General features: G+C 37.4%; 3 protein-coding genes and 1 non-coding gene across 5 annotated transcripts; 1 reads left to right on the top strand and 3 right to left on the bottom strand.

Annotated features, from left to right (window-relative positions):
* Positions 1–11,512: 11,512 nt before the first annotated feature.
* On the bottom strand, positions 11,513–65,274 carry na (sodium leak channel non-selective protein na). Of its 2 annotated transcripts, none has more exons than XM_089248405.1 (41): positions 64,963–65,274; positions 60,492–60,589; positions 58,889–59,074; positions 56,500–56,583; positions 55,684–55,823; positions 53,755–53,883; positions 51,959–52,104; positions 48,815–48,957; positions 47,509–47,613; positions 45,933–46,154; positions 44,946–45,113; positions 44,775–44,834; positions 43,608–43,739; positions 43,302–43,439; positions 41,618–41,692; positions 40,080–40,211; positions 39,479–39,672; positions 36,796–36,903; positions 35,223–35,390; positions 34,881–35,060; positions 32,300–32,420; positions 32,065–32,196; positions 28,335–28,502; positions 27,224–27,328; positions 26,967–27,070; positions 25,049–25,169; positions 24,096–24,194; positions 22,486–22,686; positions 22,150–22,224; positions 21,930–22,049; positions 21,420–21,488; positions 21,083–21,231; positions 18,430–18,523; positions 17,093–17,222; positions 15,869–15,984; positions 15,724–15,771; positions 13,916–14,025; positions 13,304–13,454; positions 13,000–13,188; positions 12,049–12,142; positions 11,513–11,775 (listed from the first exon to the last, which is right to left on the bottom strand). In XM_089248405.1, exons 2-41 carry the CDS (start codon positions 60,582–60,584, stop codon positions 11,597–11,599), a joined length of 5,178 nt encoding a protein of 1,725 aa, XP_089104531.1. In that variant the 5' UTR covers positions 60,585–60,589; positions 64,963–65,274; the 3' UTR covers positions 11,513–11,596. The 2 variants fall into 2 exon arrangements, with proteins under 2 accessions (XP_089104531.1, XP_089104532.1); XM_089248406.1 differs by having other exon boundaries at positions 35,223–35,387; positions 64,963–65,101.
* A 2,213-nt stretch (positions 65,275–67,487) lies between these two features.
* TRNAS-GGA (transfer RNA serine (anticodon GGA)) lies at positions 67,488–67,561 on the bottom strand. Its single transcript has one exon. It is a non-coding gene; the product is annotated as a tRNA-Ser (tRNA).
* A 763-nt stretch (positions 67,562–68,324) lies between these two features.
* KdelR (ER lumen protein-retaining receptor) lies at positions 68,325–84,790 on the top strand. Its single transcript, XM_089248333.1, has 4 exons — positions 68,325–68,532; positions 75,273–75,532; positions 79,198–79,450; positions 83,025–84,790. Exons 1-4 carry the CDS (start codon positions 68,442–68,444, stop codon positions 83,057–83,059), a joined length of 639 nt encoding a protein of 212 aa, XP_089104459.1. The 5' UTR covers positions 68,325–68,441; the 3' UTR covers positions 83,060–84,790.
* Positions 84,791–90,383: 5,593 nt separating this feature from the next.
* On the bottom strand, positions 90,384–92,947 carry LOC149070740 (uncharacterized). Its single transcript, XM_089248686.1, has 2 exons — positions 92,788–92,947; positions 90,384–91,659 (listed from the first exon to the last, which is right to left on the bottom strand). Exon 2 carries the CDS (start codon positions 91,607–91,609, stop codon positions 91,295–91,297), a length of 315 nt encoding a protein of 104 aa, XP_089104812.1. The 5' UTR covers positions 91,610–91,659; positions 92,788–92,947; the 3' UTR covers positions 90,384–91,294.
* Positions 92,948–120,548: the final 27,601 nt, after the last annotated feature.

The raw sequence follows: 120,548 nt of genomic DNA, 5'->3' as shown, positions 1-120,548 counted from the left end.
ACACCCCCCAAATGACGGGACTACCAAGGGTTCTTAACCAGGGTTCCACGAACCTCTGTCCGCCACTCAGGGGGTTCTCTTCGAGAGATTTCAGGGAATCCGTGAGCTGAGGATAAGAACACAATATTAACTAATTGATTTTGCATTACTATATACCGAATATTATTTTTTCGGCATAAGGGGGGGGGGGGGTCCGTGGGACACAAAAATGTGAAAAATACTGACATACAATCTATACCTCAACAGTCCAAGACAGAATATAGACAACCTAATAGTGAACATTCATTCTAGGTATGGTGTTTTGAAAGGTTAGGAGAGCTCACATTCACTCATCAAAATGATTGGAACAAAGTATAAAACTAATTCATCTCACGACGATTGGGCGACCGAGTCGAAAAAAAAAATCGAATATACTAGACATGGGGCTAATATTCGGCTGCTATTCGACCGAATATCTGTGTAAATCTAAGCACAACAAACTAATTTTAAAAAATTGCATTTACTGGAATTTTTCGCATAAATGAAAAATTTACTGATTATATTTTTTATGGTGTACACCTATCTCTTTCTGTGCAAGAGTTTATGCCAGGGTGAATTTCTAGGATAAGCTCTGCACCCACTCGACCCATCCCGGAGGATATGTCGCAAAATCTGGTGATCAGACATCACGTAGACATCGTGCTCAGTCGAGACGAGGGCCTTGACTTGGGACACAACTCAAAATCGGGTTATTGTGTCCCTAACCTAATCAGCTAACCCCCCTCGTGAGCATTCGCGGGAAAGTCGTCCTCTTGTTGGCAGATCCAACAACTAATTACAAAGTGACAAAACATGACATTACATGGTTACATTGCCATTTTGTTAGTTACACAAATACGGGGGTTTGTGTATCAAAAACAAAGAAAACAAAAAGATCTATATACAATTTGTACAAACAGCACAGCCAACCGTCCTGCCCGACAGACGCTCACCAGCTTGGCTCGTTCTTGCAGTTCTTCTCCTTGTGGTCCTCCTGTCCACACTTCTTGCAGGTCTATCTTGCAGTTCCTCGCAAGGTGATCATATCGCCAGCACCAGAAACATTGTAGGAGCCCGACGTACTCCTTCACAGTGCTCCGGTGCCAGCCGACATGCACCGCTCCTTTTGCCATGAGAATCTTGAATGTTCTGGGATCCGTCTCCAGGACCCAGTTCCTAGCGTCTCATCTCCTTGATGTGAATTTGGTTTGGTGACCAACTTGAGTGTTGGCTTTTCACTCGTAGCTGCCTCTCCAATGTGCTCGAGGATATCGTTCTCCCTGATCACTTTGGCTACATCGTAGACCACAACCCTCTGGTTGTTCTTCTTTGGCTATCCAACTCTTAACCTCGAGCTCAGGGCTTGCTCGAAGTTCACTTTTATCTTGTCAGCGTCTTTGTTGCTCCTCCACCTCCGCAAGCGTAACACTTTTCTTGGTCTCCCAGAAGTCCAGAACACAGACTCCATCCAGCTCCTGCTGGATTGTAGGACTTCAACTCCTCGGTGATCCTGGCTGTGGAATCACCCTTCAGGCTAAAAGTCACGATGTTTCGTGAAGGTCCCTTTTTTGTCTTCGTCCTGTCCCTGACAGGACCTTTTTCTGTCACCGCCTTGGCGTAGGGAACTTCTTTCTCTTTTGTTGATCCTGCAATGTCTTGTCCCTCGTTTCTGACAGACAGCAACCTACTGCACGCTGTAAGGCCCTCCTCACACGGGTAAACTAAAATCGAACCCGAGTTGCCTCAACTTGAGAGTTGAGTTGACTTGAACGAGTCGAGTTGCCCGTTCTCCCTCACACGGCGCTACTAAAAAAATATTCAAAGCCCGGGAAATTGAGTTTAAAAACGGCACAGTCTATAGTTCTCCTTCTTATTTTGCGGTACTATCTTGTTAACCGGGATAGGAAAAATCGAAAAATTTATCGAAATTTATATATTTATATTTAAATAAAAATCGTTACAAAGAAATAAGTGAAATAGTTTCTATTATAAAAGTGAAATTACTACAGAATTTCAGCTCACAGGTAAATACGCAATTTCTTTATTCAAAATGACATCATTTTGAAATGAAAATAAACTAGAAAAATTATATAATTTTTCAGTATAATTTCATTTGCTTTGAGTGATTTCAATGGAAAAAAAATTCGCAATAAAACGTCTGTTTTCCCTCCATAAGTATGCCTGTCGGTACGTATACGTTGGATTGATTATTATACAAGTTATTGTTTATTAGTTAAAGTATTGTCACGTAGGATTTTAAGTAGTTTCATTAGATGAAACGGCGAAAGCTACGGTTCCGAGAAGCAAAAAATTAACTGTAGGCAAAACTAGACAAACAACATGAATTCTTTACGTTTAAGGGAATGATTTTCCCCGAATACTTCCACACACAGATGTGCGTGTACGTGACCTAAATTACAGACATTCCAAGCAAGGGGGAAAAATCAGGGACCATTCCTATACGACACGTGCTTGTTTTGGTACATTTTGTGAAAGTAGACGGTGTTTTGAAAATTTCTGGAGGTGCTTACCCCCAGGGCCTTTTAAGAGCATCTTGGGCCCCCGAGCCATGTCTTTTTTTTTGCCGAGGCCCTATTTGGCAAATTCACTTGGCTACTCCCGAAATTTTTTACCAGATCTAACTTTCGTGATGCCCCATCTTCTTTTGAAATTCAGCCGGGGGAGGGTGTGCCCGGGTGGGTCCATGTGTTTACCACAGACCCGTTTCATTGAGTGGCGTCATAGCCGGAGGTGCTCAAGCACCCACGGTAATTTGTGGCATGGATCCGAGCACCCCTAGAATTGATTCAGAAATTAAAATTTCCAATATAAAACTAAAGACGAGCACCCACAGTTTCGAAACAATTCCGACGCCCTTGATTTTATTATAATTTCAAAATACACTCATGTCCATAAATTAAGGATAATTCAGAATCACACGGAAATCGAAATCTAAAGTAAAAATTTCACCTGTAGAATCATCACACACATCTGCAAGAATGATATGCAAATTTCAGGAAGCCACCAGATGATGCCGATAGTACGTCACAATGACGAGAGTGTAAGAGGGGGGTATATAAGGAATGGTGGCAAAGAAGTAAAATTGTTCACAAGAGTTCTGTAAGGAGCTCGGTGCCGTAAGCGAATAGTTATGACACAGAGTACGCATGTGGATGATTTTTTACGTGGTAGAATTATCGGCCGCCTGGAATGTGGGCGTACTCAGATGGAAGTATCCGAGGAACTTGGAATTGCCGAAAGTGTCATCTCTAGGCTTTGGCAACGATTCCAAGATAGCGGAAATGTCAGTGGACGTTACAGTACAGGTCGCCCCCGAGTTACAACGCCGAATGAAGGCCGGTATTTGGCAGTAACTGCCAAAAGAAGCAGACGGAGCACAGCATCCGACCTGTCTCGTCAGCTATCTGCAGCCACGGGTACCACAGTTTCAAGGCAAACCGTGTACAGACGTTTGGGAGATATTGGTCTATATGCTCACAGGCCTGTCAGATGTGTTCCGCTCACGGCAACTCACTGTCGTCAGCGATTAGCCTGGAGTAGAGAACATGCAATGTGGACATCGTCACAGTGGGCTTGTGTGATGTTTTCCGACGAGTCCAGGTTTAGCTTGCAGTCTGATTCACGTCGGACTTTCATATGGAGAACACCAGGTACCCGTTGCCACCAAGACAACATCATTGAACGACACCGTTACGGTGGTGCAGCATTGCTCGTTTGGGGTGGAATTATACTGGGTTCCAGAACAGATCTGCATGTTCAAACCGGAACCATGAAAGCCCAAATTTATCGGGACATCATTCTGGAACAACATGTACGTTTGTTTAGGGGTGCCATGGGCGCAGAATTTGTGTTTATGGATGACAACGCCCGTCCTCACCGAGCAAACATCGTAAACGAATGACTTGAATCTGAGGATATAACCCGTATGGAATGGCTAGCATTCTCACCTGACTTGAATCCGATAGAGCATGTGTGGGACATGCTTGGCCGACGTGTTGTCAACCACCTCCTACATGTGTACCGGAACTTCGGAGAGCATTGCTTGCTGAGTGGAGTGATCTTCCCCAAGATCAGATCGATAATTTGATACTCAGCATGCCTAGGCGTTGTACGGACTGTATTTCATCGCATGGGAGACATACAATGTATTAACCATCATACCAACCATGTAATAGTAAGTTTTTGTAAAGGAGATATTTTTTACAATTGCTCCAGGGAGCAAAAATCGTAGTTTCTATGAATGATATCATACATACACCATCGTTTTTGTTTAATAAATGGGCTTTATGAATAAGCAACGTTTGTTTTGTTTCTGAACCTTTATTTGCCGGAGCTGGCATTATCCTCAATTTATGGACATGAGTGTAGTATCAATTTAAATAAAGAAATCGTATTTACCTGTGAGCTGAAATTTGTCAAAATTTCATATCCTTTCAACTGGTAATTTATTACATATAATATATATACTTTGGATTGATTTTCAATTTACTCGAATAACGAAAATATGAGGGAATGCTAGAGGCGGTTTCTTCAACTAAAGTTGGCGGCGACAGTGCCATCTTAAGGCATGGGCCTCAAGAACAAAGGAGCCTCACAAAAATGGAATCTGGTTGAAATCTTCAAGAATTTGCCTGGTAGGGCCTCAGAAAAATCACTTGGCCCGGGGGCCCATGATGCTCTTAAGACGGCCCTGGCGGCGAGGCAAGTGATTGAGTCGCGTTCGATATTTCGTCGCCAATACGCCAATTTCCTCGTTGAGGGCGTCTATTGAAATATGCGCGCTGGTTTTCTGGAAACGGTTTCCTCTTATCAGTTGCCGGACTTTAGTTTCCCCGTGTGAGGAGGGCCTAAGTGCACACTGGAACACGTCCTCTTCAACGACCCTAATGGTCTCGGCCTTTCGGCGTCTTCTGCTCTGTTACCGGAGCATTTTAGCTCCTCAACCATCCTCAGGATAGTTTCATGGTTATACTTGAATTTAAAAAAGTCAATGTCTGTTTGTCCTGCATAAATTTCCAACAACTCAACCCCTTCCTCACGCAACGACTGCTCGAGCGATCTTTCCAGCTCCTTACCGGTCTCTCTCCTCGTCAGGAGTTCCTTGAAATAATCGGCGCCGTCATGCTCCTTACAATCGAAATCGAATTGTATTTTGTCACATTGATCCTGCAATTTTGTAACCTGTTCTACTTAGGTCTTTCTGTCCCCTCATTTCGACTATTCATCACCGTTTTTGACCTCCTGCTTCTGCTCAAGTTTCCTCTTGAGGTCTGTCAACTGCTGTTGCAGATGCTTGTCACCTTCTGTAGAAGAAGCTGTGCTGCCTCTTCTGTTCCTGGCCTCTTGTAGTTGCTTGGTCAGGTATGCTTTGTCCTCCCCGAGGAGTCTTCTTTCCGCGGCCTGGGCTTCCAAGTCTCTCGCGACCGCCAAGAGTTCTTCAAGAAACTCTGTTTTTTGTGATCTTAGATACGTGGCCCATCTGGGCCACCTCTTGTTCGACCTTGGTCGCTCTCCTCAGGGCATCAACACATGGTCTTGGTAGCTGGGCAGAGCCATCGTCGACACCACTTGCCATTCTTGCATTTAGAGTTTCGTCGGGCGAACGGCTGTTCCGACTGGAGCTACTCACCTCCGTAGGCTGGCCCTAGTGCCACCCGGCACCGAACCGCGAAGAGATGTAGGTGAGTTCCCTAAAAAACATATAAAAAAATTTGGGGTAGAAGCTAGAACGGATCAAACAATTAATTTTCCATAGAAACTTATGGAAAGTCGCATTTCGGCTGACGAAGACTTTGGCTAAGGAATGCGATTCCGGAAGTGATCATCTTCGTTAGCCGAGATATCACTGTAATATTAAAATACAATAAATCACCGTTAAATTTTATTGTCAATGTAATCACTGCAATAAAAATCTTTCAGTTATCACTTTTTTAATATTTATTTAAAATTGCATAATTAAAATTCAATATCAATCATTTGAAATTACCAACACTTTTATTTTCAATTAAAAACGCCAATTTTATTTATACTTGTGATGAATTTTAAGAAAATTGATGTTCGGCCAAATCATTATTGCGTCCCATCCCTGGAATATACTAACAATGAGTGAAAATTTTCCCGACTAAATCAATGATCGGATTTCATACATTCTTTGTCTCACGAAATCTTCGAGGAAGCAAACGCGCTATTTTGAATCTTATATATACGTTTATCTATTTATTTTTCTCGCAGGAGATCATCCCCTGGACATTTTTTTTTTGTCTCGCAACGTCACGTTCTTGTGTCACGCGACGTCATTACGTGATCCCCCCCACAATCCCTACTCGTATACGTGAGAGAAAGAGGAGAACAATCTTCTTTCTCTTGACAAGTTCCGAAGAAAAATTCGAATATAAGACACCCAATAAGGATGCCTCCGCTTCACGACTCGCCAATATCAATCACCGGCAACAAAAAGAGGGGCATTGCCAAAAGAGAGAGAGAGAGAGAGGCCACCCCTTATAACCTATATAAGAATAATAAATAATAATATAATTCAGCTCGCGAACTTATGTAAAAGATGGCCGCTCTCTGACAAGAAATGAAGTCCCATTTATTTCACTTTATGGTTTCCAAAACCTCACGTAAATCATAGCTTAATGGGGGAAAAAAAAGACGGAATAGGCAATAAATCGATATATATGATGTCATTTTCTTGACTTACGGTGGCGGACATGAAGGGACGTTCAAGATGAGTTACTGGCAATGGACAAAAAGTATATTTCATCCCTGAAAAGGGAAACGAAATTTCACATCGTTTTTTAAGAAATGATTCGGGTACGGATTTTAAATTCAGGGGTGAGAAGAGACGAAGTCCATTTCGGAGCAGATATTTATAAATTGGAGAGAGAGCAGTGAAATTAACTTACAAGAATATTTTCATTAACCCTCACCCCCTTTCAAAATAAAACAACTGCACTGTCTTTTGTTATCAAACATCTTTTCATCTGCTTGTTTTTTGTTTTTGGTGTTTCAGGCTTTTGACACCTTGTTTGAAAGAGCGGCTGTCATAAAATTTTTTACACCAGTCTATTTAAGATGACATTTTTTGCTTATACAAATGCAACGCCACAACAGGCAGATTGCCCAACGAGATAGCTGACTTAAGAACATCATGGATCCCCGAGCCCTACCTACTACTGCTACACCACACATGCACCCAGCCCACCCCCCCCCCCGCGGAACCCCCAACGAATCGGTACATGGGGGAATGTGCGTGTACGTGTAGTGAAACCTGACGTGAAGTTTTTGTTTCTCTGTAATGCTTGTTATGTGTAATGCTGCCATCTGCCACCAGTTTTTCAAACTATGAGTGAAGTGTTATGATTGAATGATTTATCGTTGTAGGACTGTTGCTCTCTGTGGCGAGACTTTTTAACGGGGAGATCGGCTCGTATTTGCGCCTTGAAGTTGGGAACCACAGAAAACCAACTTCGGCCGACCACAAACTGACACTATTTGCTGTCTGGAACAGCAGCAGTTTAAAAAGGCTAAAATTTTTCTATACGTTTTCAATTTTTTTATACTCGGAAAGAAATTGTTGCAAAATGGGAGAGAATTTCGGAAGATTCAACACGATGCTTGGCGATTCAGCACTCGTTATTTGGCGAGGTTGGCGATTTGACAATCGTTATTTGGCGAGATTGATGATTTGACACTCGTTATTTGGCGAGATTGATGATTTGACACTCGTTATTTGCCAACATTGGCGATTTAACACTCGCTATTCCGTAAAATTGCAAAATTAGCATTAGTAATTCGGCGGACTTGGTCTTTTACTCGAGGAATGAATTTTTTTTTTCACGAAACATCGGGATTTGACATAATGACGATCGATTATAGTAATTTCTGCTGCTTGTAGTGGCGACTTTTTTCTTTCTTTGAAAACGGAAACACTAACATATTTTCGCTTTAAAGCTCAAAGACCATTGCAAACACCTTCAACTGCACGATGGCGGTTATTGTCGGGGTTACGCGATGGAAAGCCCGATGAGGTCACCGATACTTTAAATAAGGGACCGCAGTTATCCCAATCCGATTTTCGGGGTCAAAGTCGAGCTTGGGAACTTGCAGGGAAAATTTGGAAATTGATTCAAAAAAAAAAAAAAATCAGCTACCTTCTTTCTACACTGAAGAGCCAAAAAAACTGGTACACCTGCCTAATATCGTGTAGGGCCCCCGCGAGCCCGCAGAAGTGCCGCAACACGACGTGGCATGGACTCGACTAATGTCTGAAGTAGTGCTGAAGGTAATTGACACCATGAATCCTGCAGGGTTGTCCATAAATCCGTAGGAGTAAGAGGGGGGTGGAGATCTCTTCTGAACAGCACGTTGCAAGACATCCCAGATATGTTCAATAATGTTCATGTCTAGGGATTTAGGTGGCCAGCGGAAGTGTCTAAAGTCAGAAGAGTGTTCCTGGAGCCACTTTGTAGCAATTCTGGAAGTGTGGGGTGTCGCATTGTCCTGCTGAAATTGTCCAAGTCCGTCGGAATGCACAATGGACATGAATGGGTGCAGGTGATCAGACAGGATGCTTACGTACCTGTCACCTGTCAGAGTCGTATTTAGACGTATCAGGGGTCCCATATCACGGCAACTGCACACGCCCCATACCATCACAGAGCCTCCACCAGCTTGAACAGTCCCCTGTTGACATGTAGGGTCCATGGATTCATGAGGTTGTCTCTATACCCGTACACGTCCATCAGCTCGAAGCAATTGGAACCGAGACTCGACAGACCAGGCAACGTGTTTCCAGTCCTCAACAGTCCAATGTCGGTGTTGTCGGGCCCAGGCGAGGCGTAAAGCTTTGTGTCGTGCAGTCATCAAGGGTACACGAGTGGGCCTTCGGCTCCGAAAGCCCATATCGATGATGTTTCGTTGAATGGTTCGCACGCTGACACTTGTTGATGGCCCAGCATTGAAATCTGTAGCAATTTGCGGAAGGGTTGCACGTCTGTCACGTTTAATGATTCTCGTTAGTCGTCGTTCTTGCATGATCTTTTTCGGCCGCAGCGATTTAGTTTTTTTACCGGATTCCCGATATTCACGGTACACTCGTGAAATGGTCGTACGTGAAAACCCGAAATTTCATCGCTACCTCGGAGATGCTATGTCCCATCTCTCGTGCGCCGACTATAACACCACGTTCAAACTCACTTAAATCTCGATAACCTGCCATTGTAGCAGCAGTAACCGATCTAACAACTATGCCAGACACTTGTTGTGTTATATAGGCGTTGCCGACCGCAGCGCCGTACTCTGATTGGTTCCATATCTCTTTATTTGCATACGCATGCCCGTACCAGTTTTTTTGGCTCTTCAGTTTAATTTCGCAAACGTTTTTGGACTTTCGGCAACTCTTTCAACGAGAGACCAGATGGATTAGCGGTTCGACATGCTTCTGTAGCACTTAAAAAAAACTGTCTTGGGGTATGGAGCAGGATGGCGCAAGATGCTAATTTTCGCGCAGAGTTCCCACCCCTGCAAATTTCTCAAAATAGCAGGACATGATCGTGTCTCTATCATATAGAGAAAAAAGGCTGTATGGTAAAGATATCTAAGGATACAGATTTTGCCCCTTTTTTGGAAAGTGAGAAAACTAATATTTTTAAGTTTTAAACCAATAAAAGTTGGCAACCATGGACCTTCCCCTCCTCAGAGATTTTTTTCCTGCATCATTGACTCCAGTTGCATTTCTAAGATGGGAAAACGAAAGAAAACAGACAAAAATTGGCAGTGTACTGTCAACTGTACTATGCGAACTGTACTTCACATATACAATAGGGCACCAAGAACAAGACAATGAAAAAATTTATGTTTCTCAAAAGGAACAAAACATAGAAAACCATAGTGAAAACATAGACAATCTATACCACAGCAGAAAAAAAAAAGCTAGACAACCAATAAGTCAACATACCAGAACCTGGTGAACCTATATGTAAACATAGACAACTGTACATCAACAATCTAGAATGTAGACAGCTTATTCCTTACCAGGAGGAGAACATAAACCAGAGGGTTCTTAACCAAGGTTTCAAGGACCTCTGTCCACCACTTGAATGAGATTTTTTTTTGTCTCAGTGCCTCTGGTTATGTGTTTCCCAAATGTGGAAAAACAGACAAAAAGTGACAGTCTGTACTGTACCGTGCTCGAGTGGCATGGTGGTAAGATGCTCGTCTACCATCGTGAAGGTTGTTGTCAGGGTCCCGGGTTTGAACCCAAGGGAGGATATAGATAAGATATTTTCCCTAATGAACTCGAGGCGACCACTGATAGACAGCGCCTTCACTTCCAACCCATCTCACTAATGGCAGTAAATTGCAATATAGCGATATGGCCAGAGTTGGTGTTTGGTGAAGTAGTCTGTACTGTACCAAATATAGACAAGAGGACACCAAGAACAGAACATTGGCAACATGTTTATCAACAGGAACAGAACTGATTACCATAGTCAAAACACAGACAACCTGTAAATCAACGTTATGTAAACAGGAACAATAGACAACCTATACATAAACAATCCAGGATATAGACAGCCATACCTTACCAGGAACAGAACATAAACCAGGGTTCCATGTGGACACTACTTAGGGAAGCTTTTTTGTTTTTTTTGGAATCAGACTGTTACCTGTTTCTAAGATGAGAAAACTAAACAAAAACACTGACTGAAGAATCACCCAATTATTGTTAATAAGGCATAGCCATAACTAGAATTTTTGTAGGGAGCAAAAGCAGAATTTGACCCCCCCCCCCCCCCCCCACAGTAAAATTTGATGAGCAAGTTGGCCCGCTTGCCTCCCTCCAGTTTCAGCCCTGAAGTTTACAGACAGGATAAAAAAACATCATTCATAACAAAAAACAAAAGCTTGAAAATTAAAGATCTTCAGTTTTGAGGAAACGCGTGACAAGGGTGGGACAATGGAAATTAAGTTTTTATACAATTAGAAATAATTCAAATTTCCACCACCAGGGGTCAATTATGGCACATTATGAGTGGCTCCCTGATCTCATTGCTTGTGACACTTGATCGTGAAGTCAAAGAAAAAACATTTTAATATTCATAAAAAATTTCATGATGCTAATTTTCTGTACTTTAATGCCTATTTTGCTCCCTTTGTAAATGCTCATGCAAATGTTTTCAGTGCCCTTTTGTAAATGCTCGCAAAGCGGATTCACATTAGCTATTATTTTCATCCATTAGATGGCAGGAAAAACATTAATACAGATTTCTGACATAAAATTTGTCCCATCCCCATAATCCATTTAGTAGCATTGGTTCATGTTAAAAAATGAAATAAAATAATGAAATTTGCAACAATTTGAACCAAAACCTTTGCAAGTTGATGTAAATTACACTAACAACATAAGTTGTGCGCAATTTGAAAAGGTACGAGTTCAACTCTAGTTTATGCTTCGAGGAGACAGAGAAACATTTGAAAACAATACTTTATTGAGTTATTCAATAGACGAATTTTCTATTATATATATTTTTCCATTTGAATGAAGAGCAATTCAAGTGTTTTCTTCGTCAGATGCACTGTCATAACCGAGATTGGAATCCCACCAGCCTTGAATCTCATTAACAACAGTTCCGAGTTTTGGCACAGACTCCTGATAAGCAGTATCATCTTCGTCTGGTGTCGGAGACGACAACTCACTGCTCTCACTCAGGTCTGGCAAACCTTTGGATCCTGAACACAGAAGAAGAAATTTCTGTCAGTGTTCAAAGAAGCAAGAATCAGTCAAAAATATTCAGGGATAAAATGATGTTTGACCGAGCTTATGCACTTTAATATGAACATGATAATATATAGCAAGTCCACATGAATGTCTTGCAACTGACCGTAAAACAAGAAAGTTGAGAAGCATTTTAACAACATAATTTTAAAACAAAGTTTGGAAAACATGATTTAGTTGAATGTATTATTCACAGAAAAATCACTCATTTTTACTAAATCTCTTACCTGGTTGCCTCCCCGTCCACTTCTTTGGAAATCGTTCTTTTTCGGCTCTAGATGCACCATCCGATAGAGATGGAGCCAAGAACTTACGACCACCCTGAGAATAGAAAGGAAACATCAGAAGATTCATTGAATTCGACAATAAAAATGGATCTTTATTTTTGTGGAAAAACTTTGAATGAAAACTATCATGAAAGTGTTGAAATTAAAAGAGCTAGTAAAAAAAAATTGAGAACGGATATATCGTAACTTCCTTGCGTATAATCTGCTGCAGCATAGTTGGTGGATATGCAGGTGGGGGTCCCAACATCATGCTGGTGACCTAATACAGTCAAACTTGAAGGACACTCTGAATATAGAAAACCTCTATTTATAAAGGACAAAAAGTCTGGTCCCACAGGAGTCCCTTACCAAGAGGTGTTTTCGTGTGAGGCAGCGCATAATCGTGATGGAGAACCCAAGACTTGGCCATCCAAAGATCTGATTGCTTGCATCTCACTGAATGTTGCCGAAGTTTAAGGACTCACACGTCCCCCTGCTGTCAGATTACCTGTCAAAACATCACATTCCAATACTTCCACAACCAGCTTATTCCCGTGATCTTGCTCTATGTGAATTTTCCATTTCCTCCATGGATAAAGAATTTTTTTAAGAGGTAACCATTTTCAGGTTCTGAAGAAGTGCAGTGAGAAGTGAGGAAGGCACTGCAGTGTGTGACAAAAAAAAGCTTGCAATCCCCATTTACATTTTCGTATGAACAATGATAAAAATGTATAATTGCACAGGGTAGTTACTGAGAAGAAAACACAAACAGGTTCTATCTCTATTCATTCTTCCGTAATAGAAGTCTCGGAACTTTTAGAACTTAGCGGTATAACATGCAAATTATACACAAGAAAATACTGTAAGTAAATTAATACCAAAGTTCAAAGTAAATTCATGCATCTAACTAACCTGTGATGATATGCTATCTGATCGCCCTGGGAGCTGACCTTTTTTACGATGTCTCATAGGAGCGACAGAGACTTCTTCTTTACCCTCTGCCTCAGAAACGTCAGGTTTATTCTGCATTATTTCTGATCCTGCCAGTAAGGCCTCTGTCGTAGCGTGTAGACTTTTTATTAGGCTGTTGTGCTCCTTTTGCTGAAAATATGGCAATAATATTATAAGAATCTAAAGGAAGTAATTCCAATACTATTGCATCAGAATTGTTGGGAGAGCAAAGAATAACAATGTTCTTAGATATAGAGTAACTTACTGCTTTGATGCGCCTAAGACATTTGTCTAACCACTGCCGTATGGTTTGTTTCGCCACTTCCTCTTCGATTATGAATTCAAGCTCTTCTCTCGCAAGCAATTCCTCGAGCTGTAGAGCTTTTCTTATGTCAACTGAACGATATGATAACATGCTGCAATACAACAAGCATAGCATTAAATCAACCGTCAATAACATCTTGAATGGCAACAATTAAATTTGTATCAGTCTAATTAAAATTTAATGAGATTCACCTAGACTTTATACAAAAAAAACTATTTTGATTAAGTAGAAATTTAAATATAAAAAGTGTCACGTTTCCCCCACAGTTGCATCAATATCGCAAGGGGGGGGGGGATGCCGTGAATCTACTAATACACACATTAAGGATGCTGAACTGCAATAACAGAAAAGATTGTGAAATGTGCAATACAGAGTTTGTTAGCCTCTGAAAAAAATCATTACCAAAGCTAATAATGAGATGAAGAGCAATCAGGTAAGAGCAAAAATTTCATTGTATTAAAATTTTTAGCTTTAAATAGCTCCATTCCAGAATGAAGTACCCTGTACATAGAAAATGCAACAAAGAACATTTAAAGAAAAATGGAACATTACTTTAAAACGTCGTGAAATGTCACGTCTTCGCCGTTATGCAATCTTTCCATTTCATAACACATGTGCTTGAACAGTAAGCGGTCCTTATCTGGATCAACTTCCAGTCTTCCCTGAGTTAAGCATTGCAAAAATTACTGTAAAGCACTTCAAAAAAAAAAAAAATAATAAATCAAACCATATTAAGTTAAGCCGGTAAAATTTAGGATTACAGTTAGCATTATATACCTATAGTTGATATAAAACTTATACAGGGTGTCTCATCAAGACCATCCAAACGCTGCACAGCCAGATTCCTTGCTTGGAATACATAAAAAATATTCAAAGAACTATACCTGTATGACCCATAGTTTTCGAGAAAAATGCAAAAACAAGCATATTGAGGCATGCATGCGTGTGACATGGAATGACGTGGAAAGTTTTTTTTCTTGCACCGGATATGGCGTCATACTTTTCTTTTGCATTTTTCTCAAAAACTATGGGTCATACAGGTACAGTTCTTTGGACATTTTTTATGTATTCCAAGTGAAGAATCTGGCTGTGCAGAGTTTTGGCGGTGTTGATGGAACACCCTGTATACAGTGAAATCTGATATAACAATTCTATGTGGACTGAAAGATATCCTTATAGAAGGACGATTATCATTTAGAAGGTATTATCATATAGAAGGTAGCAGTTTTACATTAGACTGCACGCATTTCCGAACAAGACTCAAAATATCATTGTAGAGCAGGGATTCTTAATCTTTTTCAGCCGTGACCCAAAATGCAAAAGATCAGCTTTGCGATTTATAGAAGTGTTTGTTCTTCAAAATTGCTGAAACCAGTAATACAAACACAAAGGCCACAACAGGTAAAATGCCCAATGCGGTGACTGAAAAAATATGACCATAAAAATATGGATGTTAAATAAAATACAGCAACCCAATATATAAAAGCATATACATATCATACATATATATATGGATAGCTTTCCAATTTATCCCACTATGTTCATTGTCGTACTTCTTTTTAAATTTATTTTTGATGCAAAAAGGTGCATCTTGCTAGTTTGTGAGTCAAACTTTGGTCATGACTCATAGCTCAAGTGAACTAAAACCAGTGATGCATTAGTGCATTTATAACAGACTGCAAGTGGATTCATACAACTCATGGAGGATGCCCCTGCGAATCAAGTTTGGGTCGTGACAAATCAAGGATCTCTGACTGCAAGTGGATTTGTACGACTCATCACAAAAGCCACTGCGACCCAGAGGTTAAGAATTCCTGTTGTAGAGTGATTTATTGTTATATCGAGTATCGTTTCTCAGTATTAGGCTTTTCCTGAACACAATTCATTTCACATAAAGGAAATAGAAATGCAATAATGAAAATTCCTTTAAAAAGCCACATTTTTTCGTAAAGTAGGTCTTCTTCCAATTTTCACCAGGTGAATGGAAGGGCGTATTAGGAAAAACACTCCACCAAGAAATCAACTTCATGAAATATCTTTGCTGGTCATTGCCAAAATAAAACACCCATAATTCACAATATTTAGTGAATACCATAAGAGGATTTGTATAATTGCCTTCAGGAACAGGGTTTCTTAACCTTTATTGTGTTCCACTGACCCTCTTTTGCCAATAAGATGAAAGCCATAGACCCCTTACAGAATAATATTTAGCACAAAATAATGTGAAAGCAATAAGTTAATTGTTTTCTCATCAAAGCTCACTGCCTCTTTGGATCCCTGGTGAAGAACCATGTTAAAAAAACAACCTGCATTTATGCGAGTAATACAATTATCAGCACTGGTGATCTTCGAAAACTTACTTTCAGCAACCTCAACAGAAACTTGACTCTTTTGATTGGTATGACACCCTGAAATACAGATTGCGACACACAATTAACTCATATTTCCGGTATAACAACACTTATATTTTAAAAAAATCAAAGATTTTAATCACATTGATTTTACCCTTTGCTGGAGGTCAACCATGTTCCATGTGTTCTGGAAAGTCCTGATGTCAGCATAACTCATCAGAGCATCTTCTTCATTTGAGTAAAATAAAGAAAAGTTCTCCATAATGATGGCTTAAAAGAAAACAAATGTGAAGAAAAGCAAGTTAGTTTTGATTGAATTATTCATACAAAAATCATTACACACTAAAACCTCCTTTAACGCCACCTGCGAACAACGGTAATCTCCGAACAACTGCCACATTTTGTTGGAAGCGATTGTGTCCCATAGATTTAACATTACAGGTAACCTCCAAACAACATCCACTTTGGCCATGGAGTTGGAAGAAATACGCAGATCGCTATCAGAAAAATAATTTCCAAGTTCCCCCTCAAACACTTGGGGGGGGGGGCAATTATGTTTGCTTTCTTTTTGTGGTATAAATGCTAGATGGGCAATGGAGAGGAAAAAAGAGCCACTGAAGTGATCTATAGTCGTGCCACAGGCTACTTAAGTGATCTCAAATAGCACCCCAGGTCACTGACACGATCTGAGAATGTACTATTTATAGTTCATTCTTAGAAAATTAAGTTTGAGATTGCAGGCCACATGAAATGACTCTGAGGGTCACATTTGGTCCACACTTCATGAGCATAGGAGAGTTTAAAGAGTGAAATTTGTGCCCCCTCTGGACACCAGACCTGCCTGATCCCCTCTTGTTGCGGGTCTTTTGTAGAGTTTATAATAGTAAGAGTTAATATAATCATACTTTCAAATATAATAAATTATACAATTATCATATTCAATTACAGAACGAATTATCATTACACATGTTACATAGATCGCAAAATTTTAATTTTTTTTTTCAGAAATAAAACAGCTGTTCCCAATAACAACCATCTCCCAAAAATGGCTACATTTTCACAGTCCTGTTAGTGGTCACAGTCATGTTATTGGGAGGTTTCAATGTAATATGAAATAATGGGATTTTAAAACAATATTATATTTTTATGCAAATCAAACTTAATTACTACAGTCTAACTAGGTGAATACAAGAAACATAAAAAGTACAGCATTTCATATGCGTAAAATCCTTGAAAAAATACAAATGCCAAAATTATTAAATCATGCAGATTGGAAAAAACATCAAAAAATTGTGTAGATATTTTTAACATTTGTAAACTGTTTGATTCTCTAGAAAGCAATTAAAACAAAATTAATATTGCAAAAAACATCACCTACCAACTAGAAGGTTGAGCACTATGTAAGTTATTATGACGTAAAACGAACAGAAATAGATAAGGCTTCCAGTGAAGTTGCCACAGTCAGTCTCCCAGTAGTTTTCACCTGGCGTACAGTATGGAGGACTCAGCTGCAACAATACAAAATGCCCTGAATTTGCAAAAGTTAATTTGATCGACAACCGATTATTAATTACCATAGAGCCTCGATAATCTGAGGTGGATGGAACCAAGGCAACCTCAGATTATCAAAAGAATCGAATTATCCAAAAAACAATAAAAAATACTTTAAATGTTCGTTTTATTTAACAAAAAAACATAAAAGCAGTACTAGCATACTTGGTGTATTTTTATGCTTGAATAAGATATAGTTACCATATGATGTGTTTCAAAAAATGGAAAATGAGAGATGATTGATAAGAGATGGGTGTATGGGGACACCAATAGCTTTCAATTGCCTTTCCAATGATTTTACGTAAGCAATTAGGGAACAATGCTATTGTCCACCACCATTATGAAGAAAATGGTAAAACTTGTCTCTTTTTCTCAGAGGTTTCCCCCGAAAGTTAAAATGATCTATGTCCATTCAATGGAATCTAATATTTATACCCATTACAGGGGACAGCCTCCTAGGAGGTGAAGAGAGGAAGCTGTCTTGCACAACAGCTCTGGGCGTGAGCAGTCATCAATCAACCCATTACAGGGGTGGGGGCTGCTCAATCCTTTAGTCTCTTTCAAACTGAAATTACTGTAAAATATGTACATACTATGCAGTACTCCTGGGAGGGGGGGGGGGGACTTTCTAGAAAAAAGATCTGAAGAAGGCAATTCAAAAATTTCCCTTGCCTTGGATTATTCGAAAAATTGAACTTTTGGGGGCTCCGATTTTCGAGGCTTTACTGCATACCTCATTTTTGAGTAATAAAATATGTGTCATAATTTTTGGCCTATTATCCACCTGTACAATAACATAATATGCACAACAAAAATCACAAAAACAAGAAACATCACACCATCTGCACTGTCGCATAATGTATCAGCTGATTCAATATTTCAAAATTAAATAAATATTTGCAACAATGCATAATGATGAAAACAGCAAAATATTTTACCACTTATTGAATTTTCTATTACCACTATCAGAAAAGTTTTCTCACTACATCTCATCAAAATAATTTGAAAATTGGATTTTACAGCATTTGAATAAAATACATTTAGATATTCATTGTCAATCATGTCATTTTGCACAATCTTAATTTTCTTCCCACAACAATAGATTTATTTCACCATCTCAGATAAAAACATTTTCACGTGGATAAGACAAAATTTCAAACATACCATACAATCATGCATTATCTTATTCCAGTCTTCGCCAGTTACGATTCTAAAAAGCATCGCAATACTGCTGGGAACAGTTTGAAAGTTTGCCTGCCTGCAAAAAGAAGACATGTTAGAATGACATCAAGTGGCTCACACATTATGAGGATGGGAATTAAAAGCAAAAAAAAAAGGCAAGACATTTATAAAAGCTGAGATATTCAATGAAATGTTTAACAGCTGTTTACTACAATCTAATCCTGGAACAGAAAACTGAAACAGCTTTATGCTATATAATTTTTTGTGTCATCTAGTCATAATATGCACTCAAGTGATGATTAGACAAAAATCAATAGTTCAATCACAAATCCAAAAAGCTATGCTCTATGCCAGTGAATTTCAAAATGGGCGATGAAATGTTTGGGGTGTGTATGACAATATGGGCATAATGTTAGTTTGAGGCAATGAGAAAATTTTATTTTTTTGAAGAAGGAGGCCATGAAATAAAAAGTTTGGGGAACTATGCTCTATATTAGGGGTGGCCAACAGCTGGCCTGTGATGTGATTTTGTGCGACCCGCAACTGGGTAAAATAACTGTATATAATATTATAAACTGACTTTATTATTTAAACCAGTGTTTCCCAAAGTGGGCAATATCACCCCCTGGAGAGCAATGGGAGAGTCCAGGGAGGCGATAGAAACTAAGGATTTAGTATAGGATCCTATGGGTTGGTTTGATGTGGGGTGGAGGGGTGAAGAGAAGAAAAAATTTCTATTAGATACAATTTTCAACAGCAGACCTGATTAGACAGACTATTTACATTTATTACTTCTAGTGATGATAGTAATTAGCTTTGTTCTCATCACACAGCCTTTTCATACACATGCGTTGCTCTTGAAAGTTTGTTTTTGGGCATTTTCATCCCATTTCTTTCCACCACCTCGTTGGGCAAGTTGCCTCTGAATTTTATTTTAAATAATGTGATCACGTATTTCCAAAAGATCTTTATGATCTCTGTCCGGGGAATTTATTAGTGTGTTAGTAGACATCCATGCAGAGAAGCATTCATCCCCTAAATTTTGCCATAGCAGGTTGGTGGCATTTCGTGTTGAAGCAGACACACTTGCTCAAACAAAAATACTGATATTCTGTTTTAAGAAGGTAACTTAGGTAGAAGGTAACTTACTAGGTAAAGGTGTGTATGTGCACCATGGCCCTCAAATCCTGGAGCAGGGCCCCTAGGCTGGGATCTTCGGTGGGCCCCTCTATGGAGAATTTATGGCATGAAAAAACAAGAAAGAACGAAAACTGTCCCGTGCCGCAGGGCTACAGCCCCCAGTCAGCACCACCCATGTGGGGGGGGGGGGGTATGGTGTGCACATCCTTCTACAGTCTGCCTGGCTCATGCAAAGCTAGTACATTTTATCTTTGTACCATCACTGGCTTACCCATTCCGAATAGTCAATACTATTCACGCGACTGGCTTTTGGCACATTTTCAATCCCAAAAAAAACTCCTCTCGAAGTCTATCGGTGCGAGAATCAATTCCTTTAGCATCTATTCTACCCCATGTGGCCCCACTGGTTGCCATATCAGGGATAAGGAACGAAATATTTTCAGAAAGATGTGTGTAAAAAAAAAATCCCTTTGTCTCTGTAAAATTTAAACTGCTGATGCAATTAAATGGACTTAAAATTTGCAAAATTTACAAAAGAAACAGGAATTTATTATGCATTGCATCTACTAGCTAAGAACCAGCTGAACAATGGGTATATAGTATATACAGAGCCCAGAGTGAAATTTTAATGACTAAATTGCTCGTTTTTCACCATATTACTTATGGCGACGCAAATGTGCAAGTTTTCTGGGTCATTTTGTTGGTGTAGCTTATATGCAGTGACGGTACAGCTGCCCATTATGTTGACCCTTGAACAGTGAGAAGTTGGCCACCCCTGCTCTACATTGAAGATCACAGATCTGCCCAACTAGAAGTTAGTGTGCTAACCATTAGGCCGGGTTTGCACTGGACCAGGGGGTTCCTCCTGACTATTTATTAATTGTAGAAATTTGGCTAATCAAATAAAAAAAAGCTCTAGCCAAATTGACACGTCATAAAATGCAAATTATAAAACAACTGATTTGACCATTAAGAGGCTGAATGGACACTCATGATTTGGGCGAATTCAATTTTTTATTTATTTGCCAAATTAAATATTTTGTTACAATTTGGCCCAATGGCGATTGGCAGCACAAACTCTGCACTGGACGATACGATGACAAGCAATATGACCACGAAATGCAATAAAATCGACATGGATTGGTTAAAAAAATATGAAACCTGTTGCAGTCATATTGCTAATTGTATCAATTCAGTGTGGACCCAGCCTTTAAGGTGCCTACACACTACTCTGATGCAAGTATTGTGTGGGCATCTTTAGACTATCAGGGCAGCATGCTCCAGCACATACATTATCATTAATAATATACATGTTATGGCCAATTTCCAAAGTATAGAAGCTCTGTGAAGTAGTTAGTGTCTGAAGTCTGGATAATGTGTGAAGTTGACAGCCATTTTGTTGACCAAACTTAAAACTTGAAGCATAACCTATACAATGAATAAAATTGTCCGGAATAAGTATCTGGTATCATCTACAAATATATATGTCATATACCTCCCAATGTTCTCCCCAAACTTGACGGTACCAAAGAGAAGGACACCGGTGAGAGCATAAAACAGAATGAGAAGAAACATGCCAGTTATAATGAAAGAGCTCTTGTACACCGACACTACCACAGTCAGCATCAGCATCTTCAGGGTTGCCTGCAAAATTGATGCAACAATCAAAATTACATCAAACACTGGCAAACGATCAACAAATTTTGAGATGATTCATTCTACATTTTTCCCCTTATCACATAGCAAAATAGGCAAAAAAACCTCACTTATACCAAAATTACATAGCGAGTTTTAAGTTGAAAAATAACCAAGAGAGAAAGAGAAAATCATACGTGTTTGCCGGTAATGGTGAAAAATCTCAAAATGTTCACTGTGAATCCAAAAGAATGGCTCTCGTCATTCTAGAAAAAAAAAAAATTCTCCATAAATATATACATTATCAATAGGAAGGACCATAGCCAGAAATTTCTTTCATGGGGGGACCAAAATGGACTTAACTCCATTTTTTTGGAGGCACACCTGGACATTACTCCATAAAAATCAGCAATTTCCCAACATTTTAGGGGTGGGGATCAGACCACCGTGTCCGCCCCTACTCGCTACAGCCTTAATTATCAAATATCTCTTAGGCTGGGATTACACTATACAAGTTTGATAAAAGTACTTTTATAAAAGTTGAAAAATGCAACCAATAAGAGCATTGGTAACATTCTAGCAAATGCAATCGATCACCTTATTGGTTGTATTTTTCGAGTTTTATAAATGAACTTTTATGAAACTTTCATGGTGTAATCCCGGCCTTATATAGAAGAAAGGGTAAATTGAATGAAGTGTAGCATTACCATGAACGTGAAATGTGTGAAAACCCATCCAACTCCAAGCACTGTCACAAACAAGTCGTAACGGTTCCGGCGACTTTGCCAGTAACCTCGTGGAGTGAATGCTATGGATTTCATGACCACCTACGGAAAAATTTAAACTCAACATTAGATTTATCAAAGATTTTGATTGTTGCAAATATACCAACATGCTTTCAGCAAAAAAAAAAAAAAAAAAGCAAACCTCAACAGTTGACAGCATAGTGAACCCGGCAGATACTGTAGCTAGTGGCAATGTGTATGTTTCGTCTGCTTTCCACTGAGAAAAAGCACAAAGAATCAAATATGTGACTAATTATAAATAGAATGCAAATATGAAACAATATAATACAGCAATACCGGAACTTATGCTACTTTGCAGTTACGTGATTTTCTGATTGAATGACTTAAGTGATTTTATAAGTTTTATAGCATTCGTACTATTTTTTCAGCAGTATATGTTTTACAAAAATTAATCTAGGTTAATCATTGGGGCACTGAGAGTACATTCGATGATTCAGAATGAGTAAAGAGTACTCACACTGACACTCAATAGTCCACTGTTCACCAAAACCATAATAGCAATGAAACGCTTGAAATAAATGTTCTGAGTAATATCATATATGAATGCACGAAACTTGTGCCCATCAGGACGTGGTGGCAGGTGCAAGGGCTGCGCAATTTTCAATCTTTTCTTCAAGTCGCACCATCTTCTTTGATCTACTGTCAGCAGAGCTGTACCCTATTTGGTCAATGCAAAGAAAGATCTCTTATGTAAAGACTCATAAGCAAAAGCGCATATACACGTTTATAGCAAATCTTCATAAGTTGAAGAACAAATAATTAAAGCAGCTTATTGTAAGTAACGTGACAAACATTGATGCTTGAATTATATGCAGACTACACAAGAGTAGATGACTTTGCCTAATAATACTCTCAAAAAATCGTCAACGAATAAGGCAAAAAAAAAAACAAAAAAAACAGGAAATACTAAAAAATTCCTAATGCATTTCGACACCCATAATGTATCGAAGTGCATTAAGAATTTTTTAGTATTCCTGGTATTTGCCTTAATCATTGACGATTAATTAATCACTGACAATATGCAGACTAGACAGTTTGTTCAGCAACGTGGAAGATGCCAAAATTTTTATTTTACACACTGATGCCTTCATGTAATTATGATGAAAATCAAAATAAATTCCCCTGTTTGTGTTACCCACCACTAAATTGCATAGCTTCAATCCATACTGCTTGTATTAATAACTACTCAGTTCAAATTGATGAATTGCTCTATTGGTCTATTTACCCTGAGCAAAGCTGCAATCATGAAAATGTTGTTACATGTATTTCTTTAAAAAAAGCAAAACGGCACTTACATTTTTTTTTTGGGGGGGGGGGGAGAATTTAACCCTTCTTCAGACATAGTATGAACCATAAAAAATAAGCATTGTGGCACCCTATCTAAAATTCATTTTTTTTATATTTTTTTTTATGATTACTGACTTGAAAGCTCCTCTTGCTTAGTCAATAATGCACTGTCAGGATTTGCACTGTCCAGTTCTGTAGTATTTGAGTGATCATAGTGATGGACTCGCATTGCTAAGACCCAGGTTCAGATGCCACAGAGGTAGTCAGCTGAAGTTGGTTTTTAGTGGTTCCCAAATTTAAGCTGCAAATGCAAGCCGATCTCCCCATTAAAAAGTCTCGCTACAGAAAGCAAAAGGCTTACAACGGTATAATTATTCAATCATAGTTAGAAAAATTGATGGCAGGTGGCAGCACTACACATAACAAGTATTAAACAGAAAAAAAAACTTCACAGTGGGTTCACAACAGGTACACACACATTCCAGCATGTACCAATTCTTTAGAAATTCCGTAGAGGAATGCATACGAGAAGCATGTACGTTTAAGTAATAGTATTGTCCGGTTCTAGCAAGCAATACCATTCTAGTGTGGCACTAGAAAGAGCCTGATTGGGTGAGTGCAATGTGTCATTCTGTTGAACTAATGGGTAGGTCATTTCAAGTTGGTTTTTCAACTCTGTGACGAATGTGTCCACGTGGTGGTTATTGCAAGAAACACTAATGGAAAATGTTTAACAAAATTATTTTGAGGCAACTTTAGTAATTGATCAAAACTGCTTACCTTGTTTTCACTGTAATTAGCGATTACAACACCAACAAAGAGAGTCAAGCCAATCATGCATCCGAGAAACACAAATATATGAATATACATCGCATGGGCCTATGTAAAGAGTACAAAGTGAAAATTAAGAATTTGAAAAAAAGACAAATGTTTAAAATATGTGCAGTAAAATCTCCAGCTTATATACAATGAAACCTGTCTAAGATAGACACTGTATGAAACAGAAACCTGTTCAAAACGGAATCAAAACATAGTCTGTTCTATGATTAGTACTTCGATTTGCACCTTTATAAAACAAAATAATATTTCAGTCACTTGACCTTTCGTTTCGTACAGGTTTCACTGTATTACTTAAGTGACTTTTTCCCTCTCCGCTGCCCCATCAATGCACTCATCTAACATTTATACCCAGGAAAAGAAAGCATACATCATTCTTTCCCCATAGAGTTCTGGGGGGGGGGGGGATAACTTTGGAAATCCGTTTGAAAATTATTTTTCTCTTAGGGATATACATATTTTTTTTTTCAGACTCCATGTTCAAAGTGGCTATTATTAGGAAATCATTGTTCAGGGTTTACATCTAATGTTAAGTCCATGGAATGCACATTCGGTTCCAACAAAATGTGGGCATTGTTCAGAGGTGTCCGTTAGTGGAGGTTTTACTGTAGCATAATTTAACACAAGGGAGTGTGCAGTCCTAGAAGGACCTCAAATTAAATTTCTATAATTTCTACTTCTTTGTAGTGGTGTTCAAGGAGTGCTTCAAAATAACTTTCTATACAATCGGGGGTACATGGCAAATATGACTCCTAATAAAGGGAACAAGATGGCTTTTTTCCTCAGCCCAACACATGAAGGAAATGGATTATTTCTGGATATTATGCCGACGTGAATCCTTGAAGAAAAGTAATCTAGTATCCAATGAAAATCCAATCCAGGTTATCCAAACTTACTGATCCCAGTCTCTGCAACAGAACATCTCTGATGTCCAACCACCCTTTAAAAGAAAGCACTTCGAATAAAGCCAGCATCGCATTGCCGATATTGTCAAAGTTGAATCTTCTGGGATTGGCCCTTTTGAAAAAAAAAAACCAGGATGAAAACTATTGACAGATCACATTATTAATATTCAACCATTCAAACAAACGCGTTTTTAAAAAAAATTCATTTGATAAAAGGTGAATTTTTAGGAATGGGGACTACTAAACCACACATGTACCTCGTCCATATTCCCCTGCGGAATTTCTAATGAATTGGTACATGTTGGAATGTGCATGTCCGTGTTGTGAAAGCCTAACGTGAAGCTTGTTTCTGTGTAATGCTTGTTATAGTGCTGCCATCTATCACATATTGTTCGAACTATGAGTGAAGCATAATGTTTAAAGATTTTACCGTTGTAGGCCTGTTGCTCTCTACGGCGAGACTTTTTAATGGGGAGATCGTCAGGCATAGGGACTGTAGATTTTTTGAATAAGTCTTAAATTTCAGTCTTAATCAGAAGAATTGAAGACTAATCCTAACAAATGTGATGGCTAGAGCCCAGAAGTTTAGTCACTAAAAATGCTTAAAATAGGCACTAAAAAAAGGCATTTTTAATTAATGGAAGAAAAGAAAAATAACTAAAAGCCTATATCAGGTGTACGGAAACTTGCTAAAAATTGGCTGCACCTACTCTGTCTACTGTTTCAATTACAGCTTAGAATAGCTGCATTATTTTCAAAATTAAGTTGTTTCATGCCAAAAAAAGTGTTTATGGTCCCTCAGGATTAGGTCGATTACAAGGCCTAGCATTGTCAGACGCAGAGCTCGTAAAGAAAATGATTGGGGGGGGGAGGGAGCTCCTTCGAACTACGAATGATTCTCATTTATTTGTTGCATTATTTAGAAAATTCATTATCATTTTTATAGTTTAAATACAGCTACCATGTTTTATTGTAGAAAAAATTTTTTTTCCTTATCCATATTACTACATATGCGTATATATACTTCAAGAGCAGGACCCGGTGTGGCTACACCTGTCACACACACACCCCTGAAGGCGTCTCTGGTCAATCGATCAAATACTTAATACCTAAAGTAACTTGTCATGGTTGTTTGCAGTGCATTTGTGGTGTAAAAAAATAAAATGGGTCCAACACAATAATGAGCCCTCTCAATTCTTGCATGGCCTGGGTAAGCCATAAGTAAACTGATGAACTCTTGGAACAGTGATACATATACACCGCAATCCAATGCATAAGTAAGATACGTTATAAAGAGAAACAAACTTCTCTAATTTTTCTCATCTTTTCTCGTATATGGGCTGCGTTCATCTGAAACAAAAAACATTCATGTCTAACTCCATCCAGCCAAAGCAAAGCAGGGCAACAGCAGAGATAGAGTTGGAAGTCTTGGGGGGGGGGGGGGGGGGGGCACGATGATGATGATGTTAATTCATATATAAATTAGATCAGTCAACTCCACCTTTGACGCTGGGGGGTGGGGGGGGGGGTGATTCCCAATAGTAAGAGTTAGAGATTTTAAGAATATCAAGTCTTTTGAAGTTCTCCATGCTCGAAATATCTGAGTTCTACAGAATATAGGCTCCGAAATTCAGGAACAAACTTAAAATTTTTTTTAAATAGGCATTTATAGCAGGAAAATTTCTAAAAAGGCTGTTTTACAAAAAAGTTAAAAAATAGGCATTTTGTCTGAACTTCGGGCTCTATGATGGCTTTCAAGCTTGAAAAATTCACCTTCCATCAGACGATGGCCATGATAACCTTATCAGTTAAATTCATTTTGACTTCACAGAAAGGAATAGATAAAAATCAAAGACCAGAACGAATATGGAATGAGCAAAAAAACTTTGTCTGTATGAGACAAGCATACCAGACTCTTGGCACGAGCATAGCAGGGTATGATTTATTTTCTCCAGGCTCTAACTTCATTTTTGTTATGAAAATTTTCCTCATGAATACTCCAACACAATGTTCCTTCACGGATGAAAGAAGAAACATATCCCATTTAAAATACAAAACTGAAGAAAAAATTATTATTAGAGTTTAGAATTTAGAAGATAAAATACAACTCTTTTTATAATTTAAAACTGGCTGCCAATCAGAGATTTCGAGTGTTAAAGGTCTCACCCTGTCCTTTATTTCTGGATCGTTGCAACGAGCAAGTCGTCCCCCAAACATATGGACACCATAACAAGCGAAAACAAACATCAGAACTATCAACAGAACGGATACCTTGAAAACAAGAAAAATCAGAAATTGTTTTATCATCTCTAAACTAAGTATTATATTTACAACAGGAACTTTAATATAATAAATTGCTTTATTTTTAAAAAAAATTGCATCTGCAGTTATCATGAATGTGAATTTTCAAGATGCAGTTGATGCTGCTTATTAGAATTGGGAATAATGTGATCATTCAAGCATTGTGTTACCACTTCTGCAAGGAACGGACCAATACCATAACATGGGGAAAAATTTATTTATAGTTATCTGAACTTCAGAAAATGTTATCAAATTTTTTTCCATTAAAAGTTTTTTTTGTTTTTTGTTTTGCACATTCTGAAGCTAAAGTTTAACCAAACTTAATTTTCCTCCATAAGTTATTGTTATCAGGCAGCGGAAGTATGTAGGAAGTTGGAAGGCGTTCTCTCACTCCTCTCCCCAATGAAAAATACTTCTGTACTTAATGTCTTAAATAGTTCTTAGTATTTGCTGTGATCCATATACATGTGGGAGCTAATTTTGTAATGGCCTTCCCATAACGAAGGAAAATGTATGACGAAAAAAACCTGCTTTCCTTTGGTTCTTGATCAATTCTTTCAGTTGACCAGATTTGAATTTCTCTTCCCAAGAGATTTTCTCAAGGGAATCTATGAAACGTATTGTGTACCTTAAAAAAATACCCTAATTTGCGACAAATATCAGACAGTTTCATTCTAACCCTTCACATGGCTGATTACAAAAATTCAAAATTTTAGCTTAAAGGGAAGTTCCATTATATAATATAAAAAAAATGACAATTGAACATTTTTCAATCAATCAAGTGGGAAAGAAAAACGGTTGTCCTACTTTATCCATACCCGTTTACCATACATCCTGTTCAACCAAACAGATGTATGGTCACTGTACTTGCAAACACAATAGTTTTGGATACAGGTATCATTTGGTTAATGTCATCAGAAACCGAGTCCTGATGCGATAGCATTAAGTGGTGTAAACTGAAGTAGAAAACACTCACTAGTAGAATTTCTTTAAAGCCCCTGCACAGCTCATACACAACTTTACGCATGTGGGGCATCAGGCTGAATATACGCAAAGGTCTGACGCATCTCAGTATCATCAGAACCTGGGCTCCAGACTGGGGTGGCACCTTCTGCGGCATCCAGCATAAGAACACGAGACTCACCTGCAGTACAAAAACTGATTAATCTGATCAACAAATTGATTAATACTACTATTTATCCATTAGTGCATCTTTTACACATTCCTCTACAGAATTCCTAATGAATTGGTACATGCCAAAATATGTATTCTGAGCATGTGTGGGCCTAACATATTTTTGTTATCCCAGTTGAGTTTGTTTTGTGTTCCTCCTGGTGCCGCCATCTTCTTGCATCTTTCGAATTGAAGATGGTAGTTGCTTGAATTTTCATGCTATGCAAGTATAGTGTTGTAGGTCTGCCTGCCCCTGCTTAGAAACTTTTTTAAATGGATTAATTAATACTGCATGTCATCAAACTTTATTTGCTTGAACTGTCTGAATATAGTTTGTAAAACAAAATTAACCCAAACAACAAACAAAATGCAAAGGGTTTAAGTAAGGTTCAAATCAGCCAATCCAATGAATTTATGACTCAAATTCTTCTGCATGCTAGCTAATGAAAGGTAATAATAAGGTATATTGTTTTTATGTGATAATTATCATGTAATGATACTTCAGGCAATATCTTGTTCAATCAATAACAGCAATAATTTTAAATATATATATATATAGTGGCGATTTTTGTATCAAAAACAAGCAACATGACTTTTTACTTGTACATTTTCACTGATTCTCAAGGATTGAAAGGGTTTACACAGGGTCAGTGCAATATCAAGGTCGACTTAACCTTTTGATGGGCAAGATTATCCGATCAAGAAAAACCTTTTCATTTCATAACTGACAAGCCAGACATCTTGTAAATCTGATTCTCAATGGAGCACATTTTCTCATACCCTCTACTTAGCACCTGCTGGAAATCGGAAGAAAACCTGCTGCATTAAAAAAAATTGCAATTTAAAGGTGGGGGGGGGGGTTTAGTGATTTCTGCTGTGTCTATCAAAGGGTTAAGTAATAAGTGAAACACTAGCAAATAATTTTTTGAGGTAATTTTTAGAATTTTATATATGCATCAAGAGCATTTCTACTATACCTTTCATTGGCTTCGAATCCCCTAATTTTAGCTCTTCTACCGCTATATGGATCATTCCTAGTTTGTTTTTTCCCCCTTTTTGACATGGAAGATTTTCACGTAATATATATCCAGTACATATATTAGATCAGGGTACTTGGGAAGGTTTCTGGGAATACCTTAACTTACATGAGAAAACAAATAGCTCATTATATTTTAAATGTAATGATAATATTATTAATATATATATAATTATATTATATATTTATAGATAATTATATTATATATTTATAGATAATTATATTATATATTTATAGATAATTATATTATATATTTATAGATAATTATATTATATATTTATAGATAATTATATTATATATTTATAGATAATTATATTATATATTTATAGATAATTATATTATATATTTATAGATAATTATATTAAATATTTAAATATAATGATAATATAAATTATATATTTTAAATATTTCTACTCGACTGGCGCCTAGCAGTCGAGTGGTTAGGGAACTAGCTTCTCACTGTGCAGGTCTGGGTTTGAATCCCGGTTTGGGCATGGATGTCTACTAACCTAACAAATTCCCTGGACGGATCATGCCGATCCCTTGGGAATACGTGAAGATCTCGTTATTAAAAAAAATATATATATTCTTCTGGATAAGGGGTCCATGAGGTAAGACCTTAATCTTCATTGATTAGGGGACACCAGTATCGATTGGTAAGAGATAATTCTAGGTTGTGGTGTCACAGGGTGTTTTTCTTGAATAGGGTTGTTAATAAATGGATAGCTTACCCCCCGGGGGTACTAAATTCCAACACAATTGGCATGTTTAAAAAGAAATACGATAAACCTGTTGGGGTAAATCAAAAAGCTATCCATACTTAGAGATTAAGTTATGATTGCATTTTTAATTAGGTTGCAGTATTTTTTAAATATATGACATGCATATTTGTTATGGGCATCTTTTTCTCAGAAACCTCATTGGGCATCTTGTCAGTTGTGGCCTTGTGTTTGTATTTTATTGACACAAATAGTGGTTGAAAACCAAAGGTTAGGAACATATGTACAAGATGTATGCATACAGAAAGGGTAGTAGAAACTTTGCTTATCACGCATTAGTTCAGATGATGAAATCATTGATTTCTTATTAAATTATTATTTCTGGAAATCCATAGTAATAACAGATACTTTAATAAATGAGAATAGGCGTTGCTGCAAATAAAAAATCTAGCTTATCACATGCAAAACAAAACTTATAGCCACAGAAAAACAAAACTTATAGAGAGAGATATGCCACAGAAAAACAAAAGGGAGTTTTGACAAATGAAATGCAACATGATGTAAATGAAGAAATCAAAATAAAAAGCAGTTATTTTTTGTTGGAAAATTAAAGCAATCAAATTGATACATACATACATATAAAGAAAAGAAAAATAAACGTAAAGCAATGCTACAGGCAACATCAGCAAATGAATTTTTTCCCCTTATTTACTCGGCACATCACGATTTACAGCATGCAAGGTAGAAACCAAATGTGCTACACAGAGAAGAAAAAAAATCCATTAAATGACATTTAGTGTACATAAAAATACTAACTCTACTTAAATTTTGATTATGTGATTGATTTCAATCAGGATGTTGAAGGATAATTCATAGAACAACTTGTTTTTCAGAGTTATAAGTTAAACTGAAATTCACATGTTTAGAAAAGATTCATATAGTACTAAAAACTACTGCTATTAAAATGCCTATGCACCTGAAATGAATCAAATTGAAAATAAGAAATGACAATGTAATTATTTTTACTGTTGTGGGTCTTTTGTCTCTGTGAAGAGATTTTTTCATGGGGAAGCATTCAAACCCCACAGAGATGGAATAAAATATTCACTACTACTAAACCACACATACATTTCGTTGCATTTATCCAAGGAATTTTCAACAAATCGGTGCATGCCAAAAGTGTTGCATGTAGCAACCAAAATATATTTTGTGAATGAATGGGGGCATGCATGTTAGATTAAAAATGCTATGATTTGTCTCTAAAATTTGAAGACAGAGTGGCAGTTATAGGAAATTTTGATATAATACTTATTACCTATTATACCCCACACACACCTCATAACAATTCCTCTGAGGAATTCCGAACAAATTAGTATTTTTTAAAATCACGTGTTGCAAAAGTGCACTGACTTGTGTGCTCACTTGCTTTAGAGACACTTTTTTTTTTTAAACGGGAGATCAGCTTGCACTCGCACCCCTCCAAATTGAAAAAATCATAGCCGATCACTGCTGCACCATCTAAAGGGACTAAACCTCAGTCTTTGCAATGCAAAGCTATTGTGGTATCTGCACAGATGTTTCAGAGCTTAAAATTGAATCAAAAATATGTTTCAAAAAGATAAGATTTTTTATGATCACTTTCTGTTATGACAGATATTATCTTGTATAAACGAATGAAAGATGGGTATTGCACATGAAACGCAAGAGTATATTGAGAAATTAATGGATTAAAAATAATTTCACTGACAGAAATTCTACACTAAGCAGATGTCACTTACAGCAAAAATGAAGAAGTCCATCACGCCTGCAGCATCTTTAATAAGAGCCTTTGGAGTGAAAAACAGGCCATCTGCCAGAGTTTTTAGAATGATTTCAACACTCATTGATGTAACAAAAACATATTCAGCAACCTGTATGACAGGAAAAAAACTCAGGCTCATTCAATAAAATAATTTTAAAAAGAAAAAAAAAGAATATTTTAGGAAAATTAAGGGATTTTAAAAAATTAGAAACCTGCAGAACTGGCGTGTTCATGACTCGTCTTTGGGGTGTTTCGAACATCATTGATATGCAGCATAGCGTTGTAATAAGTATCATTACCCAGTCCAAGTATGTAACAAGGCCGAGTAAATTACTGAAAAATCAAACATAAGAAATTGAATATATTTTAAGACGAAATTGTTATCGATATTTATTTAAGTGATGGAATAACACCAAACATTGTTACTCTGCAAAGCAGCAGTGGCTCGAGACAAAGTCTCTACTTGTGCTGGACCTATTTACGACAATTTTTCTTTCTGCACTTCCAAATCGAATATGACGCCCCTCTTAGAATGGACAGAAATCATTCTTTCATTTTTTTTTTTGGTCAATAAATTTTTTTTCACCTTTTCAGTTTAGGGATTTAGCACCTCTCACTGCCACAAAATTAATGATTTGGAAATGAAAATCATTAGTGAATTATATAAATGCTAATGCTTTGATTATAGATACATTTCTGTGAGAAGGGGGGGGGGAGAGAATCTGAGAATTTTTCTGTGAGAAGAGGGGCTAAATATATTTGAGAACCAGTTTTCAAGAGGCTTTTCACATTCCATTCTTTATTTCTACTTACTAATCTGATATAGTGTTCGGAAAACTCACTGACAACAATTCATCGTTAAGAAAATTCACAGACAAACAATTCAAAGACATTACTTTGACATGAATGAATGAATAAGCAAAACTAGCCTGTCACTAGAGCTAGTTCGCACTTGCTCACTCACTCACAAGGTCACTGAGTCAACCACTAGGTAGCTCATTCTATCACCCGCTCACTAGGTCAATATATCACTCACTCACCTGGTTGCTGATTATATCACTCATTCACTAGGTCACTCACATACTCATTAGGTAACTCAATTTGTCATTCACTCACTAGGTCACTCACATACTCATTAAGTAACTCAATTTGTCATTCACTCACTAGGTCACTCATTCTATCATCAACTCACTAGGTCACTCATTCTATCATCAACTCTCTAGGTTACTAACTTTATCACTCACTCATTAACTAGGTCACTTGCTCTGTCAAGCACTCAACCACCAGGTCACACACTCACTGGGCCACTCATTCTGCGTGAGTGGAGAAATGAGCGTAGAAATATTTTTTCCAAAAATCTCTACAAAATTGGCCAATTTTTCTGTATATCTTGTACTAACTATTGCATCATTTACTGATTCACTTGGTCATTCTTTGCTCATTTGAAGGCTCACGTCAAATTTTTGCCTGTGAATTTTCTCAGGGATGAATTGTTTGTCTATGAATTTTCTTAACGGTGAGTTTTCCATAAACCACCTGATCTTAGGTTACTAACTACTAGTTACTAACTCTGTCACTCACTCATTAACTAGGTCACTTGCTTCGTCAAGCATTCAATCACCAGGTCACACACTCACTGGGCCACTCATTCTGCCACTCACTCACTCACTAGATCCCTCAGTCTACCATTGAGTCGCTCACCATGACACTCAATCACTAGATCACTTTATCCCTAGGTGGCTCACTCACCAACACTAACCATAAATTTTTTTTCCAAAAATCTCTACAAAATTGGCCAGTTTTTCCGTATATCTTGTACTAACTATTGCATCATTTACTGATTCACTCGGTCATTCTTTGCTCATTTGAAGGCTCACGTCAAATTTTTGCTTGTGAATTTTCCCAGCGGTGAATTGTTAGTCAGTGAATTTTCCCAGCGATGAATTGTTTGTCTATGAATTTTCTTAACTGTGAGTTTTCCATAAACCACCTGATCTTAGTCATTATATTACTATACATCTAAGTTGAATTTTAAGTAGATCATATACAGAATTTTACCAAGATTAGATTCTTCAAAAATGTATGCACAAATGATGGTATTTTTTAAAATCATATTGTCTTTAGCATAAATATTCAGCGTCATGGTCTTTTGCATTGATTTTACTTCAATATTCCAGATCAGTACACTAATATCGCACATATCAGACCAGGGTTGTGCTGGATTATCAGAAGGTACGAAGTACGAAAGCCTGGATAACCAAGAGAATGAGCTTAGAGAGATGCGCAGTCCCGTTCAGCATTCATACATATGCTCTAAGGATTGAAAATGTCTGTCCTCTGTAGTTCAATGGTTAGAACACTCGCCCGGACAGTGAGAGATTGGTGGTTCGATTCCCCACAGAGGAATGTGAATTTTCTTTCCAAACAACATCTTGATCTCCGCTTGGTTATCCAGGCTTTCGTACTTCGTATGAAAAGCGGAGAGTGACATCGTTTCTCTCTATCAGAAGGTAATTGAAAAAGCTAATTAAACTTCTAGGCACAGACATGTCATGACATTTTTTCTCTCTTCTACGGTTGAAGAAAATCTGCCTAAAAATAGCAGATTATCACGAATTTGCTGTACTGGCTAGACAAAATTGTCTGTTATAAAACCTTTGTATTTTTAATGGTGAAGAAAGCCATTATAGTCCTGCCACATTTAGTTCACACACGTTTCACAAAACTGAGTCATTTGAAAATACATATACGTCTGATTAATTTAACAAGATTGAAAACTATATAAGTACATACTGTAAAGATTTGTATTTAATTTTTCTCTCTTTTCCAGTGACCGGATCTCTGATGTGAGGATCGTAACGTGCCCAGACAACGGTTTGACAAAACTTTCTGAATCTACTTTCCCGAGCAACCATGAATAAAGGTGTGTCGAAATAAGGATGATTTTCTCTCAAATCCTCTTCCCTCTGACTCCTGAAAAATTGCAAACATATTTATTGATGAAGTATTGTAAAATATTTGGTAAATGAATGAAGATAACTAATACAAGACAATTACTGCATTCCATGGTATAATATAATTATAAAATTAAGTTGCTATTACGAGGGGGGGGGAGGAATCAAACCATAAGTTTACCGTTTCATCTCAGCTTGTTGCCGTTTCTGCTGCAGGAGTTTGATGTCAAAATCATGCGGGCTTCTTGAGGCATTGGCAGGATTCACAGCAGCACTCTCACCATTCTCACGCAAGTGGTCATAGGTCTGTTTTATCTTCATTGAACCACGTATTGATCTTCGCATGCTTCTGAAAGAAAGGGACAGATCAGCACACCATTTTTACAGATTAATATTATTCTATTGTAACTTGCTAATGTGATCATTCCACTTTTCTGGAGCTTAGTTTGTCCTGGATTGGAATATGCCATCAGGTTTTAGAAACCATACTTACAGAAGGACATTGATTTGGTCAAGGGAATGCAGAGAAGAGCCAGGCGTGCTCTTGATGATACACAGGGCTTAAGATATACACTATTTTTCTGAAATGTTTACATTGGGAGAGAGCAGGTGTCGGGGATATGATTGAAGTGTTTAAAGTTTTCAACGGATGGATGAAATGGACCATGAGTTATTAATGCATCGTCAATCAACTGCTTTGACAAGGGAACACCAATATAGATTGGTAAGGGACAGTTCTGAGTTCTGATGTCGCAGGGAGGTTTCCCTCTAACAGGGTTGTGAATAAGGGTTGTGTGTGTGTTGTATTTGTATAAATGGAATAGCTTACCTCAGGAGGTCGCGAATTCTAACAACTGATACCTTTAAAAAGTATGATAAACATATTGGTATAAATCAAGAAGCTATTCATACTTAGATGAGACAACCATAGTTTTTTATGGGCAGTATATTTATATTTTATCATAATTATTGGTTTTTTTATAGCTCTTTATGGGTTGCTGTATTTTTGATATAGTTTAGATTCATATTCGACATGTATATTTTTTTCAGCCACCTCATTAGGTATATTGTCTGTTGTGGCCTTTGTATTTGTTAGAATTAAATATGGGGCACAACTGGTACATCTCAACCACTGAATCACATACATTCATTTTGGAGATTGAATAACCTCAATGAAGGTGCATAGCTGAATGCATACCAATAAGAAATAGGGGCATAAAATAGGTCATTCAGCATGGGAAGAAATTAATTACTTTGCATTGATTAGAGCTTCCTTTTTTAGCCATAAATATCTAGCATATGTCAATTTCTTTTTTAATGTTGCATTTGAATAGTTAAATATGTGTATAAAGACTTTTTTCAATCACACTGGGAAGAATATTATATTGTTTTTTTTTTCATTGTGCGTGCATTACGTTGAGCAGTTCATCAAACATAGCAAGCACACAAGTCCTTCCATACGCTTCAGCAAGAAGCTTCCTAATTTGCTATCAACAGCAAATTCAGCTCAACCAATACAAAGACAAACTTTTACTCCAATGATGGACAGTAACTATAACAGCACTTTTCTGCAACACACTTCAATAGCTTGATTTCTTTGTTATTTCAAATCACAATGTTCTATTGTTGGGAACCAAAATACACGGACAAGTAAAAAAAATTGTCTTGAAATCGTGTTGTTCTATTTCTTTGAATTTTTTGCTGAATGTTATTTTATAATAAAATGTGTAAAAGCTTATTAACAAATAACTCACCTTCGGTCGAGGCGAATTGTTTTCTGGCTTTGAGTGTGTTTTGGGCCTTTCCCAAGAACCGGTATTTGACCAGAATCACAAACCAGCAATCTCTGATTATTGGAGTCTCTAAAATCATGTATGAAGATAAGGGCACGAGATTAAATGGGGAAAAAATTAATTTCAAAATACGTAGTCTAATTGGAAAATCATAATACACAGGGCCGGACTTGGTCATTTTGCAGTGCGAGAACAGTCTTGCAGCCCTCTTTAATACCAGGAAGAGATGTGATAGGGGAAAGACCCAGAGATTAACTAATTTTTGCTCTATACATAAACCAAAGTTCAATATGAGGGGTCCTACGATCTTGGAAGCCGTAAAAAAACCCTTTTGGAAAAGGTTCCAGAAAGCAGGGATGTCTAAAGGCATGGTCATACTAGATGGTGCAACCAGATAAGGAGCCTGGCATTAACGAGACATGTTTAATGTAACACAATGTCTAATACATGAAATAAGATTTTGAACCGGCGACTGCCACTTTAATTCTGATAGGATGACAAGCCCAATGAATGAGGGCTCATGGTGCAGTTGAGACCATGCCCCCCCCCCCCCTTTCAGGAAAACTGACAGGGCTTGGGGGTGGGGGCTTAGGTATTGGTCTTACATTTTTCTAACTTCAAAAACCACAGTGAAATCTTGATATAATGATACTCTGTGGACCAAAAAAAATATTGTCGTAGCGGGATTATCACTATATCGAGAGGCAGCAGTTTAACATTAGAGTATAAACATTTCAAGACACTCAAGACTTCAAAAAAAATACTGTTGTAGAAAGATTTATGATTGCATCAAGTACTGTTGTAGTGAGGTTTCACAGCATCAATTTTCTTAAAAATCAATGCAAGGAGCAAACTAAAATCTTTGTCTGAGGTCCTGTCGAAAATCAAGGCCCCCATTCAAGGATGTGAGACAGCGTATTCAATACCATATGTGTGCCTGTTAATAAATTGATATATTTATTCATATATAGATCAATGGGACTAAGGGGTCAAAGTTGTTCAAGGCAAGTTTAGGCTTTTTTAAGCATTCATCGGAAAAAATATCGAAAAATATATTATATGTAATCAATACAATAAAATCCAGTATTACGGGGCGCCTGATGTTTTGCGGCCTGGTGCGATCCCACCCTTCACACTTGCCTAAGTCCGGCCCTGATAACACATTCCATCATTTTTCACAAGCACACGTTCAGCAAAATACAAATACAAATACAAATACAAATGCAAATACAAAGAAACAGCGAGCATCAGTGAAGCACTATATTCATTTAGTGCAGATGACGGAACTGGATTTGCCAAAGTTCTTGATGCTACTTCCCAATACCCATGACAAGATAAAAAGAATGATTAACACAGGTCTACAAAGAAATACCTTTAAAAGTTTTTTTTTTTAGTTTCGATAATTAATTTCTATATTATTTTCAGTGCCGAGTCCAAAAATTCTATAATTCTTTTTCTATCATGTAAGGTTTTTTTCACAAAACAGTTTCATATTATGGGGGAAAATAACTCAAATCCAAATATTCTGGAATTTTTATTTTATCACCTCATAAATGCATACTTCACATTTATAGCATAGCTCTGTCATTATAATGATAGACCCTAAAATAAATGAAATATGTTTGGCAATGATTTACTATATTTATTCATAATGCACAGTTTTAATGTGGTTTGTATGCTGTTTATGTATTACTACTGAAATTTGATTTTCACTTTAACCCAAAAACTAGACGTAATGAAATTTTTTTTCAAATTATTATTTTTAGTAATATTAGCATCCAAAAAACTATAAAAAACAATTATTTTCAAGTTTTTCACAATTGTTAAATGTGACTCACTGACTATCCGTAAAATTATGTCTCTGAAAAATTTTGTCTACAGCAACTCAAAACGTATATCTCATCGTCTATATCAACATTCTAGTTTATCACAGATGGCTGAATCGTCACATCTATGATACTGTTCCAGATAATGTCTCTCACAAGCACTCAAGATGGCAAAACACAAAGCAATTTCACAGACAAAGCAATGATTTTGGCAAACCCTCTAAAAACAGAGAGCGATCGACAAATAAGAACTTGTCTTCCAAATAAAATTCAACAAACTGCTCATAGTTCTCTCCTGGTGACACCACTATATATAGGCAGAGAAAAACTTTTCGAGAGAATTCTATCATATTTTTGTGATATCTTTACACTTCTCTTGGTGCTATGACATCAAATTATCAGAGCTATTGCCAGTTTGTTACCAACTTAACGATATTTACAGAGAAGTGCCTAATTTTCATTTTTACATAAGATAATGAATTTTGAATTAATGAATAGATTTTTACATAAGATGAGAATGACATTATAAATGATAAATAATGACTATTTACATTATTTTCATAACAATACCAAACATTTTGGATAACGATGACCATTTTTCCAGTTACAACTTATGAAATTAAGTTTCTTCCTGTTTTGCTGCTCAAAAACTTTCTTCACTCTAGGACTAGAGGATTGAAGATTATTTTTCAGAGAAAAGTAAACATAACAGTCACACTGTTAATTATAAAACAAGCCCCTACCTAAATAAGAATATTATAAGAAATGATTACAATCAATAATGTATATGAAAACCAGACATAAAATGAATAACTTACATAACAATATTGCTGACGCTTGTTTTTCTCAAATGTGATGTTGCATTCCTCATGCTGTTTGGTGAGCATAAAATTTTTACTGGCTTGGCTTTTTTAAAAGTTATCAGAGTATCTTCATTCTCACTTAATTTCTTCATTGTCGGAGTTTCTTCGGGCTGATCATCCACAAATTGCCTCATGAAACTGTCCCTCACCTAAACACATTGAGAAACAGTAAAACAAAATATGAATTATAGTAAAACATCAGTAAGACATCACCCTAATAAGTCGTCAAATTTGAAATGAATACTTTCATTATACAAGGGGAAATAATTATTTGGCCATAATTATAAGTTGTCTGTTAAGGGGAGTGGGTTCTGTATTACTAACTACAAATAATTTAACATAAATTTGATTAACAAACTTTGTAAGTAATTTATTCTATATTTGCATGTGAAGTAAATAAAAAAAATTGTCTCCTAAAAATGTGAATTTTTCAATTGGTTTTGTACTGATTTTTCCTATATGTAGTTTTAACCTCCAGTTTTTAAAAAAAAACATTTCTACACAATTAAAACACAAATACAAAACCACAACAGAAAAAACAGCAAATAATATTAACCTTTGGCACCACAAACTCAGAAGGCACTTTGTTCAATCGGCTCATCTGTGGACTGTCTGGAAATTTCTCAAACAATAATAAGCGCAGTGGCAGGCTTTCTTTAATGCCAGCACTCTGTTCTCTTGCTTTCAACTAAAGAATGAACGTTAAAATATCCGAAATCATATACTTAAATACTCTCATGAAAAAAAAAACTGATTAATGTAAATCAATATTATACAATGCAAGCTCCTTAATGTGATCACATCGGGACTCTGGGTTTCTAATAACAGATTGATAATGATAACTATAGGGCAAAATACGCAAGAATAAAAAACTTTCAATGAAAAATAAAATTGATAATATAAACTGATAACTATAAACAAAAGACAAACTCCTGATAACAATATTTTTACAAATTTTTTCCCATGTTATGACACAGGTCTGTTCTGCACTCAGCCAAAGTACTAACAATACTTAAATGATAACATTATCCATGATTTTAATAAGCGACTGTGGCTAATTATGTCTAGGTGATGAAACAAATAATAAAGATAAAATCCAGCAAATTAAGTTCAAGATTTTCTCTGTGATTTGGATTCTAAAAAAAGCAACCCTTGAACAAAACTGTAACTACTCATACTTCCAGATCAGACTGCAAAACATATCTGATGCATAGTGACCTCTTCAAAGTTATTCATTAACGCTTTTTTTTTAAAAATAGACTTGTCAAAGTTTTGACTAATCTTTCTTTCTCTCTTTTTATTCTTTTTCTCCTCACCCTTCTATGAGACAGACTTGTTTTTCAGATTTCCACCTCTGATGAGATCTTTCGTTTTCTTCCTCACCCTTCACAAATCCAAAACATACCTATACTCCCTAACTTGGCCGTCTTTGGGCGTTTCGGTTTTTATAGTTAAGCAGTTGGATCTATGTAGAATATTTTAAAAAAATTCAATAACTTTAGATGAATTGTATGATAAAGCATTCAATGATTTTTCTTAGCCCAATTGATCAAGGGAAGAGGCTTTTGCCCAGATTGCAAGAGAACCAGGGTCGATTCCAGGCAGTGACCAATAGACTTTTCTTTCAGAGTTTGATTCGGCATGGGGAGGAGGTTGGTGCATGATCCTCTCAATTTTTAGTTGGTTTTCTGCAGTTTTCCGACTTTGAGGCACAAATATAAGCTGGTTTTCCTATTTGAGAAAGTCTCTCCACAGAGAGTAGGCAGATCTCCAACATGATATTTACAGAACACAAAAACTGTCAGACCGGACACGACCCGGGCTCTGTCCCTTCTGGGATGTAAGTCTTTTACCCGTGTGGGTTGAACATAAAAACTCAGGTACTCATAATAAAAAAAAAATTAATAAACACTATTTATTTCTGGCATCTGCGACTTTTGCATGCCACAGAGTTAAACAGAACTAATATAAGGTTGAAATGAGTTCACATGAATCTAGCAAAACAGAATCAAAAATTTGTGTGAAGTATGGGGAAAAAAACTAAGTAAACTTGAAAAATGCATGCACGTTCGAGTACACAAAAATTAAAAATACCTGTTTGACTTTTTTGATGTCTTCATCCAACTCTAAATTATCCAAAATAACAGCAACAAACAAACTCAACACAATCTAGAAAATGAAATAAAAAATGAAGAATATTATCATTTTTTTAATGCACAGTTGATTATCTTGAAACACTCTTATAACATTAAATGGGAAAAAGAAGTTCTAAAATTTATAACACCAACCCTACTTTATAGCCTGAATTGATTGGTAACAACACTATTTAATTCTTTGAATAGATGAGATGACTGAGCATACATGAAAGTGAAAGTACGGAAATTACACCTGCAAATAAGCCTCAAACTATTTGTTGGATTTCAAAACTATTGTTGCATTATTTCAAAATTTACTACACACAGGTGACTTCCAACTTATAACTTATGATGAAAAAAAGAAAAAAAACAGATGTGACCAAACAAAAATTTTTAATGAGCTGAAAAACATTTTTGGTCAATGATCAACTGACATACATGCATACTGGTCAGGAAATAACTTAACAAGGACTAAGCTGCATGCAGTTTCACAAGAAATGACACACACACTATTTATCAGATTTTCTTCTATGACTCGGCTCTAGTCTCATAATCTAAGGTGACTAGAGGAAAGAAGGAAGACTCATCATCCTCCATCTTAGAACAAAAAAGTGGTTTTGCTGCCCCAAGTGACATGTAATCATGAACCCCTTGCCAGTGTAATTTATTTCAGAAAAATGCAAAAAAATGCACCAAAAATGAAAATCTTTTTTTGTTTGTTTGTTTGTTGTGCATTATATCAATAAAATAGGTAAACAAACTCAGTTCAGGCTTCTTGGAGAAGAAAAAACTTTCTTTTGTCACAAATATAATCATCAAATCATTGCAACAGAAGATAAAAGTGCAATAGAAGAATAAAATTCTTCTATTGCACAAACTAGACTCGGACAACACTATCAAGGGCTTAGGAAAAAACAGAATAGGGAACAGCGGTAGCACTAACATAAATTTGTTACAATGTCAGTTAAAAATTTAACATTAGAATGTATAGCTAAATTTATCAGTTATATTTCAATGTATTTATTTTTTGTCTTCATCTCCTGACGTGTTATATATAATAAGGGGGTCACTGAATTACATTACTTTTGTCTCTCCCCCCCCCCCTTAGTATAAGTGTGTCGTATGTATGTGCAGTTGAGCCTTGATTAAACAAGTTTCAAGTTAGCAGAGGCACTTTTATGAATTGATTCAAAAAATTAGCAGTAAAATGCCAAGCATCATGACAAACTGATTCAGCGAATGCTGTAGCATATAATGAGAGCTTTTAAGATTGTGAAGTTCGAGACCTAGATACATGGTTCTTAAAATGGGGATAGAATGAACTAGGAGAGCAGTAAAAGCTGCATATACAAAATGGGATCTTATAGGTTGGCCTAACTAGAATGGGAGAATTTATTTTTTCTCAAAATGGGATCGATGGAGAAATCGAGTCTGGAAAACTTTGTACTATACAAACCAATTAAACTTTTTGCTTCATGCACCATGGTGCTTCTTTAAGCATTTAATTCCATTTAATTTCAAAATTCTGTAAAGTCTGTATTATTAGAGATTTCTACTATCTAAGGTAGGTCTAGTCTACATTAGCTCAGATAAACAAGGTCCTGCTGTACATTCTTTATGAAAAAAACTGTGTAATACTTTACCAAAGTCACAAACAGGTGATATGAGATGAAATATATGGCAACAAATGGACCAAATGACTGGCTTGTCCGTAACATTGTTTCATTCATTATCTCACCCCAGCCTTCTTGAGTGAGAATTTGGAACATGGACATAAATGCCTGTGATAGAAGATAAAGATGTATTTCATTAAGACAGTCGATTATGAGAAAGTGAGTAATAGCATATAAATTCAAGGAAATTTTAACACAGCTATCAATCAGAATAAAAAAGCGGAAAAATTCATTGTATCATCAGACATAAATAATATATGCAGAATATAATTTTACCTGTGGAAAATCTTCGAATTTATTGAAATCAGTCAAAGAACAGAAAAGTTGCATACTGATGCTGGATGTGATAACCAACAAGCACATGGTAAAGATGATAAGGCTTCCAAGTTTGATTCCTGGACCAAATATCTATGATAACATAACGCACGTATTGTAAACATGTTTACAGAAAAACAGAATACTTCTATAGTCCAAAGCTAAATTTTTCAATAAATTACGTTTAAAAAGTTACTTTGCGTGAAAAAAAAATGTATTTATTTATTTTGTTAATAGGTAAGAATCGCTTGAGCTTGATTAATTTATGCCTGCCTCAAAATCAGTTTCCAGATATATATCTCCACTTTTTTTTCAGAAAAGTTTCAAACCATTTCAAGTAAAATGAAACATTACACCAATAAAGAATACAATGAAAAAAAAGGAGGAAGGGGGGGGGGGGTAGTGTTGAATGGGGGCTAGAGTTGAATACTGTCAGTGCAAAACTCTTAGCATCAAACTGAATGGTCTGGACTTTCTAGGAGCTTTCCCATCTGCATGCATGAGAAATTTTCTGTAAATTCTCATTTGTCTAATTCTGAAGCTGTTCATTCTAGCCTCTGGCCAGTTTTAGTCTTTTTCTTAAATGATTTTTTTGGTGTTTCACAAAACTTATCTTTAAATTTTGGGCAGTACCTGGAACAAATTAAAAATGATTTTCCATATAAACCTATGAGAAATTATGTTTCAGTAAACGAATATGATATCAGAATTAACTATCTTCATTAGCTGAGGCATTGCATGCACCAAGGGAGTGGACAGAGATAAAACATTCCCCCCCCCCCCACAAAACAAAACAAAATTATTATTATTTATGGCCACTTTGTTAGACAAGTTGCCTGTTGTGGCTTGAATTTGTAAATGGGTGTTTCATAATTTTCATTAGACAGCACCATTCACTAAGAAACTTTTGAAGTTAGCTATTGGAAATAATGTGATGACGACTATAAATAGAAATGATATGTGAAAAAATTTCTAATTCTGATATAAAAATATCTGCATTAAGTTATACTGGGGGGGAGGGGGGAGATGGTATTGTCGTATTTTCGTATTTGTGAATACCCCTTCTGAAAAAAAATTTAGAAGGTATTTCTGCAATAAAGTGATAGAATTAAGCTCTTCAATAGCTACCTTGTATACAAAATCTTCAAGAACAGGGGAAGCCTTGATCAGACGACCAATTCTCAGAACCTTTAAGGAAAGTTCGTACAAAGAATTTCATCAACAAATGCTACCAAACATTTAATATGTTACACTTACAAAATTATTCCAGTTTGCATCAACTTCTGTTTCCTAACTAACCTGAAAAGATGATAACTCTCTCATATACAGGTCTGGAATGATATGCAGTGTTGTTCCGATTGCAAGGAGAAGTTCAAATTTGTGGAGAGAACGTCTATAGTAACCATGGAAGCCAAAGCACCAGATTTTGAACAAAACTTCTAGATCAAAAAATATCGTAAACCCAACCTACAATAAAAATTAATTAAATCAAACTCAATTTCTTGACAAAGATAACATTAAAATTTTCAAAAAAAAATCTAAACAGTATTTTTAATTTTATGAATAAAAACTTATGAAACAGCAGTTTTTTATAAAATTAAGTCTCAGACTTGGGTTTTTCTTCAGGTTCAGTTAAGGCTTTCATTTAGAAACCGGGAATTTTTAAAAATGGAATGGAAAATATGTTTTCAAAAATACCTCATTAAAGCTATATTGAAGCATCACAGTAAGTTCAGTTTTGTTGCATCAGGGTCATTTTAACAAAAGAGATCTAAAATTTATAGCTGATTTCAAACTACTTTGCTTCAGCTCAAAAATAATTTGTCCATCGTGAATTAATGAACAATTTTAAAAAGACATCCAACAATAACTCAGTAACTTGTGAAAAATAACTTTTGTGCATTACATGTCTTTCATATTTCATTATCATTGACATAGTAGATCCATACTGAAAAATACTGTATTTAAAACATAGAATGCTCGGTTTCCATTTTCAAAAAGGTCTCTTTGCGTTCTCCTAAAATCATTCTTCCTCTTTTTCCAGGCTAAAGTTCGTCCTGCACTGGAGTACGTTGTAAGGTTTTTGAGACCATACCTACAGAGGGACATTAAAGGAAGAACGCAGAGAATTGATTTATTAATGCTGTTAAAATCATGTAAAGCATATTCCTATGTGTTAATAAAATTTTTCAAATGTTCATGTGATTTCTACTCAGTGGTACTCACAGATTAACTAATATCATAAATCTTGATAACACAAAACTATTAAAAAATATATATCTTCACCTCTGCCAAGTAGAAGTGTTTATAAAATTCCTCCCTTGGCCGGCCATCATGCTTGAATTTTATACTTGCAGCAACAATCGCATTTGCCACATTCACCATCATGACTATAACCTGGAAGACAGCTGATTGAAGAATCACTTGTATGCAGTGTGGAGCTTTGCCCCTGCCTTTGTTCTCATCGACAGTGATCAGTTTCCAACCTAGATCATCACCTTTCAGTATCTGCATATGAACGATACAATTCCACGAAAAAACTATTCAAATAAAAGACCAAGTACGCAGCCAAAATACACTGTTTATGCTATTTTTAATTTTTTTATTAAAATTTGTGTTATTGAATATTTTATAGACTGTGTCGAAGGAACATTCCCAAAAGCAATTAAACTTCATGCAAATTTGTGAAACTTCTTTGGCAAATTGCTATTTTATCATTTTTTCTCTATGGTTTTGAGACTGCTTTTTTTTGTTATAATCTGAGTGAATTTTAATTATGACATGAATGTCGCTCTCCACTTGTTAATACAAGATATACGGAAGACTGGATGTTGTGAAGATATTTATTATTTCAGATGTTTATTTTTTAAGGAAGGAAAAAACTCATCTCTGCCTCCACCGGGAGTCGAACCCGGGTCCCTCGATTGCCGGACGAGTGCTCTGACCACTAAGCTACAGAGGAGATAGAGATTTTCCTTCGCTAGAGCGTATATATGCCGAACGGAACTGATCGGTTTCACCGTCCATTGCACGGTTCCGTTCGGCATATATACGCTCTAGCGAAGGAAAATCTCTATCTCCTCTGTAGCTTAGTGGTCAGAGCACTCGTCCGGCAATCGAGGGACCCGGGTTCGACTCCCGGTGGAGGCAGAGATGAGTTTTTTCCTTCCTTAAAAAATAAACATCTGAAATAATAAATATCTTCACAACATCCAGTCTTCCGTATATCTTGAATTTTAATTGTTACACACACGCCAAAACTAAAACACATGCGTATGTTAATTAGCTCTATAAGTTGGTGTTAAAATTTTTTAGACACATTGCTTTTTAATTCATATTTCATTCAAAACTAATAAACATTCTCTATAATTTTTGAGAGACGGACTATATTATATTGATCATGAATGTAATAATTTAAATCTTTTTCTATATTGTTCAAGTTGAATGTCTTATTCAACTTGAACAATGTGTGTCAAAGATCAAGTAAATTAAAATTATGTAGTCATTTTGATGCTTAAATCTTTTATTTGATTAACCCATTGAACTGAAATGTTGAGTCCAGCTCGCCATGAAATTGTCTATCTGAGCAGTGCTGCCTGAAAATAAATTGTAGTTCAAGGGGTTGATATTTCTTAAATTGCAGTATTTTAACACGTATAAGGAACCCCCCACCACACAATTTTTTGGACTTCAAATTTGGAAAAAAGTTTAAAAGATATATTTATAATACTATCCATGTATACGAAACCCCTCCTATTTCTGGAACTCAATTTTTAGCAAAAAGGGGGCACTTTATACCCGTGCCTTGATTATATAAGCATGCTCTTTTACAAGGAAAAGAAAGAAAAGGGAATTACCATACCTGTGGAGTAGATTCAGTTGGAATGGTGCCTCGTTCACCCCACATTTGTTGGAACTGAACTCTGATTTCATTGAAGGTTTCTGTTATCACAGCAATAAATACATTCTGAAAAATTCAATAAAAGAAGCATTAAAAAAAAAGAAGAAACACTCCAACGTACATCAAGTATCAATTGAAGTGAATAGAAATGAGCATGTTCTTCTGAAATCTGTGATATCATTGAGCTTCCAAAGAAAAAATAATAATTTTTTTTCTTATACCAAAAAAAAACAAAAAGACTTGTGGGACAACTGGTATATGCATTTCTTTATATATATCTCCCCTTTTTCACTATGCTAATTAAAACAGAAAATGACACATCTTTCTATTCTTCTCGTCCAAGATGGTGAAGCAAATGCATGTTATTTTAAGCAATTATTTTTCTTTATTTATGTATGCTCAAAGCATTATGCATCACTTTATGCCTCCTTTTGGAAGTATGAGACTGCTTGTGCTGGAATTTGTCTTACTAGGCAATCATATCTATACACAGCACATGGTTACCCATTCTCTTTCCTTATGAAAGCCCCAAAAAAGTTTATTTTTGCATCTATGATAATTATTTTCTAGGAAAACTGAACACAAGTGCAGTTTATAAACAGTTTATATTCAGAATTTCTTACACTTCAGTGTAGTCAAATATTTTGCATGCCAAACTTTTTTTTTTGATAAATGAAATTTTGCTGTCCTGTGAATACAAAACTACGCATCTCTCTTCTTCTCATCTAAGACAGTTAGACATCTTTACTGATAACAATTTAAGTTATTATTTTATTATTGATGTATGATTGCTGTGGTCACTTCCTATTGTATATATGAGTGTATTTAATTTCTAGTAAAACTCTTATCAGAAGTGTAGCCCACACAAACAGGGATGAATCTCGGGGGGGGGGGGGGATTGTTCCTCCCAAGAGCCAAATAACATAGAAAAATTGGTATGTTCCATAAAATACAGGATGATTTTACAAACTTGCACAATTAGTGGCCCCTCCTGACACATCACCCTGAATCTGCGTCTCACTAGAAACATGTCTGTACTCTTAATTTTTTACACTCCTGCTTCATCAAATATTTTACATTCTTCTGCTAACCTACCTCAATTTTTCCCCTTATGCAAAATAAGAATTGGTTGTCCTGTGCAAGTGCATGTGCCTATATTTATATAACCTTTCCTATATATATAATCTATTTTTATTTAAAAAAATTAATATTAACTCAAACGTTAGAAGGACCCAAATATGAACATAAATCATGAAAAGATGCATACTTTCACTAGCCAGGAAAGGAAGAATATCATGGTTGTGAAATAGAAAGTTGCTCTCCATGCTGGTAAACTATCCATAGCTTTGTACATGAGAAGGGCCCAGCCTTCTTGTGAAGCAGCTTGATATACTGTGAAAAAACTGTGGGCTGTAACAAGAAGGAGAAAAAATACATTCTCTTAACTGAAAAATATCATAGAGAAAAATCTCATTTTATATGATTCATGTCCGAACACGGACAAGACATTTTGCAAATTTCCCTTTCCTGCTCGAGTACGAGATATTTTATTTCAGTTCAGGGATAAATGTCTCCAATTTATCCGATTTTTGATGATTTTTGTGATCAACTTTAAGCTATAAGTTCTGGACATTTATTTGCTCATTTAAATATGCAAAATTATCCCAATGCAAACAAAATCAGCCAACTGGTATTCACATACAATGAAACTTTTATAAAACAATACTATTCTCAGGTTCTAGCACACTTCAAATAGTATTATATATTATGTCTGTAGCTCTACTTTCCTCTCGTCTCTCTCAGTATTTTTATACAGGAGTTTCTACTGTTTTTTAAAAACAACAATGCATTTGAGCCAACTTGAAGGCTGAACAAAAAAACACTTCCCATGTGTTGGACTCCTTGACAACCCAACTATACCATATCATTCAATGTACAGTAGAGGCTTGATAATTCGAGTCTCAAAATTTTGAGGTGCTTCGATTATTTTTCAAAGCATATTTGTTTTCCACCAATAATGAGTTTTCTTTCATTTTGTCTCAAGTTAGTCTTAACAGAGACTGAAGGGACTTTGATTTGTAGACTGGGTTCTTTGGCAACCTTTAAGGGTAAAACTTTTCACAGGCTGTTTTATAGTAAATACCGCCAGCTCCCTCGTATTCACGGTTTTTTTTTCCTTTATGGGATTTTTTTTTTCAACACTTAGAAATCGTCATTCATGTGTTTTGTTTACAAAATTTGAGTTGTGCATGTTTAGGATGGCTCACTAATGACATTAATGTCATTAGCGAGGAAGCTGTGGCAGCTCCCAAGAGAGAAAGTCACCTCGGGTTGGATTAACCTTTGGCTGCGCTAAAGGACATAACCATTTCTACGGAGCCAACTGCAGAGACTATAAAAGACATTGCCACGTTAGCGAAACAGATGAGTGGAGAAGTGTTCAATGATATGGATATAGAAGTCAAACAGCTAATTAATAGCAATTCAGAGGTATTGAGAGAGGAGCAATTAATGCAGTTGACGCTCTTGAAACTGAAGCGGTACCAGATGAAGATCAAGATAAAGAAGTAGAAGACAAGTTCACCATGAGAACCATAGCGGAAGGGCTTTGCACGTTCAAATCAGCAATAGATTGTTTTCATGGCATAGATCTCTCTATGGTATGCTCTTCACATGTAGAAATGTTGGTAGAGGAAGCCTTGTTATCATATTCCAATATACTTGATGATATGAAGAATAAACGGCAAACAGAAATCACTATGTTCTTTCAGAAAACATTGCCAACAATCGCTGCACCCTCTTTTACATTCCCATATACCTCTGTGTTACCCTGCTCTTCTCATGCTGTTAAATAAACTAGATATACAAGAAAAAACCATGGTTTCAGTTATTCGCAGATTTCCTGTATTAGCGGTCACCCCCGGAACATAACTCTCACTAATACAGTACTATGGGGGGGGGGGACTGTATAGTCAAACTTGGTTAATTCTAATTCCAAAGTCACTGGAAAAAAGTTTGAATTACATAAAATTTGAATTATCCAATTACTCTACTTCCGATCTGTAAAATTACTACAAATTGCAACTTAATCATCTACATGCACATCATATAATGGTTACCAATTTATTGAAATTTTTTCATCAGTTACAAAACCGTTTTCAAAATTTTAATAAATCTTGACCATACTCAAAGCCTGATTTACGAAAACAGTTACAAAACTAATCTACTAAACTAATTTTATTACTAACATCAGTAATAAAACTAATCATTTGATCATTTTTGCTGCATCACTCACTATCATTTTCTGCACACGAGGGCTAATTAGACCAAGACCTACAATTTATTGGCAATTCCAAACAGCAGGCTTGTTTTTATACTCATTGACAGGTTGGTATGCTAACTCCTCGATGGGGGGACTCCATGTGGTAGCAATTTTTTCTGTGGTTGTGTCACCGTTTTTGTTGTACCCCTGTGTCAGGAAAGTTTTCTGACAAGGACGAACCGGGTATCGAACTCACGACACCTCTAAACATCCTTTGGTACTTTAGGCGAGTATCTTATCAACCTGGGCTACCACACCCAGTAATAAAACTAATGTTTCCCAAATTTTGATTAGGATTCTTATGCTATCAAGGAAATATACTTTCACTAATGTATTACAATCTGAACATTCTGATACTTTCCATACTCTTAATGACAACAGAAAGATTCAGATTTTGAATGATATACCTTGATCTATAAGTTGAAAAGCCATAATTGTTATCGATTGGTGCACAGTCTTGATGCACTGACACAATCTTGATGCATAAAATGGACATTAAATTATAAAAAAAATGAGTAGAGGGAAAAACAGAATTTTAAAACTTTTATTAGCGTTTAAAAATTTGTTATTTAACAACTTTATTGGGAAAAACAAAATCTGGCTTCTCATGGAATTAATTTCCAAACTAAATTTACTCATACAAAAATCATAACTTTCTCCTCCTCCTCCAACTTCAAATTACTCAAAATATTCAAAAAAGTTTGAGTAAAACAAAAAATTTTAACATTAAATTAGATAGAAAACTCCAAGCGGAGTTAGTAAAAGTTCGAATTATCCGAAATTCAAATTAACCAAATTCTACTGTATATAGTTCACACACAAAAAGTATATATATACATTTTGGGCATTCAGGCCCTGAGCCCCTGTCAGTTTCATTTATAAAGAAGCCATACGTCTTGACAGTTGTGTAACGAATTAAGGACAAAACAGGTAAAAGTATAGGTTCAACCCCCTCACCCACTCACTTAAAAAGTTGTTTTCTATTACTTTTCGGATAATACAAGTTTTCATTAGTCCGAGCTGGTCTCGATCCTACTCAACTCGGACTATCAAGACTCTACTGTATTGAAGTATCAATGATTACTATACCGAAATCATCAAAGCAGTTGAAGCCAGATATGCTTTTAGGTAAACTGATGTCCATGCAAACCATGCCAGGAGGACACTGATAACCAAAATCAGAACTGTTGGAGCAATATGTGTCTGGAATGGCAAGGTCATCAAGTGTTACATTCCTGAAAACAAAGAAGATAAAATACATATCAACTATCAAAAATTGGTTGAGGAAACAAAAACATAGAGAAAAAAATCTTAACTAAATGATACTGATTGAAGTGTAGCTAGTATAATCTGCACGTACAAGATTTGTTACTTTGAGGGGGAAAATGTTGCCTTTTTATTTGTAGAACCATATACCTGCACATGCAAATTTCATTTATTGATTGGGAAATCTCATAGGTTGAAAAGGTTTTTAAGTCAAAATCTTTAAGAAAAAAAAAAATTAATTCTTTTTTATTCGCATCTATACCCTGTTTTTGTTTTTTTTTAGTTCATTTTCTCTCAGTCTGGAACACACTTCAGAGTAGCATCGTGGATACTATGATGTTTATTCTTGAATAAACTGACTTGATTGCATATCTTATACTAATAACACCTATTTCAAGATACAATACACAACTTCCAAAAATACCATACGGACATATTTTATCAGCTCCTCAGAGCTTCTTCCTAACACAACTCTAGGTTAGACAAAAAAAAAAAATGAAAATAATAAATGAATTTATTATGAACTAAATTAACTCATGACCTTTTTCCATTTCATCAGGGGGTGAACAACTTCTCACTATTCAAGGGCCAACATAATGGTCAGCTGAAGCGTTGCAGGAAGCACCCAGGGGCAACACTCAGGTGTAATAGCTGAACTAGAAAATTGCAAAATGACCCAGGAAACTCATAGATTTGTCTCCGCCATAAGTAATGCGGTGAAATATGAGCTATTTAGTTGTTAGAATTTTACCCTGGGATCCACTTTTCCATAAACATATTGCAAAAAGCATAGATTTATCTGGTTGCGTTCCTAATGTAGCATGATGAGAACAACAAATTACTGTCGTCACCAGAAATAATAAATGTTAATAGTCTGTTAATCAGGAAGTTTGCTGTTGAAACCAACAAGCTTAAAATTTAAAATTTAAGCTATTGGTTTCAAATAATGATGATCAGAAAATCAATTTAATACACATTTATCTCTACTTAGTTGACGGAGGGAGCACACGTGGCCCAGTTGTTGGCCACTCCTGCATTGCACAATGATTTATATAACTCCTGTGAAAAAAGGAAAATCTCTCAAAATCTGTCGATTCTGGAAGATCTCCATCAATGACTGGGAGTTAATTAGTGATGTCACATCATTACTAATTTGTATACTCTTGAGACTTCTAAAAATGTATGCAAATACAAAGCAATTACCTTTACAAACAAACATCATCTAAAATTTAAATACCATCTAACTTGATAATTATATAATAAATTAATCATAAATATATATATATAATGAATTGACCAAAAATACAAGAATATAATTTTCTCAATATAACCGCTATTGAGAAAAAACATTTTTTTTCTCAAATTATTTTCAAAAATATTCATTTCTCATCCCAGCCAACCTCTCAGAAAAAAAAGCTACGAATAATATACAATGATCTATAATCTGTACCAAGAAATTTGGTTCAATTCAATTTTTCAGCATATAATCCGAGGATTATATGAAGAAAAATTGTGATACATCGAAGTTCAACATGGTTTAAAAAATATATATAATTCATGACTGGTTTACAAGACCAAAATATGAATTTTAAATTTTCAGCTGTGATACAAACACTTACGCAGGATCAGTGCCGTTTCTCACGCAATGATTGGACATCTTTCCGAAAAACTGAACCCCAAGCAAACCATAAAGAGACATGAAAAACAGGAAAAATAGAGTGACATTGTATATCTGCTGGCTTGAGCGTCTGAAATATAACAAGAGAAAATTTAAATACTCCTGCAGACTACTTGCAAAATACTAACTGAAGAAAAAATGGGACAACAACCAAACCTTGGCTAATGAGTAACTCTGTTAAAAAAAAATTTCTTGCAGTTTTTTAGGCTTAGCTAACAAATGCTTTTGTGGATGTGCACTAACTTAATGTAGTCTGTAGTTCTGAATTTTCACGCAAACTATAAACAGAAATATTATAACTTGAGTCTGATGTATTTATGTGTCCAACCCAGCGATTGCACACTTCCCTGAAATACAGGGTGTTTCAAAACACCCTGTTCATCTATTTCTCAAGAGAGCTTTTAAGCCATTCCATGTGAAATAAATGAATATGTTGAGAGAAAATACAATTTTTTCTTATTTTAAAAATCTATGCTTTAGTGTGCATGATAAGACTCTTGGCACAGGGATGTGGCACAATCTCAAGTGTTTCGGTCCTGTGGGTGTTTCATGTTGGAAATTTTGATTTCTGAATCAATTTTGGAGGTGCTCGGGATCATTCTACAAAGTTCTGCAGGTGCTCCAGCAGCCCCAATTTCCACGCCACCAGCTTAGACAATGAGAGATCAAGTCAGTGAGCAACCAAAACGTAACCAGAGCTGAGTTGTCACTGAGTTATCAAAAGATTGACATTGGAGAATGTGTGTGCACGGGCAAGACCTAGAGAGCAAGAAACCACATCAGTGAACTACCAAAAGAGTGGCCTAGAGTGCGTGTGTGTTTAAGCATGTGAATGGCCAATACATTGTGAAAGCAAGTGAGTGACCAAAAGATCTAAATAGCTGGTTGATAAGTCAGTGAATGATAGAAAGCGTAGCCTAGAGAGTCAGGGGTCAAGTCAGTCATGACCAAAAGAGAACAAGGTCCCAGGTCAATGAGTGATTGAAAGAGTGATGCAGAGAGTGAGGGGACAGGTCAGTGAGTGATCAAAAGAGTGACTTAAAGAATGTGTCTACCTAATTCAATCTTTTAGTTGCTCACTGATGTGGTTTCTTGCTTTCTAGGTCACTCCTATACACACTCATACATCATCTAGGTCAGAAGAGAGTGTGTAAACATACGAGTAACCAAAAGATCTCAGGGGCATCTGAACTATTTTGAGCCTGCGGGTGCTTGTCTAATATAGAAAATTTTGATTTCTGAATCAGTTTCGGGGGTGCTCAGACCCAACCCCACAAATTTTTATAGGTACAATAGGTACTCGAGCACCCACAGCCACCCCAGCTCCAACACTACCGTCTCGGTATCAACTAGATGAATGCTTGAGGTATTCCATAAGCTTATCTTTGCCATAGGAAACAGAAAAAATCACTACATCACATAGGGAATGATCACACCATCTATGAACCTGATCACACAATAAAACCATATATTGTGTACACAATAAAACCATCTTTATTTTTCATGTTCCAGTGAATTCTCCACGTTTCATCCAATTGTGAAATTCTTCATCTCAGCCTTTTGTGACTTTTCAACCTGTTTTACGGTGCTTCTTACTGTTTCATAAAACTTATCTTTACTTTTTGGGAAGCACCCAGAACAAATTAAATCATTTTTATATAGGAATCTACGGGGAAATTTCATTTCAGCTAACAAATACGATTCTGAAACTAATTATTTCTGTTACCCATGGTAAAACAGTGTCACTGATTCACTGAAATTAATTTTTTTGGCATAAAAAGGAAAGATTTAATACATTGATTTTACATCATCATGATCACACAAGTAAGGGACATTAGTGTGATTTGATGATGCACTGTATAGCACTCACTTGAATATTTGATTGATCCTTGATTTTGGCATCTGGAACTTCAGAAAAATGCGTATGAAACGAATCATGATCAAAGGGCGAGGAGCTCTGAGTATAGAGAGGTATGAGAATTTCGGTACCACCAGAATTATTTCAAACACCTTGGGGAAAAAAAACCAATTTGTGTAAATTGAAATTTCTCTCTCAAACAAATAAAAAAATTATAAGAAGATAAAAACTATTCCTCAGAAAAAATTATTCTGGTATGGCTCTATACCCTCTATAACTTTATACATCACTAACTATAATACCCGGCACTGCCTGGGTTTTCTTCAATTACTGGGAGGATTGAAAAATAGAAAAACCATCATAAAAGAATAAACTATAATACTGGTAGAATTAAAGAAGTGACAAACCATTGCAAATGCATATGTATGCCTGAAACGCATTGCTAGGGAACCATGGTAACCAAAGTAAACACTTTGAAAGTTATTGTTGAGGTCCAGAAACCATTGTTGCCCAACGGTTTTTCACCTATTCCGGGCATTTTCCCCTTCTCTGACAAACTTTTAAAGTAGCCTATCGTTCAATTCGGGTTCTGTTTGGTATATATGCAAAATTTGGCAACGACTGTTCCAAAAATTTAGATTTGTATAGAGAACATACACACACACACAGAAAGTCAATTTTATGTATATAGATAACACAGCAAAACATTTATGACAACAAAGTCGTTTCTAATACACTGCATTCTTCAATAGAGAGTATCAACAATGGCAAAATAATACAATATATGATAAATACTACATAAAAGCGTGACTAATGATATTACTGTACCTGCAAAAAAACCGAGATCCAAAGAAAGAAAACCATTGTTGCATCAAATTGGCACCATCGATCTTTCAAATAAGAATTGTCTCCCTAATAGAATGAAGACACAACAGTGTTTTGGTTATTGGTATTAAAGAAGATGCTGCAAGAGCAGCAGAGTCAACATATGATTACAATTGAAATGATAATAGCAACAAACTTTCAAGCTGAGGCTTCACTTTGAAAACCCTGCTTTCTGTAACACACAACAGGAGGGTGATAAATTCTTGAGGTTAAGCTAAGAATGTCCCTCCTGCAATCAGTGGCATCTTAATGAATGGGGGACCCAGGAAGGGAGGCCTCAAGTCAAACAAGGGACTAAACTATTGAAGGTTTTCATTAATATGCACATGAATACAATTTAAATAAATAAATATATAGTGTTTTATTAAGGTAATAAAAACACTCCCAAAGAATGCTTGGGCCTGTCTCCTGAACTTGGGACACAACTTAACACAGTTGTTATCATACGATGCTCGACAGACAGTAGTAATATGCAAAGGCTCTTATAGGAGGATTTGGTAAACCTACTAATAATACACTCGAGTGGCATATCAGGGGTTTGCACACATAATGAGAGAGGTTTTCCTTTCAAAGTGAACTTTGTAGTTAAATTGATACAATATTTAAGCATAACCTTCATTATTCGTGATGGAATTTCAGCATAATAATTCAGTGAAATACCTACTTTTCTAAGAATTGCGAAATAATTGGAACTGCGTTTGCTTCCATCCCCTCGGCTTTGATTTTATTCCATAAAACCCTCCAACAGTCTCCCTACAGATGCGACCCATCTGCAGCAGTGTTTTACAACTGTTTTCATGAAAGTAAATTTTGACAAGTGAATTTCAAATTGGGTTCGATCAAAAATGCCGAAAATTCCTTTATTCAACAAGTGAAAAGGCATCAATCACACCTGTTTTTTTCTCAAGAAAAACTACTTTTCATACAATGAAATTAAAGTATATTGTATTGTGATTATTTTGTTTGAATGAATTTTTCAGAAATGCAGCACCATCATGAATGCAAAATACTGTAATTCAAATCTCAGTGAGTGGTTCTTCCCACACCTCATATCTTGTTTTTCTCTGTGCACACAGAGCAAAAACACTGCTTGTTCAGAGTTGGTACCAAAATTTCACTTTTCTCCTTGTATAGCACGAATGAACATCTTTCAAATTATTCCTTGTAAGCATTAGAAGCTGGTACTTCCCTCAGGCTAGTGATTCAGTTTTGGCACACTGGGCCATTTATTTATGGCTATTATGTGGGGTATTTAACAGGGTCGGAGAGAGAAAGGTGCACTCAGCACTTACTCGAGCTGATTCCGAAGCATGGGGACACAAAAAGGATCAGCCTTGATGGTGAGTGATCAAAGTTTTATTTCTATTTTGTTCAGAATTAATACAGGGTGAGCTTTTGATGTTATGTCTGAGCCTGAGATTTATGTTTGCTTGATGTTTTTTCAATGTCTGGTAAATTTGTATGATGTAGTGTCAGAAAAAAGTATTAAATAAATTCCCCCCCCCCCCGAGCACAACTCAGGTCTATCGCCATAGGCAATTTACTACCTAGTGAGTTGTGCCGGAATTGTAAGTGTGTGTGCCTAACAGTCTGAGTGCGTATCTGGTATTGTGTATGATTTTTCAGTGCTGCCATCTACAGTGGCGTCGGAGCCGGGGGTGCTGTGGGTGCTTGAGCACCCACGGTAATTTGTGACATGGATCCGAGCACCCCCAGAATTGATCCAAAAATTTAAATTTCCGATATAAAACTAAAGACGAGCACCCACAGTTTCGAAACACTTCCGACGCCCCTGGCCATCTATATCTCGGAAGTGAAGTGAGTGATGTGTGGTGACTGAATATTTGTACTGTTTGTAGGCCTGTTGCTCTCTGTGGCGAGACTTTTTAACGGGGAGATCGGCTCACATTTGCGCCTCAAAGTTGGGAACCACAGAAAATCAACTTCAGCCGACTACCACTGTGGTGACGGTGGGGATCGAACCCGGGTCCCTGCGATGCGAGTCCATCACTATGACCCACTCGACCACCACAGCGGCTATTAAATAAATGAAAGGTTAAAATGTTGCACGACTGTAGTATCTTCCTTTCTTTTTAACATTATTCCTTATTATTATATCTTATATGTCCTGAACTGGCCACTCAACATTGTTTAAAAATATCAATACTCTAAACATTAAACTGCTGCCTCCTGATATAATGATAATCCCTCTACAATGACATTTTTTTTTTTTTTGGTCCGCATAGTATCATTATATCGAGGTTTCACAGTATAAAACAATGGATACGATTTTTGTCCAGCAAAAGAAAAAAAAATTAATAGCATCACTTACCATTAAAAAACCGCGAATATGCATTTTCGTGATCATTTCAGCAGTGAAGAGAAAGGTCACGACAATATCGCACACAAACGTCACATAAATTAGCGACTCATACTTCTCCAGCGTTCGCGGAGTGTTCAAACTCACAGAAACCAAGCTTAGAAGAGCACAGAACCTTAGCAGCGTACGAACCCATCCCTACGATGAGGAAGAAACATATTAGATCAAGAGTAAGATCATGAGAACGAATTGTATCATGTGCAGTGTGGGGTGGGAGAATACAAGATTTTTATACTCTAAAAATAAAAAAACTTCTTTCGGATTCCGAAAGAAATGTACAGGGTGAAAACTTGAATCTGTTTCAGCTCAAATAACTTGCAAAATGAGTAAGCCACAGCCATGGATATGGAATTATGGGTATGGTGAAAAGACAATACACTTCATGTCATGAAGTGAAAGACAATACACACAATACACACACTTCTGATGAAGTACTTTTCAGCTTCCTCTAGCGTTAAATTTCAGAAATGAAATGAGACAGCTTTTTCTCAGCCAAATACATCAAGAAATTTGATATTTTTCTGGATATTATGCCAAGGTGAACTCGAAAATTCACCTGGTCTCTGCCAGGACTCGAACCCAGGTTCTCTTGCAAACAGGATAAGCATGCTACCATATACACCACTGGATATACGACCCTACCTTTATTCCTCACACTATGGTGTGAGGCACTGAAGTAGAGACATTAGTATAATCCCTTAACTTTGAATTCCAGCAGAAACCAGATGGCTTTCCTTTCTGAGTTCATCTCGGCATAACATTCAGAAAAGTGTCCTTAAATGTTCTTAAAAATGTCCTTAAAAATTCCTTATTGGTTGATGTCATGAAGATGTAATGACATAATGTGTATTGTTTATCAGTTCCTTGGTTACTCTAGGCCAGTTTTGTAAAATATCTTTTATAGAACTTTTATAGTGTAATCCCAGCCTGAGATTTATTTGAGCTGAAACTGACTTGAATTTTCCCCCATTGTACATATATGAGCCTATAATAAGTGTTTACAGTAAAATCTCAATATAACGATACTACGCGCACCAAGAAAAAAATATTGTTGTAGAAAGATCGCTGTGTAGAGACAGCAGTTTCACGTGGGACAATAGGCATGTCCAAAGAAGACTTGAAAAATTATTGTTGTAGAGCATGGCTTCACAAATATCTGATGCCATGTCACCATAGGGACTAGAAAATTCCGAGATTGGTGCCTAAAATTTTCTATATGAGAGTTATTGTGAAATTGAAGCTAAGGATGAAACAAAATTTCTTGTTCCATAACAGTACACCTTTCACCATGGGAAGAAGTAATGAAGTCCCTGAAAAGTAGAAAAAAATAAAACATTTATTGGACCGTTTTTATCGAGCAAAACCCACGCTTGGCTCCCAAGAAATTTGACAAGCAACTGAATATTTTTTTCAATTTTTTCAAGCTCTGTTGTAGAGGGATTCCTCATAATATCAAGTATCGTTATAACGAGGTTTCACTGTATATGAAACATGTATTTGTACATATTTATCCACTTGAATACAATAGAAGGAAACAAATCAGAAATATTCTTACCAACTCTATGTCAGAGCTCTCTGTTAGACTCTCATCTGGCCCATAGTCAGCTAAAATGGGTTCACCCCGCAGACTCTGCTTTCGCCCTAACATGGTACCTTGAAATCAGAAGAAATTATCATATTTTACTTTAGTATGTGAAATAAAATCTTAAGTACAAGTATCTTGGTGTTTCAACTTTTTGGTTGCTTAGCCCAAACAATTATGCATCATAAGTAAATTCTGTAGTCAGTGTGAAACTTGATGCCCGCACATAAATTTGAAACACCGTTGAGATTGGCTGCTTATGATATCGAGCTATATATGATGGGTCTATTTGAATTTTCTGAGTAACATTCTCACTCAAAATGGACCTGCACCTCAAAGCATAATTTTTTTCATTGTTATGCAACAAGCCCTCAGATGACTGGAAATGTTCTGCGGTAAAAAATTCCCATAATGGTGTTTTCTACAATTTTCTTCTGCAGCAGCATTGATCACTCTGCAATGTATGGCACAGTTTTCAGCTTATTTGTTTTACTCTGCTTTGGGGGGGGGGACCTGTGGTGTAGATATACCAGCAGGCATCCAGTTTTATTCTGACTGGGCCTGTAGTCAGTCATATGAGAGCAATGCCCCCTCCCGGCATCAATGACGGAGTCAACAGATCTAATGTGAATGCATATAAATTAGAGATGGGATGAATATTTGGCAGGTATTTAATTCGGCCGATTAATGCTTAGGTATTTGGCAGAATATCTGTGCAAATCTAAGCACACAAACTAATTTAAAAAAATTATATTAATTGAAATTTTTCTCATAAATTAACAATTTACTGATTATATTTTATTGTTCTGTGTGTATCCCTTTCTGTCCAAGAGATTATGTAATGGCAAATTTCTAGGATAAGTAAAACATGAAACTCAAAACAATATCCTACAGCAATAACGTGGAAATGAGCATAAATTACGTAAGTTCACTAACTGAAGGATGTACCTAGACAAGAAACGTATTGAACTACTGAAAGGGGCAAAGAACATCTAGAGAGGGAAAATAAGTCGTAAATTTTGTGATGCATTAATACTTGAGAGTAAATAATGGTAGTTTAATTAGATGTAAAATTGTAACAAGTGTTAAAAAGGAATTGATCCTGTAAAGTACCTGATACCTTGGCTAATGAATGCCACAGCTTACAAATTTTTCGGATAACAAAGATTTTTTTTTTTTTTTTGCTATTTTTCTGCTTCGGCTAATGAATACAAATTCAGCCAATGAAAATTTTTGATGATATGAATGCATGCAGTAACATAAAATAGCTGTCTCGTAAACTGAATTTCCACACCAATCATAATCAGAATTGCTGTCACTAGAGCGCGATTTATTCATGTCCACCTTAAAATTTTTTTTTAAATGTACCTCTTTCTGAAATTCTCTGAACCATTTCATATAAAATGAAAGATTCGGCCAAAATATAAAGTGCATTAAAAAAATATAAGGCATTCCCCATAGATAATGCTGATTCCCATAAATCTGAGTGTATTAACTCAAGAACTTCTTTGGATCTCACAGTTCTATAAGATGGGAAACTGGCTCTTTTAGACTCTCCAATGTTACAACTTTCACACATGCATAATCTTTTAGATTGGAATTTTTCAAACCAATTATTCTATCAGCGTTGTCATCCATTCTTTTTCCAAAAATAAAGTTCCTCTGTGACACTGGTACATGAAGAGAATCCTTGAGGATCATCCTATGCAATTCACCATCAGACGTCACATTCACTAAAGTATCACCAATTTCTTTGACTGTAGTAAGATGGGGTCCAAATTTCACAACTGTAATCTTCCAAAGGTCTATATAATTCTTGAAAAATGCCATCGATGATAACACATGATATGTGGCAGCAGAATCTTATGTGAATGTTGATTTTTCATCTTTTATCGTCTTTTTGTTGATACCATCCATCTTGGTGACAAAGAACATAGAATCGCTCGCCTGTTTATTTACCTTCGAAGGAATGTTTTTAGGTCGATGACTGCCATTTCCACTTTCCGTATTCTCTCTGTATTGCTTGAAAAAATGTCTGGGTTTGTTGCACCAATAACGGATGATCTGTTTCCTCTCTATTCTTCTGGCACATCTGTCTGGAAACACTTTTTGTCCTTGAGATAGAAATGTTTTTTTTTCCCATTTGATCCATGTCTTCCAGCTTCTGTTCACTTTGAATTTGACCATATTCAGAAAAGAGCTCAGTTTCTACTTCTTTTGAAGTGAATTATTCATCTGGTAATCCATATAATCTCATCACCATATTTTCATACGTATCTGGAAGAAAGGCTGTAAGTTGATAAGCAGCATCATCAATTTTCTTTCCAGCATCTTCTAAGTCTTTTGCTATTTTCTTGGCTCTCGCAATGAATATTCCAATATGCTGCGTTTTCTCAGGTCTTACCATTATGAATTCTTTACTCAATTCTGCTATCCTTGAACAAGATTTGGGGGAAAATGTATCTCTAATTTTCTGCCGGGCTTCCAAGGGCGATATTATTCCATATAAAATAGAAACTTGATTGCTTGACATGTGCAACTTCATAAGGCCTATTTTCCCTTTCTTTGAATCAAATCTATTTTTATCAGCCTCTGATACTGTGACTACTTTACTGCACACCAACTCTGGTCATATATCATCATATGGCAATTTCCAACCAGAGGAGTTGGGTGGGAGATGAAGGCTCCATCCATCGGTGTGATACTGTGACTGCCAATATCGGGTCAGATTCATCAATGAATTTCTTACATCTAATCACTTGTAGAAGGGATTCAATTCTTTCTCTCCAAGTATGGATGTTCTAGTTAGTCAATACAGGGACTTTCACCTGCCCAATGCTGCTTCCAATATCCTCCATATCTAAGCCAGCCATCTTGATTCAGTCAGCACAATGTCCAAGATTTTTCAGGGCACTGTGCCCCATAACCATTCCTTGAGTTCATTTCCAGTCCAATGACTTACAGCAGAGTAATATCAGTGGATAAGATGTTTATTTCTTGCACAAGATAAGCCAGATAATAGATTAAGATAATAAATGCTAATGAAAATAGCCAGACTATATTCTACTGAACCTCCTACCTCTCCAATACACAATCAACTACTGATCTATGGATCTACTATGAAAAAGGGAAATTTTCCCAGAATCCCCTGGTCTTACACTGATTGATAATGAGTGATTTCACATAATTGCTAATTTACATATACTGATGGCACTTTCTAAAAATGTATATGCACCATTTATCTCTTCAAACAAATAAATTAAACAAATATTATCTCTAACTTGATAATTACACAAATTATAAACATAAATATTATATCTATTGCTAGGCTTTTTAATGGACTTGAAAGCCTGAGGAGGGGCATGATCATTGGCGTATGCAGGGGGGGGGGTGGAAGGGGGTTTGGGGTTCTAACCCCACCAAGCCAAGATTATAGTGTTATTTCACAGGAAAAAAACGCAAACCTCCCCAAAAGGAAAAAAAATCTAAAAACCCTTTTAAGAAAATCCTGCATACGCCTATGGGCATGTGATTATGATGTCAGTTCATATATACCCCATATACATTAGATCGGTTGGCTCAGTCTTTGACACTGAGCCGCGCCCCCCCCCCCATATCTTCGACCATGCTGATGATGGAAAGGCATTCCATCATCAGCATCATTTACCCCTCCCCCATTTTACATCATCATCACTGTCATGCATCCCATAGCATCTACATCAGTGATTCCCAACGTGGGTGATGGAATGTTCTGGGGGGGGGGGGGGTGGTAGAAGTTACGGGTATATAACATAGGATGGGGGCGGTGGGAGAAAAAAATTTCTGAAGAATGGGTAATGGGACAAAAAAGATTGGGAAACTATTCTTTACAACAGCGGTTCTCAACTGGGGCTCCGCAGTGACTCGAGGAAAATAAAATGAATCAGTAAATTTGATAGATAAGTAAATAAGAGAGGCCTACAACACACACAAAAAGGTTCTGCCATAAAAATTACGTACAAAAAGGGCTCGAGTCAAACAGGGCTCCGCCATAGAAATTATATACTGAAAAGGGCTCGAGTCAAACAGGGCTCCGCCATAGAAATTATATACTGAAAAGGGCTCCGCGAGTCAAAAAAGATTGAGAACCGCTGCTCTACATCATAGTCTCCCAACCTTTTTGTCCCAGCGCCCCTTCTTCAGAATTATTTTTTTTTTCTCCCATCGCCACCAACGCAATCTAACCCGTAGGATCCTATGTTAAACCCATAGCTTCTACCACCACACCTAAAACTTTTCATCCCCCAAGGAGGCGTTAACGCCCACGTTGGGAATCACTGATCTACATCATCACCGTCATGCGACCCCCCAGCTCTACATCATCATTCGGCACCCCAGCCTTGCCATCATCATTATTGTAACCCCCGAAATGAACAAATATCAAATATAGGAGACCATGACAAACCTTATACAGTGCGAAGAAACAAATATAAGATCACATAAAATAGGAATTTGTTGATAAACGTAAGAAGCCCTTGTGACATTTTTGAAGGTCAAAAAGCTCCATTTTGAGGAGCGAGGAAAGTGAAAGTTCTCATTATCATTCGGATAAGCAATCGAATCCTTTCCGACGAATCGACAAATGAGGAGTCTCCAATTCTTCGTTGGCGCTGTTGGACATCGGAGGAAAGTCAAATGAACTCCTCACAAAAATCATCATATACTTTGTTTACCTTGGTCAGACCAAGTAAAATAAACAATAAACAACGAGAAACTGGTGATGATGATGTTCATGTAGATCAAATAAAAAAGAAAAATGTTTTTCAACAATAGCTTTGAAAAAAAAATGCTTTCTTGGGAATTCATATTACGTAAAAATATAAACATTTTCTGTAAATTAATGATTTTTAAGATCGTTGTTATTGATTTGTCCGTATGCGAAATTATTTTTCAACTATTGTGACCATATATGGTTAAGTAAAATACGGGACATCACCGATTCTTCAAACAAAACAAAGCTGCGAAACACGAGAAGCCAACTGCAATTTTTTTTTTTTTTAAAAAAGCTCCAAATGATCGAGGGTATTCAAATAGACGGTACTGCAAATCTCAGTGCCTTAAAATTTCGAGAAATTGAAATATGGTAACCATGCGACTTTGTTTTTTCGCGACATTCCCATATGTTTCCGTAATTTTGGTCATCCTCACTGTTTTGTGAAAATATTTTTTTGTTATTTGCAGCATATTATTATGATGTTTATGACTATCAACACGAATATTCATTTCTCGAAACGTTTCTTTCGTAGAATTTATTAATTTTTTGCCCACTTTGTTTTCCAGTGTTACTTCTTTCAGTGGCGTCGGAGCCGGGGGTGCTGTGGGTGCTCAAGCACCCACGGTAATTTGTGGCATGGATCCGAGCACCCCCAGAATTGATTCAGAAATGAAGATTTCCGATATAGAACTAAAGATGAGCACCCACAGTTTCGAAACCCTTCCGACGCACTTGACTTCTTTCACCATTACTTCTCGGTGGGTATTGCAATACTTGACTAATTTGCTCCCTTGACACTTGACACTTTATTTTACGTCCTTTATACCTACAAAGGCTTTAGGACCGTTTGGAAACAAAAATTTACACTATGTGATATACAGGTAAATATGTGAGTACATATCATCGAGGAGAAATACTTTATTTTACACGTACATATACGTAATGTGAATACATGAATGCAAAATTTACATTAACGATGGTAGAATTTGCACAAACCTTACATGATCGGGATGGGGGAAAATCACACTTGGAAATTATAACCAAAAAATACACATAGAGAAAACAAAATATAAAATTTCAGAGAGATTAAAAAAAGAACAAAAAAAACCCCCACACACAAACAAGAATTACGAATTTTCTTTTCCATTCAAATGCTTCTCTCATTCTAAAAAATAAATAACTGCGGTATACACAGTGCCGTCTTAAGGCATGGGCCTACACGGGCACGGCCCGGGGGCCTCAAGAGAAAAGGGGCCTCACAAAAATGGGATTTGGTTGAGATTTTCGAAAATTTGCCTGGTAGGGCCTCAGAAAAATCATTTGGCCCCGGGGCCCATGATGCTCTTAAGACGGCCCTGGGTATACATAACATAAAAAATATCTCATTTCACATCTGATGTGAATACAAAAACAGAAAAAAATCAAAATTAAACGCAAATTAAAATCTGTTACATGCGTAAAGATATTTTTCAAAAGCATGAACAAATTGTTCAGCATTCGCCCTTAATAAATTCATCCAAGACAAACGATTCACATTGGGAATCGAGAGGCTAATAGCAAATTGACGGCGTTGTTGAATCCAAATGTTTACAAATGAACATGAAATGCAGTGAAGTCTCAGGATCTGAACAATGATCACAGATCGGAGATGAAATCTGATTTATTCTATGTAAATTATCTTTGGTGGGTGCTCTGTTTGTAAGTAAACGATAAAAAAGTGTTTCATATTTTCGACTGTGAAAAAATCGTGAGTATAATTTCACACAGTTGAAAAAGTCGATTGCGTAGATATATTCGTTTTGACAAGTAAAATACTGATCAACGTTGTTTTTAAAACAATTTTCAAAACAATTTTAAGAATATCTTCCATAAAAGTGAAAGAAGGAAAGTTTAGGTTATTATTTCTTGTCGCAAGTCGTGCTACTTTATCGGCAATCTCGTTATATAAAATATTCTTATGGCCAGGAGTCTACACCAAAGTGATTGAATTGGCAATGTTTTTTGCATGTGCAAGACAGGAATGTGTCAATAATGTTACTATAGGCGGAGATTGACTTGGAAGTCTGGGGGGGGGGGGCAAGGTCATTATTGCTGGGGGGGGGGCATTATGATGATGTCAGAGCTCATATATACATTAGATCAGTCTAGAACTTCTTACGAAGGTTTTAACAACTGGCTGTTGCGAAGATATATTTCGGGAAGAGAGAAAATTCAACTGCCCCTGAGGGGAATCGAACCCACGTCCTTTCACTTTCCGGGTGAACGCCCTAGACCACTAGACTACAGAGGCACGGAATCTCTCAATCTTTCCCTGGAGCTCGTGTACACTGGAAGGGACTGTACATGGACGGCTGGACTAGACCAACACCACACTAAATATATTTCTAGTGTGGTGTTGACTAGACTCAGGCCAAGCGCACAACTGCTGACGCTGCCACCAGATGGCGACTTATACAAGGATGACGTCACTCTCCGCTACCATACGAAGGTTTTAACAACTGGCTGTTGCAAAGATATATTTCGGAAAGAGAGAAAATTCAACTTTCCCTGCGGGGAATCGAACCCAGGTCCTTTCACTTTCCGGGTGAACGCCCTAGACCACTAGACCCGCAGGGGCAGTTGAATTTTCTCTCTTTCCAAAATATATCTTCGCAACAGCCAGTTGTTCAAACCTTCGTATAGTAGAACTCCTTAATACACCTTGTATATGAAGGCGTCTTATCGTATGGTAGCGGAGAGTGACGTCATCCTTGTATAGAGCTTCTTAATACACGCATATGAAGTCGTCTTCGATCAGTCGACTCCACCTTTGACGCTGGGGGGGGGGGCATTCCCCGTATCTCCGCCCATGAATGTTACAGAATGGGAACACGGATTTACAACTTTGCTCTCTTTTGGCATTATTTTTGGCACACTTTTGGGGAGATCCAAATCCGGATTTTTCTCTAAGGCATATGGTCAGCAGTTTTTTTGTATGTAATGTCCCATAAAACACAGGTTATATGGTCACGCTATATGATTACAGAGTCCATATCTATCCCATAATGCATCACGTCAAAGTTTACGGAGGCGACGGTGGGGCCACGTCACGTTTACCTTGATGTGTAGAGTTGGTCGCTGCCGCCGCCTTTCATTCAAATAATTAAATATAGATCGCAATATAAGGCAAAATGAACATATTTCGACTCGCCGGAGATTTGTCTCACCTCTTAGCCATCATTATATTACTGATTAAAATATGGAAGACCAGATCGTGCGCTGGTAAGTTCGCTGATAATTTTTTTTCCCCTCTTAAAAGACCCTCAGTGAACGTGTGTGTGTGATGCCGGCTTCTCAATATAGATCTCTAATCGAATGTCGAAACGTGATCGATATTGCCGATATATATCGTAAAAATGTCGTTTATCCGCGTCCCTCGCCCTCGCTGGATGAACGATACGTTTGTTAGTTACTGGCTCCGCGGTCGTGGAGATCTGCGCTAGGCCTAAATGTCGGAAATGTGATCTCATGTCGAGATGGTTGCTATGTCACTGATAGTGTGTAGAGGGCTTTTTTCAAATACCCGGACTTTTTTTTTGAAAATGACGCTTGAGATTTTTTTCATTCACGAACTCCCATTGGTGAAGGCTCTTGGGAGCGGGGGGGGGGGGAGTCTTCCAGGACAGTCTGGGTTCTAGGTGTTGTATTAATGTATGGGGGAGGGGCGGCACTGCCCCAAGGGCGCCCTTAAATGAATAGGAGAATATCATGATTATGAGATCTGTGATTTTGTAGATTAACGGCCTTATTCACACCTACACAGTATGAATTACAATCCAGGGTTTAAGCTAGATAAAAAAATACCTTTTGCAAAAAAAGCGAAAATGGGGAGAAAAGCTTTAGCAAAATGCTACAATGCTAATGTAATGATTGATGGTTGGATGTCTACTCGTTCCGTACCTCCTGTACGCATTTTTACGAAAGTGGCTACCACTTCTTTTGCATTCTAAGATTTTCTTTTCATTTTGTGAAAAATACGACCGTAGCTTAAACCCTGCTACAGTCGCAGGTTAAATGATCGACACGGATTGGTTAAAATCCTCAATTTAACCAATCCGTTTCGATATTCAATCCTTTCACCTGCGACTGCAGTTTAAACTGTGTTGGTGAATACGGCCGTATGTAAACCGGTAATTCCAAGTGTTCAGCATGGCCCAGCCGCAAGGTAATCCCCTTATATCCCGTAAGGGACAGAGTGGGCAGGGCTGCAATTGGGGGCGGGGGAGCAGGCAAGTCTCATGTCCCAGGTGCTGAACCCGAGGGGATGCAAATTTCATTCTGAAACATCTTCAATATTACAATGGGGCATCAAAATTCATGCTTGCCTCGGGTGACCAAGCATCTAGTTGCAGCCCAGAGAGCGGGGCCATGTTTGGTGTTATGGTAATTCTAGGTGGGTAAGGGCTGATTCTAAGACTAGTGTTTCGCAACCACCACAGTGGTGGTTGAGTGGTCATAGTGACAGACTTGCATCACGAAGACCCAGGTTTGAACCTCACTACCGTGGCAATGGTCGTCAGCTGAAGTTGATTTTCCATGGTTCCCAAAACTTCGAGTTTCAGATGTGAGCCGATCTCCCTGTTAAAAAGTCTCGCCCGCCGCAGAGAGCAACAGGCCTACGAGGGCATACAATTCAATCATTATACTTCATGCATAGTTAGAAAAATTGGTGGCAGATGGCAGCACTACACGTAACAAACATTACACAGAAGCAAACTTCATAGAAGGTTCGTTAGAAGTTCCGCAGGGGGATATGGATGAGGTGCATGTCAAGTTCAGTAGTGTTTCTCAACTTTTCTGAATCGGAGGACCAGTAAAATGTCTGAAACAATTCAACAGACCACAAACTTATAACATGATCAGTGGTGGTGGGACTGCTCGAGCGCACCTATGGTAATTTGTGACATGGGTCTGAGCACCCCTAGGAAAGATTCGGGAATAAAAATTTCATATGTGAAGGCTTAAGATGAGCACCCACAGATATATTCTGATACCTTTGCATATGAATGGCCAGAAGAAGTAACCTGGGAGCGGGATAGTGCTGTTGGGGCAGGGTGCTAGAGCACCCACTAATTTATAGTATGGGGGGTCTAAATTGATCCAGAAGTCAAGATTTCCTATCTAAAGATCGAGACGAGCACCCAACAAGTTCCAAACACTTCCGTTGCCTCGGAACATGATTGTGTCATGTATTTTACACGGCTGTCAGAATGGCCAGTTTTTTTGGTTGTTCCGTCTATTTGTCCCCGTTTTTTTTTTTTCCAACGAAGCTTATTTGAATTTGTAATGATTATTAAACTAGTTAAAAATGATAGTTTTTAGAGCTTATCAATTCTATTATGATAATTATAGTTGCATTTAAACTTACAGCGATTTCTAGTATTTCTTTATTTCCAAAGAATTTTTTCAGCAAGGCCGGGATTACACTATAAAAGTTTGATAAAAAGCCCTTTTATAAAACTTGAAAAATGCTACCGATAAGATCATCGCATGCATTTTCTAAAATGTAACCAATAATGTTATTGATGGCATTTTTCAAGTTTTATAAAAGTACTTTTGTCAAACTTTTATAGTGTAATTCCGGTCTAAGAGAGATCCTAGCTTCCCATATTTTACTTAATGAAATATCACTCTGTCATGATGAACGTTTGTTTCAAGAAATACATCTTTTACTGCAGTTTGCAGCAGTCCATCGTAAATTGCATTTTTGGCTACAAGTGAGATTTAGGGTCCCAATTTCCCGCACTGAGATATGGTGATGCCAAGTATGAAGCTGTAAGTTTTATTTGAACCCATAAGGATGTTACTAGTATGAATTACACCAATTTCATTTTACAGTTGAATCCCATTACAAAAAGACCGGAGAAATCTCTACATTACAACTATATTTTGTTATAAAGGAATTCCAGGTTTTTGCATTGTTTCTACGTAAACTTTTCTGGGGGGATTAGAAAAGTGTTCATTAAAACAAGATTTTTGCTATAACGGTATTTGTTAAAACAGGTTTCGACTGTGTCACTAATATCTATTACAACAATCAATTTTACAAATGATTCGGAAATAAATTATGAAGCTTTCCTATGGATCACCTGTACCATCGCATACAGGTAGTCACGGACATTAGGTTGAGAAATGCTGGGCTAGACACATCTATTGGCCCACATGTAAAAATATTTACAGGGTTTGTGTTGTTGTTTTTTTCAGCAGTGGATACGGAACTAAGGGGCGTATACCCTGATGCTTGTAAAGAATAATCTGAGAGATACGGATAATTTGCACTGTACAAGGAGAAAACAAAAATTCCTGTACCAGCCTGGAGCTTGATGCCTAAACAAGTATAATTTTCACTCTGTGTGACAAGGAGTAGGGGCGAACCTCATTGAGATTATAGTAATAAACACTTGGGAACAGCTTTTGCATGATCTAGAGATTGGAGATTTTTTTACTTTTTTTTCTGGTGTCAAATGATGTTAGACTCCGGAAAAAGAAATCGCCAGCATAGAAAACAACAATAATGAAAATAAACATGCATAATAATAGTATAAGATTCTTTTAAATAAACAATGTTATCGTTACGGCTCGTTCAGCACTTCACAATTAATCAGACTTAATTTTAAATTTGCATATTAAATAGTACTCCCATGGAAAAAAAGTTCCATACGACCATCTGAAGCAGATGGTCGTATGGAATATGAGTGTTGCGTCTGAAGAAAAATGTTAACGAGATGAGGTACTATTTGCTCTCAGAATCATTTGATTTGTTCTCGATCAATCGCAATTGGTGATTGAGCAATATCGTTCTATTAAACAGAACAACTTGACAACACTGATCATTGTAAAAATTAGATACACAGGGCATCCATAATTAAAAGACCTTCCTTTAAAGTAGCCTACAGACGAAACTAGTCATCAGAAAATTGTGAAATTTTGTGGGAAACTTCATGAAGTGATGGGAATTTGTTTCAGGGGAAAAAAATTACTTGCACGTGTTGCCACCAGAGGGCATTTTATTAAGATATTGGCACATTTAGGCAAAAGTTTACAATTTTAACAATTGTCACTGCAACAAAACATGTTCCACATGATTGCCATCGGTTTCAGATACCATGTGAAATTGCAAGATGGCATGTTCCACAACTGGTCAAAGTGTGTGCTGCGAAATATTCAGCACGTGGCGTGAAATGCTGCTGCCTTTAAGTTCAGGTAAAGTTCTTGGATTGTCACGACTTACCATACATTTCAAATGCCCTTGAAACCAAAAAATCTGATGGATTATGGTCCGGGGATCGGGGAAGCCATAGATTAGGGAAGTGTTGGCTGATGACACGTTCTTCAGTAAAATGTGTTTTAAGAACGTTCTTAACACACACTGCAGTGTGTGCAGAAGCTCCGTCTTGCATAAAGATTGTGTCTGCAAGGCAGAGACATGCTTGCAGAGCCTGAACAATTTCGCTCTGTAACAGCAATGCATATCGCTTCCCAGTGATTGAACATGTCACTGAACCTGTAGAACGTAACAAGATAGCGTGCAGACTTTCTGGTTCTCAAATTCGTCAGTTGTTAGTATTGACTACATCATTCAAGTGGAAATGCGCTCCATCTGTCCAGAGGATATTCCAAGGCCATTCTGAATCGACCTCAACGTGAGCTAGAAACTGCAGTGAGAACTGGAGTTGAGCATCATAATCATGTGGAAGCAACCGCTACTCAAGTGGAAGTTTGTACGTATAATATCGGAGGATATTCCGCATGATCTTATGGACAGTTGAACGTGGCCTTTCCAACGCCTGTGCTACACGCCTGACATTACCACATATACCACAAGAATTTGAAGCTCTGTCCTCTTTCATCTGAAGCAAAACATCCTGTACTGCTGGTTTTAGAAAAGAAACTGGTTTTCTTCCTCTTCCAGGACGAACAGCCAACGATCTTGTGGTTTCAAATTTTGTTATCATACTCCAAAGGTTTTTGACATTCATTGGACCTTTTCGGATCCCCTTCCAAGTCCGATATTTCCGTATAGCAGTTACTGCGGAATTGCCGTTTTGGTAAAATAATTTGTCCAAGAAAGTGAGATCGCTTAAACTTATCATTGTGAGCAGCAAACACATTGACAAACAAGATCTCTGCAAGTGTTTCTAGGTTTTATAACAGTTGCTATGACATCACACAAATTTACATTTTTACTGCAGGTATTCAAAGTGAAACGTCCTCTGGTGGCAACATGTGCAACTAATTCTTTTTCCCCATGGAAAAAATTCCCATCATTTCATGAAGTCCACAAAATTTCACACTTTTCTGATGACTGGTTTCGCCAGTGTAGGCTACTTTAAAATAAGTTTTAATTTTGGATGCCCTGTATATGGTGATAATCAAAAATTTCGGGACACAAACCAGTTTTTCCATAAGAAAAATTTTTTTGCGAAAATTTTATTGTCAGTTTTATTCATCTATGGCACACGTATAAAACGTGATTCAAAGTTTTTAAAAAAAATTCCAGATTTGCACCAAGTCTCTTTGTTTAAAGCTGGGACATTCAGATTTTAGGGTTTTGCAACAATAATTTATTTTTTAAAAATCGGATACCATCTGAAACAAATTAAGAAATGCCGTATGAGAGAGAATTAAATGAAGAACTATAAAAAAATTTGAATTACTACCAGAGTGCTCTGAAATTTTTGTAAAAAAAAAAAATTATAAAGTCTCGGAGAAACGGTTTATACACTTTTTTAGGAATGACCCTTTTACAGGAATCGAGGTACGTTCACGTAATTTCACTGAATGATCTTGATCTTGCCGAAATATCACTGATAATAAAATCTGTGATTAAATATGCGTATTTAAACTGCAAAATTTTTTTAACATAAAAATTAACACCCTGCTCAAGTATAGTGCGATAAATAATAAAAACAGAGGAAGCTATGCCAGCTCCAACGGAAAGAAAAAATATCTTAAATGTGTGCCTGTTATTGGTCAAATGAAAGGGGAAAATATTTTCCTCATTGTCACATGATCTCAAGCATAATTCTCTGGAATCTGTTCATGATTACTCTTGGACGAATATCGTGGGAGAACCGATCCTTAGCTCTCAGATTATTCTTTACAAGCATCAGGGGGGATGGTAGGCCCCTCCCTCCCCAGGCTTTTATTTGGTACAGGACAGAAGACTTGCAGTGATGGCACTTTTGAGGATCTTTTAGAGCAGCGGTTCTCAACCGGTTCTCTGTGTGCACCTCCTAGGGGTTCCGCGGTGACCAGAGGAAAATAAAATGAATCTGTAAATTTGACGGATAAGTAAATAAGGGAGACCTACAAGGTTCTGCCATAAAAATTATGTACAAAAAAAAGGGCTCCTCAAGTAAAACTGGGCTCTGCCATAGAAATTATATACTGAAAAGGGATCTGCGAGTCAAAAAATGTTGAGAACCGCTGTTTTAAAGGCACGTGGCATTGGACGTTGATTCGATGTATGACAAATTTGATCAAGTCTTGGACTTATTTTATGTGCTCCTGTTTGCCATATATTTCAAAAATAAATAATTATTGTATATTAAGGGAAAGTGCCCATATACCGTTCTCTCACAAGCAAAATCGTTAATTCTGAAAATTTATTTACCATTAAAAATAATTTAGAAACTGACAAGTAACTCAACTCCATACCTGATAGTGCTGCAAGTGTGAGGGCCGTTTGCCAGAACAATGCAAAACATTCTGCCTTAGGGGCTGCATCCCTTGCATGTGTCGAGTCTGGTCCTGTGCCGAAAATCAGACTTGATATTTCATATGCTAAGTGAACAGTAACTGGATGCCTTCTTTGTTAAATACTGGGGAAGAACACTAAAGTGGGTTACAGTTATCATATTACTGCTGAATGAAACCTGATATGAAACTTAGTATCACGTTTTTGCTTTCATGTAATAATGTGCTTGAAGTATTCAAAATTGAAAATTTTTCTCTCCCAGGTATCTCTGGACGCAGTCAGATCCTTTTCGCATTAGTCTACACGACACGTTACCTGGACCTGCTCACGAATTTCATATCTTTATACAACACAGTGATGAAGGTTGTGTTCATTGCAGCGTCTGTCGCCACTGTCTATCTCATGTATGTAAAGTTCAAGGCTACCTATGATCATAACCATGACTCTTTCCGCATCGAGTTCCTGATCGTGCCCGTCATCATCCTGGCTCTGGTCGTCAATCATGATTTCACTCCTCTGGAGGTGAGTATTGTGGATGTGTTGCACGATAACATTTCTCTCTAGTTTGACTGTAGTAAGGTCTTTGTGTGCTTAAGTGTGGGGAGGGGGCGGTCTCTGTTCATTTCAATCTGGGTCTGCACTGTGCGTGCTCCGGCCTTCACTCAAGCATTTGATTTGTTGTGTTCTTGGGTGGTGTGGATGGAATGGTGAGTTACAAGACAAGGAGTGAATCAGTTAGTATCTTGAGTGGATTTGTCAAGTCATGATTATGACCATTGTTCCCTCTAATTTTTTCCTTTTTTTGCCTGTGCTGACATTTTTCTATGCACAACAACGCATTCTGTCATATTCACCGATGGTAAATTTTGAGATTTCGTATGCTGGAATCGCTCGCTGTGTGCAGCAAAGCACAAGCACTAAAAGGAAACATTGATTATGATTATCAGTATTCATCTTGCATATTTGTCATGTTTTTTCCCCTGAGAAATACGGTTTAGTTCATCTTGATTTCCAATATGCTTTTGATTTATGCCTATTGGTGATCCTGTCTGCAATCATCAGTGTCACGGGATAACAATTTTATAGCTGCCAAGTCTCCCAGGAAAACCTTTCGGATTTCTGCTTCCTCTTCTAGACTCATGAAAAATTCTTATGTCTCCCAAAACTGTGAAAATGTTGTCCCAAGCATAATTTAAATTGTCACTGTTGCATCAAATCATTAATAAATTTTCCATACTGACAGGTTCATGGTAGCTAAGACCAGAGTTTCCCAAATTTTTCTCTCCATCACCCCCTTCTTCAGAAATTTTTTTTCCTCTCATCGCCCCCTCCAACTCAAGTGAACCCATAGAATCCTATGTTAAATCTGTAGCTTCTATAACCCCCCCCCCCCCACAGACCATTCCATCGCCCACTTTGGGAAACACAAGCTAAGACAGCCTTACAAATCGGGGGGAAATGGCATCAGAGACAAATTTTTTGGAAGCAAGCATGTATTTTTTTTATATTTTTCCCTTTTTTTATGACATTTGTGGAATTTGATAATCTCCTATGTTGGTAGACTTGTGGGCACATATTCCAAAATATATTCGTTCGTAGATAATCAAAGTTAGTTAATCATGCATAAAAAACTATGCGTTACCTGCAGCTTTGTCGTGTGGATTTGATAATCTAGGAAATTGCTCAGCGATGATTTGTCTCGTATTTGAACTCCTCATGACCCCCTTGGAGGTTGAATTTCCAGAAATCTGGCCTTAATGAGTGTCTAAATTATAAAATATAATGACTAAATTTCATATTTATAGCTTTAGCGGTTTGGGCTTGGCCATGATTGCCCCCATATAACCTTTGAACAGTCCCCTCCCCCCTAGATTTTGAAGGAAAAAAAATCCCTCCTTAGTGAGTCTCTACATTACGAAATAAAACTGCTGGCCCCAAGTTTTATATTTATAGCTTCAGCGATGACTGCTCCATATGACCTCTGATTCCCAGAAGTGGTCGAATTTCAAAAACACCCTCTCTTACTGAGTCTACATTGTGAAATAAAACTACCGATCAAATTTCATCAGTGCCGGCTTGGCATGATTTCTTTATGTAACCTTTGAACCCCCTTAACTTCCTTAGGGGTCAAATTTTGAAAAACCCCTTCGTCCCAAAGCAGAATGTACCAAAATCTGTGACATATGTCGCAGAACAATTAGTGCTACTGCAGAACAATTTGGAAGAATTTTAAGAGAAAATACAAAAAACTCATGTATGGGACTTTTTCCCGTCTGGGAGAGGGAGGCGCATGAGCCCCCTATGCCCCCTCTCGCGTACATTTCTGATCCCACCAATATGCATTAGGAGGTAGGGGGTAGGGCAGTGATGACAAAATTTTGCAGATGGGGGTCAAAAATGGCTAAAAATTTGCTTACGTAGTACTTGAACGGCCCCTTAGATGCAACAAGTGTTTAAAAAAATTGATTCTTTAAGTAATATTAAAATACAATAGAACTTGGTTAATTTGAACTTTTGATAATTCAAACGAAGTCCCCTTGAGTTTTCTATCTAAGTTAATGTTAAAGTTTCTTGTTTAATTCAAATGTGTTGCATAATTCAAGGTTGGAGGGGGAAAAAAATTATGATTTTGTATCAGCAAATTGAGTTTGGAAAATTTCTATAGCAGCAGTTCTCAACCTTTTTTGACTCGCTGAGCTTTTTTTTCGGCTCATAATTTTGGCCCCGTACGCATATATTTTTACTTGTCAAAGTTACTGATTTATTTTTATTATTTAAAAGTATTCGTAATTATTTTTTTGAAATTAACTGTTTTGTTTTTAATTTTCTTCGAGTGGATGCGGAGCCCCTGGAGAGTATGTATGGAGCCCTAAGGGCTCTTCGGAGCACTGGTTGAGAACCACTGTTCTAAAGGAAGTCACACAGACTGTTTTATTTGACCAAGTTGTTAAACAACAAATTTTCAGAACAAAAGTTTTGATTATCTTGTTTTACTCCAGTCTTTCTTTGATAATTTAATGCCCATTTCAATATTGATCAGCTGAAGCGCGTAGAGAATGTGTTCCCCTTAATATCGATTATGTTGAACCTATGGATCATGGTGTACCATTCGAAATCTGAATCTTTTTATAGTCAAAGTACAAATTATAATGTGTTAATGAAAATATATTGCATTGATAGCATACGAATGACGAGCAAAATTTGGAAAACAGTTCCGTAACCAATAACCATGAATTGTTGCCCTTATATAAGGCTTTAAGCATGGGTCAAGAAATTCTACAGTGATTTCAGAACAGTAGCTAAGTTCAATTATTATAATTATAAATAATTACAATTTGGGAAGGTTTTTTAACTGAGATAAAATTTTGATAATTTATAACTATTATTCATTTTCCTTTCTTTACTCCCCCCCCCCCCTCCCAAATGGGAATGTTGATGATTAAGTTGCAATTCGTAGCCTTTTTGCCGGGCCAGGATAGATTAATTGGATAATTTGAATTTTGGATATATCAAACTTTTCTCCAGTGACTTCAAATTAACCTGGTTCGACCTTCAACCGTATATCATTGTTAAATTTATTTGTCAGTATCATGATAAAAAAAAATCTTTCGATTATAGCAGTTTTTTATATTTATTTAAATGATGAATTGCGTAATTGAAATTCAATATTATTCCAAATTACCAATAATTTCATTTTCAATTAAAAACACCAATTTCATTTACAATTTCGATGAATTTTAAGAATAATATTCGCCACCGAATATTTGGCATTCGGACAAACCATCAGCCAAATCAGTATTTGTCGTATGCCTTTTTACCTGTGCACCCTGTGTATTCAGGCAACTTTGTCAATGTTTTAATTGCCATGATACCTGGGATTTGTCGAGCCCTGTGCTAGGATATGGCAGTACACTGTGAAATAATATGATTTGGCTTAGATAGTCATCCTCGAACTTCTATTTGGGAGGAACGGGGGCTATCACTGATCCCTGCCTGTGGGCATATATATTTGAAGGTAAAGCAAACAAACCAGGGGCTGACCATGGTACCAGAAATGGGCGTTCAAAATTTATTTCTACAAACTTTTGTCTTGATTTGAAGCCAATCAAACAACAAAAAAATTTATCGAAGTGAAATTTCATTTATGAATATTGATTCAAATTCATTGCAATTTTATATGTTTGTAGGTGCTGTGGACTTTCTCTATCTACCTGGAAGCAGTTGCGATTCTACCGCAGTTGTTTATGGTGTCCAAGACGGGCGAAGCAGAGACGATTACATCGCACTATCTATTTTGTTTGGGCATGTACAGAGCTCTCTACATCCTCAACTGGGTTTATCGCTACTACGCAGAGGGATTTTATGACCTCATCGCTATCATAGCTGGCATCGTCCAAACGGTCCTCTACTGTGACTTTTTCTATTTATATGTTACCAAAGGTTTGTCACACAATATTTAATTGCGTTTTAGTTTATATTGTTTTTTTATTTTGTTTTTTTTTTGCCTATGATGGTTAGTAGTGGCTTTTTCAAATGCAATGAAGCTCTGTTATATTACCATTACTAAGCTGCAAGTATTATGTTACTGCCAAAGCTCGAAGTTAGCCACTTCATAAAGTGGCCAGCCCAGTCAACACCTATAGCAGAAAGCCTCCGGGCGAAGCTCGTGACGTCACCGAAGTCATCCAATTCATCTATAGTCATCGGATATACTGCAAAAAAAGGGTAACAATTTCATATATGTTGGACTGTTATATCCAATGGCTACAGATAAATGGACGAAGCTTTGGGCGGAGACTTTGTACTATAGAAGGTGTTGATTCGGCCAATGTCTGGGATTCAGGATTTCGGGGGATTCATATGATTTGGGGTCATCACCTCATTGCCATATTTTTTGTGATGATTTAGCCATTTATCATTAGCCATAACTATTCATAATTATTATGGTTAGTTATGGTAGCCCCTAATCATCAAAAGAATCTTAATATTGATATCTTAGTGATCCATTCTCATAGGGATTGAAATATGGGGTGGGGGCAAAGTCTGACAAAAGCCAGAATTTCAGACATTTTTGCCGAGTCATTGGGCTGGCCACTTAACAAAGCGGCCAATTTCAGGCTTTGGCGGTAACATATATTATTCTTAAGAATTTCTAAACAATTGGTGGTTGTACGCCAAAAATCATTATCTTCTCTGCATAGCAACTAACTGTCATAGATTTTCCATGAGTCTTCCCGAATTACTCTCCCCCCACACACACACACAATGCCAGACTTTTTCTGGAAATTCCTTACAATTGCCATAGCAATTACAGAAAAAAAATCCTGTATTTTTTAAAAAGATCAATTCCTAAAAGTATTTTTTGGGGGGGGGGGGAGTCTGATCCCCCTCAGCCTCAGTTTCTTTGCCCGCAATACGTTTCAAAATGCAGTCGACTTAACCTTAAATTTGTTTGGTGATCATTTGTCCCTTTTTTTGCACCAGTGACGGGTTTTTTTCTTGGCATGACTTAGTTTAGAGTATTTCAATGACAGTTTATAAACCCTAGAATACTAACTAAAATAAAAACGGATAAAAACTGCATGTTAACTGCCGATACGTCTACGTTTCTGAGATGTAGAGTTAGTATTCTAAGCAGTTACACCAACTGCTAGACAAATAGTTTGCTACAGTTGACTTAATCCCCATTTTGTCGTCCTGCACAATATTTGAAACTTTTATTAGCCAATTACATAATAGATTTTGTTTGTTAGGATAACTTTTTCTTCCATTTGGTTACGGGTTTTTTTAAATCCTGATTGATATTTGTTTCGCTGCTGTTTTGGATCACTGTCACAGACATGTCAACTCTTCGGATTTTTTGCCCTTTCTCTGGCTCTTCATCTTCTTTCCTCTAGCTCTGGATTTTAGCAAAAAATTAGATTTGGAAGAAAAATTTTTTAATTATTTTTTTTAGATTGAAATCTTTTGGGATTCTCTCCCCCCCCCCCCCAAGCTTTCATGATGTTATGACATCAATGACTATGGTTGCTGTTCGGGAAAACACTTATAGAGGGCTGCTGTAGTTCACGGCACCTACCTACTTACTCAGTTTAAGATGTCACTTTCGTCGAGTAGCTATCTGAAAATGTCTTGGTGGCAGCATGATTTCAATGTCAAAATACGCATTAAAAACCTGGATTAAACGGAACCTCTCTAACACTGAAAGGGAAATTTAATGGAAAATTTCACACAAACGCTTCAACTGTTTTGCAACAAATTGACCAAAGGGATCATACAAAATATCCATTCTTCTATCAAAATTTTTAATGCAATGACTGCTTGCCAATGCGAGTTCTACTTTACCCCCACCCTTAGATTTGTAAAAACCATTACCATACTTGATGCTGTGGTTTTTGAAGCGCCACGTGTAGTGAAGCAGTTGCTTTTTGAAACAAAATTTTTCTGGGACTTCAAAGGTTTTTCTTCAGAAGAAATCAGTGTGATTGTTAGTTGTTAGATTTCTAAATGACAAAATTGTATGCAAGCTGCTTTCCTTGATCGCAAGTGCTGAGCAGGGCCGGAATTAGAGGGAGATGAAGCAGGATGGGGGGATTGCACGGGCAGCAAAATTTAGGAAATGGCAAATTTTACAGTGGTCATGGCAGCGAAATCATGTCCCCCCCCCCCCCACGAAAATTTCATCGAAGCTTCATCGAAAATTTCCGAGATCAAAAAGAATGTAAATGAAGCCATTTCAGGTGAAGAACAATTGGGTATGAAGTTTCAAACAGATGGTGCGAAAACCTAAACACTGTTTAGTAATTATAGAGTAAATAATGTACATTTAAAATTAGTTCACATTTCAAGTGATTTATTTTTATTATACTGTACTTCAATTACATATCAGATAGTTACATAATTTCACGCATTATGTCAAATGAACCTCTATTAAACGGAAACCTGTGATCAACTGAAAAAAATCTCAGTCCCTTGGGATTCTGTTGAAGACAGGCTTTACTGTATCTCTATACAGTGTCTTTTTGGCAAATCGCTCACCATCCTTGGTAGACACAATGTAAGTCAGATGACCTGGCATCCTTTTCCAGTTGACAACATGGACCGGAATCCAAGAAAAATAATTTTAATTAAAAAAAAATCCCTATGTTTATCATTAAAGTTGCACCACAGCCATTTTCTGCACACGAGGGCTAATTAGACCGGGACCAGCAATTTATTGCCGATTCCAAATGGCAGGCTTGATTTTTATACTCATTGAGAAATTGGTGCGCTAACTCCTCGATGGGAGACTCCCTGCAGTAGCAATTTTTTGCTGCAGTCAAGTCTCCGTTTTTTGTTGTACCCCTGTGTCAGGAATGTTTTCTGATAAGAATGAACTGGGTATCAAATTTTAATCGAAATGGGGAAAAAATGCCCACACACACAAAAAATGCCATATTTCAAAAATCTGTCAAAAAATTTTATATTAATCTGAAGCCCCAAAGCAGAATGTGCCGAAATGTGCGACGTACGTCGCAGAACAACCAGTGCTGTTGCAGAACAATCTGGAAGAATTTTAAGAATAGTGTTGAAAAACGCTATTATGTATATGTAAATTTTTATAGCAGAACATTTTCAGTCAGCTGAGGGCTTGTTGCAGAGCATTGCGAAACATTCTGCTTTGGGGATCTGAAGTCTCCAAATTTATTTCAAAAAATACTTTGAACTCTTATTCATATACAATAAAATACAAAAATTTTTGAATCAATTTTTATCGGATATTTGTGCAAATAAAAACGGATGTTCCATTTATAGAACATTGGCCTTTAAACACTTAAAGCAAACATTCCGTTCGCTCAAACATCTGCGAAGAAAAGTTTGATCAAGTATATAAATTATTAATTTTCTTACCCCATTCACATTCACTGCAGTTGGTGAGTATCGATCCCGCACAAATATCGAAAATATAGAAATTTGTGTGCCGTCTTTTGAGTGTATTAATTGAAGTTGATTTTGTGTTTTACCTTCTTTGCAGTGATCAAAGGAAAAGCGTTAAAGCTTCCAGCCTAGGAGGAAGAAAACAATGATGGTGCGTGTGCATTTCGTGCTTAATCGGTTGGATACGTTTTCTTTCAGTTCTGGACTTGAATGGCAAAAATTTTACAACACAAAAAAAAATATATATATATGTATGGGGCGTTTTGAATGTTTTTCTCATAATTTTTTGCCATTGATGATATATAAATATATATATTAAAAAACAACCACACAAAAAACGAACTTATTGGCTGGTCCATTGAAGGAATGAATTTGTTGTGTGCTAGGCACAATCGTGACAAACAGCAATTTAAAAGGCCAGGGGTTATATATTACATGGATACATGTGTGCACATAGGGAGGGGGGACCCACAGCGTTATTTTCTTTTTTTTACTTGAAATGGTAAAGGTGTAACGTTTCTCTTCTGATGTTTGTCTAGAAAATAAATTTTAAAACGATGGTAAAAAAAAATCATTTTTACTTTTGTAAGTGCTGTTATGAATGATCTCTCATGTGTATCTTGATGCAGGGAACTTATTTCTTCCGTTATGTATTTCTTGTTTACAATTCGCTGAGATGTGTATTTTTTTTTATTATTGTAAGCGTTTGTTATGGATTTGCAATTATAATACAATTTCTGGAATGCAATTATGATCCATTTTCAAATGTTTTTTTCCCCCCTGCAGTAATGATGATGGCATCGCTGGCCGTGATGTGTCGTGGCGTTTTGCAAGCAATACTTGCTTTATTTATTAATTGTTCTAGTAAGTTCTAATTCTCTGGCTTCTCTCTGCATGTTCTATGTTTTTATTGATAACGAGAACCTCTTCCCCCCCTCTAAGCTCAGAAAGGAAGTTTCATTGCAGAGAAAATTTTTGTCGAAATGCGAGACGATTAAGTGCATTTCAAAATTATTGCGGTGTTGCATTCCAGACATCAGCCAATATATACCTTTTTTTTTTTTTTGGTTTGGTAAGAGAAAAACTAAGAAATGGAATCATCAGTTTCTAAAAGAGAATCATTCGTGACAGATGTCTTCCAATCGCTGAATTGGTTCTCGACAAAGTTCGCTTAAGATTTAGCTTGCAGCTATTACCCATACTTTGAACGAAATTATATGAATTGAGGTCAGTATTTCGGGGCGTTGATGTGCAAATTAGTAATTTTTTTTCAACAGTAAATTTTGATAGTGATATCCTTTTCCATATAACAGGGTTATTTTGTATTTGTCGCTTAATTCGTATCTGTTGTCGTAATGTTGTAACCCTCGTTCAATTGTATAAAATGGCAACAGACTTTTTTTTCGAAGTAATTCATATGAAAGTCGAAAGTTTATGTATTTAATAAAGATCTGAAGGATCGTCCAGAAACTGAGACAGATTGGATTCGTAATACAAGTTCGTTCTTTTTGCATTGTCAGCTATCACTAGTCTGTGGTAAAACAGTTTGCCAAAAAAAAACAAAAAAACCAGTGTCTTTTCAAATATATGACGTCTAAAATGGGTGATGATGACTGACGTTTATGTGGTGGGGAATGAATATTTTTAAAGACACAAACCTTGTCAGTTTTTTTTTTTTTCTCTATTACTTTGTATCGTCGCAGTAATTATTTCAAAGCAGATTTGGGCTTTGGTGAAAATCTGCTAGACTTTATTTTTGACTTTTACTTTGAATTTTTGTCGTATGGCAAATGCAAAAAAAATGATGAAATGTAAATAGAATTGAATTACAATAAATGAGACATTTTTCTGTGGGACACATAAGTTTGTATATTGCGTCTATTTCTTTTTAAACCTGTTGTTTTTATGTACTAATACATTGATTATCCGAACACATTGGGTTTAAAGGGTGTTCGGAAAATCTATTTCGAAACTAATTTTTTTGATGGTGCAAATTGGAATAAATTGAATTTAAGATGAATTCGTCTGACAAAAAAAAAAAATAAAAGGTGGTTAAAATTTGCTCCTGTTCACGCGTTTGTTTGCGTGCCAATTGTTTGTACCTACGTACGCTGTACCCAGATCTGCCCCTACTTAGATCTATAGCTTATAGGTACGGTGTGTACAATTGTTTAGAAGTGGAATTATTGTGATATATATAGAGTTGGGAGAAAAGAGGATTCAAATTCAAAGAAAATACCAACTGTCGAGCATCATTGACTATAGAAAATTGAAAATGAGTTAAGCTGCGCGCGCAAAGGTGTTCAGATAAAAAAAAGGTTCTACTGTATAGTAATACATGACTGAGATTGGGGCAAAATTTATAAAGGGGGTCATTCAAGTATTATGTTGGCTAGAGCCTGGATTATATGTATTTGCATATTTTGACCTTTTTTATTATAAAATACATATTTTTGAAGGTTTGTTTAACCTCTTAAAATTTTTCAACTATTATTCATAATATTTTCATAACATCGGTTTTTTTTCCCCCGCAGGTAAAATTTAGTGAATTTTAATGCATATTTATAAAGTATTTTACGAATATTAACCGTTTTATTATAAGGCTATTTCTAGAGATAGGTCAAAGTGTTAATTTTTTTTTTAGAAATCTTGTCAAAATTCTTGTTACTGGTATTTCCGTTATTGAGCAGCTACGACAAACAGTTAAAAACTGCCTGAATATGTAGAAATTTGCACATGTGGTATATATATATCTCGGGATATTTCTTTTGTAAATGTTTCGGAATTTGACTATTTCAAGATTTCTAGTGCATAATCCAGGCTCTAATGTCAGCATTGATGGGGGAAGGTTTTGGGTTTATTATACAATATTGCTTGGCCGAGGTGTATACAAGAGGGTGTGCGCAGTGATGGGATTTGACAGGCGATTGATGCTACATATAAAATCAGATTGAGGTACAGTCAACCGAATTTGATGGAAGGTTGTTCCAATCAATAATAGTACGGCGGGGACGACGACGACTACATTTAAAGCAATATGTGGATGCAAAAAAAAGTTTCAATTTTTGGCAGTGATTATGTCTTTGAGGAAAAATGTGGATAGTGTCAACGTTAAAATAGCCGTGGATAATTTTGAAAAGTAATGATAGGCGAGGGATATATCTACGGGAGGTAAGTGGGGGGAAGGATATTAAGTTGCCGTTTAAGCTGTGTGATGGAAACAGGAAGAAGAGCAGTTTAAAATATTTTGTTAAAGTTCATCTATATTGCTTTTTGTGTATGGGGGGATCTCCAATTTTGATGTTGACAATGGGTGGAGGGGGTTTGAATGATGCTAACGTCATCAACCACCCTTTATAAAAATATGAAATATTCTTAATGGCATCTTATACTCAGTATGTTTAAAAACAAGGGGGAGAAACCTTTCGCTTGTTTGTAGGCACCTGTGTGAACCAACATTCTACCTATTGGTATATCCTCTACAGCAGTGGTTCTCAACCGGGGGCCATATGGCCCCCCTAGTGGTACTGGGATACTTCAAGCAGGTGGTTTGGTGGACTGCAGAGAGATGAAAAGAAAAATTAGGGTGTGAAGAAATAAAGCTTTTATATTTAATGCTATACGTATTAGTGACTATACACTTACAGAATCCAATAAAACCAGGGCCGTTGTAGGGCATGGACCCACCCGGGCCTCACCGCCTACATTTTGCAGCCAGTTCCCTAGGATGGAGTTTTTCGCAGACCCCTCCTCTATATCAAACTTATAGTGTGAAGAAAAAAAAGAGATGAAAACCATATCAGGCTCCGGGCTGCAGCTCTGTCAGTCCCACTCTTGTGGGGTCTCATGGATATACCCCACCTTATATTTTGTATAGTACAATAAATTTTGAAAATTGGTGGGAAATATGTAGGCTGTTTATTTCCAGCTAAGTATGGGACTACCATAGCATCACTTTGCCTGAGGGGGGCCATGATGTTGAGACGGTCCTGACAGAACTCTGACTAGCGGGGAGATCAATAAATTCTAGGCCAGTGGTCTGGAGGCAAATTTTCTTCGCTATTCAATACGTATAAAGGATCTTGCTTGGTCGAAAACTGGGTAAGACAGGGGAGTCACAAGAAAAAAAAATATGGTTCAAAGGGGGCCATAGGCAAAAAAAGGATAAGAAACACTGCTCTACAGGACCACTTAGGTGATCTAGAACTGTGCCGCGCTTTACTCAAGTGATCAGTAATTATCGCTTAATTTGGAAATGTGCTGCAGGAAACTTGAGTAATGTAGAACTGACCTAGAGGCTATTTAAGTGCTCCAAAGCTGTGCGATGGACCGCTTAAGTGTTTTGGAACTGTGTTGCAGGTCACTCAAGTGATCTGTGAATGTACCACGGACCAATTAAATGCTCTAATTTGTGAGTCATTATCTCGATCCATGCAATTCATTCCAGGGGGCAGATAAATGACTCAATCTCAAATTACAGACCTATTCAATCTACGAACACTACAAATTGTAATTCAACCATAACACATCACTCACTTCTGAAATATAGATGGCAGCACTGAAAAATCAAAACACTACATGTGCACTCAGACAGGAAGGTACACAGCTACACTTCCGGCACAACTCACTAAGTAGTAAATCACCCATAGATGGTGATAGACCTGAGTTGTGGTTGGTTTGAAAGAAAGACCTATTCGATCTTCTATTGCTCTCAGGGAAAAAGTGTGTTTTAGGATCTATATATACTTCATAACTTCCATATGAATGCTTTTTCGGTTGCTCATAAAGACATTACAGCCCTCTATGCTGACGATAGTGCCCTCTGCTGTACCAATAGGAAAAAGCCTAAAAAGGCTGTTTCAAATCTACAAGAACTTACGGCTGAAGTGGAACACTAGTGAGCAAAAACCTACATTGAACTAAATGCAGCCAATAGTTTTCATGCGTTTCACTAATAAAATAAATGTACCTTTCAATGCTCACATCATGGTGCCAGTCACACCTATCTACCTTCCTCTTCAGGGCCATCTTAAGAGCATCATGGGGGGGCCCCAGGCCATCTGAGGCCCTGCCAGGCAAATTTTTGAAAATCTCAACCAGATCCCATTCTTGAGGTGCCCGGGTAGGCCCATGCCTTAAGACAGCACTGCTCCTCTTTCAGACCTGAGCACAACTCAGGTCTGTTGCCATGGGCAATTTACTACCTAGTGAGTGTACCTAATAGTCTGAGTGCGTATCTAGTGTTGCGCATGAATTTTCAGTGCTGCCATCTATATTTCAGAAGTGAAGTGTAATGACTGAATATTTGTACAGTTTGTAGTCTCTCTGTGGCGAGACTTTTTAACGGGCAGATCAAAATATAGCTTGATTCTTAGATAATTTTTTTCTTCCTTGCAAAATAACGTAAAAAAATACATTCTTTAATAGAAGTTTTTTTTTTATGATCAGCTCACATTTGCGCCTCAAAATTTGCCTATGTACCCTGCCACACATGAAATATATTTTGGCATTACTGTGGATAAGAAATTGTTTCTCCCGGCAGTGTGATGAAGCCATTCAAAAGGCAACTGTGGCCTCGGTCATTGCTTAGCAAAATATGCCACTGGCATTCCACTCACAAAATACAATGAGCTGATTATAAAATCATCGGCCCAGGGGGGTATACCACCTCCTGATTCTTGATAAGAATCGGATTGTGCTTCTATATGTGCAGCTCCTGTATGGTCATATGCTTGACGTCAAAAACCTGATTACACTGGAAGCGGTTTCAAAATAAAATATACTGGCTTTTAGAAGGTTCGTCAGAAATGCTAATATATTTGCAAGGATACTAAAACATCCTGAAATATTACTGCTTATACGAAAAAGATTTTAAACTAGATATCCTCAGTCCGAATTTCAATATCTAGAGAGATTGCTCTGACAGCAGAGAGAAATATTGGTTTCCTTAGACAGAAGAACTTTCTATATTATATATGCCAAGACCAGCTACCCCAGGCTTGTGAATGACTCAATTCATCTCAAAGATTGGAGGGGGGATAGGCTGCGTCACAGCCTACCCTGGTCCAGCGGGCTCAACGCCCAGACAAAGAGAGATATTGAAACCGGGATGATATCATTGAATGAACCTGTGCATCTGATGATACCATTGCTTTTGACTTATGTTTGGTACTTCCTGAGATATGACAGTATAAAGAATTTCTTCACGCAACTTTTTTCAAGTGCTCCCAGTATCGCCAGGGTGTGCCAAAGTGGCATGATGCTCGTCTACCATCGTGAAGGTTGTTGTCAGGGTCCCGGGTTCGAACCCAAGAGAGGATATAGATAAGATATTTTCCCTAACGAACTCGAGGCAACCACCGATAGACAGCACCTTCACTTCCAACCCATCTCACTAATGGCAGTAAATTGCAATATAGCGATATGGCCAGGAGTTGGTGAAGTAGTAGTATCGTCAGGGGGATTTAAAAGATCAGCACCAAATCTATTTTTTTTCCTTCCGTGGTGCCCCTTTCCAATACTTATTCGCCGGCTTCCCAGATCTGTAACAAAAACAAATTTTGAAAAACCTTTGTCAGGGTCATTGCGCTCCTGACAAAGGTTAGAGGCACTGTGGCACACAGCTTGAGAATTCCTGTTTTAGGATGTTATAGGTGAACCTAAAAGGATTCACCTCGCATAATGCTTACTATCTCTTACGGCCAAACACACTACTGCTCTTGAATAGGCCGACTAAATATTCGGCCATACTATTCAGCCCTTTTGCCGAATATTCGGTTCGACCAAATCTCTGTAAATCTAAGCACAAAAAATTTTAAAAATTATATTAATTGGGATTTTTTCTATCAATTAAAAATTTACTGATTATACAAGGCCGCAACAGGCAAAATGCCCAACGAGGTGGCTGAGAAAAAGATGGCCATAACAAGTACGGATGTCATATATTACTCTAAAATACTGCAACCCAATTAAAACTGCAATTACAAAACAATATATATATACATGATAAACTATTATACAACGCCCATGAAATGTATTTATAGTAGTCTTATTCTAGGTATGGATAGCTTCTCGATTTACCCAGACACATGGTTTATCGTATTTCTTGTTAAATGTGTCAAAATTGTGTTAGAATTTACTATCCCTGGAGGTGGTTATTCATAATTGTGATGAATTTTAAGGAAATTGATATTCGGCCAAATCACTATTTGTCCCATCCATAAATCACAGAAACACTAATTACGGTTTTCAGGTGAAATGTAATAGAATGTGGAGGACTATTTAAGGGGTTTCAAGACACAGCATTACATCAAAGCGGGGCTGGAACCATGCCATGTGGCAAAATTCAGAAAAAGGTGGTAAATTCCCCCCCCCCCCCCTTCTCCACAAAATTCCCAGTTACGGCTCTGCATCATAGTGACTACAACACTGTTCTTCGACCTTCTCATGAGAAGTATTTCAAATGCATTCACGTTTATTTCAATTCCTATACATGTGTATATATATATTATAAAAAAAATTACACATAGTTAAAAATACATTAGACAACGCAATGATCCCGACAAAAAAGAAAATCATTATCAAACACCATCGCTCGATTTCCATCATTCAAAATGTCGTCAACTATCAGTTTATAATACTGACAAATGCACATCACATTATGGTGTGTATGAAGTACAAGAAACTTTTTTTCGTGCACATTCGAGACAATAAAAAAACTATACTTAAAGCAAGCGTTATGTTTCCATAAAATAATATAGCGGGGGACCAGGTTATGAAGTGAATCGAGTGAAACCCCATTTTCAAACAGAAGCCGGTCTATACAAGTTCTTATTTAGCACTACTAATCAATTTATCGGCTGTTACATACTCAGAAAGTTGACGACATTGGGAATGAAAGCAAGTTCTTAAAGTGCGAGTAATGCCCATATCAACCACAATCTTCACATGGTTACTCGATTAGAAAATCTGCGGTTTGACGAAATATATAAAGATTCTTTCATCGGAATTGTATCCTCATTTTGATACTCTCGATATTATGAGGAAACCGTACAGCAAGGATCATGACAGTTAAATCTTTATCCACAATGATGTGTAGCCAAATCACACCACCATGAAAATGAAGTCGATTTTCAGATACAAATACAATATATAACGAGATTCCAATGCACAAAAATGGTACAATAATTGCTCGAAGAACAATATTAACAGTAATATACACTTGAGATTTCATGTATTTGAAATATGAAACCAATCGCAACGTTCACGCACGCAGATGTAGAAGAAGAAAAATACTGTAGGATGGGCCTTGATTGGATTTCCATTTCTCCAAGTATGGGGGGAGGGGGTATCACTCCATGTGCGATATCAAGAGTAACCAACCGCTGTGGCATTGAGCTGCAACAGAGCTTCTTTCGCGAGCCTCTTCAGCTGCCCGACTTCGTCCTCCAGCATCAGGGAGTTTTCCTCCAGAGCCTTCAGCGACTCCGACATCTCTTCCACCTCCGCCGCGTATTCCTGCAGGCGGAAGTACTTCCTGACCTCGTGGTACCGCTGGAGGGCTGTTCTCATGAGTACCACCGCAGTGAGGAAGAAGCACACTATCAGCAGGATGAAGAACCGACCCATGCGTCCCTTCCCTAGAGGCGGGATCATTGGTTGGAGCGGCAATACACCGTTCATGACATCGTTTTATCGTTGACGAGTACTCAGCGGGATGCATGGGATATCACCTGATTGTAGGAGAGAAAATAATAACAATTTATAGGCACAGGCATGGCAACATTGGCTTGAATGTTTGATTGAATGCTTGAAATTTTTGTCGGTCCATTAACAGAACACCCTGTATACAAATGACTGACCTGGTCCCCAATTCCAGGTCACTTTTACAATTCAAATGCTCGACAGTCTCTATGCTACTCGTGTGACAAAGTACCTTAAGAGAGTGAGCATGAGAATGACTGAAACAGTGACCTACAGAGTCAGACACCAGGTCAATGAGTGGCCTAGATGAAGTGGACGCATGTGAATCATCAAAAGAGCGCAATTCAAATGCTCAACAGTCTCTATGCCACTCACGTGTGACAAAGAGTGCCTTAAGAGCGTGAGCAAGCACGTGAATGACAGAAACAGTGACCTACAGAGCCAGGGACCAGGTCAATGAGTGGCCTAGATGATGTGGACGCATGTGAATCATCAAAAGAGCACGATTCAAATGCTCAACAGTCTATGCCACTCACGTGTGACAAAGAGTGCCTTAAGAGCGTGAGCAAGCACGTGAATGACAGAAACAGTGACCTACAGAGCCAGGGACCAGGTCAATGAGTGGCCTAGATGATGTGGACGCATGTGAATCATCAAAAGAGCACGATTCAAATGCTCAACAGTCTATGCCACTCACGTGTGACAAAGAGTGCCTTAAGAGCGTGAGCAAGCACGTGAATGACAGAAACAGTGACCTACAGAGCCAGGGACCAGGTCAATGAGTGGCCTAGATGATGTGGACGCATGTGAATCATCAAAAGAGCACGATTCAAATGCTCAACAGTCTATGCCACTCACGTGTGACAAAGAGTGCCTTAAGAGCGTGAGCAAGCATGTGAATGACAGAAACAGTGACCTACAGAGCAAGGGACCAGGTCAGTGAGTGGCCTAGATGATGTGGATCATCAAAAGAGCGCGCGCCCCCCCCCCCCCTCACCAAATTGATTTTGTAGTATAAAAACTGAAAATTTATAAGGTCGATCTTAAGAGCCTCGGGCTAGAGTCCCATTACCCATTTGAGACAACTCTTCCTGTTGATAGTCTATGAAGGATAGTTTTCGACTATTTCAATTCACCATATCTACTTCATAGCTTACCTCAAAGATGTCGCTTCAAACATGCTATGGATAATGAAGTCAAAATAAGGGTGTGAATTCGTTGGAAATTAACTTCTTTGTCCCTCTTTTTTCAGGGCGACGATTTAATTTTCGTGCTGCCAATTGTTGTTGATTCACGAAAATGACTTGACTTGACCATTCAGCTCACACATGAATGAAAAACAAGAGGGTGAAGCGCCTTTACACGGACCAGCACTCTTTTTTTTTTTTTCTTTCTGTGTGGCAGCAGTGTTTTCGCTTTGTTTTTATAGTTTTCGTTTTATTACAGTCTGGCATTTTGACAGTTCAAGAGAGTTTTGATGAAAATGCCAAGATGATCAAAATCATAGTGTGTCAATGTCCCGTAATACTAGGGGGTACTATGGTCAACGTAATGAAAAATGTTTTTTTTTTTTCATTTAGTTTAAATCATTCTAAAGCCGGGTTTTCCTAGGAATAGGTTTGTTGCGCAGCTTGAACAGAATTAGACTATTTCGCGCCGATAGAAACGTGTTACATAACCACGCTACGCGTTTGTGTTTTCCTAGCGAGGCGCATCAGATCAGGGCGGCTATATAAAGTATATGGCTTTGGCATGCAGCTACTCTGTCGTCTGCATGCTCCCGTTTGAAGGGAAGAAAAAGAAAACACACAAGAGTGAAGAGAATATCGGCAAAACGCACGACGCATTTGACTCCTCCAGAAGCAGTCTGCCCATCACGTTCGACGTAAAGCGCTGTCGTCAGGCGTATTGCGCTCTGTAGGAAAACAGTCACGCTGCTTACTTGTAAGTGGACGGCGTGTCGCGTTGGGCGAATCACGTTGCGCGCGGCACAGGAAACCTGCTCCTAAGAAAACCCGGCTTAAGCAGAGGTCTATTACTGAACTGGATAAGGATTAAGTTGATATTTCGACACATGAGACGTGAAACAAAGTGTACATAGGAAGAAGCAGACGACATCTCAAGCGGAAGATTTCCTTGTTGGTGCCGCCATCTACATTCAAGTTAAGACGACTCACGCAAGGATTAAGGTCTGGAAGCACATTTCCGCACTTCGCCGGGACCGTAGCTCGGTCCTCAGTTGGCCGTGATTTACTAGTAGAGCCTGCATTATATGCACTTAAAAGTGGCAAAATATGCTTTATAAAAATATGCACTTAGAATGCTAAAATATGGACTTAAAAATGACAAAATATGTACTATCTTTACACACATCCTTATTTTTTACGGGTATCTTTTTTTCAGCCACCTCGTTGGCCTGTTGTGGTCTTTGTATTTAAAAAATCCTGAAAGAATTAATAATTCCAAATTATGCAACCAAAAATGAGAAAATATGCAAGAAAAAGCAAATATTTTTTTAAAATGCATAATGATTTGCAAAAAAATATCCCCACATATGCATATACAAATAACTTTTAATATTTTTCATTTAAGCATTTTAATTTCTATAGTTAGTCGTGGCTGTGTTTAGTAATGAAATACCAGTAAAAAAAGAATTGAACATTTTTGACGCTATCTCTAGAAATAGCGTTACAATCAGGTGACCATACATCCCGTATTTCCCGGGACAGTTCCGACTTTTTTGTAAAAGTGTCCCGGTTTTTAAATGACGCCTACTTGGATTTTTATTCTTTATTAAAGTCAAAGATTGAAATAATTTTTCTACGCATAAATTATATTATGATAATTACAACGATAAATAACAACATTTGTCTTGGTGAGTGCTTTATTTCGTGCAATTAATTTTAATCCACTGCAATTTGCAGTAATGCCGCATTTCCCGTCATTGCGTTTTTTTACGTAATTTTAGCAATTTTTGACAACTTTGTTCACTTTTGTCGTTATTTGGCAATGTCTCGTATTTTCCCGTATTTCTCTGTGCGCGAGAGAAAACAAACCGATGTCATGAAAATATTGTGAGCAATATTCATTTGAAAAGTATGAGCTTCAATAAACCTTCACAAATATACATTTATTCTGAAAATGCTTTGATTTCATGCATTTATATTGGAAAAGGCCAAAATATGCAAATGCACGTATTCATTTACATAATCCGGGCTCTACTCACAAGGAAAGGGTCCAAAGGTGTAATCCTCAAAAAAGTTTCGAAAAAAATTACCACTAATTTCTACGCATTAAAATATGCACAAAAATATAAACACGAGTCAATTAAAAAGAAATTTGTAAATAAGAAATGTTCCGAACGCCAATGAAGTCGTAATCATCATCAGCATCACTTTGAGGGACAGGCACAGGACGATCCCCATAGAAATCCATGTTAAAATTGCTGATTTTAACATTAGAAATGCGGAAATTTAGTGGGATTTCCCGCCACATAAATAATTTTAAAAACTGTATTGAAGTCTCGATTTTTGAAATATTGAGTTTACTTAAGAGATACGAAACCCAGAAAACTAAATATAAAATAACTAGCTGGACCTATTTTTGAGTTGGATATCCATGCAATGATTTCAACTTTTTATTTATAACTTCTAAAGCACGAAAATGAAAATATCTCCGTATTGTCTTATAATATCCAACTGCATCAATCCATATAGTTAAGGATGTTTTGGAATTCGTTATTGGCCCTTACATTGAAGAAATCCCGCAGCAAGCATTTTTTGAAGCAAAAACAAGCAGATCGATAACTTGAACTCATGGGCGGAAATACGGGGGTGGGGGCAACGTCGAAGGCGGAGTCGACTGATCTAATGTATATGTGGATATATGAATTGACATCATCTTCCCCCAGACTTCCAAGTCAATCTCCACCTATGAAACTTCATAGGTGGAGATCACCACCATCATTTCAACTTCAAGAAAATTTTCGAAATTTCTAGCACCCATCAAAAAGAAAGATTAATTTCTACGTTTCTTTAAATTTGTCTTTCATGAATTGCGCAGCAAGTCCATATTGGTTATCGTGCCTACGGTTTGTACGTCCCTCAAGAAAGAGGGAAATATCACGTGATCCAAAAAGCCTCATAGAGGCCAAAATTGACAAAAGGAATCCCACAACCCTTGAGTGTTAATGGCCTCATTCTAACAATACACAAAAAGAAAGAGGGGGGAAAAATAGATAACTGGTTTCTCTAGAAGATATTATGGAGGGGAAGAAAAGGAAGCATGAGCACGAAAGTGTTAATTTAAAAAAATATATTTTTTGCATTACCATACTATTGTCACACATCGCGTTTTTTATATATATATACAGTCGAATCCCGTTATAACGAACTCCAAGAGACCGGAGAAATCATAACGAAATTTCGCTATAAAGGTATTCCAGGTTTTGGCATTGTTCCTATTTTAACTTATCTGAGGGATTTGAAAAGTGTTCGTTAAAGCGAGATTTTCGTTATTACGGTATTCGTTAAAACGGGATTTGACTATATTGGTTCTTTTTCTTTTCCTCGCTTAGTATTCAACAGGAAACAAAAAGGAAAGGTAAAGAGTGAAAAGAAAATTTTATAAATATCGCCAACAAGCACCAGAGGCGATGAGTAGCCAACTGTTATAAATTAAAAAAAAAATTTGCGGCCTTAATAATTGAACTCCGCCGCTATTTTTTTATGTGTTTCTGGGTGAGAGATGAATGTACTTTAATTTTTTGAAGATGACATCTTTGGACCTTTTCCTTGTCAGCTCGTCCTCCTGGAGAGACCAATATATATATATATATATATAGAGAGAGAGAGAGAGTTGTGAACAGAAATACTCTGTCAGTCGTAGTGAACATTTGATTGACCTTAACAATATTTGGTGAAAATTGTTCATGCAGTACCATTCACCTTCAATTTACTCCTTTTACAGTACACGTGGGTCAACTAGAGGGAGCAACTGTCCCATTCTGTAAAATTTCTGAAGGGGGCGTCAGTTTTAGGTGCACACAAAGAACACCATTATAGAATTATCGAATTGCAAAGTTGCCCGGGTGGCAAAAATCCTAGCTACGGTCTGGCCCCACCTGAATAATAAAACCAAAGATTACAATTTCAATATTCAAATCGATGTTACATTTTATCAGAAATATGAAATATATTTTTATCGAGACCGCAGCAACGAGAAATAAAAAACTATATTAATATCAAATTATTGTAATATTAAAGTAAGAATTTGTGTATATGTTTCTGCCAAAGCCCGAAATTGACCAATTCGGGCAGTGGCCGATGATCGATAACAAAAGACATGATTCGGGATCATCGTCAAAAATTGGCGTATTTGTTCGTGATAAATACGTTCACGTAAGCCATTTGATCATTTTTTGTCACACCACGGCCATTTTCTGCTCACGAGGGCTAATTAGACCGGGACCTACGATTTATTGCCGATTCCGAACGGCAGCACGATGGGGGGGGGGAGTCACCATTTCTGTTGTACCCCTGCGTCAGGAAAGTTTTTCTGTCAAGGACGAACCGGGTATCGAATTCACGACATCTCTAAACATCCTTTGGGGTCGTTCAAGTATTACGTAAGCAAATTTTTAGCCTTTTTTGACTCCCCCCCCCCCTTGTCATCAGAAGTCAGCAAATAGGAAACCACCCCCTCCCCATCGATGATGACGTAATACGGCCCCTTTGGTATTTTAGGCGAGTATCTTATCGACCTGGGCTACCGCGCCCCTCATGTAAGTTATGGCAACCCATCAAACCGCAGTCACCATATGCGGTAATCATTTTTTTTTTTTCTCTCCAAAATTTGGCGGAAAAAACAATGTTTAGATAATTATATTTTTAGTTTTTCCTCTCGCCACATGGAGCTAAGCCAATGCAGTTGCTGTAAATAGATATGTATCATACGTTGGCGATGGAAAAAAAAATGATTTGGCTCCTACCGTGCCGTCTTACATCAGCACATCCGGCTTTGGCCAGGAATCTCCGTGAGACTTCACGAAATTGCCGGCCAAAATCCGAATCATTTCCGCAATTTGAACTTCGGCCAATTCGCGAAGTGGCCGCATCGCGCTCACACGAAAGGGAAGGGGGGGAGGTGTGGTGAAGAATGTGGTAAGAATTTTTTACGGCGATCGGCTCACATTCATGACTCCAAGTTGGGAACCACAGAAAAACTTCAACCGACCACTGTCGACGGTGGGGTTCGAACACGAGTCCGTCACTATGACCACCGCATTTTTAAAATGATTATGGGTTTGGAATGCATTGTTGTGTCGGAGACCTGCATGTATTTCGATTTGTTCTTAGTATATAAATGGCGGTACTACATTCGATGAGTGCATATAAAAACTTCCTGGCATTTCTTTCAAAACCATTGTTATTTTAGCGTAGGTTAACCATACGCCCACACATCCCTGGAAATTCTGTGTCTGGGCTCCTTACGATTGACTATAGCGATATTACTGACGTCACACTTACGCTTAAAGTTTAATTATGAGACGGTTTCAAGGAGCAACAGGTGAATTTGCGTACAACGTGATTCACCCAGCGTGACGTGGCACGCCTTTCACCCGCCAATAGGAAAAGCAATATGAGACGCCTATCACCGACCTATAGTATCTTTATGTACACAATATCCAAAGTATTTTCTACGAATATTCTCTAGGCCAATGATTCTTAACGTCTTTCAGTCGCTACCCAAAATCAGCTTAGCGACAGTTCTTTGAAATTAGTGAACCTAGTGACACAATTTATGCATTTATAACAGGATTACAATTGGATTTGTACGACTCATCTAGAATATATACCGCTGCGAATCAAGTTTAAGTCGTAACCCATAGCTCCAGAATTCCCGTCTGTAATGGGGTTAGTACGACCCATTTCAGAAAGTTCGGCATATAGACGCTCTAGTGAAGGAAAATCTCTATCTCCTCTGTAGCTTAGTGGTCAGAGCACTCGTCCGGCAATCGAGGGACCCGGGTTCGACTCCCGGTAGAGGCAGAGATGAGTTTTTTCCTTCCTTAAAAAATTAACATCTCAAATAATAAATATCTTCACAACATCCAGTCTTCTATATATCTTGTATTAACAAGTGGAGAGCGACATTCATGTCATATATATAGCCCTCTGGTGGCTCGTCGTCCATGAGCTATTAGCTGATCGGTTTCACCGACCATTGCACGGTTCCGTTCGGCATATATACGCTCTAGTGAAGGAAAATCTCTATCTCCTCTGTAGCTTAGTGGTCAGAGCACTCGTCCGGCAATCGAGGGACCCGGGTTCGACTCCCGGTAGAGGCAAAGATGAGTTTTTTCCTTCCTTAAAAAATTAACATCTCAAATAATAAATATCTTCACAACATCCAGTCTTCTATATATCTTGCATTTCAGAAACGCCTGTGAATCAAGTTTGAGTCGTGAATCTCAGCTGTAAGTGATGAGTAGGATCCCTCTTGGGAGGCCCCGATGGGAATCAAGTTTAGGTCGTGGCCCGTAACTCAAAATCCAGGCTGTTAGTGGAGCTGACAACCTATCTACGAAGATTTAAAGAATCCGTGTCTGTAAGTAGATTTGTACCACCCATTTCGGACGAAAACCCGTGCGAATCGGGACGGGAGCTCAAAAATCCGTTTCTATGTGGATTGTATGGCTCATCTCGGAAGGCCCTGCTAATCAACTTTGAGTCGTGACCCGTAACTCAAAATCTCCTGGCAGAGGAGTGGAGTTGACGAACCCATCTGGGAAGCCGCTGCGGATCAAGCTTGGGTCACTGCCCATAGCTCAAAAATCCCTGGCTCTTAGAGGAAATGTACGACCTGCTCTCTCTGGAGGAGTCAAAGGCGCAGAGAGAGCGTTTCGCCGATTTTCTCTACATTTTGTGTCATACAAATCAAACGCATGACCTCCCTATTGAAAAAAAAAAGAGCCGCTTTAATGATATTTAAAGGTTTCGCGGATCTTTCAAGTGCTCTGGAACTGTGCCACACATCACTAAAGTGATCCATAATTATGCTACAGATCACTTAAGTAATCTGGGAATGTTCCGCGGGTAACTTCAGTGATGTAGATAGCACTGGGGGGCCGATTAAGTGCTCGAAAATTGTGCCACATGTCACTCTAAGGATCTCTAAATGTGTCACGGGTTACTTATGTGATCTGAAAATGTGCCACTTAGTTCATTTTTACAAAATTAGGTTTGTGGGGGAAAGCCAGCGGGTCAAAGGTATATGTACCAAGGGCTTAAAGGGAGGGTCGTAATGAATTTCTTGGAGAAATTTTGAGTTCTTACCCTCAAATAGCATTGAAATTAACAGAAATTGATTATAACAAAAATTTCGAAAGAAAATACCTTTATAATATGCGTTAGGAGGTAGGGGGGGCAGTGATGACGAAATTTTGCAGACGGGGGCGGGGTCAAAAATAGCTAAAAATTTGCTGACGTAATGCTTGAATGGCCCCAAACAGAAACACGTTTCTGCCGACGCGAAATGATCTTATTCGGTTCATATGCGGGAGGGGGAACCCCTCCTCCTAAGAAAAACGGCTATAGAAAACTAAATCGTAATCATATAAACAGCAATTTTTCCAAATTACCACACGATTTGATCAGGTCAAGTTTCATAAATTTGTTGAGTCCCGGGCACCTCCATTCACATTTTTATTGTCCTTTGGACCATATTTTCTTTAATATGCCACCCCGCGTTGTCCAAGGTACAACTTTTTGGTCTTTTTCGCTTGTTGAATTTTGTCAAAACTAAATTTATTAAATAATGTTGATATATCTTTCTCTGGGTCCCCGAGCCAGAAGCGGATCTAGAGGAAGCCAAATTAATTTGGTAAAACGTCTGTCCCGTAAAATACATCACCCCTCCCAACCTGGATCAGTACCTACCCTGAGCTACACACAGTTCAGTAAACTTACTTCGTGGGGCTTCTGCATTTGCCTACTTACTCGCGATTATTCCAGATCCCATCATGTAGGTCCCCACGTGGTGAGAAGGTCCAGTTTATACGCATGACCATACAACCCACTGCGATAGGTAATAAAGTGAAATACACAACAACGCCCAATACAAGAATGCGTACGTATTACTTGTATCCGTCCCTCCAATATTTTTGAGCACAAGCAACATTTTATCTAAATAACGAGCGATTAAAAACAATGCCCCACTACAGCCCAATGCGAGATAAAATACGTAATAGAGTTCGTGTGAAATAGTGCGTAAATGAGATGCACAATTTCACAGAGCCGCCCATTAATATGAGAATGCATGAGCGTAATTAAATTTATCAGGCTCGCTGGCCCGAACCCCCCCCCCCCTCCCAATATTTGCATGTGTCGAAATTATTTGTAGAAATATTGGGTTTGAGCCCTCATAACATATCTTATTACAATACGCGATTAACAACAAAGTCCAATACGAGATACAAGTAGTAACACCCAACAACACATGATAAAGCGCAATACGCGATTCCCAACAATTCCTCAATACGAGAGCCATAAACGTAAACTTGTATCCGGTAAAGACGACTGAACTGCCCCCTCCCCAATAATTATGTACCCAAGTCTCCATAGTATTTGTAGAAATATGGGGGGGGGGGGGTTGAGCCCAAGCAACGTTATATCCAAATACGTATCACAATACAGAACAATGCGAGATAAAATACCCAATAGAGCGCAATAAAAGCGATGCGCAGATCCATCCAATATGAGAATGCTTAAGGGATCATTCAAGTACTACTTTAACATCAATGGGGGGGGGGGGCTCAGGTTTGCTGAGAAAAAAAGTCATGGGGGTTTGAATGATGCTTACGTCACCACCTTTTTATAAAAATATTTGTAATATAGCATCTTACTCGGCATGCCAAAAAGTCCACTAGTTTGTGGGCACCTGAACTAACATTCACCCTATTGGATAGATCCGCCATAAGCCATTTTTATGCTCTTCAAATGTTCCTCGGATGCTTCAAGTGATCTAGAACGGTGCCGCGCATCACTCAAATGATCCGTAAATATGCTGCGAATCTCGAGTATAATGCGAATGTGTAGCGGGCAACTTGAGCGGAGAACTGCATTGCGAGTCGCTTAAGTGTTCTAAAACGGTGTCACGGATTGCTTAAATGATCTGTAAAAAAAAAATGTGCCACTAAGTTCATTTTTACAAAATTATGTTTTAGAGCGACGGTGTGTGTGTGTGTGGTTCCCAACCTTTTTTTCCTTCCGGCACCTCTTGGATAATACGTTTTTTTATCTGTTAGAAAACTCAGGGTTTCTTTAAATTGATTACATTAATTATCTAATAATTAATTTCTATGCATTCTTTTACTTCTTGTTTCATGTATTTTCGGCTATGGCTAATATTTAATTTTGACTTTTTTTTATAAAAATTAATTCAAAAATGGAACTAACACAAACTTCTTTTTTTTAAACATTTAGATGAAAAGATATACAGTCAAACCTCGTTAATGAGTCACTCTTTGGAGAGCAAAAATATGACTTAGTCAGCGGAATGACTCGTTAAACGGAGTAAGCCATAGCTGTGCCATTTCCTGCCTGAGGACAACTGGGACTTCCAAAAAGTGACCCCTTAACCGGATGACGCACTAACGAGGTTTGACTGTATATATTGGTCTTTTTATATATAATATGATTCCAGCCGCAACAACTAGAAATTGTTTCTTTGACACTTGACTGAATTTTTTTTTTTCCCCCGAGTCGTGTTTCATAATAGTATCAAATCTAAGCACAGCAGGCTTATAACACAAGGTACCAATGTAAACAAACCACAAAACAGTTTAAGTAGATAATGACATTTTTTTTCTCAACCAAAACAAGCACGATCGCTAATCGAAAAAGAGACTTTTACGACCCAGAGAATTCATGATACATTTCTGCGAGCAGAAGTCTGAAGATGAGGCGTCAAAATGTTGGTATCAATTTTTTTTTTTTTTTAGGAATTGAAAAATTCAATTTTTATCATTCAAATTTTCCTCAATAATCAATCAACGTGTTATATACATTTTTCCATCTCGCATCCCCAAAAATGCTCTTCCCCCAGTTGGGACCACTGGTTTAGAGGATGTGTCGAAATAAAAAAAATCTGCTGACGTAATACTTGAACAGCCCCTAAGCGTAAATTTACGTTAAATTATGGCATTTTTCTCCATATTACCTGTAGAATATGGCCCTCGCAACATTATACCCATTACAATACGCAAGATTCAACGAGAATATACCACGACACCAAACGATACCGCCCAATACGCAACATTATATCCGAATACATCATAGACACAATATAGAGTGAACGCTCGGTTAACTTAATATATCATCAATCATAATATAGAGTGATACCGGTTAACAAAATTTCCCACAACAGCCCGATGCGAGATAAAAATACGTAATAAATCCCGACGTCACCACTACGTAATAGAGCACAATAAACTAGAACTCCTTAATACATGTATATGAAGGCGTCTTACAATAAACAAGATGCACAATTTCACAGATCTGTCGAAATTACCTGTAGAAATATTGGGTTTGAGCCCTCGCAACATATCTTATTACAATACGTAATTAACAACGAGGTCCAATGCGAGATACAAGTAGTAACACATGACACCCAACAACACATGATAAAGCGCAATACGCGATTCCCAACAATTCCTCAATACCGTCCAATACGAGAGCATATAAACATAAAACTTGCATCCGGTAAACACAAGCCCGAAGTCTCCATAGTACTTGTAGAAATATTGAACCCGTCCAATATTTTTGAGCCCACGCAACGTTATATCCGAATACGTATCACGACACCCAACAGTACGTAGTAGATCCCCACGATACGTTATATCACAATACGCGATTAACAACACGTCGAAAGAGATAATAGTAATAAACCACGATACCCAAAAATACATGATAAAGCGCAATACGCGATTCCCAGCAATTCCTCAATACGAGAGCGCATAAACGTAAACATGAACGAACTGTCTTTTCTTCCCCCCCCCCATTCCATAATTATATACCGGTCTCCATAGTACCTGCAGAAATATTGAACACCTCCGATATTTTTTGAGCCCACGCAATGTCATATCCAAATAGGTATCACAATACACGATTAACAGCAATGCCCCATTACAGCCCAATGCGAGATAAAATACCCAATAAACCACGACACCCAACAATACATAGTATAGCGCACTTGTAGAAATAGAGATCCACGATACGTTATACCTGAATGCGTATCACAATACGCGATTAACAACGTCGAAAAAGATACTAGTAATAAACCATGACACCCAACAATACATGATAAAGCGCAATACCGCCCAATACGAGAGCGCATAAACTTGTATCCGGTAAACACAAGCCTGAACTATTTCCCCCCCCCCCCCCCCAATAATTATATACCTAAGTCTCCATAATACTTGTAGAAATATTGAGCCCCTCCAATATTTTGGAGTCCACGCAATGTCATATCCAAATACGTATCGCAATACGCGATTAATAACAATTTCCCCCCACTACAGCCCAATAAACCACGACACCCAACAATACGTAGTAGAGCGTACTTGTAGAAATATTGTTGAGTCCACGCAACGTTATATTCGAATACGTATCACAATGCCCCTACTACAGCCCAATGAGTGATAATACCCAATAAACCACGACATCCAACAATACGTAGTAAGGAGCAATATACGCGAAGCACAATTTCACAGATCCATCCAATATGAGAATGCATAATAATAAACTTATCAGGTTCACTGGCCCGAGCCCCGTCTCCCCAATATTTTCCAGTCCCTATATTACAACACATTGGGGTTGACTACATTGGGGTTGACGGTTTAAACACCAGCTGCAATGCCTTTAGGAATAGTAATAGCTGTGGCTGAAGTCCACCATGTTCTTGCAAAGAAAATAACCATTTTAGTAGTTGATGATGCCCAAATTAGTTATAGCGTTCATTTGCTGACCATCATCCACTCCAACAATTGTTACAAGTGGTAACGAAACCGAAAACAAAACCAACTTGCAGGAGGCGACAAAGTGTCAACTGAATCAGAATATTCAGCAGAACGTATATCAATTCAGAAAAAATTTGGATAAAAAATCTTTGTTACGAATTTACCTTGCAACGTAGGTAGGTGAGGCAAAGGTTAGGGAACTTTCGAGTGGCACCGTTGCTGTCAGAATTCCTCCCAAGCAGTTCATGAGACTAGGCAAAAATGTGCGTTATGGAGTTATGAAAGTGAAAAGCAAGCTGAAGAGAGCTTTGAACTCCTATCTGGAAGCAAAATTCGTGAATACCGAATAGCCGTTCTTTATTGCGGAGTAAAGAGCAAAATGAAGGGTTGCCGGCAATTTTCCCAAAGGATATTAGACGATGATGAACAGTCACTCACCGAGAGTCGCCGCTATGGTGGCCGAATGGTCATAGTGACGGACTCGCATCACGAAGATCCGTATTCGAACTTCACCGTTGCCATAGTGGTGGTCGGCTGAAGTTGTTTTTCTGTGGTTCCCAACTTCAAGGCGCCAATGCGAGCCGATCTCCCCGTTAAAAAGTTTCGCCACAGAAAGCAACAGGTTTTCAACGATACAATTATTCAATCATCACACTTCGAGAAATCGATGGGAGATGGAAGCACTACACACAAGCATTACAAAGAAACAACCTTCACCTTAGGTTCACTACACATTCCAACATGCACCAATTCATTAGAAGTTCCGCATAGGAATATGGACGAAGTGCATGTGTGGTTCAGTGGTAGTCACTCACCGAAACCCGGGGGGAGCAGGCGGGTCTCATGCCCCGGGCGCTGGACCAAAGGGGGCGCAAATTTTATTCTCAAACCTCTCCTTCAACATTACAAGGGGGCGCCAAAATGCACACTTGCACCGGGCGAACAAGCATCTAGTTGCGGCCTTGCCGAAACCCAGTAGTTGGTTCCCAAAACGTTCTAATCTTGGTCCAGAGCAGTCGTGCTGGAGGAGTTTTTCCTTTTTTTTTCATTGCATACATGAAATCGAAAACCGTAAATTGACTGCAACCAATTATGCATACAGTATTTGTTCTTTTAATTATTATTTGAAGTATATGCGACATGTATACAGTCGAATCCCGTTATAACGAAAATCTCGTTTTAATGAACACTTTTCTAATCCCTCAAATAAGTTTACATAGGAACAATGTAAGCAACCTGAAGTTCCTTTATAACGAAATTTCATTATAACGAAGTGATTTCTCAGGTTCTTGGAGTTCGTTATAACGGGATTCGACTGTATAATGTTGCCATCCAAAAATTTAATTGAAAATTGTCCAGTGTTTTGAAAAGTTATTTATGTAATGAATAATTACGTCCGTGTTGAATGTTAAACACAAAAATGTTTCATTTCATTCTTGGGTACAAAAATACCTCAAAGTTGCTAAATGTGTGTATTAGCGTATCCTATTATTCTCATGTTTTTGAAATTGTTCTTGTGCGTTTGTATTGTGTGTATTATGTCAATCAAGAGATTGGAATGTTAGCAGTCACAGCCAGAGAACGTTGTTGATGGAGTACCAGGAGAGGAGGCGGCAAACGGACTAGAATACTTAGTAGATTAAAGAAAAGAAAATATATAGAATATAGTAAATGGTAGTTTAAATTGATTAGCAAGTAAAGTCAACTTGTACAGTGTACTTACAAAGAAAATTATTTAGTGCGAACTTGTGTGTGTTTATGTGAGTGATGCACTTGTGCCTGTATAAAATTGTGAAGAGATTACAAATGGTTGTGTCTCAGATTGTATAAACTGTTCAAAAAAACACATTCTATTAATGTAGAATTAAATCGCAACATTAGGAAATTTTACTTCTTGTGTGTACTATTTATGTTATGTTGTATGTGTGTAATAGATTTCAAATTTCAAAAATAATATAGGTGATTACTTAATTTTCCTTGGCAAATTTTACTAGGGAACCGTTGATCCTAGAGGCATACTTCCAATTAAAAAAAAGTATCATGTAACCTGTGGAACTCACTCTTAGGACTCATTCATGTTGCAAGGGGTTGTATAGTTATTAAAATGAAGAAAAATAATTTCACATACGGGGCACTGGTCTCAAAATCCCAGTTAGAAAGTTGTTGCTCTGTCTCTCCCGAGGAATACAAAAGAAAAAAAGTCCATGCTTCTAAGTGCAATTTTCACAATGATATTTGAATTCAACATCGGAGGAAATTTGGGAAAGAACGGCGTAAACCAATGGACAACGCTTCTTTCTATTATTTACGCTGTTCTTTCCCAATTTTCCCTCTGGTTTCTAAGTTCTAATATCTCTGTCCCTTAGGGACACAGAAAATTTTTTTGATTGGTCTCAGGGGAGACAGGGCAACAACTTTCTAATTGCGTTTTTGAGGACAAAGTGTCCAAATGAAAAAAGTTAATTTTTTTTAAGTTTAATAACTATAGTCGAATCCCGTTATAACGAACTCCAAGAAACCAGAAAAATCACTTCGTTATAAAGAAATTTCGTTATAAAGGAATTCCAGGTTTTTGCATTATTCCTATGTAAACATATCTGGGGGATTAGAAAAGTGCTCGTTAAAACAAGATTTTCTCGACATCGGTATTCGTTAAAACGGGATTCGAGTGCATAAAACCCCGTGGACCATGAATGACTTATCCGAGTTCTACACGTTACCTGGATACTTTTTCTAATTGGAAGTGTGCCCCTAGGATCAACGGTTCGCCAGTAAAATGCGGCAAGAAGAATTAAGAATTAAGTAATCACCATGTATAACATACCTCTAGTCGGTTTCGTTAAATGAATCAAGTTACGAACTTTTTGCGCAAATATTAATCGGAGTAATTCAGTAGATTAATTCAACTAGAATTTTCAACTGATTAACAATTAATCGATCGATTAATCGAACCAGCCCTAATTTTGCTATTTTAAAAGGATTGGGGAACATTACTATCTTAATTAAAAGAAAACCATCAAATTCGAAAACCATTTGCAACTTGCACAGGAGCAAAAAAAGAAAAGAAAAAAAGACATTAAACAGTCATTCCAAAACATAAAGATGATAATCAGCTTGAACACATACTTACTCAGACATTCACACTTTTCAAATACCAAAATCATTGAGAAACACATAGAACCACAGTCACAAAAGTAAAACGACATGCTTCCACTTTCAAATCATTAAATATCTTCAATGTTTAGGATTTGAAGATGAGGAATTCTGTACCTAAATCAGCAGCTCATCGGTATTTGGCAAAAGGAAAAAAGAAGAAACATCATGAGACGACAAAAAAAAAACCATCATGCACAACACATATCACAAAATCAGGACAACACAAGCATTCATCCCTCTCACACATAATTAGACAGGACAACACAAAAACACATATCACAAGACAAGGACAACACAAGCATCCATCCCTCTCACACATAATTAGACAGGACAACACAAAAACACATATCACAAGACAAGGACAACACAAGCATCCATCCCTTTCACACATAATTAGACAGGACAACACAAAAACACATATCACAAGACAAGGACAACACAAGCATCCATCCCTTTCACACATAATTAGACAGGACAACACAAAAACACATATCACAAGACAAGGACAACACAAGCATCCATCCCTTTCACACATAATTAGACAGGACAACACAAAAACACATATCACAAGACAAGGACAACACAAGCATCCATCCCTTTCACACATAATTAGACAGGACAACACAAAAACACATATCACAAGACAAGGACAACACAAGCATCCATCCCTTTCACACATAATTAATAATTAGACAGGACAACACAAAAACACATATCACAAGACATGGACAACACAAGCATCCATCCCTTTCACACATAATTAGACAGGACAACACAAAAACACATATCACAAGACAAGGACAACACAAGCATCCATCCCTTTCACACATAATTAATAATTAGACAGGACAACACAAAAACACATATCACAAGACAAGGACAACACAAGCATCCATCCCTTTCACACATAATTAGACAGGACAACACAAAAACACATATCACAAGACAAGGACAACACAAGCATCCATCCCTTTCACACATAATTAGACAGGACAACACAAAAACACATATCACAAGACAAGGACAACACAAGCATCCATCCCTTTCACACATAATTAGACAGGACAACACAAAAACACATATCACAAGACAAGGACAACACAAGCATCCATCCCTTTCACACATAATTAGACAGGACAACACAAAAACACATATCACAAGACAAGGACAACACAAGCATCCATCCCTTTCACACATAATTAGACAGGACAACACAAAAACACATATCACAAGACAAGGACAACACAAGCATCCATCCCTTTCACACATAATTAGACAGGACAACACAAAAACACATATCACAAGACAAGGACAACACAAGCATCCATCCCTTTCACACATAATTAGACAGGACAACACAAAAACACATATCACAAGACAAGGACAACACAAGCATCCATCCCTTTCACACATAATTAGACAACACAAAAAAAGCACATATCACAAGTATCTATCCCGTTCACACATAATTAGATAGGAGAACATAAAAAAAAATGCATATCTCAAAACGCACACACATCTATCTATTTCACACATAACTAGACAGGACAACACAAAAAACACGTACCGCAAGACGCAGTCACACAAGCACACATTCTCTCACACATAATTAGAGCAGCACAAGATCATAAATTCAATATGCAGCACTTCAGTATCTCCTCTTTAGATGGAAATTTACAGATTTGTGTGGATTCGAAAGACCTAAAAATAAAATACAATGTATTACAGCAGATACTAAATACACGCAAACTGACGTGACGTGCAACTACGCCACGCCAGATGGCACGGGAACATATCAGACATTATATGGTGTGTATACTGGTCTGATGTTTTAAGAGATGCATTAAGGCATGATGACGAATTTGTGAAATCTTATTCGTGGAAATTCTGCGACGTGGTTTATTACAGGGTTGTTTGGTTGAAACCATGGTTTAACCATGGTTTAAACCTTGGTTTTAACCAAGTGGTTTCTTTAAAAAAACCACTTCGGTTTTTTTCAAAAAATGAAGTAAAAGTTGCCTAAATATCATTTTTTCCCTTGAAAAATATCATATTGGTTCATTATTAGCCAAAATGTTTCATTTTCACCATATTTTATATCCTTGGGGTACATTCTGACGGTATATCTTTAAATGACATAAGATTTTATAAGTGGTTTTTTTCAAAAAGTCTCGTAAAAGTGGCCAAAACATATATATATTTTTCATATGAAGTATCTTAGTCATTTAAAGTCATTTATAAAAGCCAAAATTTCTCATTCTTACAACATTTTCTAACCTTTGGCTACATTCTGATGCTCTATCTTTAGTAAATTCATGAATAAGGATTGCATCACACATCTAAATGTAGTGGTATTATCTCACAGGGATTTTTTTCCCCCTTCACAAAGAAGCAGCTACAGTAGTGACACCATCATGCTAGGGGCAGGTGGTCCTATAATCCAATAAAGACACCAGCTGTCCTTAAAGGACAAAGACTAGTGTACTAGTTGTTACATTACCTCACATACATTTTCTTTCCCATAAGAAGTAGCACATCTCCTACTGTATATCTCCCAGTCTTAATATTCAATAGTTGTTTTTTAAATACTTTCACACACACACACTGTTAAGCCCAGTTAATCAAGGTTCTACTGTAGTAGTAACAGATTTCTGAAAAATAATCAGCTATATACAGGGTGATTATAATTTAAGTTTTCCAAAACTATACAATAAGTACTGATCAGAATGACTTGAAAATTTGCCTGGATACTCCTGAAGCAATGGAAGTGTCTTTCGCAAAAGAAAAAAAGCGCAAAATGTGCAAGTAGACGATGCTGTACTTGGCCAGGAGTATAATCTATTTTGTGCAACCACATCATTTCGGCACTTCCACAGCATCAGTGTGTGGATAGAACTTCTATCAAGATGCACATTGCAATACCAGCAAAGCAGCTGCTGAAGACCCACTTTGACAGGATGCACCTTAACCCTTGCAACTTCTGGCTGTGGGGGTACCTCAAAATGTTATAAACAGTGGTCAGATTAAGTGGCTTAATAAAGCTGAATTGCAAGCACATCCACATTATGACCATGGCATACTCCGATTCCGTTGTTGAACAAGAATTTCTGTGATTTCAACCTCATAGCCAGAACACGCGGTGGACAACATATTTAACATTTCTTAAGTTGTAGTTATTTGTTCAATTACTTCGTTTTTTGTGATGTTTCCATGAATTATGAAATCGTGAAATGCTATAATTAAGGTATCATTCTGTCATGACTGTCTATCGTTTCCATTCTGCGGGCAAATTTCCCACATGTTGGATGATGTCATTAATTTTACATTTCTAAGTATTTTTTCCCCTTTATCAAATAAAATTGAATTTTTTCAGGAATATTCATGTCATTCAGATAATCGTTCTTTTTTTAGAATGTTTTGAAATCAGAACCTTAGTTATAATCACCCCGTATATCGTAAATCATTGCTAATTAATCTGCATTATTTATGCTTCATTAAATACATTATATTCACCTAATTTTTATTACTTTTTGCAAAGTAGCTTCCTAATTAAGTATACTGAAAGTAACTTGAGAAAAACATTTATATATTATATGATTAATACATTAAAATAATTTCCAAACACACAGTAATCCATTGAGTTAAGCAAAAAATAATTAAATTGCAAAAGTTGGTTTTTGTTAAAATGCAATAAATATTTATTGATTAATTAGCATGGGAATAGTGTTAATTACATTAATAAACATTTTATTTTAGTTAATTATTGGAAGTTTGAATGATTTTTCAGAAATTTTATTGGTTTTAATGTTAATATTATTTAAAACAAAAAAACCGGTTTAAACCAAAAAAAACCCGGTTTTTTTACCAACCCTGGTTTATTATTATTATTTCAAATTATCCCCATGTCACAGAATTTCCACGAGTCTGAATATACTACGTCTCTGGCATGACGGGAATTCACGTCACGCCAGTGTAATGTTTCAGTCTTTACGCCATCTGCCGAAGTGACGATATTTTTTTCAAGTCTAGCTCAGAAACGTCTATATTCGAATTTTAAACTGCTGCCTCTCGATATTTTAATAATCCCCCTACAACGATATTTCTCCCAGGTCCGCAGAATACCGTTATATCGAGGTTTCATTTTAATTCAGAACTGATGAAAATTCAGAATTCCAGAATTGATGAAAATTCAGAAATTATTAAAAAAACAATTCCAGATATGGTGGAAATTCAGAATTATTTCTTTCCAAATGAAAATGCAGATTTCCAGAATTTATGAAAGAAACTATTGCTATCGCGTAAAAGCGGGTTCCCAAAACGCAGGGCCCGGTGAGACCGCACTTGTCCAATACCCTTAAGGGCGGCTCTGATTCTCATAAATGCAGATCGACAGCTGTCTGGCGAGCAAACACCTTCTATATTCAGAAAGCCTCCGCGCGAAGCTTTGACGTCACTGAAGTTGTCCACAGGAAGCGCGAACTGCGGCTTATACGGAGAAATTAAAATTTTTAAATTCGACCGTGTCGGGATTATGACCCAGACCCATTAGTAGGGTCATACAACAGAGAATTTGACCGAACATGTTCGATAAGTTCCTCTTTCATCATCGAAACGCGAACAAAAAACAAATAAATGATAACACGAAAAAACCTAAATGAATAAAAACACGAACAAAAAACAAAATTGATCAAAACAAGAAAGAGGAACAAAAAGAATCAGAAAAACAAATATGGCGTCTTCACATGCCATTGACGAAAATCTGAAAGGTTTGATTTGTTTTTGACACGTAATAATGCGTGCTACGTCGGATTTCATAATCCGACACATTTCCACGTCACGTCAGTACCTACAGAAGACTCATTGGCGGAACTTTATATCACACGCTTTAACGTGTGGTAACACGTCACGTCAGCGCAGTGTGTTTCGACCTTGGCTATGGTCATGTGGGCTAGAACCAGGCTTATATAGCGAGGGCTAGAACCAGGCTTATATAGCGAGGGCTGTTTCATCCCTTTGAAGTGGCGCTTCTCGCCTTGGCCCAGTGGACATGGTCTCATCAAAACACAAAAACAGCTTGGTTAACCTCGGTTTTTTTTCTATATTTATTTGGTTATTTCACTGTTTTAAGTGAGTGATCTCTCGTTCATGTGGCGTTGTTTTATTTGCACTGATATTGCGCATGCGGTTTTTTTTATAATTTTTATTTGAGAAAGGTTGGTAGCTTCCAAAGGGTTTTTAAATGTCTCCATGGCGAGCATGAGACATTCAACCACCGAAAAGGGGTTGTTGAAGGGCTGAAAGGCCCACGAGCATCGAGCCGCTGCGACGGGGTCAACACCGAATGCAAGGAAATCACGTGACTCGGTGAAAACAGTTCCTGATCGGTAGGCTGACCATATTTCTTCGAGAGAAATACGGGACATAGCGTTTCCAAATACGGGACATCGCCAATTATCGCCAAAAACAACGCCAAAACCAAATAAAGTTGCCAAATATTGTTGAAATTACGGAAAAATCCCAATGGCGGGAAATGATGCAAATTGCAGTGGATTACAATGTATTTCACGAAAGACAAACGTTCAAGCAAATGTGGGAGATCAATATTCTCATATATAGTTGTAATTATCGTAAAATAATTTATCAATTGAAAAATAATGTCAATCTTTGACTTCAATAAAGAATAAAAATTCAAGTAGGCTTTTCGTGTAAAATACGGGAAAAACCGGGACACTTTTGCCAAAAAGTCGGGACGGCCAAAAAAACAGAAAATACCGGGACTGTCCCGGGAAATACGGGCCGTATGGTCACCCTACTGATCGGCAATTTCCCTATAGAAACGTACACAGTTCAGTCTCTAAATATTGCGTTTTAAAGATTAAAAAAAAGATAGAGAACTCATCTAAAAAGATAAAAAAAGATTAAATTATTTCTTTCATTAATGCTGAAATTATTTCTTTCATTAATGCTGAAATTATTTCTTTCATTAATGCTGAAATTATTTCTTTTATTAATGCTGGAATTATTTCTCATTAGTTCTGGAATGATCACTTTCATCAACGCTGTATTTCTCCTTTTCATTAATTCTAGAATTTTTTCTTTGATTAATTTTGGAATTATCTCTTACCTTAATTCTGGAATTATCTTTTATTAATGCTGGAGTTATCGCTTTTTCATTGATATTGAAATTATTTCATCGATGCTGAAATTATTTCTTTCGTTTATTGTTTTAAACTCATATTTATGCCATTAGAAAATAATGGGGGGTTGTTTGTTTGCTCCGAGTCACGTGATCTTCCGACGAAAGATGTTGGGGGACACCGTTCTCAGCACTGCCAAAGCGGAGACCGCTGCCCTCATATTCTGCACCCACGCTGAGTTGGCCACTGGCTACGTCATGAACGTCACGCGCGCGATGGGCGATTCCATTTATCTTCTTTTGATAAAAAGGAGCAGGTTGGTATTTTCCGTTGGCGTCTTTTGCGCTATTTTAGCGAGTTTTTATCCCCATTCTTGGAAAATGAACCCTCCCTTCGCGCGTCAAGGTCGGAGGCCAACTCAGTATGGGGATACAATACTCCCTCCAGTAATATAAGCTCGATGCCCGCGAGGTATACAAGCAATATTTAGACCAGAAACTACGTTACACAACTGATTCTAATATGAAAAGTATAATTTCTCTTTTTATTCTATTCAGTGCTCTTACCGTATAGAGTATTTTTTCCGGATGTGCAATGTTTAATGGATGTTCATTTGATTGTATTTCAAATGTTTTTTTTACATGATTATTTTAAAAAGTTCACTTTTGTTATGAGAAATGAAGGAAAGTATTTACATATTTTGCGCAAGGTGGGAGGGGGAAGATGGTATAATCAATCAGATTCATGAAATAAACTTCTGTGAATCACCCCCGCTCTCTAAACAGCATATCAGTCTTTTTTGTGTTTCATAAAGCATTTTATTTTCTCTAGTAGCTGGTGGGGCAGGCCACATTTAAGAGAGCCTTAAGCGCATGAAACAAAAGCTAACGATTTCTGGCTCTCAAAATTTTTAGGCACAATTGCTTTTTAGTATTCTATCTATATATATAAAATTGATTTTCTGTGTGTCTGTGTGTGTGTATGTATGTTCTCTATACCAATCTACAATTTTAGATCGATCGTCGCCAAATTTTGCATATATACCAAATGGGACCTAACTTAAACGATAGGCTACTTTAAAATTTCGTCAGAGCAGGGCAAATGCCAACATGGGCAAAAAACTTTCGGGCAACAATGGTTTTTGGGCCTCAACAATCACTTTCCGAACGTTTACTTTGGTTACTGTGGTTCCCTAGCAATGCGTTTAAGACGTGTATATGCCTTTACAATGGTTTGTCACTTCTCTAATCCTGTTACCATATGTATAGTAGTTTATGCCTTTATAATGGTTTGCCACTTTTTCAATCCTCCCAGTAATGAGACTTTCTGTATAGATGCTGTAATCATTATCAGCATCACTTTGAGGGTCAGGCAAAGGATGATCCCCACAGAAATCAGTGTTAAAATTGCCGATTTCACTGTAGAAATTCGGAAATTTGGTGGGGTTTTCCGCCACTTCATTAATTTTAAAAATTTTATTGAATTCTAGATTTTTGAAATATTGAGTTCGCTTAGAGATACGAAGCCCAGACATTTAAATATGAAGTAATTGCCCGGACCTACTTTTGAGTTGGATATTAATACAAAATAACATTGATTTCACCTTTTTATTTCTTTCTTCTCAAGCTCGAAAATGAAAATGTGTCTGTATTGTCTTTTAATATTCAACTGCATAAACTCATACAGCTTAGGTTGTTTTAAAATGAATTATGGGTACGTAAAGTACATCGAAGAAATTCCACAGCTTTAATTAAGCATTTTTGGAAGCTGAAATAGGCAGAGATGGATAACTTGAAGTTCAAAAGTGGGGGGGGGGGGGAATCGAAATACTTAGCTCCCTTAACAAACGAAAAAATATATATTCATTTCTACGTTTCTTTAAATCTAGATTTGTTTCTTTCATGAGTCGCGGTGGAAGTCGCCATATTGGTTAACTTAGACACGGTTGGCATGTCCCTCAAAGCAAGAGGGAGATATCGCATGATCCAAAAAGCCTAATTGAAGAAAACCCGGGCAGCGCCGGGTATTATAGCTAGTTTGTATATAATCTTCATGACTTTTTCTTTGTTTCCTTTCTCTCATTGTTGCCTTTTTAGTAATTACATAAACTTGATGTTTAATCTTAAATATTTAATACAGTGGAGTCTCGCTTATCCGGCATAAACAGGCCGGCAAAACGTCGGATGAGAGAAATTGTCGGATAATAAGGAAGTGTTAAGAAAAAGCCTATTAAACGTCAAACTATGTTATGATTTTACACATTACGAACCTAATAATCATGTTTTACAGCAAAACAGAAAAAAAAAATAATAACTGAAAAAATGAACTTACAGTTACAGAGTATTCTGACGTTAAATACAGTACTTACAATGTTCAGTCCTGTGATGATTTAAAGAAATTTTTGATAGGTTCGGCTTTCCTGACGAGTGCCGTTTCTTCACTGCCAAGTCTCGCCATCTTTGCAGCATCATCATGCCGATTCCTGTAGCTTCTTCTCGTTGCTCAATGTGCTTAATTGCTGTTTCTAGAGCCCTTAACTTCATCGTTATTATGAGAGGCTCAACAGTTGATGCTTGATCTTGGAATTCGTTGCCGATTGATGCGCTCTTTTATTTGAGGTGAAACGTCGGATAATACGGATAAACGAGACGCCACTGTAATCAAATTTAGAATACCAAGTTTTTGTGAAGAATTCTTACGTCATGGAGGGACAAAGGAAATAAAATGTTTGAAATCTGATGCCAAAAATACGTTAGGGACAGCTATCAGATTACAGACAAATTTTCACAATTTCATGGTCGTGTGACCACTTCAACAAAAATACATGGACGGCTTCAGACATTTTTTTGGAAAACTATTGTGATTTCAATCTATTAATTATGTCATTTGAACTTTTAGAAATTATGCTTACATTTTTTTAAGTGAATGTGACCCATGTTAATCTATAAAAATGAATTATTTCCGATTCTCTTCTGTAGCGCATTTTCTATGTAAAGAACACATAGGCGGAATAGACTTGAAACTCTGGGGGGGGGGCACGGTTATTATAGCTAGAGGGGGAGCACGATGATGATGTCAATTCATATATACACATATACATTAGATCAGTCGACCCCTTCTTTGACGCTGGCCCCTCGTATCTTCGCCCATGGTAAAGAATTTTTCATTCACATAGTCATTTTGTTCCTAGCAACATAATGGTTAGAGCTTAGTCAGGAAAAAGTGCTGCCGCCAGATGGTGGACCCTACCAACGGAGAATGCAAAAAAAAAAAAAAAAAAAAATCGGGAAATTCACGACTCACAAGTGATTGAGTAATCGAGTGATTGATCAAGTGAGTGAATGTGCGAGTGGGTAACCGTATGAGTGAGCGAGCGATAGTATAAGTGAATCACTCACTTGCTCTCAGTCACCAACTCCCTCCCTTCCTGACTCATTTGCTCACCCCCTAACTACCTAACTCACTCACTATGACGATTAATTGTCGGTGAATTTTCATTTCGGTAAGATGAATTTTCCGCCCACGAAACAAAATTACTCAATTTGCAAGTGTAAAACATTTCATGACTTGTCTGTTAAGAAAACATACCAAGTAAAATAGAAAACAACTCTCTTTCATCTGTCTGGAAGCACATACAGTGTTCGCCAATATCAAGGATGGGATTGCTGCGCCAATTGCACCGTTAAGAATTTTTTGCTACGTACTGGGCCATAACATTGACTTTCGAGTACAATTTGGCATCGTTTTTCATTTCGGTATAGCATAGGCGGATACAAAGATGGGGGGGGGGATGACCACTCCTCCGTTCAATAAATAATTGTATTATTGGTATAGGTGGGTGGACATTCATCCTCCCCCGTTAGTGAATCCTGTATCCGCTTATGCTTGGGGAGGGGCTTATGTGGCCAGTGTCCTTTGGTTTCAATTCCTATGGGGTGTTGTATTTCCCAATGTACTTTAAATTTAAGTTTTTAAAACTTCAAAAGATAACATTTTTGAGTTTTTTACATTGTTCTGTAGTAGTATGTTGTCATGAGGGGGGAGGGTACACATACTTGCGCCAAATAGAATGTGATCTTATCTAAGTACAGTAAAACCTATGTAAGTTGTCACCCCAATAAGTCGTCGTTAAGTCTTTGGTCCCTATCCAGCTTTCATAGATAACAATGTTATTCAACTCTCGGTTACTCATTGCTAATATCGGTTAAGTCATCACTATGGAAAAGTTTGTGAGAGAGGAACAGATGATTTCTACGGCTCGCTTTAATGAAAGATCTTGATAACAGCACTGCTATATATTTTCGAAACTGACTATAAAAGCCTTAGGGGTCATTCAAGTATTACGTCAGCAGCGAGGGGTGAGGGGTTTCGGATTTGCTGACTTTTGATGACAAGGGGGGGAGGGAGGGGTTGAAGGTTGCTTACGTCATCAACCACCCTTTTTGAAGATATGAAATATTCTAAGCTGCTGACAAGGGGGGGGGGGGTCAGTGTTTTGCTGACGGGGGGGGGGGATCAAAAATGGCTAAAAATCTGCTTACGTGATACTTGAATGGCCCCTTACGCACCAAAACGGAACAGCTCAAATAACGAAAGTGACTTCCTCAGCGTCATTTGCTGACTAAAAAAAAAAACATTTCTTCAAATGTTAGGTATTGTCCGAGCTGGACCGGATTTCTGTATGCCTCCCCCCCCCCAACACCAATTTAGGGCTTCAAATTTAAACAAAGAAAATGTTGAAAAGCCAGACATTTTTTCTGAATTTGACTAGGCTTTCTAATGTCTGCTTTTTTGCCCATGCACCCGTCCCGCGTTCCAGCTCACTTCATGAACTAGTGATGCAGAAGCACTAAAATTAAATGTGTCATGCATATGTAAAGTTGACGTGCATTAATTGTATTGTAAGGAAACGCTGACTATTCTAACAGTTGCTCTCATAAGTCTAAATCGAAAACAAAACTACAGTACTAGTGTAAATCGTAAGTGTACCAGAGTGTTTTTTACCATAATAAGTTGGATAGTAAAAGCTCAAAAATATAAACATTTCGGTTTTTTGTTTTCTTTTGTAATCTATAAATTTTGTTAATACATATTGCAATTTTAAGTTCATATTTTGATAAATGTTATATCAGCTTAAATTCAAACGATTTCCACAGCATTGGACATTAAAACTGACGTCACTTCGCTTAAGCTGTGATAATCTCTCGATAACTTGAGTGACGAGTTACAGAGGTTTGGATGATTGGCCTGGCCCGAAAGTCACGAAATTGTGATGCCGATGTGAGAAAGATTTTTAAACTATTGAAAACATTGAATTTTATTGATTATTGTGCGCTAAATAAGAATGACCACTTGGCAGCCGATCTACTACTAAACCGCACATGAACCTCTAACGAATTGGTACATGTTGGAATGTGCGTGTACGTGTAGTGAAACCAGACGAAGTTTGTTTCTGTGTGTACTGCTTGTTATGTGTAGTGCTGCTATCTGCCACCAGTTTGTCTGACTACGAGTGAAGTGCAATGATTGAATAATTTATCGTTTGTAGGCCTGTTGCTCTCTGTGGCGAGACTTTTTAAATGGGGAGTTCGGCTCACATTTGCGTCTCGAACCACAGGAAGCCAACTTCAGCCGACCACCACTGTGGCGACGGCGGGGGGTTCGTACCCGGGTCCTCGCGGTGCGAGTCCGTCATTATGACCACTTGACCACCACAGCGGCTAGCAGCCGATCTGGTAGTTACTGTGCGGTCGTGTGGGCATCGTGCTGGAATCTCGTCCTGAGAATACAGGTTCGAACCCCCCGTTAACGGCACCCTTGGTGGTCGGCTGAAGCTGGTTTCCCAGCATTTATCCCAGGCGCGAATGCGAACCGGTCTTTCATTTGAAAAAAAGTCTCTTCCCCGCATAGAGCAGGCAGACCTACAACACCGATACTAACATAACATGAAAATTCAATCATTTCCATCTTTACTTCAGAAAATGGAAGACAGATGGCAGCAGGAACACGAAACAAGCGCAACTCGACAACATAAATACGTTAGAACACACATTCCGGCATGTGCCGATTCGTTAGAAATTCCATAGAGGAATGTGCATGTACGGTTCAGTAGTAGCAGAGAGTTCTAATTCTCATTTGTGATTAGCTTTACCAAAAGTCTCGTTTGAATAAAACATTATACAGTCGAATCCCGTTATAACGAAGGCCAAGAGACCGGAGGAATCACTTCGTTATAACGAAATTTCGTTATAAAGGAATTCCAGGTTACTTGGCATTGTTCCTATGTAAACTTATTTGGGGGATTAGAAAAGTGTTCGTTAAAACGAGACTTTCGCTATAACGGTATTCGACTGTAAGCACAAAATGATTGTGGTTCTGCAAAAATGAACAAATTGCAAATAAATACAATTGAATTTCATTGCATGAAACACGTATTGGGACTCATTAAAGTAAATTTTTTTAAACTTAATCGGATAACAAGAAATTTGGTTGAAGTTAAATACTTTGTCCTTTTATTTTCCCTCATTAACAAGGTTTTACTCCGATAGAGAAATTTGCTTTCTGTTTATGCTGCGAGAATGGTTCCCATGAGCGGAGATACATCGGG

Source organism: Pholcus phalangioides, unplaced genomic scaffold (genome assembly GCF_987345545.1).
Source record: "Pholcus phalangioides strain wild (caught in Gottingen) unplaced genomic scaffold, Ppha-v1.0 ptg000020l_1, whole genome shotgun sequence".
NCBI classification, from domain to species: Eukaryota; Metazoa; Arthropoda; class Arachnida; order Araneae; family Pholcidae; genus Pholcus; species Pholcus phalangioides.
Note: the sequence above shows the minus strand (reverse complement) of the source record. Positions and strands in the feature narration are given on the sequence as shown.

Bases quoted from the DNA above. Each gene is read 5' to 3' on its own strand.
- na (XM_089248405.1), bottom strand. From the start codon at position 60,584: ATGTTAGGGCGAAAGCAGAGTCTGCGGGGTGAACCCATTTTAGCTGAC. The intron at 56,584-58,888 runs GTAAGTGATGCT...TCATTCTATTAG, and splicing joins ATATTCGCGGTTTTTTAATG to GGAGACAATTCTTATTTGAA. The intron at 15,772-15,868 runs GTAAAATCAATG...TCTGTATTTCAG, and splicing joins TGGTTGACCTCCAGCAAAGG to GGTGTCATACCAATCAAAAG.
- KdelR (XM_089248333.1), top strand. From the start codon at position 68,442: ATGAACATATTTCGACTCGCCGGAGATTTGTCTCACCTCTTAGCCATC. The intron at 68,533-75,272 runs GTAAGTTCGCTG...TTTCTCTCCCAG, and splicing joins GAAGACCAGATCGTGCGCTG to GTATCTCTGGACGCAGTCAG. The intron at 79,451-83,024 runs GTTTGTCACACA...CCTTCTTTGCAG, and splicing joins CTATTTATATGTTACCAAAG to TGATCAAAGGAAAAGCGTTA.
- LOC149070740 (XM_089248686.1), bottom strand. From the start codon at position 91,609: ATGAACGGTGTATTGCCGCTCCAACCAATGATCCCGCCTCTAGGGAAG.